Source organism: Salminus brasiliensis, chromosome 8, assembly GCF_030463535.1.
Source record: "Salminus brasiliensis chromosome 8, fSalBra1.hap2, whole genome shotgun sequence".
Taxonomy (NCBI): domain Eukaryota; kingdom Metazoa; phylum Chordata; class Actinopteri; order Characiformes; family Bryconidae; genus Salminus; species Salminus brasiliensis.
The window spans coordinates 20,481,011-20,585,238 of NC_132885.1; the positions used below are offsets into that span (position 1 = coordinate 20,481,011).

At 40.4% G+C, this 104,228-nt stretch overlaps 8 protein-coding genes across 13 annotated transcripts; 6 read left to right on the top strand and 2 right to left on the bottom strand.

Annotated features, from left to right (window-relative positions):
- The first annotated feature begins 11,800 nt into the window (after positions 1 to 11,800).
- Positions 11,801 to 25,702, top strand: rev1 (REV1 DNA directed polymerase). 2 transcript variants are annotated; one of them, XM_072686060.1, is made up of 20 exons: positions 11,801 to 12,210; positions 12,570 to 12,738; positions 14,452 to 14,706; positions 15,152 to 15,861; positions 15,998 to 16,105; positions 16,733 to 16,849; positions 17,673 to 17,802; positions 18,265 to 18,393; positions 18,491 to 18,645; positions 18,825 to 18,944; positions 19,049 to 19,269; positions 19,478 to 19,650; positions 20,128 to 20,360; positions 20,590 to 20,756; positions 20,850 to 21,083; positions 21,177 to 21,276; positions 22,767 to 22,978; positions 23,165 to 23,333; positions 23,885 to 23,987; positions 24,129 to 25,702. In XM_072686060.1, exons 1-20 carry the CDS (start codon positions 12,048 to 12,050, stop codon positions 24,238 to 24,240), a joined length of 3,780 nt encoding a protein of 1,259 aa, XP_072542161.1. In that variant the 5' UTR covers positions 11,801 to 12,047; the 3' UTR covers positions 24,241 to 25,702. The 2 variants fall into 2 exon arrangements, with proteins under 2 accessions (XP_072542161.1, XP_072542162.1); XM_072686061.1 differs by having other exon boundaries at positions 23,183 to 23,333.
- Positions 25,703 to 27,006: 1,304 nt separating this feature from the next.
- On the top strand, positions 27,007 to 31,550 carry txndc9 (thioredoxin domain containing 9). Its single transcript, XM_072685172.1, has 5 exons — positions 27,007 to 27,113; positions 28,371 to 28,587; positions 28,763 to 28,881; positions 29,346 to 29,600; positions 30,650 to 31,550. The coding sequence occupies exons 2-5, from the start codon at positions 28,402 to 28,404 to the stop codon at positions 30,768 to 30,770; spliced, it is 681 nt and encodes a 226-aa protein (XP_072541273.1). The 5' UTR covers positions 27,007 to 27,113; positions 28,371 to 28,401; the 3' UTR covers positions 30,771 to 31,550.
- A 933-nt stretch (positions 31,551 to 32,483) lies between these two features.
- mrpl30 (mitochondrial ribosomal protein L30) lies at positions 32,484 to 34,378 on the bottom strand. The gene is made up of 5 exons (XM_072685174.1): positions 34,050 to 34,378; positions 33,842 to 33,922; positions 33,152 to 33,298; positions 32,990 to 33,063; positions 32,484 to 32,680 (listed from the first exon to the last, which is right to left on the bottom strand). The coding sequence occupies exons 1-5, from the start codon at positions 34,098 to 34,100 to the stop codon at positions 32,548 to 32,550; spliced, it is 486 nt and encodes a 161-aa protein (XP_072541275.1). The 5' UTR covers positions 34,101 to 34,378; the 3' UTR covers positions 32,484 to 32,547.
- A 238-nt stretch (positions 34,379 to 34,616) lies between these two features.
- Positions 34,617 to 37,994, top strand: mitd1 (MIT, microtubule interacting and transport, domain containing 1). The gene is made up of 7 exons (XM_072685173.1): positions 34,617 to 35,001; positions 36,126 to 36,227; positions 36,375 to 36,511; positions 36,660 to 36,746; positions 36,852 to 36,964; positions 37,059 to 37,119; positions 37,200 to 37,994. The coding sequence occupies exons 1-7, from the start codon at positions 34,857 to 34,859 to the stop codon at positions 37,293 to 37,295; spliced, it is 741 nt and encodes a 246-aa protein (XP_072541274.1). The 5' UTR covers positions 34,617 to 34,856; the 3' UTR covers positions 37,296 to 37,994.
- Positions 37,995 to 38,150: 156 nt separating this feature from the next.
- cracdla (cracd like a) lies at positions 38,151 to 53,917 on the top strand. Of its 5 annotated transcripts, XM_072686062.1 has the most exons (13): positions 38,572 to 38,603; positions 39,366 to 39,519; positions 42,976 to 43,088; positions 45,969 to 46,034; positions 47,620 to 47,761; positions 47,948 to 48,083; positions 48,600 to 48,752; positions 49,002 to 49,070; positions 49,523 to 49,735; positions 49,893 to 51,402; positions 51,878 to 52,893; positions 53,013 to 53,097; positions 53,198 to 53,917. In XM_072686062.1, exons 4-13 carry the CDS (start codon positions 45,986 to 45,988, stop codon positions 53,386 to 53,388), a joined length of 3,564 nt encoding a protein of 1,187 aa, XP_072542163.1. In that variant the 5' UTR covers positions 38,572 to 38,603; positions 39,366 to 39,519; positions 42,976 to 43,088; positions 45,969 to 45,985; the 3' UTR covers positions 53,389 to 53,917. The 5 variants fall into 5 exon arrangements, with proteins under 5 accessions (XP_072542166.1, XP_072542163.1, XP_072542165.1 ...); XM_072686065.1 differs by lacking the exons at positions 38,572 to 38,603; positions 39,366 to 39,519 and adding an exon at positions 38,151 to 38,338; XM_072686064.1 differs by lacking the exon at positions 38,572 to 38,603 and having other exon boundaries at positions 39,187 to 39,519; positions 42,973 to 43,088.
- Positions 53,918 to 55,565: 1,648 nt separating this feature from the next.
- mgat4a (alpha-1,3-mannosyl-glycoprotein 4-beta-N-acetylglucosaminyltransferase A) lies at positions 55,566 to 90,269 on the top strand. Its single transcript, XM_072686069.1, has 16 exons — positions 55,566 to 55,706; positions 56,380 to 56,834; positions 69,435 to 69,602; positions 70,519 to 70,659; positions 77,142 to 77,275; positions 78,664 to 78,710; positions 79,079 to 79,192; positions 81,283 to 81,358; positions 82,402 to 82,516; positions 83,978 to 84,108; positions 84,721 to 84,828; positions 86,117 to 86,310; positions 87,487 to 87,565; positions 88,034 to 88,094; positions 88,184 to 88,296; positions 89,345 to 90,269. The coding sequence occupies exons 2-16, from the start codon at positions 56,741 to 56,743 to the stop codon at positions 89,369 to 89,371; spliced, it is 1,602 nt and encodes a 533-aa protein (XP_072542170.1). The 5' UTR covers positions 55,566 to 55,706; positions 56,380 to 56,740; the 3' UTR covers positions 89,372 to 90,269.
- Positions 90,270 to 93,094: 2,825 nt separating this feature from the next.
- On the top strand, positions 93,095 to 95,068 carry coa5 (cytochrome C oxidase assembly factor 5). The gene is made up of 3 exons (XM_072685176.1): positions 93,095 to 93,328; positions 94,453 to 94,536; positions 94,855 to 95,068. The coding sequence occupies exons 1-3, from the start codon at positions 93,227 to 93,229 to the stop codon at positions 94,894 to 94,896; spliced, it is 228 nt and encodes a 75-aa protein (XP_072541277.1). The 5' UTR covers positions 93,095 to 93,226; the 3' UTR covers positions 94,897 to 95,068.
- A 592-nt stretch (positions 95,069 to 95,660) lies between these two features.
- Positions 95,661 to 97,826, bottom strand: LOC140560666 (inosine-uridine preferring nucleoside hydrolase). The gene is made up of 5 exons (XM_072685175.1): positions 97,658 to 97,826; positions 97,053 to 97,243; positions 96,738 to 96,849; positions 96,412 to 96,548; positions 95,661 to 96,008 (listed from the first exon to the last, which is right to left on the bottom strand). The coding sequence occupies exons 1-5, from the start codon at positions 97,824 to 97,826 to the stop codon at positions 95,661 to 95,663; spliced, it is 957 nt and encodes a 318-aa protein (XP_072541276.1).
- Between the last annotated feature and the right edge of the window lie 6,402 nt (positions 97,827 to 104,228).

The following is a 104,228-nucleotide window of genomic DNA, read 5'->3' on the forward strand; positions in this document are numbered from 1 at the left end:
GATAATTACAGTGCTTGCATTTGCATGGACAGTGAACCCTCTATCTGGATCCACACTGGTCATCAGAACTCAAGCTAGTTTTAACCTTCAGGACTCCACACAAAGGTACCGGAGAAAAAATTGACTTCAAAAGTTATTACCTGAGCAGCAAGTGTTTCTATAATAGAATAAAAGCAAGAAACATGAATACACTGTCACCTCCGACATTACAAATCATCTTTCAACACATCAACTTAAAGACCTAGGAGTCTGTTTACACCTGGCATTAGGAGTAAAGGTTCAGAAAGACCAGAGAATGTTTTTTCCTAGAAAAGCAAATCACCAACCCCACAACTCTCCCTCAGCAATCATATTTATTAAATTATTTATTTTTATCTTATCCTATTTGTAGGGACTGTGTCCTAGTCTAAAGCTGTTTCTGCAGAAAAAGATGTGTGGTGGAACATTGCTATGATTATTTCAACGTATTCGGACGCAGGAGCATAAGATCACATACTGATGCAAGATGATCCTAAAGTTATCCAGAGGTGTTCCACTCAGTTTGACTGTTTCAAAGCCCAATGCTGGAGGAATTTATCAGTTTCGCGCTGATGCCTGGCACAGAGCAGGGTGACCTTAGACTCATGCTTCAGATGCATTAGTGTCATATTATATTAGCGACTGTTTTCTATAAAGATTACAAAAGCTGTTTGTACACCACTGAACACATCTGTCAGCAATGGGTGCATCTTAAAGTTTCTAAACTGACTAATTAGACTGTCTGGATACTTTTAGCCACACAAATTTGGAACCAGAATTGGTGAATAAATGAGAGGGAGAGAGAGAGAATTACAGAAGTCACAATGCATATCAAAACCATCCTGTGTTTACCTATGTGAACCTGCCAGGATTACGGTTGTTGCAAACTTGAGTTCTTGCAGGAAACACATGTTTTAAGTCAAAGTCTTTCGGCTCAGCTCAGCCAAACTCAGCTCTCTCCATCCAGCTGCAGCTCTCTCTCCAGCTGTGCAGAATCACAATAGAGGGTTCGAGTCCTTGGCACCTACTGTTATCCCCAAAGTCTCTTTCGGCTCCCCCTCTCAGCTTGGTGTAAATCCTATTTAGCACTGCCAGACTGTGATTCCTCACCATCTTGTCAGCGTTTTTCTTGCTTGCATATTAATACTCCTTCCTGGCTCCTCTTTCTCCTATGATGGAACCACATTTTACCACTAGTCTCTTCTTTCATTCACACACTGATTATTAACACACCCATGCAATAGACTGGAAAAGTCTAAAACCCTGCCAAAACTGTAGCTGCACATTATTTGGAAGCTAAACCAGGCAAAATCATAATCATAAATTAACTCTCAAAGTATCCCAAATTACCTTGGAATATTTAAAGTATCCAGGCAATATATGTTACTATAGAGTGAATTTGTGACACCACATAAAAAAGTTATAATATATATATATATATATATATATAAATAATAATAATAATAATACAATATATAGTACACTGTTTGGTGTACAAAATCCATTAAACTTAAAAATCTAGTGCTTGAAATGATTGTGGAAAATCAGCCTTACTTCCATGGAGAGACTGACTATCCTCACTATTTGAAATCTGAAGTGATTACTGTTCAGTGCAATACTGCCACCTACTGAACGCTTGTTCTAATAGTACTGTATTACCTGTCCTTCACATATTTTGAAAGGAAACATTTTTATTCCCTGTTGTTTTTCTTATTATTAGAGGCATTGGAAACTTACTAAATGAAAGGCATCTTACTCTGAAGTTTAGTTGAACCCTTTGGTCCACACTACAATTGGGTACTCGAACCCTGGGATCTGGTAGCCTAAAAAGATGTTTCCATTCAGTTATCTGATGGGCTGATTGCTTTAGCAAGTTGAAGCCTGCTAGCTAACGGCTATGGCTATACAGTACATCTTTACAACAAGGTGAAGAGAATAGGCTGGGAGATATTAAGAAGTGGCATAAAACAAACATTTGGGTGTGTGTAATACAAAAATTAAACTAGTCATTTTACATTTACATGTTCATAAAACTTGAAAAGCACAGCAGAAAAGGTTTCAGGCTCTAAAAATAATTAGAACTATTTTTTTTCTGTATTTTTTAACTTTAACAATTTTGGCCCATAGCATAACAGGAGGGTTATGATACTTAAGTCCTAAACTCTATTCACATACAAAAACTATAGCTACCAGTTGGTGCAAACAGTGAGTGTTATTTTCCATTGTAGTTAATTACAGATATGGACAAATTTACTGGCACCCTTCCATGAAAAAAAACCACACAATTTCCTGTGAAATAACATGCATCTGACAAAAGCATCTGCCATTGTTTATTCCATATTTAACACAAATCAGACTTTGCTCTTGAGATCTGATCCAACACAAACAATCTAAATAATAAAAAGAAATGAAACAGCAGCTTAACCTTATATTTTGTTGACAACCTTTAGAGGTAATCACTGCAAACACGCGATTTCTGCAGTGATCAATGGGTAGTTTGGCCTACTCAGCCTGAGCAGGCCACTCAAGCTGTCTCCGGTCTGAAGGGACTACATGCATCGCCGTTTGATTGGAATCAGATCAGATCTTATAGAAGACCGTTTCAGAATATGCCAAAGCCTGTACAAATTCAAGTGCCTAAAACATGACCAACCCTTGGTAGGTAGCTATGTTTATTTTTCATACACAAACATACGGCTGAACATTCGCCCACAAACATGAAGCACAAACCTCCAATTTTGTGCTTCAGATCTGTCTCTCTGCTGCTTTCTCTAGTCAATGTTCAGTGTGGTGAACACGATGATACCAAACAGCATAATCACTACTTTTCCCCCAGACCTCTGTGATAATCCGGACCGGGAGGATTCCCACCGTTACAGGACCTCTGTGATAATCCGGACCGGGAGGATTCCCACCGTTACAGGACCTCTGTGATAATCCGGACCGGGAGGATTCCCACCGTTACAGGACCTCTGTGATAATCCGGACCGGGAGGATTCCCCCAGTCCAGGACCTCTGTGATAATCCGGACCGGGAGGATTCCCACCGTTACAGGACCTCTGTGATAATCCGGACCGGGAGGATTCCCACCGTTACAGGACCTCTGTGATAATCCGGACCGGGAGGATTCCCCCGTTACAGGACCTCTGTGATAATCCGGACCGGGAGGATTCCCACCGTTACAGGACCTCTGTGATAATCCGGACCGGGAGGATTCCCCCTGTTACAGGTTACTGATTACCTGTTCAAGAATTTTTTCAAGTGTAACATAATCCAAAGGATCATTATATTAATAAATCACATATTTCAATAAAGACCAATAAAGGTTAGCATTAGCTCAGTTAGCTGGATAACACAGTCTGCTCCCATCAGAACAAATTCTAGGCTGACTGACTGACTGACTGACCGATTGCTAGTCGATTGCCAGCCTTTGCTTAGCTAGCTCAGATCGAGTCTCAGACAGCCCAGTGCAGCTGCTGTTCACTGCTGACGATAAGTGAAGTCGAGCAACTGGTGTTTTGGGAGCAACAGAAAGGCTAAATGAGATCAATTCTGCCGTGTTTGGCCTCGTAGCCGACTTTGTAGGCTTAAATGGTTAGCTAGCATAATTAGCTAGCAGGCTAAACACTACAGCACGGACCATGCTCCAGCTAACTGAAGCTCAAATCACACACATGTAGAGGATAGAGCCTCGTACCCGAGAGCACCGAGCCGAGTAAACGATCTCAGCAGTGTTTTCAACTGTTTCAGGCACATTTAGTAGACTCGCTCAACCAGATTAGGTTCCTCTGTTTTACAGTCAGACTCAGCACGGCTAAACTTGTAACTACAGTGGGCTTGTTTTCCCCCACCCCACCTGGCGAAGCATGACATCAATCAGTGAGCTCCCACAGCGCCCCCTCTGTGTGGCTCTCTTAAATGCACATGGCGGAAACGAGACTATTTGCCCATGTACTACTGTAGATAGACACACGACAGAAAGTTGACACATCAGACAGTAATTTTGATTTTTGCCGTCAACATTATTAAATACTGTGGTATACAGTATTACGTTATACCGCCCAACCCTAAAATTAGTACTAAATATTACACATAAACACAGCTGGACATTTGTTAAGCAGCAGAAAGATAGGGAAGTGTAGACAACACAGCGTTCAGTAGGCAGCTTACCATAAAGGCATGGATTCAATAGTAATATTTTGGGTAGTTATATTCTTTTACTATTCACTTTAAAATTAAATTGAATTTAGTGAATGGCGTTTTATGGCTATGCAGGAAAATCAAGGATGCAGGATCAATATTCTCCACCAGGGGGCGCTGCCACACTCAATTAGCTCCGTGTGTCAAATCAGGAATCAGCAACAGCCGCATCTCAGAAACACGCTTTCTTACTCGATTAGGAATAAACATAAGAGCAGTAATTCCTTAGTTGTAGTTAATGTAATCCTGCCGTTAATCATCCTTTTAAATGTACCTGTAACCTAATAACTTACTTTTTTACAGTAACAGTTATATGATAAAACTTTTCCAATAAGGCCACCTACAAATCTGACCCGGCCATTGTTTTAATAAGCTGTAAAAGTACCAACATATTTGTTCATTTCTAATCTGGATGACGAATATCTAAGGTATGAAAACAACAAGAACACTATTTATTAAATGGTTAATTTGCCTTAAACTTTTGCCTAAAATTACAAGAATTCTTAAAGCAATTATTTATTTAATTAATAATCTTTGACTACTGATGAGATTGAAAATACTGAAGAGGTGTATTGGCAGTACCCATTCTAGGACCGTATGAATAAGACAAGACAACCATATTCACCATTTGTGTCGGACAGATAAAATTCAGCTTCCGCCTTTAACCCATCTGTGCAGTGACCACACACATATGCACCAGTGAACCACACACAGTGACCGTGAGCACATGTCCAGAGAGAGTGAAGGGCCCTGCTGAAGGGCCCAACCCACAACTCTGTCATCAATAGCCCAGAACTTTAACTGCTGAGCCACCACTGGGAGGTGTGCAAGGCTGTAGGGTGTCACATATCTTTAAATTGAGCACCTGAGGGTCATGTGTCTAAGAAATTCTGAGGTTAGGAGAAAAAGCACTATTTAATTTATCATAGTGATCTTAACATTTCATTATCCTTGAGATGATTCTCTGCTGCCGACCAGTTATCCATTTAGCAGCTGCACAGTGAAAATAGCAGCAGCTGTTAAAACTGCAGCAGTATTTAACACTTAAGCAGCAGTGTCTCTAATTTCATAAAAGTGCACTTCCAGGAGGGGCTTAGAGTGAGAATTTGGGACAGGAGAGTCGTCAGGAGATGTAGTGGAGGAGGGCCGGACAGTATAGCAGGAAGGTGAAAGGTGGGAGGAAGACCTATCAGCTTTCTGAACAGAGCCTGAGCAGAAACTTATGGTTACTCCAACTGACCTGGTTTCTGGAAAGGTTTCAGAACACATAAACCAGCGGGAGGTGCTCATCTCTGGAGGAAGGCTTTTTAAAATGAGAGATCTAACTACAAGGGGACATATGATAAAAAAAAATAATAAAGACCCATTTTTTCCACTGTAACATGATTCTTTCAACCACAATACTGATGTCATCTAAAAAATATAAAAATATATATTTTTTCTGGGTTTTATGGGGGTAGAGAACAAATGAAAGGGCCGGACAGTAAAATTACATTATTTATATTATATTATATTATATTATTTTACACAGAGTGAAAACACTGGATATTGTATTAGTAATGACTTGAAGATGAAGTACAAATTACAGTTACGAGCCTCCACACACAGCATACAGAGTAATCCAGTCATGTTCCTGAGGCATTATTTGAGGTGAAACCATAAAAGCAAAAGTGATTGGTCCTGGTGAGTCCTCTAAATGTTCAAGTGACAAATCTCAGTTTTTCTCACCTTTTTCAGCTAAGATAAGTTCACTTAAAATGCCTCGGTTGTGAAATGATCACAAATACTGTGTTTTGACAGTAGGGAAGAAAATCAGAATACCTTCTGTTCATCTTTAACTTTTAGCCAACGTCCTCTCACAACATCTGCCAGCAGCTCCCCCAGGTCCTAGCGCCCGTCCCTCTATATATTTGGAGCTGTGATGGCACAGTTGAACAAAAAGTATTTGGAAAAACATGGAAGGTTAATACTCTAATTGTGTATATACTGTTGCTGCAATCCTGCAAAAACCTTGTATCTCTGTCTTTTTACTTGTTGACGTCCTTGGATGGAACTAAACTGCATACAGAATCTTTTAACAAAGTTTTTCCCTTCTCTTGAAAAAGTTGCCATTTTCAGTATTTTAAATTCTTTATTATTTATAATATTTTTTATGAAAATAGCAGTCATGGACTTTAAATGTGAAAGCTACGCTATGAAGTTGACATTAGCTATAATCATATCATCATGTGGCGTTATGCGTATATGCTTCCCACTCGCACCCAAGTCAAAAACCCATCTCCATCAGACTGATGGGACTTCCAGCTGTACATGCACTGTGACAACACAGGGGGGCAGCACAGTTTCAGTCAGGCAGATAAACATTAGGCTTTGTTCAGACGTCTTACGGACGTTAAATATGAATGTTTCATCTTTTCTTAAAATGTTTCATATTCTTAAAACATATAGACCTGCTGGCGGATTTATTGATTTATAAATGTAATAACTGAATGTATCTAAAGTCAATGTTTTTTTTTTTTGTGTGATTGTTCCGTTAAGCCACTGCGACAACCGTAATGTGGGTCACGGGCCGGCAGGTGGCGCTGTGAGGGCAGCGGGAGGCAGCGAGAGTTTGACCTGGCGCGCAGGAGGCGGAGTTTAGATGGAAACAACGAGAGGAGGAGCCGGGGGAAGGAGAGGGGCTACAGCGAGCGCTGAACGGCCGCCTGGCAATGGAGAGCGGAGGTTGTGAGGGGAGAGGGATCTTTCTGAAGCCCCGAAAACATGGTCTCGATATCGAAAGACACGAGTGTGCACGGCGGTTCTGTTAGTGTCGGTTTAAAGCACCCGTAAAAGCTGAAAGTGGACGACTTAGCTGAACCTCCGAAACAACGGCACGCAGCCCTGGACACAATTATCAAGTAGAACAAGGGAGAATAGGTGAGCAGGATATTTGGCTTTTCAGACGTCTCAGAGCCACTGACACGAAAGGTTGTCCAGCCCACAGTCGAAACCCACACTTAAGGGCGCTCGCGGTCTGTTTTCGTTTGTCTGTGCTGTCTGTGTGATTGCTGGTCACTGTGGTTATGTAACGAGTCGTTGACTTTAGCTGCCTTTTTGTTCTGCTCTTCTGCATGTAGCTACAGGACTGCGTTTACAGCAATGTCTGACTGGAGCTTAACTTGGTTTAATCTGCACAGCATATCACCAGCCTGGTCCAGCTGACCGAGCTAACACAAGCGCGTAACCCAGCTCAGCGGCCCCTGTCTTGTTCAGCTAGCAGCTCGCCTGCACTGTACGGAGCTTTGGTAACAGTTAGCTGGGGCTGGATATCCAGCGTCACCTTTCTCTTTGAGGGATGTGTTTAAATGTGACCGCCATCATGAGTCCGCCCGGTAGTAGTAGTAACGTTACCCAGTCCTGAGAGCTTTACAGGAGTCCTGCAGGTCAGTAGTTGACATGCCCAAGCTTGCCCTGGTCCATCTCTTGTCCGTGTCCGGCATTAAGCCAATGTGACAGGCATGGTTTATGGCTGTGTGTCCGGTTTGGTTGGGGAAATATGGGCCCTGTGTGACAGTTTGTTTATATACAGGAACTTCGATAGGGTGCTGGTACACCTGCGACCCCGGTGACCCCTTTAGCATGTGGCGCTTTCAGTATATACGAGAATCAACAGGCCAAGGACTGCTGCATGTTTATGTAGAGGGCTGTGATTTGTGTTTTATCCGTTTCCACTGTCCTGCAATGTGTTTGTTCCAACTTTTTACACATTAAAAGGTAAAACCATAATGCTATAAATATATTATATTTTTTGCAATACCACTTACTCATAGTTTGCAGTGACCTTTTTCTAGTAAAACGTCTGTTTGTTATTCCTGGTCCAACACAGACATCCCAGCAGTTTACTACTTGGGTGGATTTCTAGTTTTCTAACAGAGGCCTTCAATTTCAAGCTTCTAGTCAAATCCCTGCTAGGTATGACTCTAACTGGCCACTCAACCAGTCAGCAACAAATCAGTTACCTGCCAGTGATCACAAAAGGCAGGACTGGAAAATGGGATTTACCGCCTGGATCACTCCTGTGTGACACAGCAAGATACATAGTCTGTACACACAGGCGTATTGATACTGTGGCTGCTGCACAAAGGAATTAAGCTGGCTAAGCCAGGTTGAGGCAGGGGCAGTGTTTTAGTACAGATTTAGATGAGGCTAGAAACTGGTAACACTGACACAAACGTCGTCTGGTGACTGTTGTTTTTATTTGGTTGTTGTTGTTTTTTTTAAATTACATGTTGAATATCAGGTCATATCAGATGATCTGGGATGTTTTCCTCACTACACCGAGTCATTTATAGGGTTTATTTCTTATGTGATTGTCAGTAGAAGTACCCAGTAGATGTCCTTACTTCAGTCAGCTTTAAAATGATAGTAAGATTAAATGCAGGAGTTAAGAAAGATCTAGGGAGACTTAAGTATGTGTAGTGGAACATAACATTGCTGCGCTAAGTATAGTGTGGTGGTGGGTGGGGTGTGTGCTCAATGAGGTGTGCAGCTATATTGGCCACATGGCCCTGATTGCTGTTGTGTACTGAACTGACCTGATCTCAGCCCCTCATCTGTAGCCCAGGTGTCAGCTTGAACTGTTTCCTCTCCTCCTTATATTGAGATTTCACAGATGTTCTTTAAAGCAGGTATGTGCTGTACACAATTGTCGTCTTATAACCAATCAGCTGAGGCATGTTTGTTGTCTGACATTTGCTTGTTTAGAACTGGAGTAAAGTAGCTCATGTCATGGGCGTATGGCTAAATCACATTGACCTTCTTTTGCTTAGTAATTTCTTCCTTTCCTGGTTTCTGACAGTGTATCACAAACAAAGGAAGATCCATTGTTGTACATTTGCTAAAATTAACAAAAGTGCAGATACAATTGAGTTGTTTGTTTGTTTGTTGCTGATCATCTAGCTTAAAGCTGCTCTGGTGAGGAGACTGTGATGCCCAGCGGTTCACTGAGTGCTCCCAGCCTCAGTGTTTAACCTCCCACTGAAACACAGCGCGTATGAGAGGAGAGAAAGAGACTCTGTGTGGGCTGTTTGACTTTACTGAGGAGAGTATTTGACTGACGAGAACTGTAGCGTCTGCACCATGTCTGTGAGAGACAGAGGCATGGAGATATGGTCGATATGGATCCCTGTGGAGAGAAAGATTGTGTGTGTGTGTGTGTGTGTGTGGCTGTGGTTGTGGCTGTCTCGTTCTGTATCTGTGCGACATGTGGCAGTGAGGATGCTCACAGCATAAGAGAGCAGGCTGAATAGTGGCATGCAACAGAAATTGGGGGGGGTTCTCTTTCAACAAGCCTCATTCAGCATCAGTGTGCTGTTAATGAGCTGCCAGCAGAGGTGTTAAACTCCCCTGCATTTTTGGATGGATCCTTCCATACCATGGAGGGAAGAAGAAAGAGACTACAGTAGAAGCAGGGGGGCATTTTTCTGTCTCTGTCTGTCTGTAATATAGATCTACTGATATGTATATTTTAGTGAGTGTTTTAAATCAGGGGACTGTTTCGCAGACACAAATTAAGCCCAAACCTACACTAAAAATGAATGAATGAATTGGAGAATAACCATTGGGAATACTAATTTTAGGCCGTATTTCATATCTCGAATCTTAGTTCAAGTCGATGAATCTGATTAAGTAGGTTGATTTCCTAGACAGGGATAATTTGTTTCCTTTTCAGTGGAAAAACTGTAGTTTAGGACTAGGCTTCATTCTGTTCGGTGAACTGGCTCTATATATTTAAGTTTAGTGGGTAACATTAGGGCACCATGCGGCATTACAGGCTTCTTTACCCTTAAAAACGAGTTCAATCATTGTGACGTCCATCCGTTATAAGGAGAAGTGTCTGTGTCATGAGTACTCTAGGCTTAGCTCTGCTTATTGCAGTAGTTTAACTTTGAAGAAGCTCACATAAGATAAGAACTCTGTAACGCAGCATAACCATAAGTCCTAGTCATACGTCCACATTTATTTATATATATATTCTGTCAGAAATGTCTAAGCATGTCCATCCTGAAGGGAGGCTCAAAGCGAGAATCCACTTCCCGACAATAGGAGGAGCCCATGAGCAAGAAATGAGTCGCTCAACTTTGCGTTCACTTTCTAATGCAATGTGATCATTTCTATCTGCATCTGTATCATTTATTAATGTCACTAAAATTGTTACCAATTTCTCCGAGATAATAATCCAGTTGGATGTATTCCACATTTCTTTGGCCCTATAACAGGTGTAGTCCGTTCACTCAGACCACGTTTGGAGGTGGTCAGAGACGCATATGACCACATTATTCTTGTAGTATGTATGGCAAAGCATCTCGTTAAGTCCCTGACTGCAGAGCACTGCGCACATCAACTGCGTCACTTCCCCAGACGGAAAATATGTAATAGCCATGAGACCACACTGTCTACACGAGTCAGCTGAGCACACTACAATAACAAACTATCTAATGGGTAAAAGCGATACTCATGTCTGGTGCGCAAGCAAACTAGGTGCCTCCTCTCGATTAATTCATTATTAATGTGCGCCATGCCCCTCCTCCAGCAGAAGTAATGTGAGAAATCCCAAGCGATTACAGAAGACGTATTTAACATGCCAGGGCATGTGTCTTAAATCTATATGTGTATCAGCATTGACGGACACATGCACAGACAGTTTTCATATTGGTACGTTCCTAGACCCAAATTATTGTAAGAACAATCTGCTGATACAGAATTCTGACAACAGACTTGCTTAAAGGCTGATGAGGTGTTGTAATGAGGAAAAAGAGATGTGGTGAGTGTATGTGTGGTACCATACAGCTTCCATGTTACCCACCTAATTCCATCTTCTTTTGTTCTTTTTCAGGTTCCTCAGTATGAGTCGAGATGGATGGAGGAAGAAAGCTAGTGAAGATGATGGCTGGGGAGGATGGGTAACTTGCATGAGTTTTTCCTGTTTGTGTGTTGTGTGTGTTGTGCTGCTTTTTTGTTTTTTGTTTTTTTTGCGCCGCACTGATGAATAATCGCCATTCTCCTTTCTGCCAGTTCAGAGCCTCTCTACTGTACAGTTATCTGGAGAGCAGGGAGTCTGTCTGGAGATGTTATTGATCAGAATTCTATTGTACAATGTTCTGTACAGTTTTTTTTTCCTGGCCAAAGCATTACTGCAGCCGCAGTGCAGAAATATTTAACTCCTTCATAAACGCTGACATGTCACTAGCTTTTATTTTGGAATATTTTAAAGCTACTAAGTAAATTAACACATTAAGTGTTTTGTATTTTCCAGCAATTTGTCTTGATGTCTTATGCAAAATGTTTGTGAGATATTGAAGATATGAAATACATGGTCTTTATCAAAATTATTTTTTTTAAATATGCATTTCAAGTTTATTTTAAGATTGTAATTAAATTTGTATCCTTGAAATACTGGCTATCTTAATTGGGTCCACAGGAATTTTAGGATTTTGGTACAGCGGTAGCTGCACAGTGCGTGTGTGTGAGTGTGTGTGTGTTGGGCTTTTCCCTCTTTTGTCTGTTTATTGGTTCAGACTCAACTCCTGAATCCCAGCGTTCTGTCCGTTGCCATGGAGACAGAGTCGCCGTGCCAGCAGGCTCACACCTCCAGTCTCATTGAATGTCTGAGGCGTAATCAGACGCTTGTCAGCCAGACAGTGCCCAGTTCTCTCTTTGTGTGTGCCTCTGTATTTCTACAAGCTATTCTCAGCAGCTTAGAGTTGCTCTTCGATTTCTAGGCTTGAAGTATGAATGAGTGTTGATTACTGTTTACAAATCCTGTTGGTTGATTTGTCTTTCTGTGAATGGATGGATGGATGGATGGATGGGCACAGGGAGGGTACATGGCTGCTAAGGTCTCTAAACTGCAGGAGCAGTTTCAGAAGGATGCTCCCAGAGAAAAACAGAAACATGGAGCGTCGTCCAGCATCTTCAGTGGAGTGGCTATCTATGTTAATGGATACACAGGTCAGAGGGACTTCTTTACTTCTTGCACCCGTAGTCCGGAGTTTGTGAAAATATGCAGTGACCATTTTATAAACAGCTTATTACTATTATTATTTTACTTTTTTTACTCATTTCATATGGGGGATACATTACATATATGGGGAAAGTATCAATAAATAGATTTATCTGGAATAACTATGGAATCTTCATTGTTATAAATAGGTACATTACAGTGTTATTTTGGTTTCTACTTGAATTGGAACTGGCAAAAGTCTTTGGCAGTGAACTATGTAAAGTAGAGAGTAAACAATAAAATGAAAAGTCTAAGTAAGAACCATGTGATCAGGACTGTGTATGTGCTTGCCTTGTGTTTTGTGCAGACCCAAGTGCAGATGAATTGCGCAGGCTAATGATGCTACATGGAGGACAGTTCCATCTGTATTACTCGCGGTCCAAAACTACACACATCATTGCCACCAACCTGCCCAACAGCAAAATACAAGAGCTAAAAGGGGAGAAAGTAGTACGACCTGAATGGATTACTGACAGGTGTGTATGGTTTCATTTTTACCTCACTGGGGAAGGTGCATTGAAGACACACAAAGCCTGTAGTGTGAAAGCAAGCTATGGTACCAGGCTGTGATGTAGCAGCATTGTGGTTGTGCAGTTTGTGATTGTATGTGAATATGCCTGTAAACTGAACGGCAGGAATGTTCAGAGGGCAGAATGAGACAGAAGCTCGCTCTATATTCACTTTTTGCAGATTTGATGGCAAGTCAATAAAAGAAAATGCTAATTATTTAGTTTTTTCATCAACTACTGTTCCTCAAAATTATATCAGATGACCATGGTATTAATGGAGTCTGACCCCCTGTGAGAGGTTTATATATTGCTTGAATGCGTATTCACTTCTGGCATAGCAGTTTAGACCGATGTGTCAGCGGTACAAGACTGTAACTTGAACAGTTAAAAGATGTCAGGTGGAGCAGGCAGTGGCCCATTTAATGAGAGCTGAAATCACTGTCCTGAAGTTCGTTGTTGCCCACCCAAACGATTGAACGTCACTTCACCAAACCACTCTGTGAGGAAGTATTACGAAACGTGTGACTTTGGTTCTAACTACATTGTTACTTATTAAAAAGATGTCTTACATTTCTCCTTAGATAACGCAATTTAGCTACCTCATTTAAGTGTGTTATTTAGGCATTTCTATTTCTGGAGTTTCTCACTTTTCCATCCGGTTTTTATGGACATTTCAGGCTCGGCTTGGCTAATGCATTTACATTTACATTTAAGGCATTTAGCAGACACTCTTATCCAGAGCAACAAAGTGCTTTGCTATTTACCCAAGGATAACCTTAGCTTGTTTAAATAGGCTAAAAATTCAAAGATACCTCTAAACTTAGACACTACTGAACACAAGTCAATAAGGTGACCACTCTACTATTCGCAGACTCAAGTTTGAAGGTTTGCAAGTTCGAATCCTGGGTCATGCTGCTTTGCCATCAGCAGCTGAAGCCCGAAAGAGCACAGTTAGCCATGCTTTCCCTGGATGGGTAAATGGTGCGCTCTTCCCTTATGACTCGCACCGTGATGCCAGCCGACACAGGCGTCTGTAGGCGGATGTTTCCTCAAAGCCCATCTGCATGATACATTGGCTGCACTTCGAAAAGAGACCGACTTCACATTTATTGGCAGAAGCGTATGCTTGTCCACACCGTCCTAGTGTCAGGAGCATTGCAAGTGATGTGGGGAGTCCTGAAATGAGACTGCCATGATTCTGAACATCCCAGTGCATCCCATGGTGCTTGGTTTCCTTATTCAAAAATCCCTGATAGAAAACCTTTATTCAAATACTATCTATTACCCCGTGTTTGTATAGTATCTGCTGTGCTGTGATTTCTCTGTGGTCATCTGTAATGTTGCCATATACAGGGCTTTGCTTCAAGGATTTAATTTTTATACATAAAAATCTTCTAAAGACTGAAGATTAACGTTTAATGTGATATGGTTCAAACACAGATTTTATTTATCAAAGGTATGTGGATTTTTGGGTGGAAGGAAGAACGGGAAGAGAGTTAGAATTAATGGAAAGCAATTGGGATAGCAACTTTTCAGTGATGTATCAAGGGTATTGACTTTGTGATTTGAACGGTGCTCAGATTTCTTGTGAAATGTCTAAACCTCTGCCATATACAGTATTTGTTGTGCCTGTGTACAATACAAGAACACTGGTTACCATTTCTTTCCCTCGTTCATCAGTATCAAGGCAGGACAGCAGCTCTCCTACCTGCAATATCAGCTTTATGCAAAGCAGAAGGGCTTAAACTTCACCAATGTGCACGCCTGGCATGGTCAGGATGCTGGTGGGTCTTGTCATGGCCTACCCGAACCCAACCTGAACCTTCCTCAAAAACGCAACCAGGAACACAGCCGCTCCAACCCTGCTTTCATTGTTACTCCAACACTGCCATCCAGACATGCTGATAAAACCCATTGTCGTCTGGACATCAAACTGTAAGTGTGATGGGTCACATTCATGAAGTGTACTGACAGATTTATCATGCTTTAATAAGGAAATAGTTTTGCAGTAACATAGTTTTGTAGATTAACAACAATTTTGCTGGTTTCTGTGAAATTTAACAGTCTGTCCTCTCATTTTCATGACCTGTGTGACATTTATAAACCACGCTGTCACACAAAAAAATCTTTGTGGATGCACATGATAGGAAAATTATCTTAGCTATTGGCTTTTATATATTGGCTGAGGTTGCAAAATAACACCTTAGACCTGGTGGAGCATCAGCAGACTTAAATCTTGTGCCACACATGTTGTAGCACCTCACAGTGTTTTTTGTATTATACACAAATATATGAAATTGGTTTGGTCTCACTGATGTGTTTTTTTTTTTTTTTTTTTTTTTTTTTTTTTTAATATCCCCTCCCTCCTTCCTTCAAACAGGAATGGCTTGTACACAGATTTCTCTGAGCATGAAGGCCTAAGTGTTAATGGAATTCATGATGGGGACACTAATGATAATTCCTCTGGCATTTTTCTGAAGGAAAAGGACTGTATACAAACCAATGGCCATGCTCATCCTCTGAATGGTGCCTTAAAACTAAAAGACTCTGTTGCATGTTCAAAACGTGCACTCCAAGTGGAATCCAGCTTCCCCCAGGTTCAGCCCCCACAGTCAGAATCTGAAGAAATGGGGAGGCCCAGCTGCAGTCGTTCAGCTGGTCTTGCATCGGATCATGTAGCATCCACAGCCAGCACCTCACTGGCACTCAGCCCTCAAGTTGTCATTCATCATGAACAAAGCCCTGATTCATCCATCCTATCAGAGCCCGCTTCAGCAACCATCTCAGCTGTTCGAAAAAATTCAGAAAAGTCAGAGATTAGTCGAGTCAGACTGAACGGGAGTCACTACATCGCTTCTGACTCCACTTTAAACGACTCTAACAACCAGACAGGCAAGTCACCAGCAAAGGGCTCAGAGGCTGGGATTATTTCAGAGTTCTTCTCTCACTCACGGCTCCATCATATCTCCACATGGCGCAATGAGTTCTCGGAGTATGTAAACGCCCTGCAGAGCCGACGTCGGGCTACGGGTGGAGCTGCTTTCTCTGGGAAAGAGAGGCTAAAAAAACTCCGAGCTAATCACTGTGGAGGTAATGTTATTACTTCTGTTATATATGCATTCTCTGTGTATTAGGGAGGTTTAACTGTAGGGAATGGTCAGTAGCTTTTGCAAGGACTGTGTCCTATCTGTCCTCTTCTCTCAAGCTAGTTCTTCTTTTGTATCAGGTTCCTCATCCATGCCTGCTCCGCAGGTACGTCAGTCCTGCATTCTGCACGTAGACATGGACTGCTTCTTTGTGTCAGTGGGGATCAGACACAGACCTGAACTTATAGGTAACACTTACATAATTTATGCAGTAGTACACAGTAAACACAGCTAATTTAGTAATGTACTGTACTGTAATGATGCACACTTTTTTACAATACAATATGTAATTGATCTAAAAACAAACACCAGTAATCATTATGCTTTCATTTTTCTTGATCTGATCGTGAATGATTGAGAATAAAGAAATATAAATATGCATAACTTGCTTTTGCAAGTAGGGGTGGGAAATATGATATGTTGTGTTGTGTCATATTTTGTATCACAGTAACACAATCTGCTTTTCTAAGCATATCAAAGAAATTGCCAGTGCATAAAGAACACTGATCGACTCATTTCATTTCAACCAGTGTAATAAGTCTGGTTTAATTGTGTACATTTTTAAATAAAAATCACTGTACCAAGAATGGAAGAGTCTTTGAATAGTAGTAGTATTTATAAAAATAAAAAAAAATCCACAACTGATGCATTATGTCTTTGCATCATGTGTACTGTGACAAATAATGTGTATAACTGTGTCATGGTATATTTTGGTACATATTGCTCAACGCTAGTTGCAAGGCAAAGTTTAATTTTTGATTCATATTAATATTAATATATGGCTAAACATTTCCCTTATACTTTTCTCTATCCAGGGAAACCAGTTGCTGTGACAAGTAATCGTGGACGTGGCCTTGTTCCTCAGCGACCTGGTGCTAACCCTCAGCTGGAGATGCAGTACTACCAGAAGAAACAGAACCAGCACAGAGCAGGTGACCACACAGTTCGGGATAATCACTGTGCTAAACAGACTTTGTTGTTTACTTGGCTTGCCCTTGTGATGTTCGGAAATTAAAAAGATAATAGAAGTAGTAGAAGTCACTATTGTGTCTGTACTCTAGCTCCGTCTGTACTTTAGCTGAGAGTACAGAGGGGTCATGGTTCGAGTACAGAGTTCCATGCAGGACCAAGTTATAGTGATTTTGAAAATGAAATATTTCTGCTCAAAAAAGGAATTGATTGACAAGAATGTGCCATGTGTTTTGGCAGTGATAATTACAAACTCAGAAAGGAGGTACTGACTTTATTATCCTTAAGCCACTTTGTAACCAGTCTGGCAGTATGCTTTGGGTCATTGTCCATTTGGAAGACCCTTTTGTGCCCAGGCTTTAATTTCCACATAATGTTCTTTTCTCATGGTGCCATCTATTTTATGAAGTGCACCAGTCCCTCCTGCAGCAAAACAACCCCACAACATGATGCTGCCATCCCTGTGTTTCACAGTTGGGATTGTGTTCTCGGGCTTGCAGGCTTCTCCCTTTTTCCTCCGAACGTAACAATGGTCATTATGGCCAAACAGTTCAGTTTTAGTTTCATCAGACCACAGGACATGTCCCCAAAAAGTTATTTGTCCCTGTGTGCATTTGCAAACATTAATCAAGCATTTTTATGTTTCTTTTCGAGTAATGCCCTCTTCCTGGCAGACTGGCCTTTCAGCCCATGTTGATACAGTACTCGTTTTAGAAAAAAAATTTCTTTTTATATAGTGTATGTAAACTTCTGGTTTCAACTGTATTTTGCTGTGTGCCTTCTTAGGCAGGACAGAAAATGATCTTGAGATGACCCCTTCCCCAGAAAGTGAAGAGACTTGCAATAATGGAGTAGAGCAATCTGACCATGCCGCGCTCTCTATGGCAGAGATAGCTTCTTGCAGCTATGAGGCCAGGTACTCAAAAATCTGTGTTTGACTGCACATCTGCAAGATTTATACATTAAGGTTGGCAATAATGAAGATTTTTTATATTTTTGACATTCTTTGATTTTTCTCCCCATTCTATGAGAAATGGTTTAACCCCCTGGTTCAGACATTTCTTTAATCTGTAGAGCCCATTCTTTCGATTGCATCTCGTTGTGTCTAACTTATCAATTTGTGTGTCTGTGATCTGTCCCACATCTGTAGTTATCGTCTTCTGACTTTTGTCATTTATATACTATTTTATTCATTCATTTCACTACATTTCTGAAGCTAAGACGAAGCTAAGAAGTGCTTCAAGTGCAAGTGCTTTTAAAGGCTTTTAGCATGTAGCTAAAATCTTATCAGGTTACAAACCATATAGTAGTCACATTATATGACCTAGTGTAAATGGGGTCATAGATGTATGATGTGTTATGGTGTTTTTCTTTATAGGAAAGCTGGTGTGAGGAATGGCATGTTTTTTGGTCAGGCTAAACAGCTCTGTCCTGAGCTACAGTCTGTGCCCTATGATTTCCATGCATACAAAGAGGTGGCACTGGCCATGTATGAGACCCTTGCCAGGTACAGGGTGCTTGCCCATTCTGTGTTAATCCTAGACTTGATAAATAAAAGCATTATAAGTTTGGTTTTAATAAATCTGTCTTTTTATTTTTTAAAGTTATACATATAACATTGAGGCTCTGAGTTGTGACGAGGCGCTAGTGGATGCCACAGCCCTGCTGGCAGAGCTGGGGATCACACCTGATGAGCTGGCAAGTGCCATCCGTGCTGATGTGAGGGAGAAAACAGGCTGTTCTGCCTCCATTGGAATGGGTAATTGACTTGGGACCATTTTGCCCTTTGAAGCAAGGTCTTATTATTTAGGTATTAATCTTAGGAGTTAGTGTTCATTTTAAGATGATCTGATTTTAATTCAGGGTGTTTGTGGTACAGTAGTACAGTATCAGTGATTTTGTTTCTGTTATTGTAATTTGATCCATGTCTCTTGTCAGGTTCCAACATCCTTCTGGCCAGGATGGCAACCCGTAAGGCGAAACCTAATGGACAGTATTTTCTTAGACCAGAGGAGGTAGATGACTTCATCAGAGATCAGTCTGTTACCAGTCTGCCTGGTTAGTATTAAAAAGTTCCTTCTAAACATCCAAAGTCTCTTGATTATCCACTTATGCTGTTCTTGGTAGTCATTAATTGAGTTTTAATACATTTGTGTGTGTAGGTGTGGGACGCTCTATGAGCAGTAAGCTGGCCTCTCTGGGTGTGAGTACTTGTGGGGACCTGCAGCAGGTCTCCATGGTGCGTCTACAGAAGGAATTTGGGCCACGTACAGGACAGACTCTCTTCCGCTTCTGCAGAGGACTAGACGATAGACCTGTTCGCAGTGAAAAAGAAAGGAAGTCTGTGTCTGCCGAGATGAACTACAACATCCGCTTCACGCAGGTTAGAGTCTGTAGAATGTGGTGTGTATCCATCTTTATTTTTTTTTCTTGGACGTCTGTTTCACATGCCATGTATTTCACTGTTGATTTATTAAGCACAGGCTTCTCTTTGATTTGTCCCTTACTGTCTTACGCTTGAAACTTAAGGAAAGTAGTGCAGAGTTCCTAGAACAGTTCGTAAACCCATGCGGTGCTTTTGCCTCTTCTAGATTGAGGAGGCAGAGACTTTTCTGACGAACCTTTCTATGGAGGTGCAGAAGAGACTGCACGGGTCAGGGCTTAGAGGTCGCCGGATAACTCTGAAAGTGATGATGCGCAAAGCAGGTGCTCCACTGGAGCCTGCCAAATATGGTGGGCATGGCATCTGTGACAACCTGGCCAGGTGACCTAAACACATACTGCCTGCACAATCTGTTTTTTCTTAATTGTTAAATGTATTGGCCATTACAATAGTGCTACTGCTTAAGAGTGTTCTATTCTGTAATGAATCCCTTAACAAGTCACAGCGGGAATCTGTGGGATCCTTTCCAAGTTTAGACATTCAATATGTGGGTATTTGATGAATTGGGGCATCATCCAAGCATAAGCCATTTTGGTCCATAATGCAAGACAGTCTTTGTCACTGAATATCATCTGATTTGACCATATTTTGAATTTAAAAATTATTAAAAAGATTACTAGTGTCTCTAATATATTGCACTGTTCAAACTCTGATGTATAATTTCAATATAATATCTTGTCCATATCACACAATTACTGAGAATTATAGAACATGAGACAGTTCTGCTAAAAATCCAGTATACGTACTGTGAAATACTTTGGTTTCTGCATCTTGTTTGCTACCTTCCCTTTTCTGCAGATCTGTGCTGCTAGCTCAGCCTACAGACAGTGGCCAGCTTATTGCAGCAGAAGTCATTAAGCTCTTCCGCGCCATGAAGCTGACTGTGACTGACATGAGAGGGGTGGGACTACAGATGCAGCTTCTTGAGAGTTCACACTCGGACACTGGACCGGCTCGTTCCCGCTCTATCAGAGACTTGTTCACGAGTAGACGCCCTGCACAGACCCAGAGCAAAGAACATCAGAGAACAGGTCAGAGTGCTGGCCCTTAGTCAGATAAATGTGTGTATTTAAACATTTGCAGTCATTTAAATTTATTGCATTTGGCACACACAGAGAAAGGTGGACATAACATTAAGAGTCTTGGCTAAAGACTCTTATTACAAATTTTGTGAAGGGTTGCAGTGTTCTCCACTATGCCACTCAAACGTGATCTTGAACACTCATTGTTTATTGTATTGTTGTATTTTTCTTTTCTCAGATAACTTTCCCAGCATGTCTTCCAATCAAGATAAGGTTTCCTCTCCTTCAGTACTGCTCAACACGCTTTTTGATTCAGAGCCTGGGACAAGTAAAGGGGAACCTTCTACCCCCAGCCACTCTCGAGCACACCTCAACCTTAGCATTGAGGTGCCGTCTCCCTCTCAGGTTAGAATGTCTTTTTTTTGTCAGGTTATCCTGCTGATTAGTGTAGTTGAGGTGCATAGTCTAGAGATGTCTAATAACCTTCACTTTCTTCAGGTGGATCGCTCTGTATTAGAAGCTCTACCACTGGAGCTGAGAGAACAAGTGGAGCAGTCATGGAACCACAGAGAGGAGAAACCAAGTACCTCATCTCATCTGTTCACACCTCACCGAACCCCTTCCTCTACTCCCTCAGTGCCTCTGGCAGGCGCCCTGCTGGTACACCTCCCAGACCAGTCTGGACAAATTGGCAGCACGGGCATTGTACTGGAGTTACCTGATTTCTCCCAGGTATCTTGTAACCTTGTATGTTGTCAAAACTGAGAATCCCTTCAAGTGAAGCTGTTGTATAATGACATTTATTTTCTTTTTTTGTTTATCCAGGTTGACCCAGACGTGTTTGCCGCACTCCCAAGGGAGTTACAGGAGGAGCTACGCTCTGCTTACAGATGCAGGGAAAATACTCTGTCTCAAAGCACAGTGGGTAAGTAAGGGAAAAGAATAAAGTCTGATTGTCTGAATTCTATGCAGTTGTGGAATTTCAATAATGTGATGCTTCTTTAATGTATATATAGAAATCAGTGTTTAACCAGTTTAAAAGGAGAGAAGTTGACTTTATCTTTTTGCCTGTATACCACACTAAGAGATCTCGATGTCTTTGTGTTCACTGTGTGCAACGTCACTGTTTACAGAATAGAAAAAGGATAGAAAAAGGACTTTTTGAAGGATTGTTTAAATGTGATTAAGGGACATAACTACCAAGCAAAGGTCAACTATCAAGCAAGCTCACACTATCCGTCACCATGTGGATGAAATTGAATGCTAAGGAAGGGGACTTAAGAGGAGCCCACTGTTGACACAGAGATATAAGAAAAGTCAGACTGGAGTTTGTCAGACCTTTCTGCAAGAACATCCCGTTGGACTGATTAGAACAAAATAGAGCTTTTTGATGAAGCACATGATTGCACCATTTACAGAAAATGAAATGAAATGTAAAATGAAATGCGCCCTAATGTTTAAATGCCAGGTTTAGCGATGTAAATAAAAATGAGACCAAGATAAATCATTTCTGAACACCCCCCCCTTTAAATGTGATCTATAACCTGTACATCTCAATTGAAAAACACACTAAAATCTTTAGGGGGAAGAAGTAAAAATGGTCACATAAGTGTGCACATCCATAAACTAATACTTTGTTGAAGCATATTTTGATGTTATTACGGCACATTACAGCTCATTAACATTACACACTCATTACAGCACTATGTCAGCATGACACATCTTGACAGCAATATTTGCCCACTCCTCCTTGCAAAAACACTCCAAATCTGTCAGATTGCAGGGGCATCTCCTGTGTACAGCCCTCTTCAGGTCACCTCGCAGATTTTCAGATCAGATTCAGATCTGGGCTCTTGCTGGGCTATTCCAAAACTTTAATAAGGCCATTCTGAGGCTGAGTTTGATGTATGCCCTGGGTTGATGATGTGCTGAAAGATGTAGTTCCTCCTCATTTTCAGCTTTCTAGCAGAAACTTGAAGGTTTTGTGGTAATATCGACTGGTATTTGGAACTGTTCATAATTCCCTCCATCTTGACTAAGGCCCCAGTACCGGCTGAAGCAAAACAGCCCCACAGCATAATGCTGCCACTGCCATGTTTTACTGTGGGTATGATGTGCTTTTATTGATGTGCAGTGTTATTTTTGCGCCAAACATACCTTTTGGAATTATGGTTGAGAAGTTTAACCTTGGTTTCATCAAACCATAACATATTTCCCCACATGCTTTTAGGGAAGTTCAAGTGCGCTTTTACTAAATTTAGCCGGCCTTGGATGTTTTTCTTCGTAAGAACAGGCTTTCGTCTTGCCACCCTACCCCATAGCCCAGACATATGAAGAATATGGGGTATTGTTGTCACATGTAGTACGTGCCAGAGATTCCTGCAACTCCTTTAATGTTGATTTAATGTTTTATAGTGATAGCTGAGCAGAGAAACCCGCTTCTACAGCTGAAGCAGCCTGCGGTGGGCAAGATGAAGCGACGCTACAAGAGGAAAAATTCCAGCCCTGCCAAAAAGGGGGCTAGTCCATTAAAGCGACTCCTCCCTGGAACCAGCCCTGCAAAATCCAGTCCCTCCAAAATCATCCCACTCTCGTTAACGTGTAAAGATGCCCCACCTGGTTTTAAGGTGAATCGGTTGTTTACTAATTTACTTCCCACTTACTTTCTACTACGTACCCTGTAATAACCAATGCATGATCGCATCCCTCTGTCCACTGTCCTACTGTGCTTAGACAGAAGTCATTTCTCGTTACCTGATTGCAGGTCATAGTATGAGGCTGAATTTCTTCTTTTTTTTTCCCATGATATTAAGGTGCATTTTTGTTTACAGACTGAAAGTGCACCTCCCTCATCCTCTTTGAACAATCATGTGCCAGATATGCTATCCAAATTTGTTCCCCGCTCTGCACCAGCCCTAGCTGGAGCTTGTGAACTTGGTGACATCAGAGCTCTGCTGCGGGAATGGGTTACCACTATCTCAGGTAATGCAGGAGTTAATCTCTAGAAGTGTTTCTTACTTCTTGTCCTAAAGAGCCATACCATTAGACAGTTTAGGCCAAGAAGATCGACTCATGTTTCCCTACAGTCTTTTGTCTTGTAGGCATAGTGGTGTGCATACTGCAGAGTTGAGTTCAGACAAGGCTCACAAATTACATGAATTTTCACATTACGAGGGTAGTCTGTTCATTCTGCTGCATGACAGGCCTGAACTCAAAGGGAGTCGAATTCTGGCAGAGTGTTGATGTCCGATGCACGCCTTTATGTAAACAAGTCAATGTTAAGTATAGGAAGACACAGCCCAAAAGTGTGATTGCGACAGAACGTTGCAAAGTTCTTTAGTGCGCTTGCTAAACAGACCAAATATATACGGTATAACAAAACCTTGATATAAATAAGAACCTTGGTTTAGACTTTCAGGTGTGAAAATGCCCTTAAATAAGCATTCATGAAGAATGAAGAACACTAGTTTGAACAATTGGATGACTGCTTGGTTCACAAGTGCTGATAATGTGGTGGTTGTGTGTCTCTCTAGAGCCCATGGAAGAGGATATTCTTCAGGTGGTAAAGTATTGCACTGAGCTAGTGGAGGACAAAGACCTGGAGAAGCTCGACCTGGTTATCAAATACATGAAGAGGTAGAACTCTTTTCTCACCCTCTGTCAAGTCACTGTTTTACATTTCACTGTGCAATACCCAGATCCATTTTTTAAGATGATTTTTGCAGCAGTGTACGCATCTTCTCATTTCTCACTGTTTTTTTTTATTTTATTTTCCAGGTTGATGCAACAATCTGTGGAGTCTGTATGGAGCATGGCCTTTGACTTTATCCTGGACAATGTGCAAGTGGTGGTGCAACAGACCTATGGAGGCACACTGAAAATCACATAGAGGCATTTTGGGAGGTGTGTTACCTAGGTCACTGTGACATCAGCTCAGTGCTGCCCCCTAATCACAAGACAACAGAAAGAAGGCTAGATGATGCTTCAACACTAGTGGTTGCTTCGGTCTATCTACCTATTACTGTAGCGTGGCTATTTGATTTCTTGGACCAAGGCTTTATCAAGGGACATGTACAACATCTGCAACCACATGGTCTAGCCTCAGCATTTTATTGTGACATAAATCATCAGCAACAGTTAACAGCAATTGATTAATATTTGTAGCATGACCACACAATTGTATCAAAAGGATATCATGGATCTGATCTAGACAGTTGTATTGTTTTTGGGTTTGTTTTCTTTCTCTTTTTTGAGCAACCATGTTCTAGCCAAACATCATGATGTCGACCTGCTAGTTTAGGAAAACTGTCTGAACTGCTCCCGCTAACCAGGCTGTCCCGATTTCTAGCATACCTTTTCCTGGGTAATCATGGCTATAGTCATGTTGGGAGCTGGGGGAAAACATGGGCTGGCTATGGGCCTTTCAGGAGCCTGTTTTTAATGCACCTTGTTTTTCTTCTTTTTTTTGTCCATTTGCCAGTCCTACAAGTTCCTTTTTTGACCCCCAGGAACATGGTAGCAAAGTAAGAAATGCCATTGAAATGTGTCATCTATAGGACAGCCCTAAACAGTAAACCTGAAAAACTAGCATTTTGTATGTACCTCTCAAGTGCCAGATTTTGTAAGTATAGCATGTAGATAACAGTTCATGTCTATGTAGATTGCAACCTTTATATAGATTTTTTACGTGCTCATAATGTTTACAAGATATTGTGTGTGTGTGTGTGTGTGTGTGTGTGTGTGTGTGTGTGTGTGTGTGTGTGTGTGTGTGTGTGTGTGTGTGTTTTTGTGTGAGGGGAGAAAAGTGTGAGAGAAAGAGATGAAGAAGAATAATATAATTGTAATTACACAGTAGCCAAAGTCCTCCTCGGATTCTGAGACCATCTTATCATGTATCTGTACAAAAAGCAAGAAGATCGTTTTTATCAGCCAACATGGAGCTAGACTCAGATTGGGTTGTGTTCACAAAAGAATGTATAGTCACTAAATTTTCCTTAGTATATTGTCACTTCACAAACAAACCATGTATCTCCAAAGCTGCAATTTTCAAAGTAAATTAGTATTAAAGTATTCAATTACAAGCGGTTTTGAAGCACTTCTATTGGTTCAAATTTTTTACAGAACAACCACCGAAAATGGAGCTGCAAGGTTTTTGCGTGTCTGCGACAATATTATGGGGGTTGCTCTTACATTTATTCTGCCATACAAAAGGGAAGGCCTGGAATATTTGGTCAGCAAAATCCGTCTCAAATGACTGACCTGTGCCTGAAGACCTGAAGCTGTGACACCATTTGTATGTTTTCTAAACTTGCTAATAAACTGCTCTTGTTCACCTTTTGGAGCTAAATTCATGCAAGACTGATTTGGGCATTTTGTGTTGTGTTGTACCGACTCCTGCCATGTGTGATATTGCACTGATCATTTAAACTTGGTGTGTATATTGCATAATTGTAACATCAGTTTGGATGTAGACAAAATCTAGATATTCTGACCTGAATTTGTGGGTCGTTAGGACACCTTATTAATATAATTTTGCAATAGCAAACCTCTAACAGACGTGCATACATTATAGCATATATTTACATTGATATATTTCAAAAAAGTCTAGACAGATGTTCCAGAATTATTCTTTGTCAACCTAAAACTGAAGTAATCCAGTGGAGGAGTATATTTCTCCTGGTTCAAAGTGTTAAAATAATTATACAGCTTTCTCTTATGTACAACCATAATATATTTTCTAGGGAGACCCAGGGCAAGAAAGAATAGCTCAAAGTTTTAATTCTTCCTTTAGTATTTTCTTGATTTCCAGTAAAATATCTCTCTATTATCTACAATTTGTGGCATGACCAGGGACAGTGAGTGGGGCTTCCAATACCTGTTACACACTGAGGACATAAAGGGGAAGCACTGGTTTTGAATTTGGACAAACAGAGAGGGGAGTGTGTACTCTTATGCAACATCTGGCATATTTTAAAGTGTCCAGCACACCACCCGGCACATTCAGAACACACATTGGTAGTTTATTAAGAATACAGTGTTCCCTGTGTATGAATGGTCCAGCAAGATGCATTATGGACTGGAATGTTTTGAGATAAAGATTAGATTTAATTAACTTTAGTGGCAATGCATTAAAAACAATACAAATTATTTAAAGACTTAACTATTATTTTTAAACATTACATTCAAAATAAGCCGTAAATGAAGCCCCAGTCCAAAACTCTCACTCTGTTAAGATTAATTTTATAGTTAATCAATCACAGAGCTGAGCAGCACATAAATCAAATTATAAAAAAAAACAATTTGCTGTAAAATGTGCCAGAAGGTGGGCTAATTGTGTGGCTGTAAGATGTGCCAGTTGTTGTGCCGGCTGCTCTAAGATGTGCCAGTGGGTGTGCCGGCTGCTCTAAGATGTGCCAGTGGGTGTGCCGGCTGCTGCAAGATGTGCATGGTGGTGTGCCGGCTGCTTTAGGACGTGCTGGGTGGTGTGCCTGCTGGTTTAAGATCCAAGACCCTACCCCTATCGGACTGGTGTGTAAATCTGTGAAATATGCATAATGAAAATGTTAATAATAAACATCGTTGGTGATAATTCTATCATCAGTATCAGGACACTTGCTCTTTCTGACCTGATCGGATCCGAAAGACCATCCTCAGAATCTCCGCCCAGTTCAGGAGCAGCGGGCTGATGGTCTGACCTGCGCAGCAGCAGCAGCAGAGAGACAGAGTGTGCGTCACGGTCCCGCCTCACTGAAAGCCGCGCCGGTAAGTTAAAACAGCGATCGCAGCTCAGCTACAGTTTATTAACACTTTCTCGGATATCTGTGATGTCCTGTTGACATAATCGTTGCCCTTTCTTACTCGTACGCGCACGTGTCAGTTTATGAATTTGGGACGTCAATTGTTTGGCTGTCTTTTTTTATCTGAACTATCATGGAAGCTAGCTAACCTCGCTAGCTATAGCTAGCTAACATGGCTAACGGGGTCTAGCAGTGCGCCGGTAACGTTACGGTTGCTTCTTTCTAGTTGTCATAGCTTGCTTGGTTAGCTGAGGCAGTCTAAACTAGGTTAATTCACCGTGTTTTTAGCGGCGTTAGCTAGCTAGCCGTCGCTCTGCCTTGGTCCAAGCCGTACAGCCACGGAGAGAGCTGATGAAGAGCTAGTGCTAGCGAACGTGTTAGCGTCGCGTGCATTGTTATAGCTATCTAGCTGGGTTGCGGTAGCTGGCTAGGCGACTCCCTGTGTCTTTCATCACAGCTGTGACTCTCTTAATTTCTGCTAGTGATATGTGACATGTTGCTGACTACACACAGGATATCTATACATCCTGGGGCGTTGTTTAATAAACGAGTTATGAAAAAGTGAACAGCTAAGGTGTATTAGCACATGTCATCCCGTATTGTAGAGGGTTGGTTTCCATGGACACGCCTAATACCGTGCGACTGGTTGAGGTCTGACTGTATTATAGCAGAAAAATACGGAGCTGCTAAAGTATCAAAGTAAAGAAATGATATTTCCAGACTTTTAAATCGTCCCTTCGATTTAATGAATTGATCCATAAGTTTAACTATTAAACTTCCTTTTGAAACAGGGGACGGATTGTTATATTAAAGATTGTTTTAAAGGTTTTTCTACCTTGATACTGTAAGGGCTTGGTACAACAACCAGCTCGAACCTGGACACATGTTCCAATTGTAATATTAGTTTTGCCCTAGATTTCCTAAACTAATAATGAAGTGACCCAATTCTTGACTATCATATGGTAATTTTGTTGTCTGGCTCTTGATCATAATCTGAACTGGCTAACACACTGGCCAGGGGACCCAGGCTGCACCACTCAGGCTAGACTTCATATGAATTGAAAATCCACATGAGCAGTGGTGTACATGCGTTTTTTCTTTATTGCGAGTCTGTACCTTATAGAACTGCTCTATTTAATGTTCTTGATGGGTCTTTTTGTGTAAACTGCTTGTCCAACTAAAGCTTTGTGTAACTTAACAGTGTGTCTTTTGCATCACTCAGAGAGCGAGAAAGAGCAAGAGAGTTAGACGGAATGGCCAGCCAGTCAATGGAGATTGTAGCTAAGGCGCTGGAGCACCAGATGCTGCACTCAGCACGGCTTGTTGAGGAGCAGCTGGATGCTGAGCTGGATAAGCTAGAGCGAATGGATGAGGACGAACTGGAGCGTCTCAAGGAGAGGCGGCTGGAGGCCCTCAAGAAAGCACAGAAACAGAAGCAGGTGGGCACAGTACTTGTAGATATTCTGTCCTTTCTACAGACAGTTGCGCATGTACTTTGTGTAGACCATCGTCAATACATATCTGAAGTTATTTAAGTGAATTATATACAACCCAGATTAGCAGGCTAGCTAATTGCTGTAAAGTATGCTTTGCTGATGTTTGTTTTTCCATTAGGAGTGGCTATCTAAAGGTCATGGTGAATACAGAGAAATCCCAAGCGAGAAAGACTTCTTTAGTGAGGTCAAAGACAGCAAGAATGTTGTTTGCCATTTCTACAGGGACTCCACTTTCAGGTTTGTATGATTTAGGTTCTTTAGATGTTCTACAGGACTGAATTTGAAGAACCCTGGTTTACACTTTTGTAATAATACAGTATTTTATTTTAATGGGACTTTCTTTTGCGGCTGGCCTGTGAATTTGGCACTCTGTGATGTTTCTATGTAAAAGCATTTTGTCTTTTGTCGAAGTGTACCTATTTTTTTGTATGTTAAACACATTTGCAAAAGGAACCAGTAACACTGATTTTTGGCACCATTGTAACTCAGAACTTAACTTCCTGACTGCATTATGTTTTTTCTTTTGTTTATTTTGTTTACAAATTCTTGCTGCATTGCTTTTTCATGTTGATGCATAGTGAGAGTCAATCTGTAGCTTTACATAGGAGAATACATATTAAATGCTTTGGAGAGAATCTGTTGAAGTGTACATTTTGTGTTGTTTCGGATTTCGTTGACCTCTTTACATCTCTTCATTAAAGATGCAAAATTGTAGACAAACACTTGAATGTCCTGGCAAAGAAACATCTGGAGACAAAGTTCATCAAGCTGAATGTGGAGAAGGCTCCGTTCCTATCTGAGAGGCTTAGGATTAAAGTCATCCCCACACTGGCACTGGTGAAAGACGGGAAAACGAAGGACTATGTTGTGGGCTTCGCTGATCTAGGTAACACAGATGAGTTCTCCACTGAAATGCTGGAGTGGAGACTGGGCTGTTCAGACATCATTAACTATAGGTAGATATGCCTCTTTTTCCTCAAATCAACATTTTATCAGGGGTGTAATGGTACACAAAAGTCACATGGTTCGCACCCGGATTTGAACATGATGGTTTGGTACAGGAGTTCAGTACAGTGGGGAACTAAGGCTAATCTAGGTTTCATGTCATTTATTTTGAACAGGCAGTTGTGTCATCTTACCGTTGCATAGTCTCCCCTGAGGCAGTTGCTATAGAATGTAGTGTGTTAATGTTAGCATGTTCAGTTCGTTTCTGCGCACACACCCTACAGTTGTCAAACTATGCAGACCCTCTTGTCCGATCCACTGCTCCCTCACAGTTGCTGTCGTAGTTCTCTGGAAATGTTTCCCACAAAGCTAATTAGCACCCACCACAGTCAGGCGCCCGTCAGCTTGAGGTTAGCTTAGCATGGTGTGCTGCTAACTTGTGTTATCTGTCCTGATAAATATACCGACTGTAGTAATTCTGTTTACCCACAACCTAAGCATAATATAGATATTCAGTCATTTTTCTGTTAAATATTTGATGTTGATCTTTTATTAAACAGTGAGTGGCTAAATATATTAAAAGAGAGATTCTTAATGCTTGCTAATGGCTTGTAGTGTAAGGTTTCCCCGGGTAAAACTTGTGCTTGTGAAACTTGGTTTATTCCTTCTTGTGCATTACTTTAATCCATCTTCATCCAAACCTGTGGATGCTTCACCCCTAGCCAGTTGGGGTTTTTTAACCCTCGTCCTGGAGACACCCTACCCTACACATGTTTGTGCTTTCCCTGCTCCCAGCACACCTGATTCAACCAATCAGTTTCCCTTTCAGAGTAGGGGGTGTGTTAAAGCAGGAAATCTCCTAAAAGGTGCAGGGCAGGGAACCTAGCCTAATACCGACTGCTTTTTCATATGATTGGATGCACTGTACCATGTCTGTACTGTGACAGTTTGGTATAAACGCGTACCGTTACACCCCATACAGATTTTTATGTTGTCACTGATGCATACATAGACATTGTGGCAAATATCACAACTATTCTTTTTTCCTATGCACTTCTAGTGGGAATCTTTTGGAGCGACCTGCTATTGTACAGAAACCAGGATCAAAGTTTACCAAGGTGGAGAAAAAAACAATCAGAGGGAAAGGATATGACTCAGACTCCGAATCTGATGATGATTAGAGAAGACGGACATCTCCTTTTTTCTCAGGGCTTCCTACACAGAGTACTAAGTCTTGTAGAACAGACGGGTTGCCGTTTGTCTTTTTCTGTTGTTATTTGATATTTAATATTTGTTTATGATCACTTTCCTTTGATACACTAATTAAGTACTATCTGGATGGAATGTTCTTTTGTATACATTTTATGTATACTGAATTCATTAGGAAATAATAGGTAGTGGAAGTCTCAATGGTTTTGACAAGCACTGTCGAGCAATAAATTTAATTTTGACTGGCAGAATGAAAACCTGCTTCCAGCAGAGCAGAAGCGTTTCGATTAGTCAGGCATTCCATTCTTTGAGCTATTTGTTTGGAAGTATTTCTCAGCAGCCAGAACTTTGCTACCTTTTTGCAAAACAATGTTATTGCAGTCAGTCATTCTGGATCAAATGGCTCATATTTGAATCATCCTGCTTTACAAGAGCAGTGCTGATTTCAGCTTGGTGGTGTATCAGGTCAAGGTGACACCGTATTCTCCAGAAGTTAAGGCTTTGTGTGTTTTAATAAACCTGAGATCTGTTATATATTTGGTCTCCATTGTCTGATTTATTAACTTGATGGAAATCTAAAGTCTTTCAGTAATGCAGACTAGACATCAGTAGTTTGTTTTGATCCTAATGAATGCTCGGTTTCTCAGTTCAAGAGATTTGTGATTGTCTAACAAATGCCAAGGAATGTTCCGATGATTTCAGTTTTGTGTGTACAAAATATAATTTACTACTTATTAAACTGGAAAAAAGTGGGTGTTCAGTGTGTATCTTCTTTTTTTGTACAACTTTGTCACTCTGAATGAGACAGTAGGGAAGCTTTTCCAATTCTGAGACAAGTCTAATTGGTGTGCAGGTCAATATAATTACAGGTCTAACAAAGGTCATCATGTTGGCACCAGGACTATTTAGGGATGAACAATTTGGAATCATGCTATGGGCAGTTAAATGCTTAAAAATATTTCCATTGGATGTTTAGATTTGACTTAATTCAAACCATTATTTACTGAACTCCAGAACAAGACGTTTAAGCAATGATGGGCTACGGCATTTTATTCAGATTACTGCATTTAGAACCATAAAGAAATTAATATATTCTAGCCCAGGCAGTCCCGGATTCTACATTTTACTACTCTAAAACTTATGTAAGACTGTTTTCTACTTCAAAAATGAAACAAAAATAAAAAGTTTTATTTTTTATGGCACATGTAGGCCAATGAACTATAGGTTCCACATTGCATTGTAGTAACTATGCTACAGCTGGATCTAGCTTGTACTCAGAGAGCAAACAGACAGTTTATTTTAAAGACCATTTGAAAGTAAAGTTGATGGAGCTTATCAAGAACTGTAAGTTTGAAGATGTGGTGGTTGAGGTGAGAGAGCGTGGGTGGCAGAAGTTAAACCAGTAGAGATGGATATTAGAGTTTTTGTAGCGAAGTCTGTCACACCCTTACTGGTAGAATTTGGAGTTCTGATGAGCTTGCAAGGTGGACATCATCTTGGGTCGTTTCATTATCATCAATTGGCAAAGACATTACTTCAAGATGACATTGTGAGGTGAAGCACAAGAGAGCACGAACAGAGCATTCACTTGGTATGATAGAAAAAAGTGAAGATTTTGTGGTGGCAACGGACTTCCATTGTAATTTATTCATTCAATCTAAAAAAAAAAAAACGATCTGATTCACTTTGACTTATTGAAATATTTAATAAACACTGCACATAGCAATAAATGATCATATGGGGGAAGGGCTATGACTCGACGGGTTTCTGTTCCACAGGTGTTTGAAGACGTCTCACCACCAGCTCCCCTCTGCTGTTTAGATAGGAGTCTGCCATCTCTTCCTCTGAAGGAAGTCCATAAGGAAGCTTCAAGGGTTCAATTCTAGAAACAGACAAATATAATTAGCAGAGGGTCATAGATGGATGTTTGAGTCACCTGGAGATATAGAAATTGAATAGAAATTGTAACTGTAAAAGAAATGAATGTACTTTATATTCTGAAAGATTCTGAAGGCTTATGAATATTATGGATTCTTGTGTTAGATGAGGAGTAGTGCTCTTTGCTCCCAGTCCTGCAGTGTCTTACAGATTGCGTCCCCCATAATTGGAAAATAACCCTACTAATCTGGATGCTTGATTACAGGAGGGGTAAGCACTACTGCTTTAAAACACACAGCAAAACAAAACTCACTTGACAAGATGCTTAATGATTTTCAGTTGGTTATTCACTGATGGTGTATTCTTATGTATTCTGGGCTCGTGTGCCTGCCAAACAGCAAAAAATCAAGACAGATAATGAGATGCTACAATTAGGTAGTGTCCTATACATAGTGATGTATAATAAGGAGCTCACCTTCATTAATCCCAAACTCTTCACCACCTTCTTTTCCCAGTAAGGTTTTCGCTTTGTGCTCCTGACACGGGTAACTATGTGTAGCTTATGTGGTTGCTCTGGATCACCACCATACTTCTCATACTCTTTTGATCGCTCTTCAAATACCTACATTGCAGAGGGAGATATGTTGAGCTAAGCAAAAAAAAGTAAAAAATTAACACAAAAGGCACAAAGACCTCACGATTTGAGGAGGTTGATGATTTGTCCGTTTTACATGTATTATTATTTATAAATGAAAATTACATCAATACAGTTACCTCCACCATGATTTCTTGTATAAAATGGAGGGAAAATATGTAACAGGGATTAAGCCTTGTCCTGGACTATGCAGCGGAAATAATTAATGCCTAATTTATGCCTTATTAAGCCACAACGTTTTATTTACGTGGGAGGTCACCAGCTCCGTAAATTAGTAAGGCCATTATGAATTACTTAATGGTCAGTTCTGGATCACAAGGTCACTCCAATTCATCCCAGTAGTATGTGATGGGGCACCATCACGCCAGATCTGCGTGTCAAGTAGTGAAACTCAGAATACTGTCTACATATTTTGGACATATTATGCATCACTAATTGTCTTTGCCTTCAGATTTAGATCTGTAAAGTTTAGAAATGCCACATGCACATGCTTTTAGACCATTTACATACCTCTGGGGGAATGTGATATTTTGTAAACTTGCTGCGACAAACCATGTGCAATGGCCATGATGTGACTGCTTCGGGGAGAGTCTGCAATAGAAAAGTCAGTAAAAAAAAACGCCTTGACGCAGAGCTGAGTGATATGATAAAAATGTTACACCACACAACTGTGCAGCCCATGCAATATAGCTAATAACAAGAATAGTCCCATGCCTACCTTAACCCAAACTGGGGCTGATAGGTGTAGGATTCGACACAGACCTGCCATGTCAGAGACTCACATCACAACACGGAATCCAAGGTTATCAACCAGACAGCTACCAGGAGCTGAGCTAGGCTAAGTCAAGCCAAGCCAAGCGAAGCTAAATCCCAAACAATGCGCCTCGCGTGGGCTCTGTTCGTGTTACTAACTAACACGAATATCCGAGTCGACAGGAGTATTTCTCGAAAACACCTTTTATTCCCGAATTACTTTTAAAATCTTTACGTCCCTGAATCACGCTAGTGGGTGTTAGCACGCCTCCAAGGGACGGAATGTACTCCGGAATAAAAAGCATTGGAGTATCCGGCGAGTACTATTGGTTCCTGTTATTGGTTCCTATTATTTGTAACCTTTGTAAATGTCATATATCGATCTCTCGGTTCTGTTCTATATTTACACATAAAATAGTGTTGATAACAGACCTCACAGTAATTTTATACGCAGTAATGTCACTGTTAAATTTGAGGTAGACGCATCTCTGTTTACTTCCCAGACGGACATTTTAGTGGAAACACCATATGAACGTTACTTAGCGTCGTTTTCAATACATAAGCTAAGGCGGGTACTCTTTACTCACTTTACTGAGCTAGTGCTGTTTCAAACGAGAGAAAGTGCACTGAACATGTGACCGGACTACAGAAACCTGATGGTTATTTGGATGTCAGCTATCTAATAGCAGGGTTATAAGGACCGTGACTACCGTGTGGCTCTAAAGCTGTTTTTCTGCCTGGCTGGTCTGTAAACACGTAAACACACACAGCCATGGCCCTGAACTGCCTCCCCGGTATGGAAACCTCAGCCATCTCTGTCCTCAGGAGAGCCGTGGAGCTTGATCAGAGTTCACGCTTTCAGGAATCTCTTGTGTGCTACCAGGAGGGCATCCAGTTACTGATGGATGTGCTGAAAGGTAACCGAACAGGATCTGTTCAGACAGTAGTAGGACATTCATCCGTTCTTCTGAAACTAAGGCCGATCACAAGGAGATCACGAATGGCTCTTTTAGGCTGCATCCAAAATACAGCCATCGCCCGGTCTTGTAGCCTTGCAGTGCCATGGTCTACAGATCATGGAGCGGCCAGGAAATTCATTCATTCAGCTTTTTTGGAAGCAGCCCAATGCTGGGGGCTTTGTACCCCTCTAGTCAATGTTTGGCATCAGGCATGGCTTTCTAAGCTTTTCGGTTGAAATTGTATAGCACTGTGCTGGAGTCAGACACTACACTTCATTTGTTTCATTTCCTTTCTAAATGTTTAATAAGGTATTAAATGACAGAGAAGTCTCAACATATAAATATAATAGCAAATGCTTCCATTTTTAGGAAAGTCTCTGCAATTTCAAGGTCCGAATTTAGATTTTTACACACCTCCAAAGTTCAGTCTCACAACCTGGCCATACTTTCTGCTTCTCACCATATGTAATGTAAAACATATTCAGTGATGTTGAGGTCTGGAATCTGGTGTGGTCAGTTCATTTTTCTGGGAACAGCAGCAGCTTTAGCAGTTTGATTTGTTAATGTTCTCACGGTGAAAGAACGGACAGAAACACTTGGTTAATGGTTAAAGCGCTGGGTTATTGATGGCAAGGTTGTGGGTTCAATACCCAGGTTCATTAAGCTTCCACTGTTGGGCCATTAAGCAAGGCCCTTCACCTTCTTTGCTCGCTGGGTGAAATGTATGTGTATGTGTGCAGTGTATGGATGGGTTAAAGGTGGAAGTTTAATTCCATGATTTTAATAATTTTATAAATCCTAGTTTTAAAACTTTAGTTTTTTATAACAAGCTTTAAGGCTGTTTTAACTAAAAAATAAGTGAAGGGTAGTCTCTGCCTTTGACACAGTACTGTATAAGCTGTGTGTGCAATTAAATGTCTATGTCAGCAATGCCTGCCTTAAAGTATCTGAATTCACTGATTAAAAGGGGTTCAAAGACACTGCAGATAAATCCACGATCTTGGTTGGAACAAATAACAATGACAGTTTGGTCCATACAGACATGAGATGCTTATTACTTGCAATGACTTGTCTTTCCCCAGCGGTGAAGGATGACTCCAAAAAAGTCCACTACAGAGAGAAGATTAAAGGTTACATGGATCGAGCTGAGCAGATAAAAATGCACCTGAACAAAGTGAAAGAAGGTAAATATGAACTGATGGGGGGGAGAAGCTGTTATTATAGGGCCTTGTGATATTTTGTTCTGTGCCCTCCATTGCACTTAAATGGACATGCTTGTGTGCTTACATTTCTTGCACTATTGACATTTTTATGTTATTCTCTTTGTTCAGAGGGAAAATACCATGAACAGATAAAAATTGCAGACAATGCCACTGGCTTCAGCTATGAGAACCTTTTCAAGCCATATATCAGAGAAGGGCTTACTGAGGTCTGGGTTGAGGATCCTTACATACGCCACGTGCACCAGGTAAGTTGCAGGACATGCACTATGACCCCTTAAAAAGAGGTGTGGCTGTCTTTGCATGTATTGGAAGAGACATGCGTTAAGAACTTATCCTCCTGGTGTCAGGAGCATTGCTAGTTTCCTAAAATGTTTTATTTATTTATTTTATCAGCTGTACAACTTCCTGCGTTTCTGTGAGATGCTGCTGAAAGCCAAATGTAATGTTAAGAAGATTCATCTCCTGACCTCCCAAGATGAAGTAAGTGTTTTGCTTGAGCACAGGATCAACATCTGACATAATAAAGAATGTGTTGCACACTACAGAAAGACTGTGCGAAAATTTTAATTCCCTTTTTGACTCTAGGATAGCGCCTCTCAGCAGGCCAGTGCCCTAGCAGAAATCCAGCAGTCCTTGCAGAGTCAGAATGTTTGTCTGGACATTGCGCATTCGTCCACTATTCACGACAGGGAGATAAGGTAATAATCACCATGTGAACAATAAATAATAATAGTTTATTTGATGAGAATATCAAGTGTCCCAAAGCTTACCAAAAAATGTGTGTTCACTCAGATTTGATAATGGTTGGATCATCAAGATTGGCAGGGGGCTCGATTATTTCAAGAAACCTAAGGTAGGTACTTTAAATGTACTAAATGTACTAAATGGACCTAAGTGATTAAAGTCTTAACCCTACACATTGTTCATCCACAGGGCCGCTTCTCTATTGGCTACTGTGATTATGATTTGAGAGAGTGCCACGAGACTACAGTGGATATTTTTCACACTAAGCACACCAAGACGATGTGACCAGAAAGAGCACCTTCATTCCTAACAGCATCATGCATATGTTTTAAGAAGTCATTCACCCACACACTGCGATTCTTCCTATTTTGAGCTCCTGAAACCTTTCAGAGTATGACTGTTGATCTAAGATCAGATTCCTCTCCTATTTACACTAAATACTGATGAAAACAGATCCTGCATCAGCACTCCTTCTCTGAGAAGCTTCTTGAATTTTAGCCCTGAACTCTTTTTAACTCTGGGAATTACGGTTTACACACATAAGGACTGTTTCCACAGAGCACCTCAAAAATATAAAGTGCCTAATGTTTTGAAGTGCTTGTTACTCAGTGTAATACCAGATGTTGTGATTTTATTTGTTTGTATTTATTTTTTAATCCTTAAGAATTGTTTGGAATATTTATAAGCAGTATGTATTAGTCCACCGGCTCCCAAAGTCGGCTCTGAGGCTCGCAACTTCTGCACGTTTTTGTGCATTTTCTCATCTAGCCTGATTCAGATAGCTAACTGAAAACCTTAAAAAGCTCTTAAGAGTGGGGAACAAGCCAGATCGTGCCACACCGCAGAGGGATCGTTGATTTATGTGTTTATTTTTCTCCTAATGCCTTTAAAGCTTGTGTTACTGGAAACATTTGCACTGAATGGACTTTAAAAGGATGGATTATGTATAATTTTGATACTTAATAAAACACAAATGTAATAAAACAGCCTGTTGTTATTTATATGTAGCTAGCTAGGCTACTGAACCTTGCCTTTCACGTGTTGAAAGTGGCGTTTTTCATGCGTCTCCACTGCGCCATCTGCCGGACGCTGCTGCGAAGGTGCCTCGGCTGTTCCTGCCTGAGCCCCTTAAGGGGAGGAGGTGGTAGAAACGTCAGCACACCGTGTGGGGAGGAAAGCAGCGGTTTGCTCTTACTGGCCGCCTCTCAGCACCTGGCAAAGCTCGCGGTGCCAAAGATAAAGTAGTGCCAAGGCGCGGAGAGGGCGACTTTGAACCAGTGACGTAGAAGCACTGGCCTGAGGTCCGAGTGCGTTCGGAGTCGTTATAGGTGAGTAGCATTAACGGGCTTCAGCCACGGCTTCAGACTGCGTGTTTAGTATTTCTGATGGGTTCTGATGAGGCTCTTCTTCTTAAAATGTACCGTCGTTTGCAAAAGCTGCAGGTTAGTTTAATTACTTAAAAAATCTCAGTGTTTAATTTGGACGTTAGGAGTAATTGTAACTTTTTGGGCTGAACCAACCAGCAGATGTAGCTAGTTGCAGTCAGAAGGCTGGAGCCAAAAGTCACCAACTAACAGCGACGGTATGAAATAGGTGAGCCTACTTTCTGTGCTATTTTCCTTTAAATAAAATTAGAGCAGCCTCGGTTTGAAAGGAGTCCAAGGTGTAGTGAAAGGCGCTGCCGCTTCTCCTGTTCTCCCTCTGCTAGAAAACGCTCGTTTCAGAGAAATAACCGCCTGTTTGCTCTGCGGGAGAGGATTACATCTATCTATAATCGCCCTTAATCTCGATATGCGCTTCTCCAGAGAAAACACATGAAAATGGAGCGTCTCTCCAAATGACTCCTCTTCCAGCCAAGAGACAGACACTGTAAAGATTGTTGACTGCTAAAACCTAATGACACGAGTCCTATAATTCCAAGACATGAGTCCTATAATTACCCTTTTAATGGTCGTTATTAACCAAGATGAAGAGCTGTGTGAGTTCAAATGTAGCCCATAACAGATGTCCTTCTCTAACACAATCCAGATTGGGATAGAAATGCTAGTGATTAATATTTACTTCCAAATTCAGACCAGCAGCCAGTCTGATCACACTAACTATGTGTCAGCAGAGTAGCCTACTTAAGATCAAGTGTGTGTGTGTGTGTGTGTGTGTGTGTTAATAATGAGGAGGATGGCTCCTTATGAACTGAGCAGATTAGAATAGATCATTGCTGGTGGGGAGCTGTCATTAGTCTCCAGCATCAGGGTGAGATGTAGTAAAATGGCAGATTGGATTAGACTTGAAGCCCAGACACATAATGTAGGGTAGCTGAAAGTCACCCAGATGTCGTGTTGACTTTTTGTCCAGTAGGAGGAGGAAAGGAGGGGGATTTGCGGACAACTCCTGATCCTGGCACAGATTTGTGCTGTGTATCTGGGGCAAAGCTGCTCTGTGCTTTGTGCCGTGCTGGATATGAAATGTTCCATCCGGGGCCAGATAATAGGAGACGGAGATGAAGGAATGAGTAAGTGAATGGTGTTTTATTTGTGAGAGGGTTCATGCAGAGCTAATGGATGAACTGTTGGTCTGTCTATTTTACTTCGTCCAGAATGCAGTGCAGTTGTATATCTTTCATTTTTCAACATCTCTCTGTGCCTCTGAATTAGGCTGGTGCTTTCTTTATGGTGTTTTCTGCTGTGCTTATTACCGATCCTGTCCTTTATTCTGATTGGCTGCTCTGTATGGTGCTTCATTTAAAACGCAGACCCGGCTGGAACATTGCTTATAACCTCAGTGTGAGTGGGTGGAGCTAAACCTCCCTGCCGTCTAAAGGACATTCAGTCTTTTTGGGGGAACTAGTGAAACTAGTGGTACCGTACCTAAAGACTGTGCAGAATTTTTCATATCAAGCAATAACAATAAAAAACAAACAGTGCACAATTTTCTTTACTTCCACAAACAGTGAAGGACAGCAAAATGGTGGCTTCAGTGGCTTCAGTCTACCTGCAAGTATTATGGTAAAGGTATTTTCTGCAGTGTCCTTCATTATCCATAAATTACTGTAAAAAAAAAACAAAACTAGGGGTCCTGGCTGGTCAATATGTGTACATCTGTGGCAAACACTTATCATAGGTAAATGAATGATGTTAAAGTCAGTGATCAGGTTGACAGATGTAAACGCTTGATGCTGCATTGACAGGACAGAACAAAGAACACAGGGTGTGTCCTAATTGCATACTAATTACAAACACGTCAAATAAGTCAAGACAACTAGTTTTAGTATCGATTGAAGTTTCAAAGTTAAGTGTACTCAAATATCAAAGATCCATACTCCATACTGTAATAATGGACACTATTATACCCCATAATGCAATGCAAAACGAGAGGGAGGAGCTTCTCACATCTGGAACAGTTATTAGAAAAAATGGTTAATGATGCAAGTGCGGCTGGATAACTTGCAATGATTTATGTCTGTTGCCATAGCAATGCTTCATCACTTGCTGTTAGTAGAAGCAGGTTAGTATGTGAATATTTTGTGTACTGACCTGCCAAACCTGCATTAAGATTAGCATATAGTATACACCATTTAGTATTAGTGTGTAGTGCGGAATTGGGAAGCAACCATAGTGAAAGTCCAAGGAAATCCTAATTCAGTGTAAGCCTGTAACAAAAGGGTTAGCTGACAGCTGGCTCACTGTTTTAATAAAACAAAACCAAGTACCAAGCCATCCAGATTTAAAGTCTTTCTAAATGCTGCAAAAATAATGCTGCAGTGATAATAAAGCTATTGGGAATCACATTGCCGTGGATTATGTAAAATGTAAAATGAATTTGATGGGGCCACTTCATCCACTTTGATAGAGACTCACAGGACACTCATCAAGCCCTGAGCACTGATTGTTTGTCAGATATGACATGACATATTTATTTGCCTGACTTGCCGTAGGCTGTGGGCTCACAACGTGGTAGTTATAAAGTGGTAGTATTCAAATGTTCTGCTATTAAATTGTCAAAGATGTAAGAAATTTGTTTTTAACACCAGTCCAATTAAAGGATAAAGGATAAAAGGATAAAGGATAAAGGTGCACGTAGAGGAGCAGCTTCCATCCTGTGGTGGGGCATCATGGAATGGCAAAGTACCCAGATGTGTTGCTCTCATCTCACCATTTAATGCCTTTAAAAGCTGACCGTCAAATGGCACATATATGTTGCCAGATGCCAGAGACATGCTTTTATAATGGTTTTGCATTAAGAATTTACCAGATTTACCACCTTTTTGACAGTCATTTACAGAACATACCAGTCTTGGTTGAATTATGGATAATAAAATGGCTACATTTATGTAATACACGTTGTGACACTGGTTACTTTCACCATTGTAAAGAAATCTAAATCAGAACGTTTCTGTAAAATGCACCTTTTCACATCAAACCAGTTTCCCAACCATGGATCCAGTTTCCCAAAATCATTGTAGGGTTCAGATCCTCTTAACTGGTGGAGTGTCCAGTGTGACGCTCACTGTACTGCAAGGTGCTTTTGGAACACCCAGACCTGAAATAATCTCTATAACTGAATTACCTAGCAGTTTCTGAAAAATCTCTACCTAACTCAGGAATAGGTGGAAGTAGTTAAAGCAGCTTTATGTGAGAATTGGTATTTTTGACTCCTGAGCCATCCCTAATGGGCAGGCTTCTCATGCGCTTTTTACAAACTGAGATAACTGAAATACAGAACCGTTATTTAAAAGTGAAAGAAGCATATGGACTGACGATGTAGAGTAATATTACAGAAAGTTTACACAAATATGACACGGGTTATCCAGCATCACGCAGTCCTCACAAGCGCTGTTCTGCCCACTTCTTATGAGTTACATAGTGCAGTTAGCAGCACGTTGAGCCCGGAGTAGCAATGATAGAGCATCTATTCTCCTTTTTAAAAGTCAGTGGAGCATCACAATCATTTTGAAGCTGATATTTTGAGGTAAATATGCTACACACTGTTGCTTTAAGTAGTCTGTCATTAATGTCTATTTTTTTATTTCAGTGTTGTTGTCCTTTCCCTGCAAATTGTAGGTTACACATCTGTAGTAAAGTAGAAGTTGGAGAATTCTTCGGGATATGAGATTGTTCATGTAGGATAACCTAGCTCACACACTAGGAGGGGAAACTCTGTTCTCACGCTAACATAATACTGCTTGTAATGTCACTGCTAGTTGGAAATTACAGGAAGTCACAAAGCAAGTTTAGATATTGACCCAGTGAGCTAAGGCGCTTTACATAAATGTGGAACCTTTATCAAAACTGAGCGATAGCTGACAGACATTTTGCATACAAAAACAGAAAATGCCCTGATGACTGACAGTAAAACTACATAACACTTTCCCCCATTCCGTCACCTTCATTTTCATTAGGCTTCCATCAGGAGTTACATTCATTTAGGCAAAATCCAAGTAATCACAAACACAAGACCAATGAAGCAGAACTGGGGCGAAGCTAAACGTAGCCAAAAGATTATAACATTAAGTAAGTCTTTGTGTTCCTGCTGATTGACACTTTCCACTTTCCAAGTGCCAGTGCTAATTTCCCTCGCCTGCTCCACAGACACTAACGTTGCTTTCTGAATGTGTTCCTGTGTGTCCTAGTCTAAGAAGCTGAGTGCTGTGTGTGGGGTCTTTGGCATGAATGATGCAGTGGCTGATGCCGATGCCGTGGCCCAGCCAGCACACTTCAGCCTCTGTGTTCATTCCTGTGCTCCAAATCAGTTTAGTGTTTCGTAAGAAGCTTAGGCATGCTGGCCAGTGTGTGTCAATATTGTAATCGAGTGGGCGAGTGTGTGAGTGTGTATGTATGGCACCCAGGACGCAACTGTCAAAACATTGACAACAGTGCTGAAATTCTACTTTTTGACTTTTACCCAGTTGCCTGGCATGCTTAATTTCCTCACTTTTCTCCCGTCCTCCACTCACTCCATGTCTCAGCAGTGTTCTACAATAAAGACGATGCTTCAGTGACGAAACGGGTTTGAAAGGGAAAAATCAACCAACCAAGTGAAAGAGGCAGAGTGAGGAGAGAGAGACCGACTTCCTTGGGCAAGGTAAGTAAATGGTGGTTCTCAGTCCTGGAGTATGGTTTGGCATTTCCCCTTCTATGTCCCGCTCTCTTTACAACATTTGAGTGAGCAACACTTTATACGATTATAATATGTTTTTCTATAGCATGTTTGCGTTAGCCTCGTCCTCTCAGTTCTGAAAGCGCTCTTCAGTGCTGCTTTAAAACTGAAAAGGGCACATGGTACTTCCGCTGGCAAGACAGATCATTTCAGCAATTGTTTTGTATAGTTTCAGATATTATGTCATGCTTTTATGTTCCACTGTAAAATACACTATATGGAAAAAAAAGTATTGGGACACATTGTGACTCATAGAATTCCAGTCTTTCCAGAAGTCCAGAATTCCAAAGTCCCATTGCCACAGGTGTGTAAAATCAAGTCAGTTGGTGATTTTTTTCCCCCTCCTAGATATTTCACCATCAACTGTGAGTGCTGAGGTCGCCGCATAGTGCATAAAAGTCACCAATGCTCTGCTGATTCAATAACTGCAGAGCTCCAAACCTGCTGTTAGAGCTGCAAAGGAGGACCAACTCCATATTAATACTTTTGGATTATTTAAGTCAAGACAAGTCAAGAGGCTTTTATTGTCATTCCTCCAGGACTATGGTACAACATGGAAAAGAACCAATACAGAACAGATACATAAAGTGCAAACATAAATGTTAAAAAATATGGAATCAGAACAATACAGTAAATATGGTTTAGAATGGGATATCATAAAAGCTCCTGTAGATGTCCCAATACTTGTGCATATTGTGTCGTTCTACACTGAGGACTATAAACAGTTCTGTAACCCTTCGAGAGCACTCCTCACTGCTGCGGGATGCGCATGATGTCCAGTAATGGCGCCTAGAGGACTGTAGAATGCGCTCTGAGTCAGCTAAGAATTGGAACCAGATCATGCTGAAAAGAGTCGATACTCGATCCAAATACAACATGCCTAGATCCGACCCGATTCTTCTCTATGATGGAAAAATATTGTATATGGTTTGTTACATAACAAGGCAAGGAACCCTTTTTCAGTGCTTTATGGAACCTGTTTTGACTTTTACACAAACTGATTCTTACATGTTGAAGTTCACTGGTCTGAGTTTAGTGTGAAGTTACATGTGTGCTCTCAGAGTGAGTGCAATTTCTTGGTGTCATTTCATCTTGAACCGTGTGCACTGCTGAACATGAAAATCTTCATTAAGGCTACAGATCTACAGAGCCACATCAGAATATTATGACCATCTACCTAACAGTGGGAATGACCTTGTGGGACTTTGTGGCATGGACTGCATTAGGTGATAGAAGGTGTTTATCATAGAGGTGATGCGTTGATTGCTCCATACCACTTACCTGAATGATCATTCCTTTTTGGCATCAATGGGCCATGGGGCACCACTGTTATGCGATTGGGAGACACTCAATGTGCAAGAAGTCTAATCTCAGTACACCTTTACTCTGGCAGCTCTAGAACAGCCGAGATGCTAACGCCCTTGACCAGTTTTCTTGTAAAAATAAAGGTGCTTCAAAGAACCATGTTCGGACCTTTAAATTGATAAAGACACTTTATATCAATTGATGGTCCTTTAAAATTTCTAAACCTCTCTATTACAAACAGGATTCTTTGTGGAACCAAAAATTGGTTCTTCCATGGCATTGCTTAAAGAACCATTTGAAGCACCTTTATTTTCAACAGTGCAGAGGCTGGTAAATGTGGTAAATTGATTTATTGTTTAATGCAGTAGATTCATAAGTTTAATTTGATGGTCCTCCACTCCTTTGTTCAGGTTTGTCTTTTGTGACATGCCTGTATGTCTGTACATGCCATATTCAATGCATACATTTTTAAAGAACCTCTTTGTCCACAATGAAATTAAAGTCCAGTCAAAGATTTTTTGGATAGTAAAGCGGCAGTTCCACTTGGCCCGTTTAGATTTGCATGCTACTGTCCGTGGGGTAAAAGGCCCATGTCAGCAATCTGCTGGTCTGATCCTCACATCAGATTTTCCTCACAGCACCTTGTATCCCCACAGCACATTTTGCATAGGCACACACATACACACACACACACACAAGCAAATGTTCATGTACACAAACATAAGGTCACATTGCACAAGAGTCCCCTTCAAATGTAGCTCTTGGAGGGCTGACCCATTTCTGTGAAGTAATAGAGCTGGTGTATGCCATATTACACTGGTAGAAATATGAAACATAGTTCAGAAGAGGGACCAATTTTACATTCTTACGGCAGAGCTTAGACAGGTTAACCACACTGTAACCACATGCACTCTTTGCATGTGAAAACAGAGCAGTTCAGGCCTGTTGGACTTTGCATGCTGTTCTCTACCACCACACTCTGCTGTTGTCAAGGTGTGGTTGGTGATAAGAAAGTCCAGCTGTCAGTGGGCAGGTCTTTGATGGACGAAGATAGAGACGACAAATTCATAGGATTTTGTATTAGCGAGTTTCTGTATGCATTGATCACATGTTCACACATGTATCATATGTGATAAAGTATTAATGTTAATACAAAATGATAGATGTTTAGAGCGCTTTACGCCTCTAAACTGAGAAATCTTTGAAAGCGTTCAGAATGCTTGGTAAAAATAATAGAAAAAGTAAGCAGCACAGTCTTAACATTCTGGCCTAGATAGAAGATGGAAATAACACTGAGAAAGAACCTTTGAGCTCTGTTTGCTCATGGGAAAGTTTGGCTATGTCTTATCAGACAGCCTGAGAGCCATAAGCCTTTAACAGCACAGACTTGTCGACTTCTGTGTCTGTGGTTTTCTTATTCTCTTGGTCTTCATCCCCTGTCTGTGTCTCACATCTTTCCGTACTCTGTTCTCTAATTTTGTCCTTTTTTAATTTTGTCAGCTGTGAAGAAAAGTGCTATGGAGGCCACAGGGGACCAGGAGGGAGGGAACAGTGAAGACTTAACAGGTCAGAACGTCCCTGGAATGTTTCCTGATCTGCTCAGTATTATGTCTAATAAAATCCATTTAGTAAGTAATGAATGTATCTTCATTTTTATTTTGGATCATTAAATTGCATCAGTTTGCCATCAAAACACAACAGTGATATTTACACTGATATTTCATTTGAAATGTCTGTGCTAGCTGAAAATGTTATAGTGCAACTGATATTAGAACAAGAAAAGCACTGGTAAATGTCAGTACTGGTAGACTGAGGTCAGTGTCTGTAACTGTATATCCGTAGTTCTAAAAACATAATCAGAGTAAAAAGAAATACAAGAGTATGTATAATTATAAAGTTGCATTAATGACACAGTCTTTTTTTTTTACTTAGAAGTAGTAAACATAGACTTTAAGCTTATCAAAGAAAGCACAATGGCATTTTCTAATTCACAGGTCCCCAGGAAAGAAAAATTCAAAAGGATTGTCTAGTTTCTCCTCGACAACAATGAAATCAGATGTAAATACAACAGACTTGACTTTAGCATGGGTCTCCTATTGCTCAAATGTGTCTCCTCTTGAGTCTTAGTACAGATCTCAGTAAAGTCTCTCCTTGTTTACTAAATACAGGAGTCTCAATATGAACCATTTCATTCAATCTTTTTAGTTTTGATTTTTATTCAACTTAATAGCTGTACATCTAACAACTATATCAATACCTGTTTACTGGAAAAAACAAGAATGCTTGGAACAGTTAAAATTTAAAGTCCTCCTTTTACCTCTCTGTACCAAGCATTATTGTTTTGGCCAAAGGATGGCCAGCAACAAGATGGAAGGATATAAACAGGGGAATCATGAATGAGCAGAAAAGACAGCAAAGATCAACATAGATATACATAGAACATAGAATTTTCCTGTGGGTTACTTTTTCTTTCATAGCACAAAAAAATGTAAATCATCAGTGTGACGTAGTTGGATTTTTTCCCACTTTTCCTTTCAGAAGGCCTTTTGTTCTGAGATAATCTTGGGTCACCATGGATGCACAGCCTGTATAAGGTCTATCCCCACATTTTTTAATGATGGCTAGGTCAGGGGACTGTGAGGGCCATTTCAAAAGCTCCTCTGTCTCTTCATGTAACATGATGGATTATAAAGTATCTTGTTGCATAAGCCAGTCTTTTTTCAGCTTCAGCCTTTAAAAGGTTGGTTTGACATTAGCATCTAGGTTTTGCTGCTATTTTGTGGAATCCATTCTTCCTTCCACATGTGCAATACTGCCAATATTACTGGCAGCAACACAACTCCTCCCATGCTTCATATTTGTGCTTTTCATGAAATGCTGTTACTTTTTCTTCTCCAAACTTTGGAGTCTAATGGGAGTTTTGATTTACCTTTCTTACCAGCATACAAGCAGTTTTCTCAGACAGACTGTACTGGTGATATAGCCCACAGTTCAAACACTGGGCATATTTATAGATATATAGAGTTATTTGTCATTTAAAAACATAACTGTAATCTTACATAATCTGTATCTTTTCATAATACATTTGATCACTATGTATATGTAAGGCGTTTCTGGTCTTTTGGTGTAACTAAACTGTCTGGATCTTCAGGAAAGAAAAAGCCTAAGCTGCAGATTCTGAAGTCGAGGCTGTTTGGGAAGATGAAGAGGAAAGGAAATGAAGGAGTGATGAAGCAGAGTCAGTCAGCCAGTGATATCATGGAAGGCATTTGGAACCTAGAAGATGACTTTCAGTAAGTAACGCTGTTTCTCTGTTCCCACTATGTTCATGTTTCACATCATTTTTTTGTTATTTTGTGTTTTAAAAGTTTTTAATGAAAGAAAAATGTAAAGAAATGTTATTGGTATAAAATGTGGTCTATTAGAATTTAGTTTTGACTATGTATCATTTTTGACCCATTATAATTTCTTCCCCTCAGCTGTTCCCAAAGCATGCTGGGATCCAGGGCGTTATCACATGACAGTATTTTTCTGGCAGATGAGTGTCAGTCTGACCCTGAGCCACCAAGGGTTCTTTCTCAGGAGAACATTCATGGAAAAATCAGAGCATTGCAGGTCAGTGCCGTCATACACTCTGACCTTGGTTTCTCTCGTTAAGTCTACAGTGACATACAATGCTCGCAGAATTTCAGTTACTGAAATAGTAACGGATTAGTTAAGTGAATAGAAGATAAACTAATCTCCAAAAGGTATAAAGTTAAATGTGTTAGTCAAAATAAGTGTAATAAATTTGTTTTGTATGTGCGAAAAAGGAAAGCGGCACCATTCAAAAGTTTGGGCACCCATGGGTTTTGCACTCTCATAACATTTACCAAGCTTTTTTGGGTAGTAGCTTGTTTACAAACATCAATAGGAAAAAAAGGGTGATGCAAATTTCAGAACTTTATAAAGACTCTGACCCAATAATCAGTAACCATGGACAATTTACAGTGGCAGATATTTTCCCCGGGGGTGCCCAAACTTTTGCATGCCAATGTCAATCATAGCTTTGAAAACCTAAGGACTAATTCTAATAAAAATACTAAAATAAAAACAAGATATTAAAATATTAACAACATTATGTTTGATTAGATGAAGCTGCAGCAGCAGAACATGCATCTAGGTCCACCCCCTCTGGTGCTGCACATTAAACGCACTGAAGATCCTGGAGGAAGCTCGGAAGATGATGGACTTCCTCACAGCCCTCCTGAAATTTTGGGTTTACCCAAGAACATGCCATACAAGGTGACTTACGGAGCTTTTATAATTGCCTACACAGAATGCACTCCTTTTAAGACCATTAAATAGAGCCCCATAATTTTCCCTGATCACCTGTCATATCATGTCAAGTCTTAGTGTAGTGTAGTGGCATCTGGGTACTGTACTGTGTGTTCCTCTGTGTCTTCATCACTTGCATCTTCACAAATGTGTTACTATATGTTACTGTCATCCCATAGTTTATGTGACTGAATCCTCCTCCCATTACCCTTGTAGTTTCTCATTCCTCTCAGGAACCACAGCTCATTGAGTTTAGGTGAAACAGGAAGTGAAGAAGAAGAGCAGGTACCAGCAAATTTTTCTCTTTTGTCTCATTTCTCTTATTCTTCTGACAGCATTGTATATCTTCTGGTCCTACACACTTAATGGGTGCAGGCAGTGCAGGTACACTCAAGTCTGAGCAAATTTACTTCTCATATCGCAGTCACAATCTATGGTATCACTGTTCCTTGAGCTTTATAGTAATGAGTACAGTCCAGCTTTTGTAAGCAAGGAGGTTAGGTCTGGAACTGTGGAAACATAAATATTCTTATCTAACAGTACGAACACTTATTTATCTTCATTCTTCAATCAGTTTAGACAAATGAACCCACCTCCACCTCATTAAGTATCTGATTAGAAGGGGGCCCACACACAAACATTGTGTCTCTGCTCCTACTGTACATTGTCTCACAAAGCTCTAGTCAGGAATCTTAACCATCCAAATCTTTTGTATATGTTTTATTTTTGTAATCCAGTCCCCTATGCAGCCTTCATCCCAGCCGGTTTCACCTCAGCCCGTCAGCCCCACTCCAGCTCTTGTATCTCCCTCTGTGCCTGCCCCTGGGTTGGACTTTAACACCCTGCCCCAGTTTGTCCCCTGCCTGGACAATTCCGCTGCTCGGCACCGAATGTCCATTAAACCACGGAATCAGCGAGCCAGTACTAAGAACAGAAGACTGCCCACCTCAGTAAGTCTGTTAATGTTCCTAATGACTGTATGTAGAAACAAGCCATTAATTTAGTTCACTGGTTCAAATATTTCATTTGTTGAGATTATAACCTGCATAGTGTTCTTTTAAAATGCAATGGTTTAATAAGCTCCCTTATAATCTTCTCACTGAACAGGTTGGATGCAGACCTCGCTCAGAGAGTATGAACAACTTGGAACGGCCTCTTACAGAGAGTGAGGAAGAGGAAGGGGCTGCTGTTACCAAGGAAATGACCCGTGTCCGTTCCTACTCCTCACAGATTATTAGGCCAGGGGAGGTGCTCAGTACTCTTCCAATCAAAAGCCCTCTTTCTGTTTCACCCCTAAAGTCTCTGGTGGGTGCTGGAGATGGCAATGCCACCCGTGCTAAAAATCAGCCTGAAGCAAGTAGCTCAGGCACTAACACTTTGTTCCAGCACCATGTCCTGAAGCAGCAGACACCAGCCAGGGAAGCAGTATCCAGCCAGAAGCCTGAGGCTGCCACTGCAGCTCTAGTACCGAAGCAGGCTCCTTACTCAGCTGTGCCAGTCCCTAAGACATGGAGTGGAGAGCTGAGAGAGACACCATATAGCTCTACACTAAAGAGTGCCCAAGACAGTACTGTGTCAACTGTAACCTCTTCAAACTCAACAGCACGTGTCAGTTCTGTGGGTTTTGAGCAGAATCAGCCTCAGGTTGAAAAAAGATCTAATACCATACCATATCATGACAAGAGAGACACATTAATCAAGGATATAATGAATGAAGATCATGCTAGAGGCCTCTTCCCACAGGCGTCAGCTGGTGGAGTGGCTCTAAGACCACTATCACTGCGAAGAAATACATCTCCCTTAGATGACAAGGTAGTGGCCAGGAATCTACAACAGATCTCCTCAGCACCTCTGCCGGAACAGGGGGACCAACTACAGAAGAGGTCTGCAGATCATCAAAAGCCTGTGTCTGGATCTTTCCGTTTTTCTGTCTCCTCTGACAAAAGTCACGAGAGGCACAGAACTGGAAGTTTTACTGGAGTGATGGCTCCAACAGGGGCAAAGAGAGAGCCAGCTCAAGAGCAGCTTGAGAGTGTACAGGCAAGACCCATAAGGAAAGACCCGTTGTCCTTCACAGAATACCAGGCCAATGAAACGAGAGCTGCTGGCACTCTGGCAGTAACCAGGCCAAGAGATCCAACGGCAAGCATTTCTGCTGGCCGAGAACGAGGAGACAGTCAAGCAAGCGAATCACAGGAGACAGGGGTAGAGGCTACAGAGGAGGAGGTTCAGGAGGGAATCGAGGAGGCCGACGAGGCAAGTGAAGACCTGAAAGGAAATGACGCTAACGAGGAGGAGAAAGAGGAAGAAGAAAGGAATGCATTTGGCGTGAAGTTGCGCACCACAAATCTTTCTCTAAAGTTCCGTACAGACAAGGCCCAGTCAGAGCTCAGAGTGAAGCAGCACAGTGCTGGGGTCAGCTCGCTGAACCCACCTAGGCTGATGGAGTCTACAACCCCAGCAGCCGAAGGCCAGAAGGGCAGCAGTGTGGGCCCTATAAAAGGAAATATGGCTGGCACAGTGTCCAAAAAGTCTCCAGTCCACAACACTGAGGCCCTCATCTCTGCCCAGGTCTCCAGCAGAGACAAGGAGAGTACAGCTCCTATTAGACTGGATGGTGAGTTCCTCTTTCTCTTTTTTAAGGTATCAGTTCTTTTCATTCCTCTATTTTAGACTTCAGGGACTAAGTAAATATTATTTGAAGCGACCATTCCAGGCTAGAGATGTCTTTTACCAGGACTTCTGTGCAGTTTTTTTTTTGGTTTGAGTCCCAGTATTTGTAAAGCCAGTGGTTCCATCAGAGCTGTGTCATTCAGCTCACTTATTAACTTTGCTTGACTCACTGTTTACAATCACACTATTGGATCTTACTCAAACAAAACAAACTGCAGATAGTCAAGAGTTTATTTCAGCTGAACTTCTATGCTTTTACTGTGTTAGGGAAGACCCTCTTCCCTAACACAATATAGTGTTTATTAGTCTTTTATCCATTCAGCATTGCTGTTGGAATCAGGAAGGGTCTGTTTCCCTTAGCTTACAGCATTTCCAATTTTCCCTGTATTTACTGTGTGTCTAACTCATATTACTTACAGATGTTGGGGCCCCAGCTCAGCACTCATCTCAACATGTTAAAAGCACTAAGTTTGTGCATTCTCTTCCTAAAGAGAGCACACCTGTGTCCTCAGCCTCGGAAGAAAGCGCACCAGTGTCCTTGAGCACTAAAGGCTTTACACCAGTCTGCTCAGTTGAGAATACCCCTATACCAACGGCTGCAAAACAGCCACAGGAGAGTTCCTCCGAGCTGTCTTGGATGAGTATGGCCAGAGAAAAGACCAGGAGCCTGCAGCAGCTGTTTACGAGCAGATTGCCTGACTTTTCTAGCCTGCAGACAACCACACGATCAATGAACATGACTGCTGCTCCACCACAAACTCAGACATCAACTTCACAACCCTCTGTTGGGCCATTAAAGACTATTTCTACTCAACCATCTGACATGCCGGCATCGCCGAGGGCAACATTTACAGCTCAACCCTCGGGCATGCAATCTTCCGTTAGATCATCTGAACCAACTGCAGGTCAATCAGGAGCAGCAGATTTCTCCTTAAAGAGATCCACCAGTCAGACACAAACAGAGCTTAGTGTGAGAGCAGGACAACTGCCTGCATCTAGACAATCAGCAATCACTCATTCTCTTCCAAATTCAGCACAGGGAACAGCAACATACATATCTGCCCCCCAGTTTAACCCTCAAACAGTGCATACTGCTAAACAGCAGTTATCCCAGCCTCTAAGCCAGGCACAGTCTCAAGCATCACAAGGTACCACACAGTCTAACCTGCGCTCAACTCAACTCTCTTGCCTTCAACTGTCATCAAGCCCAAAATTAACATCTCATCAGGCCTCTCAAGAATCAGTCTCCGTACTCTTACAGTCCAGGGCTCAGATGGTTGGGGATGTAGTGCCCACACCTTTGGTCAAAGTGAATCGGACACCAGTGCTCCAAGGGAAAGGACCAGTAGAAGGCAGAACACAGTGGGCAGGAGGGCTGGGGAGCAAAGCTTTACTTGCCGAGCGATGGGAGAACCGAGCACCTGATACAACTAAGGTGACGCTATTGACTTGCTGTCTTTGTTCATAAGTGCAAGTAATCACTGTCATATCAACTCCATTTAAAACCGTTCATGTAGTTCATGACCTGAATATCCTTTTTAATATGATCAATAGGTAGAAGACCAGAAATCTACAACAGAGTCCCGACCTGCTCCTCTCGCTGCATTCAGAGCCATGTCTAGTCCAAGCAACATCACAGGTACACATACAAAGCATCAATGTACATCTTTAATGCATGTTTGAAGATCTGTCAATATATTTATGTCAGGAAGTCTATCTTGACATTGCAATTTATCCAGAATCAGCAGCTTCTTCTGCTTCCATGAGGCTGGACAGAGAGGACAAATGGCCGAAAAAAACAGTCCCACCGTCATCATCACCTTCATCCTCATCATCACCTCCCCAGTCCATCGGTGATAGTGAACAACCTTCCTGGATGGAGCTGGCAAAGAGAAAATCTCTAGCATGGAGTGACAAGACGATGGACTGAAGAGTCAGTGACATATAGGAGAACACACTACATAATTAAGTTTCAGGAAGCGCTGGAAGGCATTCTGAGCTGGCTGGCAATCAAAAGATGCGTGTTTGTGTGGGTGGGCCGGTGAGAGCGAAAGAGAGAAAGAAAGAAACAGAGTGAGATGGAGGGTGAAAGAGTCAATGCAAGTATAGGTATATATAAAAAGGGCCTTACATCCCTCCCTGTAACACACAAACAGTCCTTTCCTTCTATATTATAGGTTATGTTCTCAGGTTTACCACATTTGATTCAGTAGAAATGTAATTCAAATATCAAGAGTTTATATCTATTTATAATAAATTGAGATTTATTTAAGCAACGTTGTGGATCACAGATCATATGAAGCTATGCATTATAGAAGAGGGGAGATGATTAACTGATGATGATTGTATATTAAATCAAATGAAATATAAAAACCAAATCAGACCATTATGCAAATGCTTTGTAATACAGCATCTTAAAATCTGTTGTATAATAAAGTTCACATATCTTAAATTATGAACAGTTGTAAACGACTAAGTGTGTGTGTGTTTTATGGATATATGAGCATCTACTCAAACTTCAGCACATTCTCACTTTATCCTTGCTCCTGACTATAAAGTGATGACTGCTGCTACACTGGCAGTCAAAAATAATTGTTCAAATCTTCTTTTTCTTCTTCTTCTTCTTATTATTATTATTATTACGTTAGTCTATGGTACACACCAAACACAATAATGAAAGTAATAAAAAGATAATAATAAAATAATAAACAAAACAAGTTTTCTTCTCCACACATTTACACAGCTATTTTTTATTAATTGCAGAGAACAGAACATGATAGGACGCATCAAACATCAGAAATAAACAAACAAATAGAAAGCCATACAACCTACAGCCAAACAGATACGTTTTATATATTTTCAAATATCTAAAAAAAATACAGCTTTCTTACTGTAATAACCAGTAACTTTTCAAGTATTATTTAGCTTTATTAACAAATGAAAATCAAAATAAGTTGAATATTTTAAATAGATTTATTCGAATGTTTACATTTTTGAATGTGAAATTTAGCAAGCAATAAAATAAAATGATTTATTATTGATCTGTCTTGTTATGGAAAATATAAATCGGTTGTCAGTGTTGGCCATGACGTCACCTGAACGTGGCATCATTGTCTTGTTGTCATACCAAGACAGGGGTCACCAGCTAGACTCTTCCCTTCATAGACCTGTTTTACATTTTATGAAGGAGAATTGTGTAAAAGAAGTATTACAAATATTATTGCATTTACATGTACATTTACATTTAATGCATTTAGCAGACGCTCTTATCCAAAGCGACTTACAAAAGTGCTTTGCTATTTACTCAAGAAAAACCTCCGCTAGTTTGAACAGGCTGAAACTTAAGTAAGGAGACCACTCTGCTATTCGCCCAAGTACTCTCGGAAGAGGAGGGTCTTCAGTTATAGCAAACTCAATTATTGATATCAATATTGTTCATATTTTTTTTTTTTTTTTTTTTTTATATACTGGTTTGACGAGGATTGAATATACAAGTAAAGTCTTGTGATACACTTGAGATATCTTATGAAGAAATATGAAGAGTGATATCTTCAGGCAAGCTGTTTAAGAGACTGGCGAACTCCTGTCTAATGCGTTAATGGTCAATCATTAAATGAGCCAGTCTGCCCTCTAGCGTCCAACTACAGATGGAGCAATTCAGTCACAACGTTTTCATTTGCTGAGAAAAAAACAACAAAACAAAACAAACAAACGCAGAAAAATGTTTTGTTAATTTGTAAGATTGAAATACAACATTAGTCTCAACCGTGGGTTACTGTGGAGAAAACATTTAAAACATGTCTTGTTCTGGTTAACAGTGAATCCGGCGTCTACAAAGAACGGACGCAGTTACGAGGCGAGAAATACGGCTTAAAGCGAGGCGCCCTGGAGGCAGCAGAGGTTTGCTGGACCTGAGAGAGTTAAATACACAGACTTGAGATGGTGTTTTCAATTTGCTGTTTTTTCTGTTTGGGAGCTCAGTCGCTGTATGTATGTACGTATTTGTCTGTGGATTAAGTTCAGCCAATAGCGTGTGAGGGTGGGCGGTGTGTCTCTCTGGGTGTGTGTCTCTCTGTGTGTGTGTGAGTGTGTGTGTGTGTGAGAGAAGGTTGATTGAGAGCTCACCATTACTAACTACGGTCTACAGCAGCCAGTCCGGTGTTTCACAGAAATCACGTATTTACCACCGCCAACCGCTGTTTTGCTGGAGTCGCGAGTCGGTGTGCTCGGGTTTCTCTGATTATAACAGTGAGTTTATTCATTTAACTTGTGTCTTGGCTCTGACAGTAAGATACACATGCCTGTTATGTGTGACAGATTTGGCTCCTGCGACAGGTACCGACAAACGAGCGGAGTTGTGGGTCGTACTTGCCTGTTAAAGCTAGCTATAGCTAAGTTACTGGAATTAAACTATCTAGCTAATTACTTTACATTTTAGGATCTATAATATCGGTGCTATCGGTTTGACTTGCTGTAGTTTTTGCTGCTCAGTGTGGTCAAATTGTGATCACTGGTGACCAAATGTGGGAGGTAGAAATTCTCCCCAGGTTTTTGTTCCGACTGCCTGGCAGCTCTTCTGCAGTCGGGGTAACTAAAGCTAGTTGTTAAAGCTATAGCTAAATGCTGGGGTGGATTTCTGCTTTCTGGAGCCGGATTTCCCACCACTGGTGTTGATGAGAGGATACCGAGCTCCTCAGCGGGCAAACTAGCTAGCTTTAGCTAGCTGACGTTAGCTAGCTAGCTAGCTCCTTTAGCCAGCTAGCCCCTTACCCACCTCGCACGGTCTGCTCGCTGCTCCTGCTGGACCTCTCTGTTCAGAAAGCCTTAATTCTGCTACTAACGGACGGACTGACTGACTGACTGGTGCCAGGCGCAACTGTGCGAGCTGTGTTAGTCATTTTGGTTTTCTTCTCCGGTACAGAAGTTGAAGGAGGACCTGCCGACCGGACTCTCCAGGCTCCTCCAGTGAGGTTTACTCCCGGACCCACCGACACTTGTGACTTCTCCAGGCAGGATGAAGCCACGGCTTGCTCTCGAAAGCAGCGTCTGAAACGGTGAAGCTCGGCTTGCTAGTTTCGGGACTTTCAAGCACTGGTTTCAGTTAACTATAACAAGAAAACGGAGAGGGGATAACCAGAGAAAACGGTTGGAAGGGGCGGAAAGAGAGGGAAGGAGGAAGCCTTCGCTTTCCCTTCCCAGAGTGCGTGTCTCCCCTTCGGCGAAAGGAGCCCGTGTGCAGGCGGAGCCACGGCCGAGGAGCAAAGCGCTGAAATGAGGCTGAGATGAGGCTCAGAAATGGTACTGTGGCCACTGCAGTTATCTTCTTCACCTCTCTTCTCAGTCTGTCCTGGTACACGGCCTGGCAAAATGGAAAGGGTAAGTAAACGCTTCCCTGCGCTTGGTTCACTGAGTAGCTAAAGTGCACAGTGTGTCCAGCGGTATTCAAGCACCCTTTATAATTAGTGGTGCAGTTTTCCCTTCTGTCCAGTTGTCCAGTTGCGCGCACACACACCGCATGTGTAAGCTCCTTACAAAAGCATTGGTAATAGAATGGGATGCTCCGGAGAAGCTGCACATGAGCCTAAGGTCACTAGGCCCAATGCCAAGTGCTGGTTAGAGGGGTATACAGTCTCCCAGCACTGAGCTGTGAAGCAGTGGAGCTGTGTTCCCTGGAATGATGGGCGCTTCATCCAATGCTTTTGGGATGAGTGGGGAGTTGGAGATGAAGTGGGGCAGCGATTATCCAACATCCTGACTTCACTAATTCACAAAATCTAATAGAAGTCATGCCTGGACAGTAGAGACAGCTACTCCAGCAAAATCAAAACAAACCTTTTCTTATAAACGCTGTTGATTTCCGAAGAAACGATGAATGAGCATATCCATATAGTGTACTCAGTGGTGCTCCATCACTCTAGAGAGTGTAGCTCCACAGACCAAAGCTGGGAGGCTTTATACCCCTCTTGCCCATGTCTAGCGTTATAACAGGTTCATGTTTATCTGCTTGAGAGCGTCCTATTCTGTTTTCAGTACTTCTCTACAGGAACTAGACAAGCAGTTTGGTCATTAGGTTGCAGTAACTGTCTGTTAGTATTGTTACAATCAGAAGAAACATTGGATGAGCAGGTGTCTACAAACCTTTCGACATGTGTATTTCCATGAGTTTCACTTCTGTATTGTTTTTGTTTTTTTGGGTTTTTTTTTTGGTCCAGAAGGTATTTTGCACGTGTCTGTAAGAGTAAATGTCAGTCAAATACATATGAAAGAAATGAGAGTGACGTGAAGGACGTGATCCCAACAGTAAAAGTCTGTCTTTTTAAAATGACTGATGTGCTTAGTAACATCAAAGCCTTTTATCGTGTCCTTAAATAGTTTAAATCAGCAGTTTACAGAGCTTTTAGTCTACTTTCCTTTAATCAATAACCAGCACTCCTGTCTCCTTATCATTGCATCATTATAATAAGCTACATGAGGAAATATCCAGGAATTGTTCTTATATAATAATGTTTAATTTAATGTCTCATGTATAGATTTATGTATTTTATAGATTAGCTGGCTATTTGTAGAGGGGCAGTGACAGTTGTTCTGTATGCCCCTGTTAACTTTGATAATCACTCCCTGTGTTCCTGTGTTTTTCTTAGGGTTTTTTTAGATTTCAGGTGCCCACGTTTGGCATTAGACAGAAAGTAAGATGTAATTCTGTGTTGAATGCTGCAGTGCAATCCCTGAGATCCTGTTGCTGTTTTATGTTCTGTAAATCATTCTGGTATGGATTCCCAGTTTACGACATGACTGTATTTTTAAAAGTAGTCTTCTGGGTTCCTTTTATGGCCGTATCTTCATCAGAAGAGGTAAGGTATGACCTATTATCAACTCAAAGTGAAGTGATCCTTTAGATTCTACAGTCTTTGTATTTGCCTGTTTGCAGACCTGTGTATTTTAAAAAAACAAACAAACAAAAACAAACAAAAACTGTTTATCAAAGGCTTTATAACAGTGTGTATAAGCCTTTGAGTAACTGTGCTGGACCTCGGGACTCAATTCAAAGTCTAAAGAGCAGTCCAAAGACGAGCTAGCGGCTCCTCCCTTCATGGTTCTCCTTCTATGAAAGACAAGCTGGATTACTCGCTGATGACAGGTTGAGGGCATGCTGGTTAGATAGGGGGAGTCTTGCTGTTTGCTATTATTTTTATATATATATATATATATATATATATATATATATATATATATATATATATATATATATATATATATATAATTTGCAGAACATTACCACAGCATGTATGGTATCTGTTATCTGGGGTAATAGCTTGTTAATAGACAAGTGTGGCAAAATTAAAATCCGTCTTTCAAACGTTAATAACATAATACTACATACTGGGTCCTTTCGGATATGGAAGAATAATATATAGAAGGTTATAGAATGTATATTCGTTGTAAACCTTGATAGCACGGTTGTTGCTGGTTTGACCTTTTGAACCGTATGTAGTGCCAGACTGAAACTGCTGCTTGTGGGTCTGTTGGTATTACATGAGTGCTTGTTGACTGGAAAAATCCCTCCTTACCTCATGATTTGAGTGTCTACTTGTGTAACTTGTGACTATAATACATGCATTCTGATTATGCAGTTAACCGCCCCAGAGCGTTCAACTGTTTCTGTGAGTTTAGGTGGAGCTGGCAATTTGGTCAATGTGATGGTCGATGGGAACGAAGAGTCGAGTCAAATCCATTGTGAGCGTGTCTCAGTTAAAATGATTTTTCTATTTATAAAAAAAGGTCATCCTGTACTCTCATTTAGGGACTTGAAATAAATTGAAGCATAAATCCCTACAGGATGGCTAGTGTCACTCCAATCCCACTACCCCGTTCTAATTTAAAGAGCAAGCACAGTGTAAAGTATTTAGACAGTGTTTACAGGAATGCATGTTCCGGTAGGCCAGGGTGCATCTCGGCTCTGCTCGACATCACAAGTTTTACTTTTGCCTCACCACCTTCAGAGTTGTTCCTTCTAGCACCATGCTCTGCCGCAGCACCAACTATGAAAATGAAGTCCACACATCATTTCTCTTTTCTTTTTTCATTGTTTCTTTTTTTGCAGTTAGAAAATTTCTCCTGCACTGAATCTCCATCCTGAGGGTGTGTGGAGCACACAATGGGCCAAAAATAGCTGACTGGCGAAAGGCGTCATTATCCTGCACATAGAGGAGAAGATAAGAAGCATGGAGGGAGGGTTAATGCCTTTGGAAGAGCAGGAAGAGAGAGGCAGTCTGTAGAACACAATGCGCTTAACTCTGCACCCTGGGCTGACGCGCTGAGCTGGATTGTGTTCCCCTGTCTGACTGAGCTGGAAAACAGAGATGCTCTGAGCAAATACTGCAAGAGCCTATGGCAGAGCTTTGTAAAGAGTATAAATCTGATTTATAAATCTGTAAGAGAATCAGAGGGAGAGAGCAGATCCTTGGGAGATATGTGGTTCAGAATATAAGGGGGTTATTTTCAGTAACTAGAAACTCTGGTTAGGGGTAATATCTTTCTCATCAGGACAGATTGTATATAATAAATATTAGGGCTGGGAATCTCTAGGCACCTCATGATTGGATCCAATCATGCTTCAGAGAGCTTTTTATTTTATTTTATATTTACTTGGAAGCAAAATGTGAAATGAAATGATGTCTAATATTGTTTATTAATAGAAAACTAATGGAAACAATGTGGCGACAGGAACGTTTTATGGTGGGGATGCAGTGGGCAACGCTTTGATGAAGTGGGCAACTTGAGCGCTCACTGAGAGGCTAGGTTTTGTGTGTGTGTGTGTGTGTGTGTGTGTGTGCGTTCGTGCATAGCATTTCACATGTAGTAAGCAGCATCAGCCATACTGAGTTTGGTCTGCTGTTTGTTTTGCTACAGCTCAACCATGTCTGCACCCGTGCGACTCTCTTTCTCTGCTCTTGTTTGGAGAGAGACATAAGATTCTGTGGCAATGGATGATCTGAACAACTGATCAAGTTTGTAATTCGCTTTGCCCTTTCCCAGTTGGGTGGAAGCTCTGACATTGCTTGCTTATTGAGCCAATGTGCCAGCCATACACTAGCTATTAATGCAGAGGGTGCCGGTTGGATTTCTCATTTTGTGTCTCTGTCTTGTGCGCACCATAGACAGCCCTGTGCTGCAGGTCTGTATTTCCGAGTTCCAACTTCTGCGTTTATCTGCATTATCATATAACGTTCACAAGTGTGAATCAATTCAGAATCGTTCATGTCCAAGAATTTTCCCCACCCTTAGTGTATATAATGGGTTTTCTCATGATCATAGGTAACATCAATACTTATGGAATATGTATCATAAAAAAGTTGAGTTGAACAATTATGCACACACCCTATAAACTATTTCCCATTATTTGTTTGTCAAGTATTGGCATACATTACAGTTTTAAATACAGTATGCTTCAAAGAGATAACATCACTGTAAACCCCATTTTTCAAAGACAGTGTTGTGTAACTCTGTGGGCTATGAAACGATCATGCATTCCCAAAATCTGTTACAAACTAGCTGTTCTCAGCCTGCAGGTGTGAGATTATGCTCAGCAATGGCATACTCTTCCAATTCAAATAGTAGCCTCCTTTAGAGCTGCAAAGGATGAGTTTTACTAAGCAAAACTGACTGTACTCTCTTCAGAAATCCTCACCTTAAACCGCTGTTCATTTCATTCCTTCCTGCTTTGCATACAGGGAGGCAACTAACAGCATTGTTGGGTTTATCAGGGTCACCAGGCAGGCTTCCAAATCAGTGGATGAATGAGCAAGAAATGGAGAATGAAATGCTTGACTTCAGCATAGATGCTATAATATCTCTAAAATGCAATCCTCTTAACCGAAATCTCTTTAGAGATACAGGAAGCAAGTATAAATATAATTGCATGTTATTAATCCACACAGAGAGAGGGACAGTCAGTTTAGATGTTTCAGTGTTTCTCTGTTGTCTAACTCACAATACAATACAAATACAAGTAATGCATATTTAGCCCTGATATAGTATTGATGTCTTGCTATGTGCATTTATGTCCTGCTCTATTAGTGGCAATAAAACCCCACAAACTAAGAACTAACCTAATTTTAAGAATAAACAGATAATTAGCCTACCCTTTCTAGAAAAAGAAATGGTTCACACCCAACCTATGACACAGAACCTGATTGGAGTACACATAAGGGATACAACTAAGATTGGGGTCTGGTCTGTTACACAGTGAATATCCACTTGTAGAAAACGGCTGTAGCTGAACACTTATATCAATCTATAATTCATCATTTCAACTGAGACAGACTCACATTTGAAATGTACTCTTCATTCACATTAGGACTGCCAACTGGAATTTAATTCCCCTAAATTTAGGAGTTTTGTCAAATTTGTTTGTCAAATATTCACGATCACATAAATAGGCTTTTTAAAACACAGTGCCTGCATGGGCGTAACTTGGTTCACACAGAACAGTTACTCGCGTCTCGCTTTATTACGTTAACCTTTACATAATTAGTAGCTTTCTGTGCCACAGTGTCCATATTCTGAGTGTTGATTTGTCAGGAAGTCCGCCACCTCACTCAGACCTGATCTAATCTGAATCTGAATTACTTATCTCAAATGAAAACGTGTTGGTGTTCATTATTCAGCTCTTGAACAAAATGGATCACTTCGTTCAGACCGACTGAGGCCCTGTCCACACGTATTCAGATATTCTGTGTTTTGATCTGCATGAACATGCTATTTTAGTTTTTCAAAATGCTCTCCAGGGTGGAGAATCTCTTTTCAGTGTTTTTGTGTGGACGGGCAAAACACCGCTTTTTGAAAAATTCAGACATCAGAGTCTGTTTTTAAGATGGTGTTCTAGAGAGCAGAGGGATATACAGTAAAGCAGGTTTTGTCATTAGAGACAGAAAACCTGTTCCTAGATAACTGGGATATAACTTAAATCATATCCTTTTAATAGGATAAGAGCTGAGGGGCATTCCTATTGGACAGTCTTCAACTTTGAATAACACACAGTAAAAAAAAAAACTCTGTTGGAGAATGTGATTTAGCTTGTTTCTTGATTCAACTTGTTCAACTTGTTTCTTGAGGAATTTGACATCAGACATTGCAAGGTGTTGGCACCTAGTGTGCTTGCATGCTCACTCAAGTGTTTTGGAGTCATTTTTGAGTTGTGTAGACGTAGAAATCTTTAAAAACGCTGTATCTTAAGTTGCTGAAGAACTTAAAAAAAATCCCTTACATTCTAGAACTTAATGAAGACCAGAATAGATTGATTATTTGTTTGATTGTGGTCAGTAATGTCAGGTCCTACCTTGCTTCTGGTAGCCATCGTGTGATCAGGCCATGTAACTCCTGAACGGGAATGTGCTGGACTGAATTCAGATAACTTTAAACATTTAAATGTGCCTGTTTTTATAGACTTTGGTAAAAATGAAACGTTTTAATGTTATTTTGACCTCTCTCTGAACTCTGCTGGCTCTTAAATCACATTGATGGATATATACTTTATTGATCCTGAAGGACATTTAGTAGCCAGTAGCAGTTACACTATACAGCACAGTAATACAATAAATAGATGTAAAATATATATATTTGCATTTGAACCTAACCGGAGCTGAAAGCCAGTGCAGTATAATGGGCAAGAGGAGCGGATATCAGCAGATAAATAGCTATACTGAATAAACATACGTTGGTATATTGGTGTCAATGCTGTCCTGGAGTGGAGATGTACAGGATGTACAGTAAAGTGTAAATAGTGCAGATAAATTAACCTATGATTAAACAAAAGAGACTTGGTCCTCATCTGTCCTCCTCTTTCTCCTGGCCCCACTGGGAAGTGTTGAAGAGCCCGATGACTCTCTGAACAAAGAATCTCCTGAGCCTGCCACTGAACTTGCTCCTTTGGGCCATAATGATGGTGTGCATTGGGTGACCATTATCATCCATGATTGAGAGCGGGTTGCGCAGTGTCCTCCTCTCTGCCCTGTTAACCACAGAACATTTTGTACATTACGACTCTCCTAAACAGGTTTTAAAAAAAAATGGTAAAGGTAAAATAATAGGTAGAAAGGTAGAATAATTAAAATCGTAACGAATGTTATGTATTTCCTCCGAGTGCCCTTTTGTATTGCTATAATGGACTCGTCATGTTTGTGCAAAAGCCTCTAATGAGTAGATCGGATTCACTTAAGAGCTATTTGAATATGAGCTTTAATGGAAAAGATAGCAGTTAACAGTCTGCTGTTTTTTTAATATACAGGTGATTGTCGGTGTCCCACAAATATGCACACATTTTGAATATTTACTATTTGGTAAGACTATTTTTTTTTTATTTGTATTATTTTTTTAATTCTAAAACTCTTGTTTTCATATTTTATTGAAAAATATCTTGAATTTTCTCTATGGTTTTAGACCATATAGAGCCAACTGTATGTGGCAGTGTCCATACTCTGCAGCCACACTACATTATGTAGTGAGATCTGGGTGCTAAGAAAGTGTCAAGACTATGTCAAGACTGGAAGCAGCTCATATAAGGTCTCTACTGCAATAGTCCAGTTCCCATGCCTAATATGGAGGAAGAATGTCAGAATGGCAGGGAATGCCAGTGTGAGCAAACTACCTCAATGAGTGTCTGTCAGAGAAACTGAGAACCGTTTCTTAGTCTGGAATGAGAGCAGTGGGAGAGAGGAAATTAAGCTATTACCATCAGTCTCAAACTGCGAGACTGTGCATGTTTAACAAGAGTATGACTTACCGAGCATCCCAGGCCACATGCATAAGTCCCTACTTCCTTTGTCAGACTCCACTGTTCTATCCTCCCTCTCATGCTCCCTCTGTCAGTTGTGTTCAGCTGACAATGCCGGAATAGCAGGGAATACCTACGGTGACCTCCGTAATGTTTTCTTTTTGTTTGCCTATGTGCTGTACAGTTTTTATTTATACTCCTATGTGGGGATTAATGCACATTCTCATTCTTGTGTTAATATGTAAAATATGTAAATATGATTTTTTTTTTTTAAATATGCATTTTAGGGGCACCCTGCCATTCCTACCCTTTTTAAGGCACCATATTGTTTCAAGCATGGGGAAGCACAGGTGTTTGTGAATACTTGGGTGTATTTATGTGCTTCATTAGTGCAGGTATATGAGAGCTTTCAGCATCTTGCCTTGATTCTAGGCTTTCTAGGCATCTTTAGAGACTGCTGTTTGTCAGCTTGAGCACCAGAGGGCCATTGGAAGAAACCCTTATAATATAATCATTAACCTGAACCTATATCTTATCTAATGTTTGGATCATTATTGAGAGGGGAGAACTAGTGAGCTTTAGTAACTGTAAAATGGGCTGGTCAAAGTGGATGTTTACAGTGGGGCTGTGACATATTATAAATTTGAATATTTGTCATTGTTTAAAAACAAGCTAAACACACTCAAGCTCCTAGACTCGTTCGGGGAAGGGGAATGAGTGTAGACACCAAAGTACTAAATAGAACTAGAAAAAAGTGAATGGTTGCTGTAGTATGCCAAGTGGTTACCATTGTGTTGCTAGATGGTTGCTGTGGTGTTGGTCAGTGGTTGCTATGGTATCTCAAATGACTGCTGTGGTATTACTGTTGGTTGCTTAGTGGCTCCTAGGTGGTTGTTATGGTGTAAATGTGTGGTTGCTATAGTTTTCCAGGTGGTTGCTATGGCGTTGCTGAATAGACACTTGCTGGCTACAGTTATGCAAGGTGGTTACTATGGTATTTCATACAGTTGCCATGGTGTTGCTAGGTGGTTGCTAGGCAGTTGCTATGGTATGAAGAATAAGGAGAAGAATATAAATGTAAACTGCTTTGCAATGAACAACCATAAATACCAAATCCAAGTTCAGGCTTTCTGAGCTGCACTCATGAGCTGCTAGTTAAGCTGGCTGAGTGGCGCCGAAGACTGCAGCCACTGAGACTGGAGACTTTTTTGCCTAATAGAAAAGTAATTTTCAAAAAACCCCAAAACACCTGTGTTCCTTTTTTTGAGGTACATGCTATCTCGCACCTGCAGGCTGAGAATGATTTGTAACCCTGTGTGCTTTTAGAGGATATTTTGTGGTGGTTTGTTTAGAGTGGTATCTTCCTGACAGATGCACCACAAATTCTAATAGTAACTTCAAGCCCAGATGATCTTAATAATGACTTTGGCACTCGTGGCCTTGAAGGAACTCTGAAGACTTAAACAAGTCTGCTCACTCTGTTGTATTTTTTAATGACCGTGGCTTGGTTTTGGACATTTTTCTACTTCCGCTCGCTGAACGAGGCTTCAGCAGCTTGGGTGCGGGCTGTGATGGAGCTGCCTGTAGACTTTCATCTTCAGACCTTTGAGCTTTGTAGTGCGTCTCTGTTTTGGTAGAAAGAACAAAGCTGGATACGCTGATGGCTCTCTGGTGCTCGCACTGTATTACCGGTGAGTTTTGCACTCACCTGTGTCCGAGCTATTCTGACTTGTCTGACAAAGACTTGTTTGGGCCATTGGATGAGCTTGAGTAGGAAAGATACACTCTTGCTTTCTTATTTTTTTAATCGCACACCAATGTCTCACAAAGGCACATGCTTAAAAGAAAAAAATATGAATGCACCTGGTTATTTATATGACTGTGAAACAAGGTAAAATGATTACTTTATTCAGCTCTTGCATTATCTACTAATGAGACTGGAGCTCGGAGGAGTGTAAAAGAATGCTGTGACTGTGCTGTTTGGTTTTGTGATTGCTGCTGATTGGTTTGAAATGGTGGTTTACTTTATTAGATGTCGTAATGAATAGAATGCCTCTTCTGCACAGTGAAGTATTTGCATTGTAGTATCACTTGTGCATCCCTGTGCATTAGTCAGACCTGTTATTTATCCGTTCAGTCTCTTTCTATGCTTGTGCTAAAGATGGTTGCTACTAAGGAATTTGCAGTTTTACATGCTGTTGTGCATGATTTTATATGCTATCATCCTCTATGATTATCTTCCACACAGACACAGATCACATGCCCCCGATTTGCATTATATTACGATACTGTAAGCAGATGGTACTAACGGTACTACTGTATTTAATTAATACATTTCTGTTCTATGTCTTTCTAGTACATGGCCAAATAAGCTAATTCCCTCATGTTAATTTAGGAAAGCCATGGAGTGGGGCAAAAAAAACCCACGTACAAGCCCACTGTAGTTGCATGTTTGATAGATTACAGAGTTTGATTGACAGGGAAGGGTAGCAAACCTGGATGGACCATTCTGCTACATGTGCCTGAAAACAGTAGAGAACACCCCTATATACCCAAATATGAAGCTTCATCCTCTACATGTGTGTGATTTGGGCCTTGTTTAGCTGGAACCCTTTCTGCGCTGTGGTATTTAGCCTGCTAGCTAACGTAGCTAAGTAAAGATTAGCTTTTCGAGTGTAATCCGAGTGGTTAGCGGATGCACAACACTGCTATGAAGCACTGTCTGCCACCAATCTTTAAATGTCACCCATTAATAATATTTTTTTTGTTTGTTTTTGAGAACCAATACAGTGTTGCAAACCGTAATATTGCAATACATTTGATATATAGATATTTTCTTACACCCCTAATTATAAGAGGTTTTGGCTACAACTGAAGAGTATGCAAATAGTTTCTGCCCGTGAATCACCAATAATAGTTCTGGCTCCCTAGAATTTACTCACCTTCTCTGAATGTGTAAAGGTTGGAGTGTGTAACAGAGAGGGAGACAGAGAAACTCAAGACACTTAAGAGCAAGCAAGATACCTGTCTCCCTCTCTCTGTCTCCCTCTCTCTGTCTCCCTCTCTCTGTCTCCCCCTCTCTCTGTCTCCCCCTCTCTCTGTCTCCCCCTCTCTCTGTCTCCCCCTCTCTCTGTCTCCCTCTCTCTCTGTCTCCCTCTCTCTCTGTCTCCCTCTCTCTCTGTCTCTCTCTCTCATAATTGATCAATTAATTAAGAGGATATGAAACATTTACTAAAAACAGACCCTGCTGTCACTGGCCCAGTGGAGACCGAAGTACAAAGATGGAGTGCTTAAAGGCAGCTCATAAATTGTTTCCCCACTGACATTCATTCATAAGTAGTAATCTTATTCAAAAAGATCAAAGATCAGTTCCTATGTTTAGCTAATATATGATTTATGTAGAGCGATCCAGCACCAGTTTAAATACGTTCAGTGTTCACAGAAGACGACTTGCTGTCTCAACCCAAATTCGAGCATCTGGAGCTGGCTGAGCTGCTTTTGGCTGAGCAAAGACTAGGATGGAGATGCAGAGATGGATAACAAGATTGCGGAGATGTGCCACAGTTCATCTGCTAATCTCTTTACAGAAGCTGAGACGGAGATATTGATCACTCAAAGGCTGTGCTGCCCTTCATGACAGATTGTCATTGTGAAAGGCCTACAGTGACCATCATGGTAGTAGAGACGAAGCTGTTCTGAAGGAAAAAGGGAAAGTAATGCACAGAACCACTTTGGTTTAAATGGTCAGACATGTGTCATGATAATGCCTGATGGACTAGTTGATGGACTTTCTCATATGGTTGTTGTGTGAGCCTGAAGGCTGGTTACAAAGACCAGTCACATCTAATTGTCCACAGGTCAGATGTATAGGTGCCTGGTCATATCCAATGTGGAAAGCCTTATATATATTCTATGTTATTTTTAACACACACACACACACACACACACACACACACACACACACACTTCCCCAGTGCTGTTGTGTGCTTATGTGTAAAAGAGAGGATTGAAATTCCTTTGTTCTCTTGAGGTTTGTAGTGAAAAGACCTCCAGGGACACGGCAGCAGCTGCTGTCGTAAACAGCCTTATTCCCTTTCCCATCATTTACCACTCAACAAGTACCTTCAGCAATATGCTTCATCTACAGGTGTGTGTGTGTGTGTGTGTGTGTGTGTGTGTGTGTGTGTGTGTGTGTGTGTGTGTGTGTGTGTGTGTGTGTGTGAGAGAGAGAGAGAGAGAGCGACACATGGAGTGCTAATTACAGTATCTGCAGATACAGGTTGTTTTTTTTTTGTTTTTTTACAGGCCTCATATTTGGATCTGTGTGTGGTTTATTCTGTCAGAGTGTATTACAAACAGTGTACTTAGCTCACACATATGTGTAATTCAGTACGCCCTGAATGACTAGATAGGGTTTGTTTTTTCTAGAGTATTCAGGGATTTTACTATATTTCTCAGATTTCAACCTTCAAATAGTACAATGGTGTACTGTTGTTGCTGATTTGAATTTATTGTTGTCGGACAAGTAGGGATAGAACTTGGACAACAGCAGTACTGAGACTGACTTGGGTTATGTTAATGGTTAGACTAGAAGAAGCAAATTTGATCACAGAACTCTCCTTATGGAACAATAACCAAAGAACTTAAAATATATTTAGACCTAATCGTCAGTACAAGACCACCTCGCGCACACACTTCTATGCATGTATTGAAGAGACTTGATACAAAAATAAAAACTGAAAAAGCAGAAACTAAAGCAACAATCAATTCTGCGTTGCTACTCTCCCAGTGACCCAAGTTTATCTCTGAAAAAAAGAGTTTATCTCTGCTGTCCAGGGAAGGATTTTTACTGGTTTTTGGAGCATTGCTGTGAGGGTTTGATAGCATTTAGAGAGAAGAGCATTAGTGAGCTCAGGTTAGATGATCACCAACCCACCTCATTCCCAACTCCCCAATTCATCCCAAAAGTATTGGATGAAATACTATAATCCCTCTGCTCCACAGATCAATGCTGTGGGCTTTTAGCACTGTTGAACTAAAACTACTGTATTAGTAAATGTAAAGAATAATAAAATAAAATGAGCATTATATCAGTATTTTCAACGCTCATGCGTCTCTTTCTTTTAAGCTACAGTAATTTCATCAGTAATACAAACATTGTACTGGAATGACTGCAATTCTGTTCTGTATTTGTCTCTCCATAGAGAAGTTGGTAGCATACCAGCGGGAGTTTCATGCTCTGCGGGAGCGACTGCGTGTGGCAGAGCACCGGACCCTGCAGCGCTCCTCTGAGCTAAATAACATCCTGGAACAGTTCCGTCGTGCCATCGCAGAGACCAACAGCAGCAAGGATGCTCTCACCAACTTCTCAGGTTTTTACATAGAAGGCAATGATCCATCATGCCATGATATGAAAAATAGTTTGTTGTTTGGTAGTAGTTACCACATGCATGAAGGGTTGGGCAGTGTTTACCATTTTAAAATGTCATATTTCTCAAATTCCTTTCTTAATGACTAAAGCTAATTATATATAATTTTTTGGGATGACATTGTAATTGTTAATCTCGATAGTTGGGAAGGGTAGTATTATGTCTCAAAGTATGGAATCGAAGCCTGAACAGCCTTACTTTAGGTTCGAAGCGGTAAAACTTTACCATCATGCCACGCAGTTCTGCTTCTCTCTCCCATTTAGACAAAGCAAAAACGAGCACACAGAAGTATGTACTTTGATTTGCTAAAATTGTAATTATGCTCTTAAAACACAAAACTACTGCACTTCAGACTGTACTGTGCTACTACTGGAGGGCATTGTGTTAATGAAATATTATGGAATTTGCTGACATGCAGTGTAAACATCTTGAGCAAATTCCAAATAATTGCTTAAGGAGCAAATAATGAAGATTAGATAACTGCAAGGACACGTAGGTCATTCGGGACAATGTTCTTGTGCCTTGTGAGCACCGTTTGTTCTCTGGTTTGTTCGTCATCAGTTGCTGTATTTATAGCCCAGTTTGGCTACGTTTTGCTGAAGGTGTGCATTTAGATGTGATTTGTCTTCCCTGTCAGTACTGAACAGTGTGTTAATGATGGCTTTGTGTTTGGTTATGAATGTAACCATGTAATCCTTATGAATTTATGCCTGTTTAGGGTTTTGTTTTTGGGGAGATTAATTTGTGTTATGTGCTCGAACTCTCTGTGTCTCTCCATCATGTGACTCCTGCCTTTTCAGATGCCCAGATGTTTTCGCTTAATATTAAATTTGATTTAAAATTGTTTATTTTCCTTCAGATGAGACCCAGAAGCTGCTGAAGGAGTTGGCTCACAGGAAACCTCTCCAAGTGCCAAATATCTACCATCACTTACCGCACCTGCTCAACAATGAAGGCAGCCTGCATCCTGCGGTCCAGGTGGGCCAGGGACGCACTGGAGGTGAGCCAAACACTCCTACTGTGAGCATGCCACAGGTTTTTCAACACAACTGCATGCACAAGGTTATCCCCACCACTTTCAGTTTGATTTGACCACCATTGAAATGCAAAGAAATAACATATCTGCGCCAGCAGATGGAAAATTTTCCCCTCATTTGTCCGCTCACATCGATGGAAGCAGTCGTTTAGAAGTTTATAATTCTACAGCTGCTGACTGGGTTACACTAATGATAGTGGACAGAGCACAGTGTTCGCCCACTCATTTATGAACAGCTTTCAGCGAGTGGAGTTTTGTCTTATTAACACAATTAGATTGGGTAGCACATGTAATAGATATGCAGAGGCCTTTCACATGCACTCCAAAGTCTCTAAAGCAATAATGTGTATTTCGATTTGCTGAACAATAATGAATAGGTATTAATATTAGTCTATTATAATATAGTATAAATCTTTGTTACGACTTTCCTTTTGTAAACTCTCTTGCCAACTTGCTTGTTTGTACAGTATTTTGTAAAAACTTAGCTCATTATATGTGATTAATGATCAACAGCAAGGACTTACTGAACTCCTCAAAACACCTTCCTAATTCAGAACCTCCTAAATACCTCTCAACTGTAAATACTCTACTATATAATCTAAGCTCAGCTGGTAGTGTGTGATTTACCTGCACTACTCTAACAAACATTTAACAGCCACTTTACTTTCATTTAATACCAAAGCTTTTCTGACTGTTAAGGGCCACCATGGCACAGAAAGTTCCTCAGTGGGTCCCCCCTCCCCCTTCCCCTTCCTTCACTGCCTATTTGTCTCCTCATCTAAGGGTCTCCCAGTAGCATTCTGCAGGGTCTTAGGGACCCATTGTCCGCAGCACTCGCCCTCAGCAGCCGTGTCAGAATTTCATAAGAGGATTAGACCCTTGTGTGTACAGTACTGTTTACCAGAATGACCTTCCTGGAGGCAAGAACATGAGGGGAGAACATGGGGGGAGGGATGTCCAGCGAATAAAGTGTGTGCGTATGTCTCCGTCTCCTGTAGTCACCTTTTGTGCCTGCAACACCCTTCCAATGTTTGTGCATTGAATGCTGAAAGCAGCTCCGGGGAAAAGGAGATAAGAGTGGGAGACCTGATGCTTTGACTCAGCGTCTCTCTGTGTATCCATTACCTGTCTTTAAACGCTCTTCTTGTCTGGGCTGCTTTTAGCATCACTGATTCAGTGATTAAAACTACATGACATCCTACGCCTGGAGCTGCCCTGCCCTGCTCTTTTGTATAAGATTTATTTAGCCTCCAGCCTGTCTCGCTGTACTCTGTTCACACAGTTGGACTAGACTGGACTGTAAAGCACTGAATGTGGGTTTCTATTCTACTCTAAGTTAACCTGACATCTCACTTTGACTTTGTGACCCAAAGTCTTTGGCGTTGAGCACTTTAACAGCTTTATCAGCATGTGAAATTGATGCTTTCTGAATACTACTGATTTCAGTCACTGTTTAAAAGATGCACAAGGATGCTTTAGATGCTGGTTGTACTGAGGTGAACAACAAACCATGGCTTTAAGGAGCATTATGCTGACGCAATAGAGTAATACAGGATTTTACACAAATATGATTCTTCTTGCAAGAGGTCCTGTGTAGCTCTAGCAAAGTTCCGAAGTGCAGAGTGCCAATAACATGGACAGCATTCTCGCTATTATACATCAGTGGAGCACCACAGTTTACATGCAGTCTGATAATCCGTTAATAATGCATTAAATAGCTCAATCTGAATGAAATATGTCCATGTATACTTGTCAATCCTTGTGTCAATAATTGTGGTCTGATTGAGGCCACTCCAAATACAGTTTGTCATATTGAAAGTGGGATCCTTTAAATAATCAGTTAAATAGAAGAATAATAGCCATATAAGCAACCTCATACATTCTGCACATAATAACTCAGTACTCTACGTAGAAGCCTAGCTTGTACAAAGCACCAGGTTTGTGTGGTGCAATGGATAACACCCCTACTTACCAGTGAACTATCACACAGTGTGATATGGGGTTCAAATCCGTTCTGGGTGACAATACTGCACTACACTAGTAAGAGTTCTTGGGCAAGACTCCCAACACTACCTCTGTAATTATTACTGGAATAGGGGCTGTTACAGTACATTCTGTGGGGGCGAGATAAGACATGCAAAAACTTTTGGTCCACTCAGAATCTGTGAATTTATTGTGTACAACTCTCTTCCACCAGTCTTAGCTGTGCACTTTCATTCAGAGGTTTCAGGTCACCAGTGGAGGGACTGGCATTCAGCCCATGTGTCTCGGAATGTTGCAGGACATGGCTTCTTCCTCTCGCCCCTTCTTTAATAAGTGAATGTGAAGTATGTTTTTTTGAGTCTGAATTTCAATGCAATTGAAAAAAATCCAATTATCTGGGCAGATTTAGTGCAGGCAGTTAGTCTATTTATATACTAATTCTAAATATATGTAGATCTCTGCTGGGCTTATCATAACACTGGAAAATATGACCACGCACCTGCCTGGTGATTTATGTAGGCCAGGCCAATCTTTCCTTTTAGATTTGCTGTGTAGGTAAAAAAAAAAAAAGACTCATGATAAACATTTTATTTATCTTAAGTATTTCAGAACCTAAATCACAAGTTTTTTGTTAGATTTTTTTTATTTGTTTATTAATTTATTTTTATTTGAGGTTTATGTTTAAAGAGAAATAAGATGGAGGCTAAGTAAAAAGTTGAAGCAATTTAAATGTTTAAAGAGCTAGTTTTGTTTAAGAGCTTATTTTAAACAGTTTCAGTATTCCACATATCCACATGGCAGCCTGAGCATTATATGTCTTTTAATAAAAATAGTCTGCAATCTTTAAATTGTTGCTGTCCATTGAAAAACATGTATCTCCAAAATGGGGACATTACAGGAGAAGGCACAAATGTTATGGGGATCTTAGGGGGAGGAAAAAAATATAAATGAAGAGTTGAATCTTCATATTAACAATTCCACTGACGAAATGCTGAGTTTGGTACAGCCCTTGTAAACATAGTCAATGATTGTTGCATAATGTTGCTTTAAGTTAGCGCAGATACTTTTATATGCATTTTTTTTTACAGATCTGCAAATTTTTAACTTTATTAGATGATATCTTTTGCGCATTGAAAGTAAATGTGATTATAGCGTCACGTTGCAAACACACAAGCTGATTTGATTTTTTTTTTTTTTTTTTGGCTTGAGCTAAAAGGGTTCATGGTAACATGACTTTAATGATATGACTCCATTAGAACTGGCTTCTTTGTAGAGTCTGAAGTGAAATTAACAGCAGTCAGATCATGGTCATATGCTAAAGCTGTTTTTCCTGGGCCTACGCAACAGGGTTCTCAGGGAATGTGTTTTGGGAACGCGAGGGCCCACCCATGCACTCTGCTCCACTTTTTCACATACAGACTTCCCCTTTCAGGTCAAGTAAACATCTTGCCTTGCGTTTTTGACCATGCGTTCTCCTCATGGGCTGTTCTGCGTTCATGTCTTTCTTAGCTTTATCTCGCAGTATGAGCGCATGTTCCCCAGTTCTTTTGGAGTCTGTATTAGATCACAGCTGAGGAAGGGCTATTTTTAGGCACATAAATTGGGACATCTTCACTTGTCCAGGCCCCAGAGACTCCATCTCCCACGCTCACCCTCTATTCCCCCAAACACAGAGAGAGGAAGTGGCAGAGGCCGCTTGAGAGAGACTGAGTCAAATGGAAAGAAGGAAAACATGTAGGAAGCCAGTGTCATCAGAAGTATATACCAGAAATTTGGTGGTCGGTAGCACTACTATTGAAATCCCACAGTTCTCAATACCAGTTTTGATACCACGACAAAAAAATAATTAAGTAACACAAGTAAAGTAAAACAATTAATTAAGTACATAAACTATTATTTGAAAAATAAAGAAATTGGGATGGAGCCTTTGGTTAATTATTAAGTGTTTTCTTTTTAATTGATAAAATAAGACATACCTGTTATTGTGCCAAAAATATCCAAACCAAATCATCTTTATGGTGGCATAGCATTTTCCGTTGCAGTGTCCAGCTGCCTAAAATATGACAAAAATAATGCAAATTGCCTAGGTGTAATAAATGACGAGACAGAGAATATTAATATTACAAAAACTGGCATGTAGCCTTCAAGCTTTTAAATCAAACAATACTGTGTTATTAAACTTACTTACCCTGTTATGGCACAGCATGTTAACAGTGGTACCTAACCTGGACATAAAAAAAACAGGTAAACTTGTTGATTAGAACAGGAGAACAGGAGCAGCACTGACCCAGTCAGTAACAGCTTTCTTTTATCTGGCGAACCATGCTATCAGAAGTTGAAACCAACACTATGCTTCTAGTATGTAGTCAGAATGATCAGATGACCGCACATAGCGCTTATAGGTTTAAGCGGCTCAGCACAGCACAACACAGGAAAAACACAGAGGTTGCTACACACACAGTGTGCTAATAACCCATTAACTGCTTCACCTGCCTTTACTGACACCATTCCACAATTTGTTACAGCGTTGTTCTTCTTCCCTATTCATCTGATCAACTAAATTCATAGGCTTATTATGATGCCCTCGCCAGAGGTTGTGGAGAACTCGTACCCTGCTGCGGAAGTTTCAGTACAAGTAGCTCCATGTTTCCACAGTTTAAGTATTGACTCTGCACCAAAGTATCAGTTCTCGTGACCTCCCTACTCCAGACATGCAGCAAGCTTGACACCACCTTGAGTTCCTCAAACACTGTGCCTGTTCCTCAGCACATTTTGTGCTGTCTGAAGCAAAAATAATTACTGTGAAAGATTTCACAGGAGCACTGAGCGCAACAGCTCCATGAGTTCTGACGCCATTTCACATATTACAGCATTTTTTTTTTTCGTGTGCATTTGATGACGACTACATAGGCTTATTATTCTGCTCTGGTCAGTTATAGAGAAATCAATCTCTGGTATCTGTGTCTTCGGCACCAAGGAAAACAAATAGTGTCACGTTTTTAGCATTTCTGTACCAACTTGCACCAAAGTATCAGTTCTTGTGACATCCCTACTCCAGACATGCAGCGGTTTAAGCTCAACGCCACCTTGAGTCCCTCAATCACTGTGCCTGTGTCTGAGCACTGAAAAAACTGAAAGATTCACAGGGACATTGAGCATTTTCTGTCTGTCTGAATGCCTTAAGGCCAGACGTTATTTATTTCTTTATTTTTTTATTAGTTTGAAAAGAAAGAACAGGAGGAGGGGTGTTTGTGTTGTCACCTTTGTCTCATATGAATTTTTCCTCTCTTTGTCTCCTTCATGGCCTACCCTGAGCTCTTTTGCACTTTCTGATCCTTTCATCCTCGACCTACTTTACTTTCTTACTGCCGGTGTTCCTCTGCAGTGAGAGATGATACAAAATGAGGACATCTTTGACTTCCCACTATTTAGTATGGATGAAGTATGACTGTTTTTGTCAGCCTGTCCTTCTTGAGTTTCACTAAAATGCACCCACACACAGATGTCCAGCTGCACTTCTATGGAAGCGGTGGTACCGATCCATTGCAGATCATTATTTCTCAAGGTCTTTTAATGGGGGTGTGCATGTCCCTATGAGGGTGAGTGTTTTTATGCCACCTTTTGTTCCTTAAAGAAACTTTCAATTACTTTGATTAGGGAACCATGTTTGTTAGTGTAATATGAGAGTCTGAAAAACCTACTTAGTCTAAAGAATGGTTAAGTAATATAAAAGTTCTATATGATTGATGTTTTTACCCAAGAACCATGTGTCCAAACCAGAAACGTTTTTTAGAGTGTATTTTAAGGACACGAGTGGAATCTAATGGTTAAGCAAGAATAGACAATGAGCTATTGAGTGGAATATTGGTAAACACTGAGATGACTGAAGGAGACATTGATCCTCTCTTGAGTGTTTTCATGTTTGTCCTTGTGTGTAGGTGTGTGTTTATTCGGCTAGATCACAGTTAATGGCTCTGCAAGGTTATAAGAGAAATTTAGTACTTTATTTTGACTCCCCCACGTCCACTGTGCCTGGTTCCGTATATTCCTCTTCATCGTGCTCTGCTCCCATGTAAGCTTTTCCCAGTCCGCTCTTAGACCTCAGTACACTACTGTATTTCGATACATCGCTCTTCTCTTCTTCTATCTTCAAAGTGGTCCTATATAATGGGTTTGTGTAGTGCATTAGCCTTGGGGGTTCTTCTCCTAGCTTCCTGAAAGCCTGCTTGGTATCCTGTGCTTTTGTTAATCTGGGTAGGAGAGAAATACAACACCATTAAGCCTCCAGAAAACTGCCAGAGATTCTGAAACAGTCCAGGACCTACAACAGGCTTCCATTTGACAAATTAGATCATTGTAATTTGCAGCTTCATCTGTCTGTTTTTGTATGTTCCTAGGGTATTGCATATGAGTGGCAGGCTTGATGCAGTGCATTTCAAAAGTGAATTCTTTGTCCCATGCAGTTTCCATGGTAATGGGGATCCCCACAGTGAAGCGGAAAGTAAAGTCGTATCTGTCAGAGACGTTGCATTCACTCATCGATAAACTCTCACCTGAGGAGAAGCTTGACTGCGTGATCGTAGTGTTCATTGGGGAGGTGAGTGCACTTTGTTTTTGAGGAAAATAAAAGTGTGTCTCTGTGTGTCAGATTTTTGTTTCAGGATGGTGTATAATATTGATTACTGAATTGCCTTCTTTTAAAATCTCCTGCTGTTATAGTTTCACATATTATTTAAGTTTAATAGGGTTCAGGTTTTCAATCGGAATTTGTTAATATGATTAATCACCTGAAATTGACCTGATCCAATGTTAGCGTTTTCATACCCAATACAACACATGGCAAGTGTATTAAAGTCAGAAAAAACAGTCCATTACAGGGTAAGATGTACTAGACTGCCAAATATTCTTTTTGTCTCTTAAGCATTTTAAAAATGATCTTTGTTCTTTTAAAACTGATCTGCTGATTTTAGCTATTAATTGCTGATAAATATTGGTTCATTGTTAATGTCTATTGGTTATGAATGCCTTGGGAGTGTATTTATACAATCTTTTGGTGGTGTTAATTTTATGTACTGTAGGTGATAAAAACATACTCAACAGAATAGTAATGTTATGTGCAGCTATTTTAACTATATTTAATCATAAGGTGAATAAATAAAACAATGTCTGTATAAGTAGTGTCCTTGTAATTACCAAAATCCTGAACCGGATTTGGTTTGTTCAGATTTGGTCTTTTCACCCCCTCAGTATTAACTGTTTAACTATTCGTTCTTCACGGTTTCACCACAAAAGCCAGTAATGCTTTTAGTAAGTGATTGCCACAGTAAGATCCACTGCACCACCTGCATGTGTAGTATAGCTGGATTATACACACACACACACACACACACACACACACACACACACACACACACACACAGGAGCACTTTGTAGTTCTATAATTTCAGACTGCAGTCCATCTGTTTGCATACTTTATCCTCCTCTCACCCTGTTCTTCAATGGTCAGGACCCCACAGGACCAGCACAGAGCAGGTATTTGGGTGGTGGGTTATTCTCACCACTGCAGTGACACTGACATGATGTTGCTGTGCAAGTGTGTTGCACTGGTACGAGTGGATCACCCACAGCAGTGCTGCTTGAGTTTTTGAACACAACAGCATCACTGCTGGACTGAGAATAGTTAACCAACCCCAAATATCCAGCCAACAGCATCCTGTGGGTAGGGTCCTGTGACCACAGGACAGAAGCAGATGAGCTTCTGTCTCTGATTTTACATCTAGAGTACATATAGAGTAAACAACACTAGAAAGGAAGAACGGAACTCATGAAGACACTTTAAGCTGGGAGGGGGGTCCTATCAGTCTGAAGGACAATGGGTGTTTTCCATCACAGATTGATAGAGCAGTTACCAAAGTGTGTGGGTGTGGTTACGTGTAAATATTTGTGCCGGTGTTTTAACCAGACGCTCTGTTATCTCTTCCACAGACGGAAATAGAGTATGTGCATAGTGTGGTTTCGAGCCTTGAGAAAGAGTGAGTAACGATTTTGTTAGTGTTTGTGACACTTCATGACGACTTCTGGTAGTATGGTATTGTGGAGCTTCCTAGCTCAATCATTGAGAGACTTATGAATTTGTAGCAGGAAATATAAAGGGTTTAACTGATCTAAAGCAAGTTTGAAACAACAACAGAGTACCTCAAATTTAAAGTTATATAGTTGTTTGATATATTGGGTTCATATTTTTGCCCATCAAAAATTGTTCTTTATTTTTTTAACCAGTGATTTAATAAAGATATTATACTTTATTATTGTCAAGTGAAAATCTAAGTCTGTTTATGAGCCATTTATATTGAACTTTAGGTAAATCTCTCACTTGTCATATCTTATTTTTCTTTATCAGATTTTCCACAGAACTTAATTCTGGGTTGTTGGAGGTCATCTCTCCTCCTGCCAGTTACTATCCCGACCTCAGCAACCTGAAGGAGACTTTTGGAGACTCCAAGGAGAGAGTGAAGTGAGTGCATCGGCCTGCTAGTCTTTCATTACACACAGCCTAAGACAATACTTGTGCTTATTACCTCAATTTATAGTGAGGCTCGGGTTTCGGTTGCTTGATCAGTGGGCAGAATCTACTTGACAATTAATGGTCTTGGTTGAGGAGCGGAGGAGCAGTCTCTATTAATCAGTTAAACTTGATTACACAATCAGAAACAATTTCTGACTACTTTTATTTATTTGTTCAAATGGCATGTAATTTACTAAATTACTATTATTCAGTATTCACAGTCAAATACGCAAAGCATGAGATACAGTCAGTTAATCAGTGTTTACAGTCTATAGGGGAAAAATATGTTAATGTGGTTGGGGTGGTGGTAATGTGGTTCTTATGAAGATCTGGGGTAGGTTGCAGAGCATATCGTCGCTGTCCAATGAAAACATGAATCTCCAAGACTTTACAAGAGAAGGCAAAAATGTTGTTAAATTTGAATGGAAGTTCATGTAAAATAAGACTTTATTCCAAGTGAATTAGAGCATTTTTATTGGTCCATAATTTTATTTATCCAGAATTACTTACACAGTGTAAAGAGCAGCTGCAGGACTCAAACAATGGAGAAAATTAAAAACGGACCAAAAAGGGAGGTATATGTTTTTATTTGGACAGCAGGAAAAAGACTGCTCAGTATCCAAGATTTCATTGACTACTTTTTGTTGTATATGTTTAAATCACATAGCAGCTTTTGTAATAAACAGCATACTCTTTCCCAAAGAAGAGAAGGTGTATCTAAATCAGACGGATTTGGTAAAAATACAAAATTCTTTAAAAAAAGAGCAAGATCATAACACATTTCCAGAATCAAACATTCATCTATTGATTAAAAGAGAAGGCTCAAAAAGCAAAGGTGAATGGTCTGAAATTAGTATTGATGAATAATCTGTGGTTTTAACACGGGATGGTCAAATTTACTCCATGTAAAAACCAATCAGTCCCTGATAAAGACTGATTCACACCATATATAGGAATAGACCCTTGCTCTCGGATTAAAGAATGTCCATGAATTAACACAACCACATTCAGTCATGAATGATTTAAGTATTTTTAAAGGGGTATTGGAAGCAGACATTGTGTGATGCAGTAGTGAGTTAATTAAGCAATTTTCAAGGATTGAGTGAGGAGTGTCCAACTGAGGAAAAACGAGATAAGTGTATTCATAAACTAATAACCATTCCAGTAAGAGACATAGACATGTATTAATGTGACTGAAGTTTGAAAGAGTGTTAATTTAAGGTCTGAAACTGAAGTAATAAGGATATTCTTGGATGTACATGTAAAGTACATCTGCCATTCTTGTGCCCATCTGTTAGAGACACAACTTTCAACTGAAAAAGTAAAAAATCACTGTTTTAATAAAGACCATGTCTAAATGATTAGGGTTAGTATTGAGATCATTAGGGAGCCATTGTGTTGGAGTCTGAGAGACCTCCCAAGTAAACTTATACCTAAGTCATGTATTCATTTGCATTTTAATTTCCCACCACTGACTCGTCTCTCTTCAACACACTTGTTTTTCGTGTGCTATTTTATGTGCTCATACTTTAGTTGTGTCTATTAAATATTTATGTTGAATGTCTCTCCTCTCTGTAAGCTCTGTACCGGTGAGGATAATAAGCAGGCAAGGTTCTTTGTCGCTTTGTTTGTGCGTTAAAGGGAGAGCGTGATGATCACTGCGCATTAGTGTTTACTCAATGTGTGCTGCAGATTTCTTTTGTCAACCTTTTAAAATTCCACTAATTCTCATTTTAACTGACTCGTATTAAAGATGCTAAATGTTGGATGGAGTTTTTGATTATGTGGAGGCGTAACTGCTTTGTGCTCTACATTAATGAAGTGAGTCAGACTCTGGGCGAGCATTTCAGTTAGAAACAAGGTTGTCTGAAACCGTTTGCAGGCAAGGCCAATTCTCTACATTTCTTTTTCCTGCTGTTGTCAGTTAAATGCTTGAGCACGCTTTAGAGTCGTCCTTTAAAGAGAAGTAAAGAGAACCTATACAGCCTCATAAACCACATGCACTCTGGAATGTAGTGATGTTTTCTGTATTTTTGCAGATGGCGGACCAAGCAGAACTTGGACTATTCTTTCCTCATGATGTATGCAGTCAGCAAGGGTGTTTATTATGTCCAGGTAAGGACAGTATTCAGCACAAGATCATAAGCAGTTTTCCAAGCAGGCTTTAAAGTATCCCCAAACGTAGGCTGTGTAACCACCCTATATTGCATTGCAGTGGTACTTGAACTGTAGTGCACATAGGATGTTCTCTTAAATGCATCACCAGAAAACCCCTTTGCTCTGGGGTTGCAGTGGTAATGTGCAGTGATGCATTCAGATGAGGTTGTCCTTTATACAGAAACTATTTTGTTTGTTGTGTGGTTTTTTTTTTGGACTTATTTATTTATTTTTGCATTTATACACGTTGTCATGGGAACACGAACACTGGGATGTATTTGTTTTTGTCTGAGAAGGTAATTTAGGAATAAAGGATATCTTATAATATGTAGACCTTTTTAATCTTAGTTGTGTCTGTGCGTCTGTCTGTCTGTGCGTCTGTCTGTCTGTCTGTCTGTCTGTCTGTCTGTCTGTCTGTCTGTCTGTCTGTCTGTCTGTCTGTCTGTCTGTGCATACATGTGATGAGAGCGACTGTGTCCCATTCAGTGGTGTTGCATTCTTAGAGGGCTCTCTTGCATCACTGTGCCGGTTCTTGTCCAGCCTGAAACTGACATGAAGAACAAAAGCATTCCCACCATCATGTCATGTCTTAATCCCACACCCTTCACCTTTCACCCCTTTGCCCAACTCTCAACCATTCATGTCATATTACCCTTCTTGTGATAAGTACATTTGTTTTCATTCACCGGTGCCTGTTTTTTTCCTGCTTTTTGTCAAATTTGTCATTAAATCTGTTTAGCTTTCCCATTTCTCTGTCTTCTTCCATGCCATGCTCTCTTAGGGGAGGTTGAAGGTATTACTTTTATGTTTTGTCTTAAAAACCAGGTCTTTAGGCACTAGTGTAATACACACTAGGTGTGTGTGTGTGTGTGTGTGTGTGTGTGTGTGTGTGTGTGTGTGTGTGTGTGTGTGTGTGTGTGTGTGTGTGTGTGTGTGTGTGTGGGAGAGAGAGCTTCTAACCACATTTTTAGAAATAACCTGCCTGTCTCACATGCTTGCAGTTGGAGGATGATATTGTTGCGAAACCCAACTACTTTGCCACTATGAAGAACTTTGCCCTGCAGCTGTCCTCTGAAGACTGGATGATCCTGGAGTTCTCCCAGCTAGGCTTCATTGGTATGACCCTAGTCTTGCAATGGGTTGCTCAACGTGGCCTAGAACTGCCTTATTTGACAAAAATAAACTTTTTGACAGACTTGCGTCCTATTCGTACAGCAATGGGGTAATGTTATTATCAGAGTGTCTCTGTGATTAGTCTCGTCCGAATGCGCCATGCCAGTCGTTTTTACAGATCCCACTTCCGTAATGATTTGGGCGTCTTTTACCTTCTGTAAAACAAGAAACAAAAATAACCTCTGGTTGTATTAATCCTGTGCAAATTGTCTTTTGAGTAAATATTCCGTCATGGCCTGTGGAGAAGTAGTTTTTTTTTTTGCTGGAGGAGGGATTTAGTTTCCTTGAGTCGTTCCAGGTCTTCAGGAAGATGAGCCAAAAGAGGTGTAGTGATTTGCAGTCAGTGTGTAGCATAGCCTATAGCCTAATTTGCTAATTTTGCTAACTAAAATTTTATTATTAAATATTATAAATATGTTACAGGATTGGTTGCATAAAATTTTTGGAAACATCAGATATTTAATTTGATTTGCTCCTGATTGGTGAAGTAAGTGGCATCATCATGCGGTGATCCAAAGGGCTCTCTGAGGCCTTCAGAAAGAAGGTTGTAGATGCACAGAAGTCTAGGTGATTTAAAAGGATCTCAGAACAATTAGAAATCAGCCGTTCCGCTGATATAGTCCGTTACATTCCGCTGATATAGTCCGTTACATGACTGATATAGTCCCTTACATGACTGTATAGAGGCAGGCATTGCTACAACATAATTGTACTCGTGTTAAAACAAAGTGTGCTGCTCAGTATTGTCACACAGGGCAGAACAGAAAGTACAGCTGACTAACTAGTATGTAACCGTGCCTATCAGCTTGATGCTTCTCCTCGCTGCCTCATTTTTATTTAAATGGAGAGTGCTGCCGGCATTGCACTGAGAGAAGCATTGCCATGCGGCGAATAAGTTCAGCAAATTTCAACAATGCAATTGAGTACTAGCCAATCAGGAAAGAATAGGTTACTACATCATACGAGTGTTGCACACAAAATAAATGCCTTTCAAACATAGAGGATATCTCCAGAATTAAAAATTGGAAATCGTAAAAATAAGATGTCCAGAAACTCCGCAGACATGCCCGCAGTCTGTGAGCCAAGAGATCCGCCACGGGCAAAATGTGACGAATACAAGTGTAGTTGGACACATAGCTCAACTTGATCAACAAAGCGTGTTTCCCAGCAGACAGATTTGTGTATATGTATAGCCAGAGCTGACGACATCCTAACTGTTGTGGTAAACATTGTGTAGGATATTCAATACATTAGGGGCTCTCGAGTGTCTCTAAGGCAGAGACTAATTAGGTCCTTAAACTGATGCTTGAACTTGCTGACACATGAGGACATTCTCTTGGGCATCTGGGCTTGTTGAGCTTGTTTATTTGATTGTCAACGATTTATATATCCTTTCTTTCTTAGGTAAGATGTTCCAGGCCCCTGATCTGAATCTTATAGTGGAGTTCATATTTATGTTTTACAAGGAGAAACCGATCGACTGGCTTCTGGACCACATTCTCTGGGTGAAAGTTTGCAATCCTGAGAAAGATGCTGTAAGTCTTCACATGTATCTCGTCTTTTCTGCTATGTGTTTCTCTTGTTATGAGGCCTCACAAGGACTTTCCTGTACTGCTGAGTGTTCACAGGTGTTAATGGCAGTTCAGCAGCAGAGGCTTTTTACACCTTTGAGAGAGTGGCAGACTGAGAGACTGCTCTGACCTTTTACTTTCCCTTTATTATCCCTCCACTCAGACTCAACAAGCCCTCCACCCTGCCTGTCCCCCTCCCAATCCACTCCATCTCTCTCGCCAATGTGTGCTCTTCTGTGTTCTCTAGTTTGGTTATGGTTGATTGATATTCTGAACAATGCTTTGATGTATAAAGCCCTATTCAAGGCCTGCTCGTAAATGATACGGCATGAAAAGATTATGGTCTGGTGCTTTGCAGGGCCCTTTACAGTAGTGCTGAGGGCTTGAGGTTCAAAATCGAGTTCAATACACCCTGGCCACCCATCGTAAAATGTTTTGCCAGGTTTAACTGTCACCTTACTGACCTTGTTTCTGTGTTCTTCATTAGTACATTAGCACATTGCCTAGCACTACTGTTGCTCTTCTGTTTTAGTTAACGCTTGTGTTAACCCTCCATGTCTCTCTTTTCCTCTGTAGAAACACTGTGAGAGGCAGAAGTCCAGTCTTCGGGTCCGGTTCAGACCCTCTTTATTTCAGCATGTGGGCCTGCATTCCTCCCTTGCAGGGAAAATCCAGAAACTCACGGTAATATGCACACATACACACACACACACACACACACACACACACACACACACACACACACACGCATACACGGGGGATGAGGTTATTTAAAAACATAATTTTGTATTTAGCTTGTTTAGTAATATACATCTAATTAAAATGTAATATAATATAATTCTGTGGCTTTAAAGTTTTATTAGTCTGTCTGCTTAGGCTGCTTGGGCTACTTGCACCTTGCAACAACATGTGTCCGCTGATTGAATCACATTTAGATTGCAGGCCAGGTTTGAACACACCCAGGATACGTCCGAATGCATCACTCAAATCACATTCGAAAATCTTGATCATAATCAACACAAGCAGCAAGTGTTGCCTGTTTCTTCTGCTATTTGACGATGAAAGTTTGACACTAGTAGTAACAGTGGAGAAACCATGTTAAAAAAGACACTATGTCCAAATGTTTTGGGCACCCCTTCTAACGAATGTGTTCAGCTACTTTTTATAGTCGCTGTAGAGAAGTGCTGCCAATAAATTAGGACTCTCTGGAGCAGATAAATATGAACCTATTGGCACCTATTGGGGTAAAAATTGGCACCCCCAGCATTGGAGCAGTGGAACTGCATTCTCTGGAATGGTGGATGGTGCTCCATCTAATACGTTTAAAACGCATTGGGCAGTTTGGGATGAGGTGGGGTGGTGATCATCCAATGTTCTTTTTGCTGAATGCAATCAGATCCTCACAGCAATCTAGTAGAAAGCCTTTCCTGGACAGTAGACAGTTATTCCAATAAAAGCAGGATATACTGCTTTTATTACCCTTGAACAATTAACATGTGTAAATGGAATCTGGCTAGAGAATATACAGGGCATGAAACGCATGTTAATGGAAGGTGTGAAAAAAGCCAAGGTTTAATCTAAAACATCTAAATCATAACATCTTACTGCATCTGATACCAATATGAGTAAACTGGATCACTGAAATTGCTGTACAGTGTCTCGTAGGATAAATGCAGCAGATGCAAATAGAGTCCTTGAGGGCCAAAGCCCAGTATCGTTATCTGTGCATCTCTGTTTGTTCTTAGTCATTTTAACACCATGTTGAATGACCTCAGAGGCCATGAACTCACTTCCTCTTCCTAAGTGTTTTCCTTAAATTGTTTTCCTCTTCTGTCAGAAAAGTCATAGTTTCCTGTCAGCTCCCCTGTGGCTCTGTGACTCAGTGTATTGTGCTACTTTTGGCTTATTTTAACAGGCTAGACATTTGCTTGATGCAATTGTACTAATAGTGTGATTTGTTGCTCTGTCTAAGGATAAGGATTTCCTGAAGCCACTGCTGCATAAAATCCATGTGAACCCACCAGCTGAGGTATCCACTTCACTTAAGGTCTATCAGGGCCACACACTGGAGAAAACCTACATGGGAGAAGATTTCTTCTGGGCCATCACCCCTATGGCAGGAGACTATGTGCTCTTCAAGTTTGATCGACCTGTTAGCATTGAGAGGTTTGCCCACTTTTTCGCTCTCTCTCCCTCTCGCTCTCGTGCTCGCTTGTTCTCACTCTTTCTTTCACTCTTTCTATGCTCTTGCTCCCTCACTTTCCTCACATTCTTGTTCCTGCTTTTGTCTCCTGCTGTTGTTTTTGCTCTTTCTCACTCTTTGACTCTTACTTTCTTATACACTTTCTCTCTGCACTTTTTGTTCCTCTCATCTTTCTTCTCTCTTCCTTCACACTCTTGCTTTACTTCTTTCCCATCCCTTTTTTTCTCTTTTCCTTTCTTGTTCATACACATTTGAGTATTGAAGCCAGTATTCTCACATGCAGTACATTCTTCTCGTGTTGTTCCCAGCGACTTCTTTTCTTTTTTCTTTTTTTTTTGGAGCCATTTACATGCTCTATTCGTCAGAGTCAGAGACCAGCTTAGCACCCACTCACGTGTGCTCTTCTGCTCCTCATATGCCTCAAATAGGTACTCGCACTCACTCTGAGAATGCTAATCAAGAGAGCACGCGCACAAACGCACAGAGACATGCGCAGAGTTATCTGCCACGCTTCAGTGTCCTCGTTGGGAAATGGGCCCAGCTAATCAGAATTTACTAAAAATAAGAACCTGTGCCTCCCACATGATCGGCACAGTGAGAGTGAGACAGACTGCAGATGTGAGTGAGGTGGGGTTAATGGACATACGATGAAACAGAAAAGGGGTGCTTTGAATGGGAAGGTACATAGCAAACAGAATGGCTGCAATTTCAGAGTGAGGGAGGAGGAAAATGAGAAGGTGAGAAGGAGAAAGTGAGAATGACAGCGAGCGAGAGAGAGGCAGACAGATGTGCTGGCTGAGAGGATGTGATGAGGGCTATTACACTCTCTTGTTTTCTCTTGCCTCTATCTCATTCACGCTTCTCAGCCAATGTCTCTCGCTCACTCTGTGGCTCTTTTGACCTCTGCCGTATTTGTATCTGGGGCAGCATTAACAAGTTAAGGTCTCCGTTCACTGATGTGTGAGTTTGTCTAATTAACAACTCAAGCAGGAACCTGTTTAGGTGTAGGGGGGTGTGTGTGTGGGGGGGGGGGGTGCTAATGCCAACGTAATTATCATAAATGCACATGTACAAATGCACAAGTTTTCAGATGTGTGTTTGTACATGAACTTTCATTAACAAATGCTTTTGATTGACAGGCTCCTGTTCCGCAGTGGTAACCAAGAGCACCCAGGAGACAAAATCGAGAACACGACTGTCGAGATTTTGCCCTTCTCGGTGAGGCACTTTTTCTTGGGAAAAAAAAAAAAAAAAACATGATTCAACCATTTTTGCTCTTTATGCTTTGATGTCATCTTGATGATGCTTTTTGACTAGACCGCAGTTTGAGTTCTGTCACTACTTTCAAATTTATCTGTGGCTATAGGCTGCCACTGCTTCTAATTTTAGCCAGCAGCAGCAGCAGGTTGAGCTGCTCCGGTAATTAGGTTGGAGCCCACAGCCCTGCTGTGAAAAGAGGGCTTAGTGAGCCTACTAGATCCTTTGATGTTAGCAAGGGGTTTGCAGTTGATGTGCGCCTTATGTATCTGTATTACAGTGCAAAACAGTCCATACACTTGTGAATGCTGTGATATTTAGCCTAGGTTACGTTATCACGTGCAGATCTCGGTAATTATGACATTAACTCACTCATCTTGCTGGCCTGCTGACTCTTTGATTCTAACTGAGGGGTTGTCTGGGTTGCAGGACACAGGACTGAAGACCAAAGAGAAGTACAAACGGACAGATGACCATTTTTATAGAATTGGTAAGTGTCTGTAGGTCTTTTGAGACTTGCGTTTTTCATAAGCAACCCTAGTAATCAGCTCCGCTCTTTCTCCCTTTTTTTCTCCCTAGCTGAATTTGAAAAAGGAGTGGCTGAAGGCACAGTTGACCCTGCCTTCAACCCGGTGGCTGCTGTGCGTCTCACTGTCCTGAAGGACTCTGCTGTGTGGGCTATTGTCAGTGAGGTCAGTCGATCATGCAGTGATTGATTAGGTGTGGGAAACACACAGTCTATGACATATACAGTAATTACACCACACTACAGTGGCATGCACCCTTGCCTGTTCTTAGTCAGGTTTAAGATGTACTGATCTCCACAAGGCATAAAATTAAATATGAGCTTTCCTTTCAACAGTTTAAACAAGAGAAGTTTATTAAGTTAAACTGCAATGTTAGGGTAAAAAGGAAATGGAACACTGGGATACATAGTCATGCACTGTACAACTAGCACTGAAATGCTTTGATGACTGTCCAGGCACATTATTAATATCAATAAAGATCATATAAGACATAAGGTATAAGACATAAGATCAAAGCAAAAATGTCAAATGAAATCAGTATATAATTGATCCTCTCAGGTAACGTTTGTTAGCTTGTTTATTAGGGCTATGGCCTGTTTACAAACATCATTAGGAAGAGCCAAGTGGCACAAATATCAATGCTTTCTAAATACACTGACTTCCCAAAATCTTGTCCCAATAATCAACAGCCATGGGCTCCTCTAAGCAGCTGTCCAGCACTTGGAAAATTACCATTACTGATGCTCACCATGCAGGAGAAGATGGGTTGTTTTCAGGGAGCTGTTTTCTCTGCTCTTAATGTAGTTGAGAAATGTCAGTTAACAGGAAAAGTAAAGGCCAAGAAAAGTTTCCCAGAGAACTATTTGTAAAGGAACATATAAACACATCTGATGCATTTTGTAAACAAATCCGGTGAACTACTGAAGTTAAAAAAGAGAAAGCTGAATTTCTTAAAAAAAAAAACAAAAAAAAAACACTTATCCAAGCACAGCCATCATGCCATCATCGATCATGCCAGCTAATTCTGGAAGTAAACGTCCCTTCGGGGGAAAAAACTGGAGATGGAAAAAAGGATGGCTTCAACAGCAGGAAAATGGTGCTAGTCATGTCTTGAAAGCCCCAATAGACTACCCCAAGAGATGCAAGCTGAGAGTTTTTTTCTGCAGAACATGTTCCTGATACCTGTGTTTTGTGCTCTTATTTTACCTTTCAGATCCACATAAAGAGAGTTGCTGGATAACTGTCTGTAGGCCTCCACTGGCGAAAGCTGTGCTGTATGAACTCTTGCAGCATTCCAAAACAGCAGTGACATTCTCAGAGCGCACAGACTCTACCAATCACAGTGTCACTCAAAGGATTGCTGTCTTTTACGCACTCCTCATCCTTTTATCTTTCTCTTTTTCTATCTCCCACCCTCCTCACTGCCCCCTTTCCTGCTCGCAAGTTCTTTTTTTCTTTTTTCTTTCTTCTCTGTTTGCTTTTCCCTTTGAGGATCTTATTTGGTCAAGTCATCTTCTCTTCTTCTTTTGTGTCAATGTGAATACTACTGTATAAAAAAAGGATGCTTTTCGAAAGAACTTGACCAGAGACTGAAGTTATGCCTTGAGGATTTGCGATCAGTGCTATCACAGATGCCTGGTACTAGCTGCAGGGTTTTGTGCTAATGCTGGAGAGGAGCCGAAGGCCCATACCGAAGGAGGATGTTCTCAGTACTGTATCGTTATGGAGCGTTAAGTCCATGGGTCAAATAAGTGCTTTATAGTTTACACAAAGTTGTTGGACGAGAAATCAGAAATTCAGAACTTAAGTGTTGAATGAATGAACGAATTGCATTGCTGTTTTCACCTCTCACTCTGTTTAAACTTTATTTAATTTATCTCCATTTAACAGGTTGTTGTTACATGGAGATAACCTGTTGTTGTTTGACTACTTTGCCAAAATGTTTCTTGAAACAAATTTGGAACAGAAACCTTACTGCAGAACCCTTTCCTGTATGACAGGAAAGGCCTTTTTTTCCCTTCAGTGTCCTTTTGACGTAAACCAATCAACCATGGCCTTTCAGCCGAATGGATGGATATATATATATATATATATATATATATATATATATACATATATACATATATATATATATATATATATATATACATATATATACATATATATATATATATATATATATATATATATATATATATATATATATATACATATATATATATATATATATATATATATATATTATTATTATTATTATTTCGACGAACTATGAAGGTGATTTAACTTATTTGAAATAAATCTTTAATTTGTACAAGAGAGAATTTTATTTTTTATGCTGTGAAAAGTAAGATGTGGTAGAAGTAGATATTTGATTTGATAAATATTTAAGTAAATCATTTGGTTTTTTTTTAGTGGTTGTGGCTTAAAGTGAGGAATCTTGTTTATGGGGTTTTTTGGTTGGTTTGGGGTTTTTTCTTTTGTTTGTTTTTTTTGTGTAGTTCCAATGGGTGCCGGTCCCCCACATTTGTGCCTTAACGTCCAGTGTCCTCTAGGGGACTGGAAAGGGACTGCCTCTCTGTCAAAGACCCTTTGTTACACAGGAGTATCTCAGACGAGAGATCTTTGGGTCAGTCCTTGAGGACCCACAACTTGGCCATTTTTTGTAGTGTTGTTTTTTTTTTTCTTCTCTCAACTGTTTGCATTAAACTTGAGCCAGGAAATCAAATGCTCTAGAGTAATGGTGGTCTAGCCCAGATTTGGCACAGAACAAATCTGCAGATGGACTGAGGATTCCCAAGAAACCTGTGAATTAGAGGAAGCGGTTCCCTATCCCAGTTTTGTAGATCCATGATTCAGCCTGTATCTGTAGTTCAACTGTGTCCTGGATACTGTAGACTGGTATTGGAAACCACTAGCTGACATTCTTGTGTTTGCTTTGTTTAAGAAACCCAGGTTCAGTGCATGTCTTGTTGTGTTTTTTTGTTTGTTTGTTTGTTTGTTTTTTTCTTCTTCTTAATATGTTCAAGGCCAAACATATCAAAGGATTACACGTGTCTGTCTCCTGTCTCTTGATTTTGTCGTACTTTTTTATTATTTTTTTTTTCTTGTTTCATTTTCCATTTCAAACAGTCCACTGTCATGTTGTCTGTCCACAGCTGTCGGTCAAATACTCTTGTATCACTGCTATTTGATGTCTTCTTAATATGTTCAGTGCTGTACAAAAGCTGACTCTGAGTGTGATCGCCTTTAAAAGCAGGCCACTGAGGCTGGATATAAGCAGGAAATAAAGACAAAAACCATACAATTATGATTTAACAGAGCATTTGAATGGCTGATATGTCTGTAAAACTTCACAATTGAAATCAAATATTGGATCTTCTGTTGTTCATCAGAGTGACCTAAAGTAAGGTAAAAACAAGTAGCACAAAGTTTGTGCTATATTTTATCTACAATACATATAGAAATATAATATGTATTCACATTAGAAATATAAATAGACATACTAAAAAGACTTCTGAATTCTATGGTTTTTGACTTTTGCTTTGTCAGCTTTACTATCTGACAAAGAGGTCTGGTAACTACTGTACATATTTCCCAAGTGCTCTCATCTCATTTGATTGTATATATCTTTTTAGAAGGCTCTTAGAAATGTGAGTTGACCTTGAGAAATCATGCCATTCTATGCCCATTTACTGTATGCACGTTTAGCCTGTCTGTGTGTCAAGCAGAGAAAGACATTCTGTGCATACCACTTTCAATTACATATCATCATCTGTGTGGGGATGAATTTGACGAGGGGAAATCGAGAAATTGTGTGTTTGGTAAGTTGAGATAAATGTTTACATGTTTTCAAACCTTCATATTTCCTGGCATAGAAAGCAAGCATTCAGATTGTCAAACGAGCACATGTTTAACCATGTACTCCGGAAACGAACAGAGAAAGTGCTACTTCACATAGTGCAGAATTCTGTTTATGAACAAGCTGGACTAGTGAAGGCATCACAGTATAAAGTCTGACCAGGCTGGGTTGAAGTTCCTGCTGTTCTGTCTTCACTCCTCCCAGGATCCTTATCCATTAAGCCTGAGCAGGTGTAGATATGTAGAACGAGGGATTAAAACATCAGGAGTCTCAATATTCCTTTTTAAACTCTCTCTGTCCTTAGTCCTCACCTCCCTCCCCCCAGTAGTAATTCCCCTGTCTGGTGCATCCCAGCATATCATGTGCCTTCATATGTGCATCTGTTTCCAACTGACATAGATTTGAATGGAGAGTACATAAATAAATCAAACTTGACATAATTCATGGTTTGCTGTTTTATTATTTTTTTCTGTTTATTTCTACATAAATCACTGTTCTGTTTACTCATGGTCACAGACATTTCAGACAACCTTAAAGACTAGTCGCTGTAATGTGTTGTTTACAGAGCCAATAAAGTATGAAGATAGACAAATATTATTTAGACATGAACCATTCCCTTCATTTGTTCCATTAAATTAGATTTGTTGCATTGGAGGAATTATTTATTAAATGGAGGGAATGGTTTATATTTATGGGACTGATCACATTAAGGGAGTGGATTGATTAATTACATTTCTAAATAGTATTTTTCTCATTTGCTTCTAACTTTAGAGGTTATTAGATATTAAAATAGATTTTTATTGAGTTTTTATTTATTTATTTTAGGGATGCCGTACAGGACAACGCAGCCTCTTTCCCTGAAGAGTAAGTGTGGCGCTTTGGCGCCGGCTGCTGGTTCACGGTAGAAACCGAGTCTGCAGTGCTGTATAAATATAGCTACCCTTCACTGATGAAAATTAGACTGACGCCTGAAGTTAAAGTATTTGCACATATTTCAACATTTTTGCAATATGAAACATGTAAGACTATAATCATCAGACAGAAATTGGTCGTTTGTAAACTAAAGGCGGCTTTATTGACTTGTGACAGTTCCCAGAATGCACCGCTGAGGTGTCATGGCGGCTTTCATAACAGTCCTGTGTGTCCCTTAGAGTTGCTGTCTCTTAAACCGCTTATTACTCTGATCGCAAGCTCCTGGAAGATATTTACATTCAGCTCGAATGCAGATTGAGCACGATGCCTAAATACTACGAGGAAAAAGAGGAGGATGGTCGTGCTTGTGCTGGAGTCAGGGAGGATTTTAAAGCCTGTCTGCTCCAACATGACTGCGTTGTGAAGGTAACTCCACTGAACTGGCAGCTCTCACAGCATTTCCCCCTCCAGCTCAGTCTCTGCCTGCAAAGCTGCTGCCTGGTCGAACTGTTGTGTTCAGTCAAATCAGGCTTATCCAGCTGTATCCTTCAGAGAAACTCAGTTCACGTGCTTTGGCTACTTAGCTGAATCATCTTTACTAGAGCAGAAAGATTAAGCTAAAGATTAACTAAGTGAAGCATTTAAACGGCCAATAAGTCGTTAAAGCTTCACAGATGAAAACAATGTTGGGTTTACTGTTGTTACTAAAGTTGGGGATGCTCGGGATGCTACGCGCTGGTGGCGTAGAGTAAGTAGAGTAGAGTCTGGGCGGCTGTGAGCAGTTCAATACCTCTAAAACCACGCAGCTATGTTCATTAATATTAAGATTTATTCATTTACCAGGAATAATGAACAGTCTTAATAGCCTTTATGACCAAAGCATCTCTCTTAATTTCAACTTAGGTGAAAAAAAGTTTGACTTTTTCACATGACCTGAATAAAATAGTTGGCATACAATATCCACCTTATATCCATATGACACGGTCCTCCTGATCTCTCTCTGTGTGCATAATTATTACTCTACCACAAAAGCCAGCATGCTTCTCACTCTTTCATTGGCGGTTCTGGATCTCTCAGCTTTTTCAGGAGTGTGTGTTTAAAGCTTGTCCTTTAGGCGGGACTCACTTCCCAACTGTAGGTGGAAACCAGGAGCAAGAAATACCAATTATCCATAAAGCTACTTTAAGGAGACGCTTTTCAAGCTGTAGCAGATCTCTACACAGAATGTGCAGCGACTGTAGAAGCAAACTCAACATGAAATTCAGTTTTTGTTTTGAATTGAGAAATTCTCATTTCTACACCTCAAAATGAGGACATTTAGAAAATGTATAAAGACGTCTGAATTCTGTGATATTTTTTTTTTTGTTACTTTGTCAGCATGAGTAGCTGAGAAGGAAGGTCAGGTAACGACTTTCCCAAATTGCTCTCAGCTAATGTGATTTGATCTTTTATTTTGGCTTAGTTTTGGTTTAGTTAATTAGCTGAATCATCTTTATTAGAAATGAAGCATTTCAGTGCTGCCAGCGACTAACCCCTGTGTTTGATTTCAGGAAGGCAAGAAGCCCAGCGAGTGTCTGAAGGAAGGCCACTGTAAACACTTTCAGGTGTCTTTCTTTGAATGCAAAAGGTCAATGGTTAGTAATCCAGTCCCTACTTTTACTGTTAGTGGCTGCTGGCAGTCAGCCAGTGACAGTTTGAGTAAATTAAAATAATTTGAGAGAGAGAGAGAGAGAGAGAGAGAGAGAGAGAGAGAGAGAGAGAAATAAATAAATAAATGTAGCTTAACTGTTAAATTAACCAAAGGACTAGAGTAGGGTGCACACCTTTTCATGTAGCCAGCGACTGACTGACTGACTGCTACATCTTGCTGCCAATAAGAGATTATACCCATACAGAAAATTTCAAGAGCGTGTTGAACTACTTAAGTTGACTATCATCCTTTCTTTCCTTAGCTGGACGCAAGATCTCGTTTCAGAGGGAGAAAAGATTACTAGTTGGATCTGCAGTAATTTTCTTTGGTGCCAGACAGAGCTGGAGAAGAAGCTGGATTTGAACGACAGGACTATTCCTCAAAGTTGTAAATAATTTTGCTTGATGTATTTGTGTCATTTGAATCTTGGTTTTATGCTTTGCCTACATTAAACATGTAAGTACAGTGCTTTAAAATTGGAGGACATTGCCAAGACATTGATTTGCAATACACTGGACAATAGTATTGGGACATCTTCTCATTCATTGTTTTCTCTAAAATCAAGGGTATTAAGAGTTTATCCTGCTTTTGCTGGAGTTGCTGTTTCTGCTGTCCAGGGAAGACCTTCTACTAGATTTTGGAGCATTGCCGTGGGGATTTGAGTGCATTCAGTGACAAGATCATCCCCCCTCATGCCCATAGAGCACCAGTATTCCAGAGAACACAGTACCCCTTTAGTCTACACCACCAATGATGGTGCCTTGTAGCTTCTCTACAAGGACTGCTTGTATGAATTTGCACATCTGTGTGAGCAATGAGTGAAATGTAAGGAGGCTAAATGCATTCATTAGAAGGGGTATCCACAAACATTTGGACATACTATATGAGAACAATTCAGAAGTAGTAGACCACCAGCTGTTGTGCACAATTAATGGTACCCTGCACCAGAGTACAAGTCTTTTGAAAAAGCCAAGACATTTTTCAGTATAGCTTTATTAAAAAGGTAAGCAGAATAAAAAAAAACAGACATATCATTTTTTTAGTCACATGGTCACACTAGTGACACTTTTACTTTAAAGAATTCATAAAGAGCTGCTTCAATTTTTTCAAGTCCACTTTCCTCATGATGTAAGCTTTATGAGTCTTCTGGAGCATCTCAAGGTGATCTACAACCATCATACCTCGTGAATGCATACCTGAGAGCTCCACAGTAACAGCCTTATGGTCACTCTCAATGATAAACGAATCATCAATAGCAGCTGCCATGGCATAAGAATCACAGGAAATGAATCCCTGTCCTGCCACCAGCTCTTTTTCAACTCTCTCACTGTAGCATGAGTCTATGCTGTGTTGGAAGATCCTCTTCATGAATCGAGCCTTTTCTGTGTCCTGAGCCAGCCAGTCATCACAGAACTCCTGTAGATGCAGAGTGATGAAGTAAATGTTTAACATGTTCCTGTTCTTGCCAATATAATATAATATGTCATAATTCTTGGAGTGTCCTAGATAGTTTAACATTTTTAGATTCTGTTTAGATTCATCTATTAAGCTTTACTTAAGACCAGCAAGTTAGTCAAGGTAAAAGCACTGTGGGCCCACCGGGACAGGAGCTCTGCACAGGGTTAATGGCTTAGCACATAGAATTTGCCCCAAAGAACTCAATGGATTTCACACATGAACTGTGAAATGATGCATCAACCTAATGTATCAAAGTATCTTTTTCCTCATAATTGCCACACAGGTATAAGCAGACTGCATGGAAGTCTGCAGATTACATGAGGGACATCTGAATGGTATTATAAGAAAATGTGAACTTTACCCAGGGTAATTTACTGTAACATGTGAACTCCCAACAGGCAATGTAAGTGGGGCACAGGTACTCGTTCAGTACAATATACGCCGCTTCGGGATCTGCTGCGAAGTTGAACTCTCCACATATAGTAGTGTTTCCTCTAGCTAAAGACAAGAGGTTTACAAAGTCATACTTTACAGCAATCAAACAGCATGTCATTAACCTCAAGAAATGAACTGATCATCAGTCAAGAAGAATTAATAAATGACCAGAAATGAAGAGATTCAGAACTCTGAAGTTACAGGTTTAACAATTAACCAAAGATCAGAGTAAACTACAGGTTATGCACCCACAGTCCATGTTTCCTCCCATGATGTACAGGCCTTTCAGCTTCTGTGGTAAGGTAGGATCTAACTTTACTGCCATTGCCAAGTTTGTCAGTGGGGCTGTAGCCACTAAAGATACCTAAAAGAACCAACAGTTTCTGTTAATAATCATTGAAAAAAAATTATAATAATTTCTCTATAATACACAAATTCACACCAAATTACTCTAAGCTATTCATTTACAATTTAAGCTCTAAATTCTGCATAACATTTTTAAAGAATTTGTGGAATTCTCCTTTAAGGAACTCATAGGAGTGCATGAGGACAGCAAAATGTACACACCTCTCCAGGATTCTCATTGACTATGCGGATAATGGCCGACATCGCTCCCTCCTTTTGCAGTAGTTCCAAACCAGGAGCGTCAGGGTCTGGAGCATCACCAAGGCCATCCTCTCCATGAAAATGTCCAGCATTCAGTGTGTTTCCCAAAAGTGGTGTCGAGACCCCTTTGAACACAGGAATCTGCAGCATACATCCAAACACACTTCTGTCAGACCAGAAACCAAGCCTGACATAAAAAAATCCTGTAAATCCATTACTAAAGGCCACTAAAGCTAAAATCCCATCAGTGCTAATACTTGTTTCTTAAAAAGTAGAGAAGGTAAACTAAGGTAGTAGCAGTAGCTTGTAGTAGCAAGTTCTCTTGTCGGTCAAAGAAAGGTTTATGTGCATAAATGTTGCATATAAAGTTTGAACACATTTCGTCAGTCTACCTAAATCTACACTTAATATGATGGTCAAACAGAACATAATTTGGCAACAGATGCCTTGGTGTTTGGGTTTGGGTCAATACCAGACAATGCCTGGAGCACAGCTATGTGCCCAGAGTACACTACATGACTAACTACTTTGGTTTTAATGCTCAGTTCTCTACTGCTAAATGTTGGCACACACTTTCAGGACCCGCAAGACGTTTTTGCACACGTTTTCCACACAGGTATTGCCGTGAACACAGGTGATACCCAAGAGCTGAACATCTGGCACAGCCAAAGCCATCATTATGGCCTGGGCATCGTCCACGCCACAGTCCACATCCACAAGCACTTTCTTCACCATGATTGTTCCTGACGATGCCATGGAGCCAGTAACAGACATCCCAACAAGAATGAAGAAAGGAGTATTTCTAAAAAAGTAACTTTCTCCAGATAGCTTGGAGATTACCAAGCGTGTTGACTACATAAAAATAATGCATGTAACAATGCATGCAACAATAATAATGTAAAGAAAACTTGTAAATGTAGTGCCCAGCTGTATGTTTCTCTGCTTACCTTTGCTGATTTGTGGAAAGGTTATTGAAATATTTCCCTCCTGCTGTTGGTTGAAAGTGCAGTTGATATCTACTGATACTGATACTACCCTCTGAGTACTCCAAAGGTTGGGCTCACACGACACAAAGGAACAGAAAAACTGTCGCTGGGGTTTGATTGTAGATAGTACAAAGTCTGAGGTCCTTGGAGTCCACATACAGTTGAGGAGTACTTTCAAACTGGTTAATGCTCAGTGTTTGATTAGCCACAGTCGAGCAGAAGCCTGCACGTGTTCCACTACAGTACAACTGGAAGCATGTTAATCCCATCTCCCAGGATTTCGTTTAATAGGATTACAAACTTGTTGCTCAATCCTATGTCCTATAGACTGGGCAGAGGAGAGTCTGTTAAAAAAATCAAAGGTTAAAATAATCATTCTCACCATTTACATATTTAATCAAACAACCCAGACCAATAGCGGGGTACAGTCTCTATAATATGGTGGCAATCTTCTTTAAATGTATTGACACCGGGAGCAGGGCTTTTACTTAAGACTTAGTAATAAATCGAACAAGAGATTGTGGCATAAAGTCAAACATTAAAAAAAACAACAATTTTAATATTGCAGTTATTTCTACCTGACCTGCTGCTGTTACTACAGTTTCACTCTCCTGTCACTGTGGCGCCTAGTAATAATATTTTATATATAGTCTTACTACCTCTCATCTCTATAGTGCAATAATACATTACCTCTAGTTCAATTACATCTGTTGTATTTTTTCGAATAATGTAGGTCTGTTCCTGTGTGCAATGTGTACAGGACTATGACACCGCAATTTCCTTCGGCATCAATAAAGTGCTATCTTATCTTATTCTTTCTTAGACAAGCGTCTTCCGCAGACAGTGGACACACTTTCTTCTAGTTGTGCTCCATTCAATAAACCAGCAACTTTGTTTTAAAAAAAAGCAAAATGCATGTTTCAAACATGTACATGTATGAATGATTAATCATTATCCATAATGTGTGATACTCTGCTGCGAAACTGAACCAAAACACACGGATCTTATTTATTAATATTTTATAGTGTAGGTGTCTCACATCATATGCTCGTTGTGCGCGGAGGGGGGGTTGCTCAAAACAGAAAGACAGAATTAACATTTTTCCCTCAGGAGTGGCTCCATTTACATTCAACTGTAAACAAACCATACATGTAAATAAATAAGCTTTAAACAAAATCGCTAATATCCTACCAAAGTCCTTAAAGGCGTCTCTGGTGATATAGTAAAGGTTTTGAACATTTCACACCTGCTTTTTTTAGTCAGCTATTAAATAAGTGGAATTTTTGTGAAAAGTAAGTTTTACCAAATGCACAAATCTCACAATTTACTGAGAACTTCACATTCTTTTATTATCAGTACAAACACTGCAGTGTGTATGTGTGTTTCTATGTATGTGGTGGTGCATAGCTGCTGAATAACGCAGAAAAGGCATAACTATTCACAGGCTATGCTGTCTGCTAAGCGAGGTAAACTAACCTATAACGGGACGTTTTTTCCACTAGAGTCGTTTTTACCACTGTCTCTGTTCACTGGAGTTCATCTGTGAGTATTAGTGCAGAAGAGAAGCACAACTCTCCAGTCCATCTATTTTAAATATTATGATAAGTATAAAGAAGGAGGGTTGTGATGTGGTGATGTCAATTAATGAGGATCAGCTGTGGTAGCAGAAAAAGTAGGAGACAGATGGTTTGAAAGGGGAGGATTCAGTGTGGCAGGTAGGTTGGAGCAATATACAGAGCGGGGTTAACAGTCCACAGTTAACTTCCAAAGTTCCAGTCACTCTCTCATCTCAAAACTAAAAAAGAAAGAAAACAAAAAATCTAGGCAACTCTGCCAAAGTGTCTTTTTTAAGGTCATTTTGCCGGTCCCAGGCCCGGATAAAGGAGGAGGGTTGAACATAGAGGTAGCAGTTCCACCCCACATAAGTCTTTTGATTAAATTTGATGTGCTAACATTTAAGAACACAGGACAAAATTGATTTATGTCATTTATGTAAAAAGTATTTATGTAATGTGGGTCAGAGCATTAAAGTCATGAAGTTATTTTGAGTAATTTGCTTATTTCAAAGGCAAAAAAAAGGAATCAACAGAAGTAGTTTGTAGTTCTAATATACTTAGACATTATGCAAATTTGGACAATTATTCAAATTAGGAGATGACATAATTCTTCTACATGCAACTTCTAGGACAGCCAATAGCTACTATCCTTACTGAGCAGTTGGTAACACTGTGTGGCAGTTTATTGAGAATTTGAGTCGTTGCGGACGCTCTCTGAGGAACTTTCTTTTAGAGCCTAGAAAACTCAGACGCTGTTTTGCGTTTGACTGGATATGTTGATCTTTGTGGAGACACCCGTGGACTAGAGTGGGACGATGGGCTTCACAACTTCACGGAGGGGAAATCGACGACCACCCGGCGAAGGAGGTCTGGATACTGGGAGGGAACTGTAGAGACTCTAGAGAAACTTCTAGAGATTGGTTAAAATGTTAAAACTTTTGTAGATCAACACGTAGTAAGATCAGGTTCTGAACTACTGATGGCGATTGATGTCTGCCCATACTTTAATTGCTAATGTAGGGATGGGTCGATCGACACGCTGTGCCAAAGCACGGCTCGAGTTTTTAAGGTAGTTTCAAAGCTCAAACTAACCGCGATCACGGGACCTTTGGATATTAAGCCTCGTTACGTCACTGAAGCGCATTCAGGTTTCAGACCTGAGGCTCGTCCAGGCCCCCAGATTTTTGCCTTCGGAAGTGAGCTTGTTTATAATTGTGGTGAAAATATACGATTCTTCAATGTTAATTTTGCTAAACTTTAGGCCACATGAGAGCAGAGTTGTTACATTTTCAATGAGATGATGTGTTTTTATTGTGTTTTTCTATTTCTTTTAAACAGCAAGGCATAAATAAAATTGCGGCAAATGACTGCTGTTTATTTGATTACCTTCTGAGTTGTCTAGTTCTCAATCTTTACCGAACACCAGTTCCTTAAATGTTATCATTTTGCTTAATGCCTTGTTTAAATGATCATATCTGCTACTTACCAATAGTTTGTGTAACATGTGTCTATACCATCCAATAAATAAACATCCAATAAATAAACTCTGTTCAGCTCCGTACTGAATCCACTACCTGCTTAACCAATAATGTCTGTATAAAAGACAATCCATTTTTGGGTTTAAAAAGTTAAAAACAATGGGAGAATAAGCCATGAGGATAATTATAATAACAGTGCATATTATATACAGTTTATGAATAGAACACATTCTTGACTTTCAAAGGCCAAACCGAGCGCAGCTTGTTAGGCCGTCCCTAATTTTAGCCTATGCTTACGCCTGTCTGTGCATCAAAGCCAAAATGATCTCCATTTATGAGCAAGACTGTAGATTATTTTTGTATCTGTGTGTTCAGCAGTTATTGCTATGACGATTGTTGTGTGCAGCTCCTTACAAACAGTACGATTGTCTGAACGCACGCCTGCGTAGTCTATCCCGGTAATCACTGCATGAGATTGGCCTCACCTGCTCCCCATTCAAATCGGCGGGATGACTGGGTCCAGTTTATATATACCGCCAATGAGGGCGTCAGGTCCCTTTTCCCGCGCACAACGAGCTGAGTATAAGTGAGACACCTACACTATAAAATATTAATAAATAAATAAAAAAAACACGTGTGTTTTGGTTCAGTTTCTGAAACATTCACATAGTATTTGGTTTGAAGACGTTGTCCCCAAAATGGTATGAAGATAAACGTTCAGAATCAGAATCAGAATCAGAATCTCTTTATTTCACCAAGTATGTTACCCATACAAGGAATTTGTCTTGGTGAGAGCAACACGCATGACAAGTAACAAAGAAACACAGAACACAGTCTTAAACTAAAGGAAAATGACACTAAACAATAAATAGGGTAGGGGATAAATTAAAAAAAGTAGAAAGTACTAAAGGTAATAAAGGTTCTCAACAAACTGGAGGCGGCGTGATCGATCTGAGAAAGAGACCAAGATAACAAGATCACCAAGATGATCTTTATGATTTGTCAACAACTGTCCTATTCCAACATCTTCAATGCTTCACCCAAACATCCCCATGTTCTCTCAAACAGTGATACTACTGCAGACTGTAGGCCACCTCAAAAGGTAACTTTAATCTTTTAGTAGTATATATATATATATATATGAATGTTTTTATTCAGAGATGTTTTTATTATTATTTTTATAGGACTGGGTTTACACATACATATACAGAGCTGGACGCTCTACATGAGTCTCGGATGCAGAATTCATTCAGTTTTGCCTGATCTGAAGTTCATCTCACTCCCCATTTAGAAACACACATTGGTTGTGTTCATTAAAAGTACACCAAATAAATGTGATGCCTGTTCATGGATGATCCAGCAAGAGACATTATTGATTGGTGCAGTTTGGCAACATTTTGAAAGAAAAAATAGATTAATTTCATTAGAATTCTTTAAAAAACGAAATACAAGAATCCTCTCACGCTGAGGATTCAGGTTACAGTTAATTAACTTTACATATACTTGCTGCCACATGAATTAAGAACTCCATTAAAAAAACCCTTCAAAACCAGGCCACTTTACAGGATAAAGAAACCCTGTCTACTTTTTAGTGTTAATGTAAAACGTAACTGAAATTTCAAGACATTTCTATTGGTCCATTCGTCGATGTAAAGAAGAACTGTCAGATTAATATTATGACAACGTGAAAAACTGCAGAATGAGGATAGAAGGTCTGGAATTCACACACGGAGCTGATCTGCATGTGAACAAAGGTTTAGAAAACAAAACAGCAACATACCGCTAAAAATATGACTCAATATGGTTCAGCGCGGTTTTTCTATCAACGTTAGCGTCTCATGTTCTCTCTCTCCCTCTCCATGACAAGGAAGAAACCAACACACAGGTTAATGCGTCATCAGCCTGTGGCAAATATTTATTCTGAACCCACTAACCTGTGCTGTAACATTTGATGAACGTGTCAATACATGCCTCACCATGAACACGTACGGCTACTAATGTGGACTGAGCTTGTGTGAGGCAAAAAGGATCCCACGTTGCCCTGAACTGTCCAGGGTGTCTGTGTCCAGATCCATTAACTGGATGAATAAACTGTAATTAATCTACTAATAATACATCTACTGATGTTGTCACATGTTTATCATGTTGTGTTCGTGGACTGTTATGTGGGCCAAAAAAGAATCCTGCGTTGCCCGATCCATTAATTAAAATAATATGTTTTAATGAATCTATATCTGAGATGCATGACGCGCGCTTTTACGCATCTGGTGCGTTTTTACGCATTTCGCATGTAACGTTTTGATGATCGTGTCGATACATGCTTTACCATAAACGCGTAAGGCTACGTGGAGAGCTCTACCCTACGTAAGGTCCCCTTAAAACGTATATATGCATCAGTGATCAGTTTAACCACAGTCCAGATACCTCACTCTCTGAGTTAAATAATTGTATAATTATTTAGCCTAAATTCGATATTGTTTTAGATTAGAAACATCACACCAGCACCAGACCAGCATAAACCATAAACGCTGGTTTGCTGGTCAATTAAATCTGAAGACTAAGACATCAGATTTGTGGTGTCTAATACTTTTTGGTGTTGCTTATCGGTTTTATTTCTATATATATATATATATATATATATATATATATATATATATATATATATATATATATATATATATGTAGCTCATGCATTATTCATTATTTTTTCTAGTAGACATGCCAGTCTGGTGTACCAGTTGCTTCAGCATATACTGGTTTATGTTCCGGCTGCTTTATTTTGTGCAGGTAGGTGTTGTCCCGGTTTACAAGCCGGCTGTAATAATGTGCTGTAGTAACGTGGGTGGTGTGCTGGTTGTTTTAGGATGTGCTGGTTGGTGTACTGGTTACTGTACAAATTAATGTACAAATTAATGTGCCAGCTGCTTCAGTTTGTGCTGGCTTGATGTGCTGGTCAACGTAAAATATGCCAGCTGTATGTGAGATTAAGCGCAAAAGGACTTCTAAGGTCTTCAAAACAGGGCCTGTTAGCTGCCCCCCAAACCAAACTAAAAAAAAAAGAAGCTTTTGCAGCTTATGTTTGAAAAGCTTATGTCTGGCATCAACGACTGAGGAGTG

Bases quoted from the DNA above. Each gene is read 5' to 3' on its own strand.
- txndc9 (XM_072685172.1), top strand. From the start codon at position 28,402: ATGGCCAGCCAGTCAATGGAGATTGTAGCTAAGGCGCTGGAGCACCAG. The intron at 28,882-29,345 runs GTTTGTATGATT...TCTTCATTAAAG, and splicing joins TACAGGGACTCCACTTTCAG to ATGCAAAATTGTAGACAAAC. The intron at 29,601-30,649 runs GTAGATATGCCT...ATGCACTTCTAG, and splicing joins TCAGACATCATTAACTATAG to TGGGAATCTTTTGGAGCGAC.
- LOC140560666 (XM_072685175.1), bottom strand. From the start codon at position 97,826: ATGGTGAAGAAAGTGCTTGTGGATGTGGACTGTGGCGTGGACGATGCC. The intron at 96,549-96,737 runs GTGGGTGCATAA...TCTTGTCTTTAG, and splicing joins CATGGGAGGAAACATGGACT to CTAGAGGAAACACTACTATA. The intron at 96,009-96,411 runs GTAAAGTTCACA...CTGCATCTACAG, and splicing joins GTTACAGTAAATTACCCTGG to GAGTTCTGTGATGACTGGCT.
- mgat4a (XM_072686069.1), top strand. From the start codon at position 56,741: ATGAGGCTCAGAAATGGTACTGTGGCCACTGCAGTTATCTTCTTCACC. The intron at 79,193-81,282 runs GTGAGTGCATCG...GTATTTTTGCAG, and splicing joins GACTCCAAGGAGAGAGTGAA to ATGGCGGACCAAGCAGAACT. The intron at 87,566-88,033 runs GTGAGGCACTTT...TCTGGGTTGCAG, and splicing joins TCGAGATTTTGCCCTTCTCG to GACACAGGACTGAAGACCAA.
- rev1 (XM_072686060.1), top strand. From the start codon at position 12,048: ATGGATGGATGGATGGATGGATGGGCACAGGGAGGGTACATGGCTGCT. The intron at 15,862-15,997 runs GTAATGTTATTA...CTTTTGTATCAG, and splicing joins CCGAGCTAATCACTGTGGAG to GTTCCTCATCCATGCCTGCT. The intron at 18,394-18,490 runs GTACAGGGTGCT...TATTTTTTAAAG, and splicing joins ATGTATGAGACCCTTGCCAG to TTATACATATAACATTGAGG.
- coa5 (XM_072685176.1), top strand. From the start codon at position 93,227: ATGCCTAAATACTACGAGGAAAAAGAGGAGGATGGTCGTGCTTGTGCT. The intron at 93,329-94,452 runs GTAACTCCACTG...GTTTGATTTCAG, and splicing joins AACATGACTGCGTTGTGAAG to GAAGGCAAGAAGCCCAGCGA. The intron at 94,537-94,854 runs GTTAGTAATCCA...TTCTTTCCTTAG, and splicing joins TTGAATGCAAAAGGTCAATG to CTGGACGCAAGATCTCGTTT.
- mrpl30 (XM_072685174.1), bottom strand. From the start codon at position 34,100: ATGGCAGGTCTGTGTCGAATCCTACACCTATCAGCCCCAGTTTGGGTT. The intron at 33,299-33,841 runs GTATGTAAATGG...TCTGCAATGTAG, and splicing joins AATATCACATTCCCCCAGAG to GTATTTGAAGAGCGATCAAA. The intron at 32,681-32,989 runs GTGAGTTTTGTT...GTCTGTTTCTAG, and splicing joins ATCATTAAGCATCTTGTCAA to AATTGAACCCTTGAAGCTTC.
- cracdla (XM_072686065.1), top strand. From the start codon at position 45,986: ATGGAGGCCACAGGGGACCAGGAGGGAGGGAACAGTGAAGACTTAACA. The intron at 51,403-51,877 runs GTGAGTTCCTCT...TATTACTTACAG, and splicing joins AGCTCCTATTAGACTGGATG to ATGTTGGGGCCCCAGCTCAG. The intron at 53,098-53,197 runs GTACACATACAA...CAATTTATCCAG, and splicing joins TAGTCCAAGCAACATCACAG to AATCAGCAGCTTCTTCTGCT.
- mitd1 (XM_072685173.1), top strand. From the start codon at position 34,857: ATGGCCCTGAACTGCCTCCCCGGTATGGAAACCTCAGCCATCTCTGTC. The intron at 36,747-36,851 runs GTAAGTGTTTTG...TTTTGACTCTAG, and splicing joins TCCTGACCTCCCAAGATGAA to GATAGCGCCTCTCAGCAGGC. The intron at 36,965-37,058 runs GTAATAATCACC...GTGTTCACTCAG, and splicing joins ATTCACGACAGGGAGATAAG to ATTTGATAATGGTTGGATCA.